This window comes from Zootoca vivipara, chromosome 7, assembly GCF_963506605.1.
Source record: "Zootoca vivipara chromosome 7, rZooViv1.1, whole genome shotgun sequence".
Classification (NCBI taxonomy): domain Eukaryota; kingdom Metazoa; phylum Chordata; class Lepidosauria; order Squamata; family Lacertidae; genus Zootoca; species Zootoca vivipara.
In genome coordinates, this window is record NC_083282.1 from 29,471,624 (window position 1) to 29,615,802 (window position 144,179).

Sequence of the window (144,179 nt, forward strand, 5' to 3'; positions counted from 1 at the left end):
CCAGACAGCTTGCTGACTTCCCAGGCCTGGGAATGGCTCACCTACAGAGCCTCCATCTTGTCAGCTTAATAGCCTTCATCCACTTCACCACTGCATCCAGACACCAGTCCCGGCCATTTCCAGTTCAGATGTCACCGAGAAACACCACTTGTTTCAGTGGAGTTGCAGAGAAGTTGATTCCAGTAGTATATCAGTTGGTATATCAGAAAAGGTGCCTGCACTGCATACACTTAAAAAACCCTAGAAAGAAAAGCACTGGTTAGTACAATGGGCTTCTGGAGTTTGCTATCAACTGCAGCATTATTAGGGCTGCGGCATTGGCTTCTTGTTTCAGGAGGATGCTAGGGCCAGGATCAGAGCTAAAATCTGAACACAGGGATTCGTATTTTCAACTTGCAGCAGAGCTGCACCCAGGCCTCTAGGCAGCAGGGCTCTCATTCCGCTGGAAATCCATGACAGCTACATGGAATTCTAATATATTCTGACAGTTTCCTCATTCCACCTCCACAATGTAAGACTCCCGATTTCATTTACTATTCTGTCTATTCAAGACGAATGTTTCTTTTCATGATCATCTGCCTGCATTTGCTACATTGTTTGTTTGTTCATAAGTTTTGAAAGAACTAAAGTTTAAGCCAATGTTCAAATTCTGCTATTATATTTCATTTCTCACATTCTGTTGCAAATTAAGTGGCATGCCTGACTCCTGATTTGAGGGGTGGGACAGGGCTGGGTTTAATGTGCTCCCTGGAGACCCTCCCTACTATTGCAATACAAAATACCTTCAGTTTACTGGGCTGCAGCGTCAATCAAACACATCAAGGAACCATCATTTTAATTTCCCCAAATACGTCCAATGTTGTGTCATCCAAGAACACTGTTGGAAATTTAAATAGAAGCTTCCATCTGGGGAGTAGAAATGCTTGCACTGATGGAAGGATCAGAAAAGTGCAAAGCTGAATTCCTTCTGAACCTCAGGTTACAGTCGCACAAAACCATTGTACCACTCAGAAGCAAATCTGAGTATTTTCCTTGTTGTAATAGATTTTTGTTGCTAAATATCAGCTCCTTGCAAGTATAAGAAATGAGGTGCAATTCTTTTATGGTGGGGGTGCAGGTTCCCCTTTTGAAGTGAAAGGGGGGGGAAATGGTTTCCCAGCCACAATTAAACGTTGGGTTGGATCCCGAACCTCCTGATGTTTCAGTTGAAACGAGCAAATATATATTCCTACCTGTGTGCAAATGGAAAACTAAACTTCTGAATACAAAGCACCTTTAAACAAGTTTATCATTACCATTGTAATACGTATAACATCAGTAGGAAATAGGGGCGAGACCCTACGGAGGGAATAAAAGCGCTTACAAAGAACTTTTTTTAAAATAAAGGTCAACAATGTGTTAAAATATGGTTGCTAAGGGATACAGCAGATCCAGAGTAACTGGGAATTAGGAAAAATAATTGTTAAAGCTATTACAGAAAAATAATGGTAAAGAGGAAATAGAGCAGAAAGGATGGTCACAGTGACCTGAAATTAAATGGGAAGAAGTATAAGGTTTTATTTTAAATGAATGCTAGGCCTGTTTTAAGATAAAGGTTATTCAGTGGCATTAGGATATGATAATTTCTCATTTGTCAGTAGAAGTTACGCTGAAAACAGCTTTAATATTGTTTTGGTGCAAAGTAGTTGCTCTTTGCTTTGAACTCAGGTGTCTATCCATACATGCCTCTAAAGAAAAATTACTGAGCCAACAAAGAGCACTTGCAAATCATGAGACTTTCTCCCTGCTCCCCCCCCTTCTCTGCTGACTTTCTGCCCCTTGTAGAGTTTGTTTCTGTGACATTTTGAAAATGAAACACATCTACTTCTTAAGCTCTGTTCATCGGAAGCAATGAAGCAGCTTAGCAGAATTATGGGATCTGTAAAACTCGTCGGAGTAACTTAGAAAGAAGCAGCATAACCACATGGCAGCCAGAGATCAGGGCCACAAAAGGGGCAAAAACCAAATCTCAATACATTTTGAGCTCTTATTCAGAGTATAAGAAATTCAGAAAAACAATGATTGCCAAAATAATAATAATAATAATAATAATAATAATAATAATAATAATAATAATAATAATAAATCACATTCTCTCTAATCACTATAGCACTGGTCCCATAAACATGCAATAGACCCAAGAGTCCACATATTGGTGGAACAGTTATATTTAATCAGATGTAACATGTAACATGTGCAGATCTGTAAATCAAGAGGACATTAATAAGTAAGGTCAGGTGAGTTTCTTAATAATATATAGGTGAGAGCACTTCCTTTATCCTTCCCTGGGCATGTCAGCCACTGGTTTCCTAGCCAATGATTCTGTCTATTTCTTCCCCACCTTGTAGGGTTGCCATAAGTCAGGGATTTCTGGATGTATGGCAGCCCATGTCGCCAGTGCCATTTTTGCCATTTCTCCATATATATTTCTGCTGATTTTCCATAAAAATGGATTTTCAATGTTTGAAATATGGTAACCCCACCACCTCACTCGGTTAGCCTTGGGGAATGAGGTGAGGGCCAAACATGTACACTGTGGCCCCACAGTGTATATGACACACACACACACACACACACACAACTTTCTTTTCCCCCCAGCCAGAACTTGCTGGCACCTCTCAGGTGGGCACCATTGCCATGATAAGAGAACAAGGGAGGTGTTCGTGGTGAATTCTGACACCTCTTTTTCTAGAAAAATAGCACTGTATATATACCAGGAAAGACTTTTGATGAAATGCAGAAGAAGAGCTAAGAACAGACAGGGGATTTACACAAAGAATAGATCACGTGGTTACACTGTTTGCAGATTGCAGTGGTGGTGGTGGGAAGCTAGGGAGAATCAGGTGATTAATTTAGGTACAATGAAACAAAAAGAAATGCTAGTCAAAATCTAGGTGATAAGAGAAAAAGGTCCCTCTATTAAACTAGATCTCTCCCTGACATGATGGCTTTGAACATACAGTGGAACCTCAGTTTTCGAACGTAATCCGCTCCGGAAACCGTTTGACCGTTTCCAAAAACAGAAGACTGAAAGCGGAAACCTCAATTCAAAATGGAAGCCACGTCGGACATTCGGGTTCTGGAAAACGTTCAAAAACTGGAGCAATTACTTCCAGGTTTTTGGCATTTGGGAGCCAAAACGTTTAAAAATGAAGTTGTTTGAGAACCGAGGTTTGACTATATAGCAAACCTGTAATACAAGAGGAAAACCCTAGAGCTCCCACCACTACCCCACATGGTGACCAATGGGGAGGGAGCTGTGCAGAGCCCTATTATGCAAAGAAGCATGTTCTAGGGGCTGGTAGGAATGCAGGTGTAACGGCGCTTCCACAGTTGCCGAATCTTCCACTCTGCAGCTCTGGTATACCTTTGCCATCTAAAAGTAACTCCTGCCATGGTTTCATATTGTAAGCACAGAAGGGGGGCAAATCTCTTGAAATTTTACTTCGTATTCTGCAGAGGCAGCAGCAGGGTGAGTTATATTCATTCAAAGAGCCCATGCCATTTTCTGAAGATGGCTGTCAACTGCATGTGTTTTATGGTCCACTTTATTATCTATGACTGGAACTATTACCATATATGAATTCTGGATGCATAGCATAACCCTACTCCCTTGCAATATATTTTTTTAACTTCAAAGATGTGCAGATGAGTGTGAAACCTAAATATTCAGCCTGACAAGCATCCAAAAGAAGAAGAAAGTGGAGGGAGACTTGAGTAAATTGCACTCTTAAGCTATTTCTTAAACTTTGGTGACATTTTAGTCTGAAACTTTATGAAATATTGTATCCATTTTTAAAACATTTGTGTGTGTGGGGGGGGGGGCTTAACCCAGCTATGACCCTTCGGTACAAACCACATACATGTGTCATATGTGATTTTTGCAGCTTGGAGCCATTCACAGAAGTTCCTGAATATCTATGACTTCCATGATGTGGAATAGACCACATAAATTGATAGCTCACATTTTCCCTCCCTATGATTCTCCAAGTAGAAAATCACAGCAAGTCTCTCGAGTCTGCTGCTCCCAAATGAGGCTGTGAAATTTGGATGCCATCTCAGGTTCAATAAGTTTATTGTGCTAGCCAAAGCTATGACAAAACCATACAAACACATTGGTACAGTGGTACCTCGGGTTACAAATGCCTCAGGTTACAAACACTTTGGATTACAGACTCCGCTAACCCAGTAGTAGTACCTTGGGTTAATAACTTTGCCCCAGGATGAGAACAGAAATCATGCTGTGGTGGCATGGCGGTAGCAGAAGGCCCCATTAGCTAAAGTGGTACCTCCGGTTAAGAACGGACCTCTGGAACGAATTAGGTTCGTAACCAGAGGTACCACTGTACATTGGTACCTCGGTTCTCAAATGTAATCCATTCTGGAAGGGTGGTCAACTTTCAAAACATTTGCAAACCAAGGCGCAAGGGCTGTCTGCAAGTTCAATTGGAAAAATTGGAAAACATGCAGTGGAAGCCGTTCGACTTCCAAGGCGCATTCAAAAACAGAAGCAATTACTTCCAGGTTTTCGGCGTTCGAAAACTGAAGCGTTCAGCTTCTGAGACATTCGAAAACTGAGGTACCACTGTATATACAGTGTGTGTGTGTGTGTGTGTGTGTGTGATCTTACAAAACCTCTGCTTAAACCAGCAGAATCATGTATTGCAAGAAAGACAAGGAGCCTCCACAACTACTTACAACACATTTCAATTTAGACCTCCTAATCTCCCTTACAATTTACTGCTATTGGACTGCTATTTTGTCCAATTCCTTCCTCCTAATCTTTCTCGCCGCCAGCACAAAAAGGGCCAATTTATGAATCACTCCAGGGTCAGAGTGGCTAAATAGCCTCAGAACCCTCTCCGCCAAGGAGATACTGCATTTTTGAACAAACTAGGGATTTAGAAAGTGTCTCCTAGGTTCTGTGGATAACAGGAAATGTAACAAAAAAAGGAACAATCTCTTCTACTTGCAGTTGTCCACAATCTGCATATGGAATCTTATTATGATGCCCATCCCATCCCAGCTGAGGGGGATGCCATCTCAGTACAAAGCAGTAACCCTGTGATTCCAGAGAGCACACAGGGATGTGCATTCCCATCCACAAGAGAAAACAGATGAACATGTACATCCCCATCCACACTGTACATTTGCAGATAAGATTGGTGTCCCTGGTATGACGTTTGCAGTCTGTGTCCATGAGGAGGTCCAGGGATCAGCAGCAGAGTACAGCCATACCTTGGTTTAAGTACGCTTCGGTTTGAGTACTTTCAGTTTAAGTACTCCGCAGACCCGTCTGGAACAGATTAATCCATTACTTTCAATGGGAAAGTTCGCTTCAGGTTAAGTACGCTTCAGGTTAAGTACAGACCTCCGGAACCAATTGTGTACTTAAACTGAGGTACCACTGTATATGTTTTGCATGTACTGAGTACAAGTTCAATCTCTCCATCTCATGTTACAGTGTTCAGAAATACCACGCCCAGAGGTCTTAGAGAAGGAGTGTCTCCACCCCCATCATTCTACCCGGACACTGAGGTCAAGCTTCGAGGGCCTTCTGGCAGTTCCCTCACTGCAAGATGTGAGGTTACAGGGAACCAGGCAGAGGGCTTTCTTGGTGGTGGTGGTGCCTGGCCTGTGGAACACCCTCCCATCAGACGTCAAGGAAATAAACAACTACCTGACTTTTAGAAAACATCCAAAGGCAGCCCTGTTTAGAGAAGTTTTTAATGTTTGATGTTTTATTCTGATTTTAATCTGTTGGGAGCTGCCCAGAGTGGCTGGGGAAACCCAGTCGGATGGGTGGGGTATATTATTATTATTATTATTATTATTATTATTATTATTATTATTATTAAGAACGACAACTATCCCCATTTTAGTACACCCTTTTTGGTTGACAACTTGTGTAATGACATCCAAAGGCGTGAACGTTTCAAAGGATTGATGCACTTTAGTTCACATATTGTTTCACCAAATTTCTTCCATATCCTTGTTTAAATAATAGTACGTGGCTATCTTTTGTGGTAGTGGTAGGTTTGGGATTCGATGAAATATTTCAGAGAATGCTCTTTAGCATTAGTATTATTTATTTATTAAATTTATATCCTACCCTTCCTCCCAAAGGAGTCCAGGGTGGCACCAAAAGTATTTTCAATGGTTTATTTTCATAAACTGAATGTCCCTATTCAGTTTAATTTTTCAAATAAAACTGCATGCCTTCGTTTACTCTTATTTCATTGTTAAATACACAATGTTTCAACTACGCTTACCTAGAAGGATAATGGAGTCCAGCATGGCTTTGATTTCAAAACATTTGTTATGCATTTGGAGTGCTACAATTTTTCAAGAGCATACAATATCTTTTGCACATGAATGATAAAATCATAATTACTAAAATAACATTCACCTGCCTGCCTCAAAGGAACTCGCTCTAACAACTGCACTCAGTTGGGTTTTTTATATATATATAAAAAACCTTAGTGCTAATGTTAATGCAATCTGATAATGGATTCTGTCGTTGATGAAGGTAAAAGGGATCTGTGAATTGCTAGTTTGCACCTACATGACAAATGTAATATAGGAAATTGTAACTGTGTATGTGCATGTTTTATTCCACCGGGATTTATGTCTTACAAGTACAGTTTCTGCAATTTACATAAAATGTTGCCTAATAAGAAAGAGAGAGTGCTGAAGTAGGAAGGGGGAGTAGAAATAAAATGATGAATTGCAAACAGTTGATCCCAAACTCCCAAATAAAGGCATGAAGAGGTTATCTTAGCATTAGAAGTTGATGCTTTTTCATGTTCACATTGCTGTGTTGCTGGTAGTCAATCCCTGCTGCAAGCTGAGAGTTAACCGTCACTGTGTTTTAACAGCTGCTCCAGAATTAGCTTATGTGGTGTGCCTGGGTGGAGATGTAGCATAGATATCTTCCCCAGGACTTTTTTTTCTGCCTCTGCTATCAGAAGTCAACAAAATAGGGGTGTAACTACAGAGAGGAGGATGGGGAAAGCAGGATAAATCTCACCCCTGCATTCCCACAGCCCTCCTATAAACAGCCTCAAAGGGAAGATAGAGCAGGAGGGAGGAGGGTTGATGGCTGTGTAAAAAGGAAGACCGTCAGCAGGTTGTACAATCTCCAAGGTTTAGGAAGCAAAGCTGTGTTGGGGATTCCATGTGTCTGCAAAGGGTGGTGGGGAGCTGAGAGGGTTACTCACCTTTCTCCCTCATGATGGGTAGGGCTTCTTGTATCTGAGGCAAGATGAAGCAGGAATTCCAGGCGTCATCTGAAGAAAGAAGGAAATGTGATGCACTTCTGACGGCCGAAGTAAAAACAAAAAAGTCCAGTGATGCCGTGATTTAACCACTCATTCATTTCATCTGCAGCAGTTGACGGTCCCCAGGCATAGCTAGCTTCGTATATACAGGTCATGATGGAGTCCTCTTTCTTTTCCTGGCGAAGCACCAGGTGTTTTGAGACATACACCATCATTATCCATTGGCTCTATTCCAAAACTGATGTGGTACTTAGTTTAACATGTGTGAACTGCAAAAGCTCCACCGTTTTCCTGGAATGGCATCCCAGGAGCGATCAAGAGGGTTAATGAGCAGTCAAGAAGGAGCTATGTGGCACACTCAGACAGCAGGATGGCCAAAATAACCTCCATCAAGAGGGTTATTGTAAAATGCCTGAAAGTACCAAAGAGTAAAATAGCAGCTTAATGTGGCCACAGCTGGGCCCAAGTGACCCTTTCTCCTTCTTTGTCTTGGAGAGGTTTCTCAGCAGCTGTTTCAAGTGGCAGCATTTCCCCCCTGTTGTGAACCTTTTCAGGTATCTTCCTGCCTGCTGGGCTTGACAGTTTTTGGCTGGCTGAGGAAGACAGTGATGTGGTTATGACAGTGCTCTGAGAGATCTCTTTGAGAAACCAGCCTCGAAACCAAGGGCATTTGCACAGCTGAGTAATTTCCCTTGGGAGCAGTCACTTCACTTCATATGAAATATGTTCAGCGGCCTAACAAAACCCAGTGGGGCCAATTTTTTTCTCTATGAAAAGACAGTGCTTAAAAAGGATATAAAAGTCGAGGTGTTTTTTTTAAAAAAAAACACAAACATTTGTGATGTCCTGAGAAGGTCCATGTTTCTATCCTTGTCTAAAGGGGTTCTTCAAATTTCTTTTTCCCTTGGAGACCCAGAGTGCTATCACACGACAGTTTATTGTGGACTCAGCGTTGATTCTGTACCCAAGTTTTGTGCAATGTCCACATGAAGTTGTCCTCCTCAAAATGCAATCCGATAGCTCCCCCTTTAATCTGGATTTACCATCCCTGCAATTTTTTAAAATGCTACTTGTCAGATTAAATGGGAAAAGAATTTGTGTTCACATTTTGATGAGGACGTGCAGTGTGAACGCAGCTCAAAACTTTTGTGTGTGTGTGTGAATTTGCAAGCTGAATGCCTGATCTGCACCTTGTGCAGAGTAGAAATGAATAACCCCTCCACCACCATGAGTTCCAAAAAGTGTTACAAGTGCAAGCTGTCTTAAACTAGTCACAAAATAAATGTTGCAAAAACACAAAGGAACACATTGTTCTTAAACAAACCAGGAAAGCAGCCCAATCTTATTTAAGTCCTTAACATACTGTAGTCCAAAAACTTTCCCCTCTCTGGTCCCAGAGAGAGATCCTATGCAAGCAATGTGCTTTCTGCTGGCTCTGCTGACTTCTGAGATGCTGAGTTCTCAGGTTTCCCAAGGACGAGTCATTACCTACCATACTGACTGAAACAGAAACTTCTACCCTCTCCTGCCACATCTGCTGGAGCTAAACCTCTTGGCCAATTCAAACCTCTCTTTGCAAAATGCAAACCTTTACATAAGTTTCCAAACTTCGGTGCATGTAAATATTGCATTTTATGCACATTAAACATATATATTTAACGTAACACTGAGTCTACAATGAGCTGCCACATGGAAGTGATCTTGGAACCACATGAAGACAGAACAAGGGCACTCTAATGGGAAGGGGATCAGTGGGTCATGTTGTCCTGCCTGGACACAATTTTTTAATGGGAATTGGGGGATTGTTATTCCCAGTTTCTAGAGAGTTATGGGGCAGGGGCAGGGCACAGCGATTCAGGCTACAAGCAGGAAGACAGGCAGAGATGGATGCCCCTTGTATACCATACATTTAAAGCACTCTTATACCACTTAAACTGTCAAAGAATCCTTGGAAATATACATTGTTAAGGGTGCTGAGGGTTATTAGGAGATCCCCATTCCCCTCACAGAGCTATAATTCCCAGACATCTCTCTGGGAAGAGGGAGTTATTATTAAACCACTCTGAGAATGGGGGGTATTTCCCAGAATTCCACAACCCACAATTCTCTGCAGCAGCCTTACTAAACTACAGTTCTCAAGATTCCCAGGATTCTTTGGTGGAAGCCATGACCGTTAAAGTGGTATAAGTGTGCTCTAAATACATGACATGGATGTAGCTTGGGTGATTCACATGAGATAGTAGACTCAAGCTCTGGGGTCAAGCGGGGGACAGGTGGGTTGCTGCCCCTTTTGCTCTTAGGGGATGAAGGTCAACAACAGAGCTCATCTCCTGTGCTTTCAAGGCCCTACAGTCCTGCTCCGCATCCATTACTCTAATATTCTACATTGATTATCGCCACAGAAAACGGTGTTCACCATTCAAGCAGACATGCACACTTGTTAAGTGTATGAACCTCTCAGCATTTCCCCACTGTAATGACATTTTAGTTATGACATTACGGTCTTCACTTTTAATGCGCAGAACTGTAATTAATTTAAAATTGTGCTTACTGCAGTAACCATAATTAATTCCGATAAGTAGAAGCTGTATTTACTGTCTGGATTACTTAGTGTTACCCTTATTAGCCACAGAGCTCTCTACAGTGTATGGGAAGCGACAGTGTGCGGTTAGTGTACGCGATGGAGGGGATGCCGCTTTGGAATAGAATTGTATTATGAAGCAAACTTGCCATCTACTGGGAGGACAGCTGCTTATCAGGCTTCTGAATCAGAGACAAGGCCCCTTTCTTTCATGGGCAGGATGAATTATAGGTGGCAATGCTGAAAAAGTCGTGTCAGCTTCCCAGGGCAGCTGTAAATCTCAAGCCTAGCTGGCACTGGGTCAAGAGCAGCAGTGAAATCTTTGTAAAACGGAAGCTGGTATAAATTACAGTAAGTGGCCACATGTTAAAATAATCACCTAATCAATATTAAGTCCTTTGGTATCTTTTAAGTGGCATTAATCACCGTGAACTCTTTAGGTAGTAATATAGACACCACAATAGTCTCCCTCCCGTAATTCAGAATTAATTGTTTCATCTTCTAGACCACTGTGCTAAAGTCTCGCATGTGGTTCACACAGGCAATAAAACACTAAAGTTAAGGGAAGCAATGGATAGAATGGATTCAGTTTACATTTAAAGGTAACTTGCACTTTCTGAAACAAGGTGCCAACTGTAAAAAAAAAACATTTTGCAAAATTTGTGCTTTTCTCTGTATTTCGCAATGCAGTTCTCTAGCCGAGTCATATGTACAAAAACGCATATGCTGGTATAAAATGCACATAAAGATGTATGTATTCATGAAAAGACAATATGCATTCATGCAATTGCATTGCAGTAGTGGAAATTGCTTAGGAAAAATGTTGATATTAGTCAAAACTGCATCAAAAATGTGGCACTGGATCTCCTCTGGAACGCCTCCAGCATAGGAGTCTTGGAACGGCAAATCTCTTTCCCCTCCTTCTCTTGCGTAATTCCGGAACCGGAGGAAAAGGCCTTCGCTCCATGTTTTCCTTCTCCCCCCCTTTCCCCCTCTCTTTCTTCCTCCCTCCTGTGTTGCAGGGGCTCTCCCGTGTTGGGAGAGCCCCGGCTCCCTCTCTCCACTTCCTGACTAGACTCCTGAGCGTCCTCGCTGTTCTTGCTGCTTGGGGAGGGGCTGCTTCTGATGAGGGGAAGCGGATCCCTATATTCTCTTCCCCTTACAGTGTAGAACAATAAAAATACTGAGGTGTGACCAGCACTGAATTTTGGAATCAAGTGTTAAATACAAAGATATTTTTTTTAAAATGAGACATTTACTCCCTCTCCTTAACCATTGTAAAATAAGTTACTGTGAAAATTCAGTGACTCCAACATGCCAAGTAAAGATTTAGTCTTTAAACTCCCCCCCCCAAATCTGTTCTACACATTTCTTTTCTTTTTTCTTTTTAAGATTGGAAAAATAGGAAACAGAGAGCTGAAATTGGCAGATTTGTCCATCTCTACTCTTAGGTAGGTGCCATTGAAATCATCTTGGCTTATGGACAAAAACATCTCCCCTAGGATCCCTTTAATGGGATACCCCAATTTCCTGGAAGGTTAAGACAAAGCTATACAACCGCCCTTTCCAATTAATTACTGTGGATCCTACCCAATGCCTTAACCATCAAAGTTGTGACAGTTGCTATGAGGGAGGCAAAAACTTCCAGACCAGCCAACTTGCCTGGAGATAAAAATCTTGGCTCTGGTCTCCCACTGCTGCCTCCTAGAATTGTTAGGTCAATATCACAGGTGGGTAAATTTGAATTCCCAAGGCTGGAGGGAGAGGAGAACATCTCCCAGCCAACCGTTGGGAAAGCCCAAACAGGCCTGGCACTGGCAGCAAGCCACATGTCACCACAATGGCTGCCCACCAACCAGGTGAGTGGAATTTCTTAACAGTCTTCATTCCGAAATTCCATCCAGGGTTCAGATGGGCCTGCACAAACTCAGGCTATGTCAGTTGGCTCCTTCTTTCAACCTCTCCAAAAACGCTTTATTTTTCAAAGTTTGCTGTATTTTCCATGTGACCTAGAAAGTTTGGACCTATCTTTTCACATATGTACAAACACGTCCACTTATTCTCTTATAATCCACCTTTCTCATCATTTGCAATCAGATACCAGCAAAGTACTGTACAGCTGGATTTGGTGTTATCATTACACTTTTTCAAATGTATTTTTCCAGCATACACAGAATAAAACAGATTAACACACATGCGCTAGGATCTCACAACTGACCTCTTTAGGTAGGCTGGACTTTTTGCACAGAATCCATACACACTATTTTGACATGCCTTCGCTAAAACAGCAGGAACTCTCCTTTCTGGGATGGACTATGTTGTCCACTCCACAAAGGGAAGAGTAAAGTGGCAGGATGCTTCATCAACATTTTTTGGTCATGGTTTCACTAGTAATCACAACCATTCCCCTTTGTGTCTTCTTAGCATAGCTACTATATTTTATTTGTGAATCTGCCCACAGCAGTTTTCCCCTACAGTACTTAATTGAGAGTCTAGTCTGGTCTACAATATATTATGCTTCCCTTTAAATCTCTCCGTTGGTGATTCTTAAAACACTGTATTGATTTAAAGATCTTTTTACTTACAGGAATAACTTCTGATTTTTTCCTGACCTCTTCACACCCCTTGGTAGTGACCTGAGTTAATTGCACCGTTATCAGTAGATAATGCAGCAGCATTAAAATGAATTAGCATGTAATTACTAGTATTCCCAAGGGATATACAGTACTTATAATGGAGCAGAGCATTCTATTTCGTGAAAACTATGAAGCAGTATGTTTACAAATGTATATTCAGATCACCAGCTGCTGCTGCGTATCACATGACTAGAGAACTATCATCTCCTCTACAGGAGGTTTGGAACTGCTAAATCAACATCTGGTTTTAAGTGTAAGAGGATTAAAAAAGTTAAATTTATTTTTAATTATCTTTACTTTTGGCAAAGCTTTCTTGATAATTCTGAGTGGATAGAGCAGAAAGTTTTTTCATAAATATTTTTACAAATGGCTTCATGAATTACAGCCCAATCCATCACCTGCTAAACATGACATACTTGAATCAAGGCTGATTTAGCATTATTGCCTTCTGTGCAAATTATGATGGCCATGGTTTCATTTAGCTAAGGAGGACTGCAATTCAGACCAGATTCTCTGCATCCTGAAGGTTCCTGGCTCAAACCCTGGCATCTAATGTCGGCAAAGGCTCCATACCTATGTAAATACGTGAAGAGTCACTGCCAATCAGCATTGACCCACATCATGGGTTTGAGCCCCACATTGGGCTAAAGATTCCTGCATCACAGAGGTTTGGACTAGATCAGGCATCCCCAAACTTCGGCCCTCCAGATGTTTTGGACTATAGTTCCCATCTTCCCCGACCACTGGTCCTGTTAGCTAGGGATCATGGGACTTGTAGGCAAAAACATTTGGAGGGCCGCAGTTTGGGGATGCCTGAACTAGATGATCCTTGTGGTCCTTTCCAACTCTACTATTCTAATCTAATCCACAGAGTGATGCTATTCATAGGGCCCTTATTCCATCCTTAGGCACCAACCCCCTTGAGACCATTCACTTTTACAAAATTGTAGCAGCACCATGTCAGATGAAGCTTTAGACCCCGCAACCATTAATGGAAGTACTCACATGAGGATTTAGTCTCAACTCTTCCCGTCCCATTTATTTATGTCTCTGTGGGCTAATGGTCAATGCTGGAGTATGGAATCTGTGGCCCTCCAGATGTTTTTGGACTCCAGCTTACATAATCCCTGACTATTGACCATGGCATCTGGGACTGATGGGAGCTGGACGTTCAATACCATCTGGAGGTGCCACATCCATGCCTCAAAGTTTGAATTTGACTGGCATAAGTATCAGCTGAGAGTGAACTTCCAGTATGGATACCCCCTTAGCAAAGGGTTTTAAATGGCTATGTTCAGGAACCAAGTGGCCAAGGGAAAATGGCCAGGTTTTGTCCCTCAATACTTGTAGAAATGTACACAAATGCTTCCTTAATTATAGCATCTTGTACAAGGGATGTGAGGCTGGAAAGAGACAAATGGTCCATGTGGTCTGGGAAACGAAACATTTACGTTCCCTGTGATGGGGTGAGCTCCCGTTGCTTGGTCCCAGCTCCTGCCAACCTAGCAGTTCGAAAGCACATCAAAATGCAAGTAGATAAATAGGAACCACTATAGCGGGAAGGTAAACGGCGTTTCCATGTGCTGCTCTGGTTTGCCAGAAACGGCTTTGTCATGCTGCCCACATGACCTGGAAGCTATACGCCGGCTCCCTCGGCCAATAATGCGAGATGAGCGCGCAACCCCAGAGTCGGTCACGATTGGACCTGATGGTCAGGGGTCCCTTTACCTTTTAGACAGATAACCAAGGGAAGCCAAGATAAAAAGATTTTGGTTTTCTTAAGCACTGGGCAGCAGAAGATGAAGCTTTAGCTCACAGTTAATTGGCAAGTGTAACACGAACACTCTTGGTTGGGTTTTTTGTTTTTGCTAACATACATTCCCTGTGCACATGACTTGCTACCGTAACATATTTTCCTTGATAACATGATCTTGCTTAGCCTACTGAAGGGCTCAGAGGAAAGATGCTGATTGCCCTGAAATCCAGAGGAAATCCTGGGAACTTAGTACTTTACAAGATCGAAATGTTTTAGCATCTAAAAGTATAATGAGCTTAGCTTTGTGCCAAGTACTTCATGCATATGTTTCCTACAAAAACAGAATCACTGGAGATAAATTATAAACATATAGTAGTGTGTTCTATTATCCGCAATGTAAACAAAATGCAGGATGTTAAAACTGTAAGTGATAATGCACCCATTTTCAATTTGATTTTGTTCTTTGTCAGTTACAGTGTATGCTACATGCACACACACACACACACACACACACACACACACACGTATGTATTTTTGTGATGTCAAAGCATTTTTAGATATCTGTGCTAGAATGCCCAAATGGAAGTCTTTATTTCTCCAGTGTATATCCTTATACCAACATGGCCAAGGAACGAGAATAACAAAAATAGCAGAAAGCATTCAACCATTTCATGAAACAAAATCTGCAGGAAATGCTTACATGGTTGAAAGAGAAACTAAACTTAATCAGAGTTTCATTTCTGACAAGGGAAAACCAGATTTTTGTTTACAAGAAAAAGAGCTGAAACAACAATTGCCTTTGTCCACTATAACCATGCCACTTATTTTACATAAGTGATGAGAGAACTGGCCTATACCCTCATCTGCTGAAACTTTTCTGTAATTATTCTTTTGCACCAGCAAGAGATGTGACCCCATTGTTTTCTATTTCAGATGCTTTCATCACCATTTTAAATGCTTTTGGGGTTGTTGTTGTTGTTGTTGTTTAAAAAAGGAGGGGGGTGTATTTCCTAGCTTTCTAATCTTACCGTTGATTTTGTTTCTACTGGCATGGATTAAGAAAAAAGAGAATGGGCTGAAATTTAACAATCCTCTCGTGGCACTCAACAAATACGTATTATGAACACCAGATTCTTCTTGGCAACAAAGCCCGAATATAGGCAGCAATTGAGAAAGCCTCATATGTATGTGTCTTTAAAATGTGTTATTTGTGACTTGGAGGTGTTTTTCCCAATAGCCTGTTTTAGACAGGAAAGGCCCCATTACATACTGAGACAATTGCCTCAGGTGGCAGATGGTGGGGGTGAGTAGCAGTGGCAGCACCCTCAGCCATACCTTCTGAGTCCTGCCCCAACTTTCCCCACTCCTCAAGACCACAGGCCTGTCATATTCCCCCTCAACCAGCCTGCTTCTGTCAGGTACTATGGATAAAGTTATCCCATTTCCAGTGCTGAAATAAGATTTGAACTGTCAGTCAGCTTCCATATGAGACATGGGAGGGAGCACCCTTATGTCATTTGCCTCAAGCAGCAAATTATTTTGGGCCATCCCCGCTTTTAAAGTATTCTAGTCAAATCATACTTATGGGAACTTTTTTATTATATTAGTAGAGCAGAACAGAAATTTCAGATCAAATGCTTGAAATAGCCCAAGTCATCTAGGAAGCTTTCCCTGAAGATCTAGTAAATATTTTTATGGTGTACCCTAAGACCGAAAAGAAAAGTGTTTTGAACTCTTAATCTGTTTTCATATGTTCATTGGTACATGATATCACAACCAGATTAAGCCAGATGTCAAAACCAACCAAGACAGAATTCATAGCTCAGATTTGAACCCAAAGACTTGTCAATGGCTTGGAAAAGGTATGATACTATAACTAAATAAATAATATAGTAGAGTTTGCATATCTCTTGAGAGAGAGAGAGAGAGAGAGCTCTCTTCTTTATCTTCCCTCCCTTTTAAAAAAATGTATTTTTAAATGCGGGAAGATCCCATTCTACCTTGGAATTCCCCAAATTTAGGAAGCTAAAGGTGGGGTTAAACCATTCTTAGGCAAAATTGGGGTATTTCATGCCAAGAGTAGTAGATTAGCAGTGTTGTTAAAGGTAAAGGTAAAGGGACCCCTGATCATTAGGTCCAGTCGTGACCGACTCTGGGGTTGCGCGCTCATCTCGCATTATTGGCCGAGGGAACCGGCTTATAGCTTCCAGCTCATGTGGCCAGCATGACAAAGCCGCTTCTGGCAAACCAGAGCAGCACATGGAAACACCGTTTACCTTCCCGCTGTAGCGGTTCCTATTTATCTACTTGCATTTTGACGTGCTTTCGAACTGCTAGGTTGGCAGGAGCTGGGACCAAGCAACGGGAGCTCACTTCGTCACAGGGATTCGAACCGCCAACCTTCTGATCAGCAAGCCCTAGGCTCAGTGGTTTAACCACAGCGCCACCTGGGTCCCTTAGCGTCACCTAGCAGTGTTGTTACAGGGGTGTAAATAGAGCACTTCCTCTCCCTGTGGGAGCAGCACAAGCCCCAGATGGAAGCCTGGGGATGATGCTTGGATATCCAGTCACTATCTTTGAAATACTGAAAGGAAATGGAGTAACATGGTAACAGATTGGATAATAAGCCACCCATGTGAGAAAGTAAGGAAAATCAAGATGCCTCCTGTCCTGGTCACATGCCAAAACTAAAACCATCCCATGCTTGGGTCTGGAGGCCTCTGAGCAACCTCAGTATGGTCCATCTCTCGCTTGGACTACTGCAATGAGTTCTACGTGGGGCTACCTTTGAAGGCGACCCGGAAACTGCAATTAATCCAGAATGCGGCGGCTAGACTGGTGACTGGGAGCGGCCGCCGAGACCACGTAACACCGGTCTTGAAAGACCTACATTGGCTCCCAGTATGTTTCCCTAAACGGCCTCAGTCCCGTATACCTGAAGGAGTGTCTCCACCCCCATCGTTCTGCCCAGACACTGAGGTCCAGTGCCGAGGGCCCTCTGTCGATTCCCTCGCTATGAGAAGCCAAGCTACATGGAACCAGGCAGAGGGCCTTCTTGGTAGTGGCACCCACCCTGTGGAACGCCCTCCCACCAGATGTCAAAGAGATAAACAACTACCAGACTTTTAGGAGACATCTGAAGGCAGCCCTGTTTAGGGAAGCTTTAAATATTTAATAAATTATTGTATTTTAATGTCTGTTGGAAGCCGCCCAGAGTGGCTGGGGAAACCCAGTCAGATGGGTGTGGTATAAATAAAATATTATTATTATTATTATTATTATTATTATTATTATTATTATTATTATTATTATTATAGCATGGGATATTCCCTCAAGAAAACAACCCACCAGAAAACATCACTAGCTTCTTGACTCCCAGCCCTTAAAGGCAGCCCTACTAGGCCCAAACTAGGAATGCTGGTCAGCCATCATAACATCAGATGGAGTTGGAAGCTTCTACAGTTCAAATGCCATGTGTGTGTGTTTTATGTCCAGGGGGACCTTATGGGAAGGACCTCTTTGCCAAGGCTGTGCTTATGGAATTGGATTGACCGAGTGCTACAGAGACCTGATTGGCCAGAGCAAAGTTTAATTGGCATAAATGTTTGCAGAGCTTATCAGAGTTCAAACAGGAGGGTAAAATAAGTGTGGCACAGAAACAGTGTGTGGCTTGCGATTTTGGGGGGAATTGCTTACCATTCACCTTGAGAGGGCTATGCCAATGTAGCTATAGTGGACCAACTTCCATTGCCTAAGGGTGTGTGTGTGTGTGTGTGTGTGTGTGTGTGTGTGTGTGTGAGAGAGAGAGAGAGAGAGAGAGAGAGAGAGAATTTTTGCCCTCTGTAATAGTACATTGGAGGTTAGTCATGAAGCTTATTGTGAAATCAAGACACTTTCCTTTATTAAGTCCCCCAGGCCACCTTTCTTCCTCCCGTGCAAAGAATTCCCATTTACTATTCTTGAACTTCCTTCTATGTACATGTATCATATTTCTGAGCACATTTGACTTCCCCCCTTGAACTAACATGGCATTGAACTCCCTAGTTCACCTCTCAAAGTATATATAGAAAGAAAACATTGTGTGCTGAGTCCTGGGTATTGCAGGCAATAGCATTTGCAGGGTGACCTAGATTTGCTTGAACCAGAAAGAAAATCAAGTGCGCACACACAACACAGTCAGCAAAAATATGGAGCACTGGGCTATTTTAAAGTCCAAGTTCACCATTTTGCCACGATACCTGTTTATTTCCTCAAAATATAAGTCATTAGAGAAACCATGAACCTGCTGCAACCCTCTGCTAAGGATACATTTTTAAAATAGGAAAAAGTCCCCCCCCCAAAAAAAAATATTGTGTGTGTGTATGTGTGTTGATGACAGAGTGGCACTGAGCTGGGGAGTTGGGGGAACCAAGCTAGTAGTTACTAAACAAATTCACGCTTCATATACCTGGGACAACTATAAAACTCAAAAGAGCTTGTATGTAAAAATATTTGTATTCAAAAAAATACAATAGAAAAGTCCTGTCTGATGTGCAGCAGGAGTTAAAAAAGATTAAATGCTGCCACACTACAGGCCCAATTCCACCATTGTGTGGAACAAACTTCCTGAGAAAATGGCAACTGCAGGATGCCATGGAGGCTCCAATTTGGATTTGGGCCCCTTCAGAGGATCCACGGGGCTTAGGATCCAGTGGATCCCCAAACCTCTGACATCCTGACCACAAATGGCCCATTAAAAAACCTTTCCATGGCCTACTGCCTATATGGCCAGAGGTAGTGTCTCTTCCTCAAAGGAGACCCAGCCGCTTCTCTCCACCAGTAGTATTTAGCAGCTAAGGCAGTGCATAATATCTAACCTCCCCTCTTCCCCAAGCTGTCAACAGTCTTAGAAATGAAAGCTTAATGAGGTAATTGCAACTCCCTTCTTCCACCCCATAAATTTACTTGAAGTTGTTGCTTTTTAACTTGCCTCCCCTTTTTGGATTGCCAAATCGGGTCCTCTCTTAAAGAGGGAGGTCTCATGTGTTGCAGTGAGAATTAGCAACCAAACTCTGTGTTGTGGGTGGGTAAGATTGGATAGGCACAACATCCAACTGGTAGGTCCCTTGATGCAGGGTTTAATCGGGCCAATGGGACACAGGCTAAACGTATCAAGGGACCCATGCACGTGACCCAGAGCTTCCTCTTTTGGTGCGTGCATCGGAACACCCGCCCACCTCTCCCTATTTTTAGGGCTTGTGCACTTGACCTTGCTATGCTGTCGTGTGTCATCTGTCGTTGGGACGGGCATGGCAGGAATTTTCCCTACCTGGCTGATTGGCTGGTGCCATTTGGGTTTCGCCTGCTGTGTAGCAAATCGTCACAACTTGTAAGTTGCATATAGGCTCTGGTTCAGGTGATAGGGATGGGGGAATGCTCTTGCCATCCCTATGTGAAGGGTATTCCGTTAAAGGAATCCAGGGACTCAATGGTTTGGTCAACCCTGTGAGGGGGTTGTGCCCGTGCCTGAGTCCAGGGGGACATCTGGGTGGTAGACATAGCCTGTCCCCAGCTTTCTGCCTATCCGGGTGTTCACCCTAGGCTGACCTATGCTGGAACCCTGAGTCAGCGCTACCTGCAACAGTGCAGGGAGCTAGTCGAACCAGAGCCTATGCAACCACTCACTTTCTGTCATCAATAAAGTTGTGGCCTAAATTCTGCCAAAAACCAAACCAAAATTTGAGTCTTGTCTGAATTCATTTAATGGGGAGGATTAAATGTCTCAACACGCAAAAGAAAGATCATTTCAAGGAGCAGAGGATTTTTTTAAAAACTGGGTACTCTTTTTTTTAAAAAAAAAAAGATCAGAAACATACACAAAAATGTTTTAAATGGTATGTGTTTGCGTATCTTCCTAAAATCATAAATTTTATGGCATGCTAGTTGAATTTTCAGAGGTTGTTTTTTCATTGCTTCTGATGAAGAGTTATGGTCAATCTGCATTTGGCACAAGAACAGAAAATAGAGCCGCTTTTGTAAATAAATCATACTATTTCCTTCAACATCTTGTTGCCTCTCTCCTTCTTCCAGTTTATATTGGAATAAATGCTGCCCTGTTATTTTTCCTGTTGAAAACATCCTCCTCAGAATGAAGCTGGTTTTATAGCCCCTTTGGCTACTTTTAAGAATAAAAGAAGATCTCAAAAGATCCAATCACAATTTCCCTGCTTTCTGTGCTTTGGCCCTAATCCGTCAGGGAATGGTCACCGATAACTAAGACATGGGAATCACCAGCTCTCAGGTCCATGGCTTGCCTTCCACGTTGTAAGAATGGACAGGCTGCAAGTGAGTGGGGAGTGGGCTGTAGTTTGGTGTTAGAGCATCTTCTTTACATGTAGAAGGTCCCAAATTCAATCTCCAGTTTCTCCACTGAAAGAACCTTACTTGAAATCCTGGAGAACCATAGCCACTCAGTGTGGATAATACTGAGTTAGATAGACCAATGGTCTGACTCAGGACTCATCCACACTCCACTTCTCACACCGCTTTCCCTAGGGATAACCCACTGAGTTTACCACGGAATTGGAACACGTCAATCGGTTTTTCTGTGAATCGACGTTGGCTCCACTCTTGCACCAAAGAGTGTGTTTTCCCAAAGAAACTGGTGGGACAATTAGTTGAATTAGGGATGCCACATTTGTTCTGGCAAAACAGAGGACGAGTCGGGTCGGTTGGGGGATGATATTTTTTTCATCTGGTGCTGAAGTGACTTCAAAGCAATCCATTACAATCTATTGCAGCCTAACAGGATGGCCGCAACACATGCACACACACACATGCACTCAGATGCACATGAATTTGTGGATCTGTCTGTGCTCGGCTACCCAAAGCTTAAATACATGACCTTTCACACACCCTTTCAAACATGCATTTGGAGAGGATCCCAAACTTGGCAGGGGGGGGGGACCTGAAATACAGGACAAAACTGTATCAATACAGGACATCCTGTATTACACAGGACGGGTGGCAACCCTCGTGAACCCATGCCTAGAAAACATGGGAGAAGTGGAAAACCTCTCAGACCCATGCCTAAAAGGCAAGCAAAGTGTGAGTGAGCCCTCTGTATAAGGTCATTTCTTTTGCTTCTATGAGCAGCCAAGCTTCTGGATAAAGAATCATGGATACTTAGAGGACAAGTTCCCAGTCCACTCCAGCGCCTAGGGATCATGGATGTATCTGCTGGAACAGCGTCAAAGTACTTAGTATCATGGCCCAGTTTACTTAATACTGCAATTTTCAAACAAGCTTCCAGATTTTTAAAAACCTACATTTCCCCATCTATAAAATAGGTGTGTGTGTTTGTTTGTTTAATGGAGATTATATTTTTCAACCCCACTGATATTGTTCCCAAACCCAGGGAACAGGCTCCGAGATACAACCATGTGTACTTGATTTCCTAGGCTCAGCCTTGTTCTTTAGTTTTATTACTAAAGAAACTTTAGTTTGCTTGCATTATGCAGTTTCCATAATTACCAGACCTCTGCAGCTTGGAAATGCTTTAAGGCAAGTGTTAAAACACAGCTTTTCTTATAATGCTTGATACTGCTATGGTGCATGCATACATAAGTAGTGCGCCGTTTTATCCGCCAACCTTAAGGAAAACAAAGTGTGAGAGGTATTTTGAGACACATGCAGATGGGAATTAGTAAACAAGTACTTAGGGGCTATAATAACATTCTGCAGATACCAGTTCGGCTGCCTTGATTGATTCTCTTCAGTCCAATTCCATCTCCCCACAGCAAAATGATCAGAACAGTCTTGCAGTCCCTGAGATGGCTTCTCAAGTGGAAAAGAGCAGTATGGTGTGCTTAGATGTGCTGTGTATCTAGCGTTCGGATTTGTCATTAAACCCACCTGGGATGAAGCGGGTACAAAACAGTGGAAGCTTTGTTAACTACACAGAGCTCATGGTCATGCCAATACCTTAAGGAGCTTTGGTTTCAGGTATTAAAAGGCTAACTTGCTAAACTGAATCAATAGGATTGCCTCCCAGATGGGAAGCAAAAAATTCTTAGTAAACAGAATTCCTTTACTGGTGAGGAAGGGTTGAATACTTCTCACTAGTAAACTACATTAATGACTCTCCTCCATGCTGTACAGGTATATCTGGGATAAAAATGATCTGGGATAAAAATGGCATTCTAAAATTATCTAGGTTACAGGACAGATTTTTACTGTGCAAATATACAAAAGGACCAACGAAGTGTGTCACAATGGAAATTTAGGTTTGCAAAATTAAAGCGCAGTTACGCTACTTCACATGTTTCATAGTGGAGCAATTTGATGTGTGCTTGTTTTTTTTAAAGAAAGGCAGTGCTTTTTTTTCTAAAAAAATGTTTAGGGGTACTCTCATTTCCCTACTCATATTGAAATACTGCCCCACAATGAGGCCAAACTTGGATTCACAACGTGTTTAGGGGTATTCGTACCCCTGCGTCCCCCTAGGAAAAAAAAGGACTGAAGAGAGGGATACCACCATGTCACACTAAATTTTAAATGATAGGAGAGGTATTTGCAATCAGATCTTTTCTGGGAGCAAAAAACACGGAAATGAGCCCTAAACTTCTTCTAGTTTTCCAAAGGTAGCTTTTACATCATGAGAACATACAGAAATGATCAGGTAGGGAAACGTCAGGACAACGGAATAAAGTGTTGTCTGAATGCAGTTGCCATAATTCTTTGATGCGAATAATGTGTTTTAAATATGCTTTAAAGGTATTGTGTATACACAGCCATGGAGGGCAACAGAAGGGGCAGGGAGTGAGATGAAGCTTTCTTGACCAAATTTTCTCCATGATAATCCACATGGAGAAAGGAATGCCTGAAAGGGGCTTATACTTTTCTCTAATTTGCATCAGGCAAACATTTTACATTTTACTGCATGACATTTTTATTTAAGAGTGAACTAAATTTGCTGTTTTTCTTGGAGGGGGAGTGAGGAATGTACCAATGTGACTTATAATACAACTATACATTTTGAGAGGGCCATAACCAGTATTAGGTGAACATTTTGCATAGTGTGTGTGTGTGTGTGTGTGTGTGTGTGTGTGTGTGTGTGTAACATATATCAGATCATGTTTTCCTTGCCAGTATCATTAAGATACAGCTACACAACTGGAAATTGGGCAAAAAAATGTTTTAGGCTCACTACAATAGGCAGTAAAGACCTAATGAAAGCAGCATAACAGTCTGTTTCATCACTTAATGCGATGTGTTTGGATTTTTAAAATGTCATAATTTCTATTTTTAGATCATTTTTTAAAAGAAAAAAATCACATTGCACTGCTGTGTGCTATAAAAAGGAAGGAAAAAATGGAATATATTTTATGACAGTCTCTTCAACGTGGTAATCCAGTACTGATCAAATATATCATACTGTATTTCAAAAATCATCAATTTCCAAGTGAGTAATAACAATTTCATGCAGTTCAAAAATCCAAGGTTAATAAAACTTCGGTAATAAACCGCTAAGCCTGCAATCCTATGGTCCTTGGGAGGATGTCCCATGGCCATAGGATGGTCCAAAACACCCTCTCCAAGGGAAGATAAGAAAGAGAAAGAAGGGAGAAGGAAAAATGTTAGGGAGGGAGGGGGGGTCCACCCTTTAAAACAAAAATTCAACTATATAAAACCCCTCACCAAAATGTTCCTGTTTTCTTATCATGCCCCCCAAATATGGGTAAATATACACCAGTTGTGGGGATAGCATATGTATTTTCTTTCCCACAGCAATAGGGGGAGAAATGTCACAAACAAATAAACAGCCCTGGAAGGAGGGTGGAAGAGTGGAAAACTCAATGTCTCCCTCCTTCCCTCCCTTCTGCTCTGCTTCCCTAACTTATTGAGTGGAGCTTCAGACATGTTGGTTTCTCTGACATCAGAATTCCCATGGTTCATTGGAAGGGTTTATCTGCACCTATTTTTTGAAGACTGGCATCCCCAAACCTTAATCAGAAATTGGGAGATATAAGCATAATAAGGACCATGGCTCTAGGTTACAATATCTTTTGATTCAGCGTTAACTTATTGCTGATTAAAATGATCTTCCTATTCTTGATTGTGATTTGCTCACTTCTTGGTGGTAAGAGGTACTACCTGCCAAGTTCCTCTCTGAAAAATAAGGGACCAGACCGAAATTAAAATACCGGAATTAGCGCCGGCCATTTTGGAACTGGGCGGAGCATGCTCAGAAGTGACTTTTGATGCTGCTGTGCCCAGTTCCAAAATGGATGCCGCACCAGAAGTCACACTGCAGCCATTTTGGAACTGGGCAGAGCAGCATCAAAAGTCGCTTCTGAGCATGCTCCGCCTAGTTCCAAAATGGCCGTCACGCCAGAATAAACCGGGGGAAAAAAAACATCTGTTTTTTCAACTGGGGACAGCTGGGAAAACGGGAGACTTGGCAGCTATGGCTGGCAGAGTGGAGTGCGGGTAAAGCAAGGGGATCTGTTGTACAAGTAAAATGCTGTTGTGCATGTCTAGACAAGCTGTGTTGTTTTATATGAGGTTCACAGCCAAATTGAGCCTAATCTCACCATTAGACACTCCAACTCAGTGTGAAGTGGGGGGGAGGAGGAGGAGGAGGACCCCAAAATCAGGTACTTCCAAAATATTCCTAATCAGCCCCATGGATGAGCAAGAAGATGCTGCTGAGAAGGCAAGCCCCGCCCCCTACTCAGCCTATTGGCCAAAACAAGGCAGGAGCACACCCACCCACCTGCCCCTCGGGAGAAAGCTATGCAAAACTCCCTTCTTCCTTGGGCTGGAGGAACGGAGCAACCAAATAATGCTTGGGAGCGACTGTGTTAACTTGCTTTCATCGCTTATTTGTTTAATTCTGTTGCCTCCTAGAATGAAATACTTGTTTGGGCTTAATCATTTACCATCATATGTCACTTTTGATGTAAACATAATAAGGAACTCTTCATTTAGAAAATCCATTGTACATGAACTGTCAACTTAAATTATAAACAACAAATGATAAACTCTAATAGGAAATATGTAAATGCACAAAAATATAGGTTGAGGAGGGGGGTGTCAAAAGCATCCTTTGTTGTAAACTCAGCATAATCTACTTCTTCACTTTTAAAGAATGTGTCTTGGGGTGGGAGGGCTGAGAGGAAGGAAACAGAAAGACAGAGAGACTGAAGATGTATTTAGCAAATGCAAGGTGCAGAGCATCCAGTTGCGCCCCGAGGCCCCCAAACCCTTCCCCAGTAAATAAATTCAAACGGACACATAATTTTAGTTTAAGTTTTTGGGCAAAATTTTGGCCACAACTTTATTGATTACAAACCAAACTGAGCGGTATTGGCCTAGGCATTGGACAGAGACAATAACTGAAATGGTAAACACCAAATGAGGGAGCAACATCGGTGAAGATCAATTGACGCTCCCCCCGGGGTTCCTGTGGTCCTGGCATGGCCCCAGCCCCTCAAGCGGACTTTGGACAAGATCCAGGACCCCCAGATTCCTTTCCTGGAATACCCTAATTCTGGAGGGGCAGGTGATGGCCACACCTCCCCTCCCACACATTTCTATAAACCAATGCCTAACCGCCTAACCTTATGAAGTTGTGACGATTGCTAAGGGGGTAGGCGAGAACCAAGTGGCCAAAGCCAATCTGCCAAATGGAAAAATTCCTACCCAGCCCCTGCTCCAAAGTAGGTGGCCCAAATCCAAAGCAAGGCCAAAGCAGCAGCACCAAATTAGGGGGGGGCGGCGGGTGTTCGGCAGCGCAAAGCAAGTGCCCCACCCATGTCACACTGCTGCATTTATAGGACCCCGGGATCACGCCACCTGCCCCAATTGGCCCAAACAGCCAGGCACAATCCCAGGGCCCAACTGACAAGGCTTGGGCCACGCCTAGCAACAACTCACCCCGTGGGGTTGGCTTAAGGGGCCCAAACGCAACCAGGACCCTCAATTTAGGAGGATCCCATTTGGCATTTTCAAGACACCATTGTGACTCAGAACAAGAACATCTTTTATGTTCTATTGAATCCCACAACTGTTAAGGCCACCTTAATGCTGTTTTGTTAACTGGGGGAAAGAAGAAGGACAAAGTTACATCCCATGCCTTCCTGAAATCAAAGCTTTGTTATGAAAATTTGAAACTGGCTAATTATTTTCCCTTGCCTCCTTTCAACCAATGCAAGGGTTTCATTTGACGAAGGATTGTGGCTCGCATTTAGTGTTGCATGATGCATATGCAGTTATGCAATGTGCAGTGGCATTCTAGGCATGTCTACTTGTCAGTAAATCCTATTCTGTTCAGTGCATAAGTATGCATAAAATTACAGTCCTGTATACCCTTACTGCTGGTATTGAGCCAGGATCCCTCATTTATCAAGGCAATTGGTATCCAGCACATTTTTGCTGCCTTATGAAGACCTCCAAGCCACCACCATAGGAATCCTTCTCGTTGACATTTCTGCCAGGTATCAACAAAGAAAATAAAGAGAGGCATCTGTAACAACTAAAAGAGCTGATGCTGAAAGCCAGGGGTGCATTCATTACTTTGGACCTTTCTAGACTGGCATCTCCCTCCCACTCTGATGTATTCCGAAACATACCATTGACACAATAATAATGCATTAGTTGTGGGTTTATACTGGACCATCAACACATGATTTCACTTCATTAGCTGTTCTGTGATGGCTCCTCAGGGTTATTCCACCATTACTGTCTGGAGGGGCACTCTTGCGCTATAGCTTCACAAGAGTGGGTCAAAAACAAAAAAATGTGGCACGAAAACTTCCAGAATTTGAGAAGGAATCTACAGGGCACACACTGATTGAAAATGAAGCAACATATCTGAGCCTTTTGAGCCTTTTCACCCTTTGTCAGTCTTGCTCAGTTATGGGTCTGTTCCATCTCATTTTGTGTAGATTTATTGAAAGAACACGCCAAAAAGCTTGCTTTTAATCTGTACATTTTGTTGTACACCTCCCAGGTACTTTTTGAGGAAAACATGCACTTTTCATCACATCCATTCATAATTACACATTTTCCCGCACATCTTCTATGTCAAATGCTTATTTTTGTGTGTCCTTTTTCTGCACTGAAACTGCATTGCAAAATCTGGAGACATGCATGGTCTACCTGGAAGTTGCATTCCTATAAGCAAGGAAGCAGTTCTTCTATCTCCTCTACTTGTCATGGTCTCAATGACATCATCAGGAAATGGAAGAGTAATGAATTCTCAAGTGCAATAAGACCTAGACTTAAAATAAGCTACTTTGGACAGAACTCTAATTGAGTCTAAATTAGGTGAGTTGCCAGTTCTGGACTGAACCTGGGAAGCTCACCCATCACTAGGGTAGTTGCGTCCCTGATGATTCATTCAAAAAATCTGGATTAAAGCAGACTAACACTGCCCTGTGAAGATTTGAAGGCATTTTACTGTATTGATTCTCAAGCTTTGCTCAGAATGGCAGGTTAATCAGGCATTCCTTTGGAAGAGCCTTTTGACATAAATGGATGTGAAGTGATCTCTCTGGGAATGGTACTTTGGCTGTGAGAAAAATGCTATCACTCATTTCCATAAAAGGGATTAGTTAAAAAAAAAACCTCAGGAATTTCAGGCGGTGGAGGTGAGGAAATTTCAGAACCTCTTTCCAGACCACAACTCTCAAATTTTGAACTAGGGACATAACAGTGGCAGTTTAGAAACATGAAAACTCATCTACCTCCTCCCTAAACCTAAGAAAACAGCTACATGTTCCTTTCGTATTCATTACTATGCTCCAGGGGAAGACGCTCTACCATTGCATCTCTGCAGAAGCACAACCCACCTGTCTATCCTTGGTCACCACCAAATGACTAATTTGTGGTCTATTGAGGGCCAAAATTAGAGTCAACTCCAGCTTCAGGGTTCCAGGTGAAAGTTGGTGACCTCCTGCTCGCTCACTCACTCGCACGCGCGCACACACACACTCCAATCACAGACCACAGCTCTGAGAAACTACTTGCCTTTAAAATGTATCACAATGTCTTTGATTGCCTGAGGTAGCAACATCCCAAGGGATTATGGGAAGCAGCTTTCCAGACTCGGACACTTCTACTTGAGACATAGGAGGGCACCCAATGGCATGTTGCAAGGAGGCTGTAATCTGGAGTTAGGCAGGACAAATTAGATTTCATTGCCGGTGGATTCTGCTTGTTTACATGCTCGAACCTAGCTACCTTCCCAAGGGTGCCAGGTGCCAATATGGTTGAGGTTGTGGTCCTGCCACAAATTCATATCCCAGCCTTGTCTGAAACCATTCAAAGAGTTGCAACCCACAAAGACCCTAGACTGTGGCATTTTCTGAAATATGTACTTTTCTACATGTTTTTTATCATATAAAGCTCTTAGCTCTAAGCAGTACTATCAGGTTATCAAATACTATGGAAGAATTTTTGCACACTGTGGTTTGCTCCTTGTAAGCTTTTGTGCTTTACACAGCTGCCAGCTCTGGGAAAGGCAAGGCAAGGCAACCTTTTTCCCTTATGTGTCACCTATGATAAATTCCTCTCCAGCATCACACATGGTATTTGACACACGATAAAACTTCTCCTGCACATCAAAGTTAAATTGTAAATAATTGCTCTCTCTGCCATCCCCGTAACAGCCTGCAGTCCCCAGCCAAATGCATGAGATGTCGTACAATCGCCGCATTCTGCTGTTGTCGCAAAGTACTGCGCTCTTGGGGCTCGCATTGTCAGCAAGAAACTTTAGATGAATTGCATTATTGAATTCAATCGGGGGCTACATTTTCTCTACCCAGAAACTGACACATGTTGAAAAGGCGCAATTTACATGCATAGGAACGCCAGTAAAGTGGGGTTTTTGTGTTCTTTTTTCTTTTCTTTCTTTTTTACAACCGCTGCCAATGTAAATTTGAACATTTGGAGCGGGAGAAGGAAAGGTCCACAAAGAAAACAGGTCAAAACAGACAAAGTTTTGTACAATGACTACTTGTAAGAATTTATGTTACAGCCTTGCCTTTTTATTATTTCCCTTTCAGCCCCTAGTGTTACAAAACATCCCACCACCAAGAATTAATGCAAAATGCATTATTCACCTGCTGCTTCTACTTCTCCTTGGATATTTGCTCTTGGAAAAGAGCCCACAATTACACCAAATGAAGAACATATGAGCACAGGAAACACATTCCCAGCCTGTAGGTAATCCAGCTACTTGATGAGTTTTAATGATGGTAGATTTGCCAAATGATGAGTAAAATATGCAAACATAAAATCACGAAGTTCCAATTTTAATGTTTCTCTCCCCCATAAATGCTGGGAAACAGAACTTCCCCTCACTCTTAATTAAAAATAAGTTAGTGTTGGCACTGATTGGGTATATAAAAGCACACACACACCCAACAGATTGAAAGGCAAATAGGCCCACAGGAAAATATAAGTTTCTCAATAGAAGAGCAGGCAAGGGTGCCCTTCAGATTGGCTAGGAGAATCCAGCCTACAGTTACTTGGAAAAGGGATACATATATGATGATCATTTGAATTCTAAAAGGTTAGATGCGTTTGTCTTGTGTCAGAAATAAAGTTCTGGATTTCATAAAAGCTAATGAATTTGTTGTAGCATGAACTTGCTTTATCAGGTTTGTGGTGATGAGGCCTTCTTTGATCCCATCAGCATCAACGTCTACCAGCTGGGCCAGATCAGACTATTTCCTGAGCTTACCTCCATCTATTTATGACCTGTTCTTCATTTGTATAGGAAATTAAAGAAAAGGTGTCCTTAGAGACACTTCTGAAATGGTCCTCATCCAAAATTCACATTAGATTTCCAAATGGAGCACTGCCCCTGGTTCCAATATTTGTGTGTGTGTGTGTGTGTGTGTGTGTGTCTGTGTGTGTGTGAGAGAGAGAGAGAATAAGAGATGTGCACAGAGAATGGTGCATGCAGTTTGTTGCTACTTTCAGTTTCTTCACACACATTGCCAAGATCCATGAATGAGCATGAACACAGGAAACACATTCCCAGTCTCTAGGTCACCAGTGCTTGACCATCAATAATTTGTGGCTTTCAACTTCCATAATCTCTTAGTATTAGCTATGCTGGCTGGGACTGAAGGGAATTAGAGTCCAAAAACATCCAGAGGGCCAAAGGTCCCCCATACTAGCTGTAGGTAATCAAGCCACTTGACTAGTTTTAATAGTGAGATTGTGGTAGGGTTGGTAAAAACTCATCTGAAACTTCCTACTTTTGTTGCAATCTTTGCTGGGGTCATGGAATGACAACATGGTCTGTGTTCCTTTGGGTGGCTGCCAGGAGTGAGCAAGAGTGGATAGGGTGTTATAATATTAGCCAATACAATTTGGAAGGCAAGGCAGTAAACAACATAGATTGCCTGAGTTTCATAACATGTACTTAGTGCAGGGACAGTAGAAGCTCCCCAGAGTTTAGGAAGCTCCTGTAATCAGCATCTGTATAGGAAGGCCAGAGTGGGGACCACCCTGAGGGCTAGACATAAAACATCATCATCATGAGATGGTTGAGCCCTGAGCCATGGTGACCAAGAAGCAATTGTGGCTGGATAGCTGGACCAGTTGGGCAACATTGATGAGATTAAAGATGTTCTCTCACCCTGTCACATATGCATTGGTCCCAGTTTAATGAATGCAATTGACTGGCAACGTCAAATTTAAATCCAACATTTGGTGTCTAAATCTTTCTTTCAACTGCAAGTCCATGCATATAATATTGAGGTAGATGAACCAATGGTCTCATTCAATATAAGGAAGCTTCTTACATTTCCACGAGGGCTGCCTGTTGGCACTGCAACATATTATTGTTGGGGTCAAAATCATCTGTCTTTTGGATCCATGTTACAGGTGCATCCCTCCCTAATTTTCAGATTTGTGGTGACTTGGTGCTTGTGTTTCTTTGGGCAGGTGTGATCATGTTTCCCAGAATTTTTGCTTCTAGTTCTTCATAGGCCATTTGTAGGGTAAACGAGTACCATTAAGGTTTCTTCATATCTTCAGATCCCCCTGGGTGCAACCTAGTGCCTGTTTATCTTTGCTAACAACTCTGGCATATTTTGCTGGTTCCTGGGAATCTGTTACAAAAACACTGAGCAGTCTATGACACTATGGGTAGGTTTTAGCCTGCTTGCATATCACACTTCACTTTTTTGAACACTCCTACCTTTGACTTTGGTACTGACGGGAAGAAATACATTTTATAGGTCTCCAGATCCCATGTCTCTAAATTGTGCTTTCTGGGAGGAAGAAACCCTGGCAATTTCTACACAGAACTGAGAGACTGAATGCAAGGTTATAATTCAGTTTTTGGTTTTCAGCTGATGACATAAACCACAAGAGCCAGTTAGTTTATGGACAGAAGAAGCAATGGCAGACAGAGTGAATTACTGCCTGCGTGCTTGAACAAAGTGGGCTTGTCTACAATCTATAGTCAATGCCTCCTTCAGGTTCCCCACCCCCACCCCCAATGTCAACAGCAAAAAAGTATTTGTAAAGTAAAAGAACTAACCCCCCCTCTCTCACCCCCCCCCCAAAATAACCCAATGAAATATTGGCTAATAAAACATTGTAGGTGAAAAATCAAAGCATAGATGTTTGAGATTCTGACCCAAGTAATGCATTACTAGTGAAGAATAAGAGGTACTACCAAAGTCTGCTCCCACACCACTTTGGTAACATCTATAAGAAAGAGGAATTAAAGAACCTTTTAATGAGGGTGAAAGAGGAGCATTTAAGCCATCTATCAGCAATGCTAGATCTCGTCCCTGTAATTCCAGTGCTCTACCACCTGTGTGTATCTCATGGAGACAGTTGCGGGCCCATTTGCAGTGCCGCCCACCCCTTGTCAGTGTCTATAATTGATTAATATCTCAGGCAGACAACGATCTGGATTAATAATGGCCACAACTTTATTGATTACAGAATGTAGGTGGAATTTTGGCTCAGGCATTGGTGCATATCAACTCCAGCCTCCTGCTGGAGGACTGGAACCACTACAGGGTCCTGTCAGGATTGTGGCCTCCCCAAGATGTCGATCTACTGAGTTGGCCATTACAAGGCCACCGCTGGAAGCCCTATGGCTCATCTGCCACATGCTTGGCTTCAGGACAGGGACAACCACCAAGACCCCCTTTAACTTGGTACCCTGAAAATGCCGCTGAATCAAATTGAGTGATGCACCACTTCACCCCATGCTTTGAAGACTAGGATTCCACCCAATGCCTTAACAAACTAACCAACAAGCCAACCAGGAAATCATATCCCGTATGTAGGTAAAACTACCCCAAACCTCCATACATATTGGGACTGTAATTTGTTTTTGGGGCTTTTTTAGTTTATTGTTTTTAATTGGATTATGATTGTGAATATGTTAATTGGCTGTTTTTATTGGAAAATTAATAGAAATGATTTTAAAAAAGAAAGAAAGAAAACGGCCTCATTTCATTTTCATTGGAGCCACTCTGTCTGTCTGTCTAAATTTAAGATAGTCAAGGGAAAACTTATGAGGGGAATAAAGGATAGTTGCTTGGCAACAGAAAATACAACTTTGGATTCACCTAATGTGAAAATGCCAGATACCTAACTCCAGTTAACAACAGCCTTAGTGACTAGTAGTGATGTTATTCTGCCTCTGCATACCTATTGCTCCAATGTTGCATTCAGAAATCAAATTCCAAAACCTCTGGGTCTCATAATACTTGTCCTATATTTGTACAATGCCAAGTACAATTGTTTTCGGTTATGAAGGGAAATTCTTTTTTAAAAAAAAGTGAGCAAAGATTGAATGCAAGAGAAGATTGTGGAATCACTCCCTAAATGAAATCACAAGAACATTACAATTGCTGGGTTAATCTGAAAACAAATCAAAATATTTTGAGCAACTTGTCTTCACGAGGAAGAAGAAATTAGAGAAAGTTCCACCATTTTCTATTTAAAACATTCAGCTTTTTGGCACTGAAGTCATCCATTTTTCCCCTTGTAGAGAACAAAGCTTTGCTGTAAGAGGACTGACAGCATGAACTGTCACAACACTTTTGAAACTGACTATTAATACGTGCTATTTTGGGGAAAAATTGATCAGGGGGAAAAACATTCAGAGCTAACTTATTCTTCAGAAAATCATTGCTACTTGTGTTAGGTGATATCATTTGCAAAAACTCTGAGAGATCCTAGGGCTAAGTATATCTTAGATCTGGAAGGCGTGCAAATGTGTTCCTTCCCTAATCTGCTGCATAAAAAGATGTTTGTCAAGATACAGTTGTCTCTTAAATTGCTGAAAATCAATCAAGAGGCAACAGCTCAACCTGCTTTTCCATCAAATGCCATTCACAGAACGTTTTGAAGACATAAACATGGATAATGGGAGGAATAATAATGCGTCTCAAATAGGGATTATAAAGCTGTAATTCCTTCCGGGGTTCATGCAATGCCATAAATTGTAGGCATAAACTCAAGCCGTTTCATACTAAGAATCATGAGATGAAATGATGAAATTATACCTTTTGTAATCCCTGGGGAAAACATACATTTTGAGAAAGAGCAACTGTAACATTTTAGCCTCCAGCCGCATCTCTGGAAAAGTGAAGCAGTCATTGAAAGACTGGAAACAACTGTGCAGGTGTTTAGAAATAAATCAATGTGACGAAGTTAAGAAATGTTGGGCCCAATCCAACATCAACCAGGTCATGTACTCTGTCTAAACTATGAATTATGGCTGCTGCCTTTATGTTTTGGAAACGTGTGGGAGCAGACCTTCAAAAGTGTGTTAGTAGAAGCTAGTCATCATCTCATCAAGTATGTGGTGGACCTTTATAACGAGATGTAAAATATATATGCTTTGTAATAAATGTCAGGGAGCTAAATAAGCTAGTGTGCACAATCACAAAGAAGAAAAACAAACGTACCACCATAAAACTCCTGGTTTCCCGAATCACCACCCTGTGAGGGCTTCCAATGAAATACAATTATTGGATAGGAAGTGAAGTAGACAATCCTTCCCATGCATCTGGGTTTAGAAAAGAAAAACAAAGCACCCCTGAAATGAAAAATGTGCTAGCCGCCACCTATACAACTCCTCGAATTGGATACTTGTACAATATTCCTCAGATTGTTGAGAATGATTTATCTTAAAAAAATTAACCAAGGGTTGGGAGACCCATGGTCTTCCAAAAGTGGCTGGACTACAGCATCCAAATTCCCTAGCAATTGGTCATGCATGCTAGGACTGATGGAAGTTGGAGTCCATCAATATCTGGAGGGCCACCCAGGCCTTAACCTCCTTGAAATGTACTATGTATTGGCTGTGCTCAGAAGAGTTCTGCCTCATAAGATCCTTATTTCACTTTGCACCATCAAACCGCATTCTGCAAAATGCGGAAAGGAAAGCCACTGGGTGATTCAAAGCAGAGATACGGTGTATGGAGTGCCTGCTTCCCTTCTGCTTCTCCTTTCAAACCTTTCCAATTTCCGAATTCATATACAGTGATACCTTGGTTCTTGAAAGTCCATTCGACTTCCAAAGCTTTCAAAAACCAAGGCGGGGCTTCTGATAGGCTGCACTCAAGAGGAAGCTGCGTCAGACGTTTGGCTTCCGAAAAACATTCAAAAACTGGAACACTTACTTCCGGGTTTTCAGCATTCAGGAGCCAATTTGTTCATCAACTAAGATGTCCAAGAACCGTGTATGTGTGTGTGTGTGTATCATGTAGGGATGTCAGAGGAATCCATAGATAATGGATTTACTTCCACCCGCTCGTGTGACTTGATATGACACATATTGTTGTTACGGATGCGTTTGTACAAGTATGTTGATAGCTGAGTTCTGTGTGTCCATCATGCACTATATTAAGTATTGTTTCTTTCCTCATCAGCAGAGAAGGAAAGACTTGTGGGATATAAACCAATTTCAGTGGAACACAAATATACTGGGGGAAAGTGTGGATGAATGTAGGAATGGTTTGAGGCACAGTTATACATCCCTATTAGTGTTTGTTTAAAGTGTGTCCAGGTAATATTGTTATATGCGCCCTAATCTCTGCGTGGTGAGAGACTTATCGTGGGTTTGGTTACAAGCAATGAAGGTCACCAGAGACTGTAGTGCATGGGGTGTTTGGGGAGGGATAGTGCTCCTTCTGCTCCTTCTGGGGTAATTTGTCCACCTTTGGTCCCCACCCTGCACTCAGCTCTCACCTGTGGCTCCTTGAAGTTGTCAGCATATGGCAAAGAGGCTGGTTTGACCACTTCAGCAGTTCTCCATCACACAGATATAAAACTTCAGGCTTGGATGGGCCCACTGATGATATCCTGCCTCTGTCCCAAAATCTAATAACAAATAGTTCCTTATTTTCACAGGGAGCAAGAGAGTTTAATATACAATGGGTTTCCCCCCTCCAACTGACAAGTACTTTTGAATACAGTTGCCTCCTATGATGTTATTCAACTTACCTTACCGATAACAATTTCATCTAAAATATGAACAACCCACGTTGTCTTCCACTCTGGAATTCCTGTAATTAGATTTAAATTATCTTTGACTTAAATTGCATGTTTAAGACCTGATACGGTGTTATAATATCACTAACACTATGATGGTCCATGGGGAGGTGGAAGGCGACTGCTGTTAAAAGACAGAAAATACATTTCCTCTTAAAGGTTTAAGACAGCGAGCATAATCATTTGCCTGAGAAGTTGATCATAGACTACAATGCAAGGGCATTTAATGTACCCTTTTTCAGACATGTCTGTTGTAAAGTTGATACTGAATTGATGTCTTCATTACATTTCATGGAAGACACCATTCATTGTATCATCATTAGCTAATACATTACAGATCTGTCACTCACTGACAGCATTGCAATAGTAATAGCGGCAAAATCAGCAATGCCCCATAGGTAATTATGCATGCTAATTAGTCTCTGCACATTTCCAGCAAATAAACTTCCATTTAATTTTGAGGTAACAGGGTGAGGGGATCCCAGTTTCTCTGTACTATATTGTAATTGGACAATATCAAAACCTACTGTGTTGTCCTACTCAAAAAACCCAATTAAATCAATGGAACTAAGTAGGGGTGTTTCCTCTGGGATGTGGTCATTGTTATGCTTGGTCATTGTTATGCTTGGTGATCTTAAAACTGGATTAAGGCAATTGAGTTATTGGACTAAAATAGTGTCAGGCATCTTTGAGGACTCTCAAACTAAAACCAAGTCTCTTCAGTTACAGGTAGGTAGCCATGTAGGTCTGACGTAGTCGAAACAAAAAATAAAAAAAATTCCTTCCAGTAGCACCTTAGAGACCAACTAAGTTTGTCATAGGTATGAGCTTTCGTGTGCATGCACACTTCTTCAGATACAAGTCTCTTCAGACCGAACATAAATCATCATTGTGCCATTTTCAAATTCATTTGGCTCTCAAAGATCACTTTTAGTATACAGTACATACATGTTAAGACTCTGCAGAGCCCATGTACATTTGAGACTGTTCTCAAATTGTGCAGTGTTATCAACTTACTACAGCCTTGAAAATGAGTATATTAAAGTTACTAGCCCATATAAATTTGTACTAACCTTCCTGTGCCTGCACATGTATTTCTTATGAATCAGGCATCCACAAACTTCGGCCCTCCAGATGTTTTGGACTACAATTCCCACCTTCCCCGACCACTGGCCCTGTTAGCTAGGGATCATGGGAGTTGTAGGCCAAAACATCTGGAGGGCCGCAGTTTGAGGATGCCTGGTTTAAGGGATGGGGTGTCTACAGATTCCTTCAAACATGCCCAGGCTTCATTGGGGACTATATCCAGGGCCGTCTTAAGCACCCCTGGCGCTTAAGCCGGCCCTGACTATATCCCACATGGACAGATGTAGAACACATTAAGAGATGGCAGCACTGCATGGGCAGGAGCAGTCAGAATCCACCTTTTCTATCTGATTGTTGCATTCACTCCCTGCAGTAGTAAAGACCAACACAATGACCCCACAGCTCATGGTTGTTGCATTCACACACATGCAAAAAAATGAGGAAATACCTACTATGCATCTGTGAACAGTGGAAGACAGGAGTGCCTGGCGTGCTAAGGTCCATGGGGTCACGAAGAGTCGGACACGACTAAACAACAACATCTGTGAACATGTGTCCTCTTGAAGGAGACCTTGGAGGTGAGTGAATAGGTGCATTCTCTTTTGGAGTTTTATGCTGTTTTTGAAAAATCCATTGTGATCCTTTCTGTGGGCAGCATAAGACATTTTTATTTTGACAGGCCTCTAGTCCATAAGCTAATGTGTAAATATGCTGTGATTGGTTTCTGTTGTTTATTACCTTGATGTTTTACCTAACAGGTTTTACATTCTTAACTCTGTGTTTTATTTTTATTGCTCTTTTATATTTGACTGCATTTGTGTTACTGCTCTTAATCACCATTGGTTGGAAAGTTGGATACACATTTAGCAAACTAATAATAGTGAACCAAGTGTGCCGCTGTTCTACAATGGCATCTGCGTGGGAACTGCTATTGCACTGCATTACCTGAGGTGGGGGGGAAAAATCCCTTGCAGTTTTATTAGGCTGAAGCTTTTGTACTATTTTATTTCAATCAGCAAAACGACAAATTAAGTGCATTGTCAAAAATTAATATAGTACTCACGTATTAACTAATGTCATCACTCTCAAGGTAACCTTAATTTAGACATTCATAAGAAAGAAATGGGGAGGGGAGAACCCTTGGATATTCTCTTTCGCTGAATAAGTGCTTTTTTTTTGGTGCTATCAAACTGGGAATTTCACTTTCTTCGTCGGATGCTCTAGTTCTGTCCTTCCATACCCTTCAGGTGCCAGATTATCGCTCACATCAGAAAAGGAATTTGATTAATCACTAGATCATATGTTTTATTCAAAAACGGTGTCCTCTATAGTTCAGTCAGAGTAAATTAATGAGCAGAAACCTCCTAAAATGTGCAGAACATTGTAGTAGCCTGTGCTGTGAGATTGCTGGATTGATTTGGAACCCAACTTTCACTTTATTTAAGAATAAAATTGAAAGCACTTTCTGGGTCTGTCTGTCACATGAGCCGGAAGAAGTGGCAGGGACTTCACAGGAAACACATGACTAGTAGTTCTCACACATATGGTTACAGCTTGGGTTCTGGGTTTATTTGTGGCCTGGTAGGGGGAAAAATGAATGCAGCTTCTTGATACCTTATGACAAAGTCGAGTGAAAGCAAATTGGACAAGAGTCCTTTCGGCAAACTAATGGGGTATTAAAATCCATTTCAATGTTCTAAAACTGAATTTGGATGCAATACTTGCACTCATCCAGGATTTGTGTGGTTTTTGCTCTTCGTTGAGACTGTATAATCAGCAGAGGATTCAGCTCTGATGGTTAGGGAGAAAGGGTTTTGAGTTTTTTTAACTTAAAAGAATCATATATTAATATTCCAGAGTGTCCAGAGTAACCATGCTCATGAGAAAATTGAAATGAGGTTAGAGTGTTGGACTAGGACCTTGTAGACTAGGGTTCGAATGCCCACTTAGCCGTGACATTCATTGGGTGACCTTAGGTTAGTCACTGCCTTTCAAACTAACCTACTTCACAGGTTTGCTGTGGGGACTAAATGAGAAAGGGAGGAGAAGCCATGTATGCCACTTTGAGGTCCTTGGAGAAAAGGGGTGAGATAGAAATGCAATCAATCAATCAATCAATGGATAGATGGATGCAAGGCCAATGGGTTTAAAAAATGAGTGTTAATGCTAAATATCTCATAGCTCAGTCAATAAACATATATCAAAAGATGTGGGGCAGTTTCCAAATGAATGGGAAAATAATCAGATGTTGTTGTTGTTTAGTTGTTCAGTCGTGTCCAACTCTTCGTGACCCCATGGACCAGAGCACTTCTATCTTCCACTGCCTCCTGCAGTTTGATCAAACCCATGTTGGTAGCTTCGAGAACACTGTCTAACCATCTAGTCCTCTGTCGTCCCCTTCCCCTTGTACCCTCAATCTTTCCCAACATCAGGGTCTTTTCCAGGGAGACTTCTCATCTCATGAGGTGGCCAAAGTATTGGAGCCTCAGCTTCAGGATCTGTCCTTCCAGTGAGCACTCAGGGCTGATTTCCTTCAGAATGGATAGAATTGATCTTCTTGCAGTCCATCATACATCATAATGCTATTCTGAGTTTCTCTTAAAAACAACAAGACACCCACATGCATTACACAAACGTTTGCCTTAAAGCAAGTCAAACTGTTGGCCCAGCAAGGTCAGCAACTCTCCAAGGTCTTAGATACAGGTTGTTTTCAGAAACTGCAAGCTGATTCTTTCAAACGGAAATGCTGGGGCTGAACCCAGGGCCTTCAACAATGTCCCCTGCCACTGAACTGTGGACCTCACCTTGAAAATGTTTATTGTTTGGGCATATTGTCTTTCACTTGCATATACACCTTTGGCACAACACAATAATATATATTTGACTTAAAGCAGATGTGGGGAACCTTTGGCCCTCTAGGCATTGCTGAACTACAACCCCCATCATCCTGACCTGCTAGGACTGATGGGAATTGTAGTTCAGAAACACCTGGATGGCATTGACGTTCCCTTCTGCAGACTTAAAGAATAATCCAGTTCAGAGCAATGGGAAAAACATCAGAACGTACTGTCTTGGGGCTGGATAAGTCTTGGCCTGAGCCAGCTCTTCTGCATCTGCCTTTCTTCTGTGTCAGTCCAGAAATGGTTCCAAGCAAGCTTAGGGGAAGTGAATCACTCCAGTTGCAAAGTGGAGAGATGCCATATCAAACTAGTCTGTCAAAATCTCTGCCAAACGTTCTTCAAGAGGCAATAAAAAGCAAGAAGATGAGAATCGCTTTGGATGCATGTGGCTTGCTGCAGTGTACCACAGTCCTGTAGAATTATATTCTTGGTTGCTGAGTAGGAAGCAGGGATGCCCTGGTGTCAGATACTGGGATCCTTAAGATAGCAAATTCAATTTTTTATTTATGTGTATTCATGAGACGCCTCATAAAATTAATTATCTAGGGTTCACACAAGAAACATAAAATAAAAACATAACAATCAAAGCAGGCTGCAATAAAAACCCACAATAACCATAAAAGTACAAAACCAGCAGAAAAGCCAAATGCAGAAACCAGCAGAGTAAAGTATCATGCAGAGCAGAGAAATTAAAACAATCATTGTGTATTTCTGAGACTTGGATGGGTGAGCTGTGTGGGCCTGACCTTACTCAGCTATGCCCATCTGAGCACTTGGTACAGCACCAGGCTAGACTAAGAGGTTAAAGGGTTTTGTGTCCTATTATCCATGGAAGCACCAGCTCCTTTACCAGAAAATCTCTTGATCTTGGGACCGGCTTAGAAAGTCTGTATCTGGTGTTGGCCTAGTGGGACAGATTGGAGATGCTTCTGGTCTATCAACTACCCTGTTGGCCAGTGACATCCCTGACCGAGCTGGTTTCTGGTGTGATGTTGAAGAACCCCAGGACCATAGTTCTGAGTGACTTCAACATCCATGCCGGGGCTACTATTGGGCCAGGATGGGACTTCATGGACTCCCCAAGAGCCATGGGGCTTCCTCCAATGGCCGTTGGGCCAACACTATGAGTGGGGTACATACCCTGTATGCATTCTTTACCCCCAAGTGATATGAGGGATGGGCCAAAGATAGGTACCGGTAGTGGAATCGGAGCCAACTCTATCATGAGTGAAAGCGCCTGTCTGAATCCAATAGGTGGGGAGTTCCAAAGTATAAATGCTGTGACACTAATAGTTTAATTCAGGCATCCCCAAACTTCGGCCCTCCAGATGTTTTGGACTATAATTCCCATCTTCCCCAACCGCTGGTCCTGTTAGCTAAGGGTCATGGGAGTTGTAGGCCAAAACATCTGGAGGGCCGTAGTTTGGGGATGCCTGGTCTAATTTCTTACATGTGAGGAAGGGGTATTGAAGCAGTCGAGTGGGCACATATGGGATAAGACGATCCCACAAGCACTGGCCCCAAGCTGTTAAGGGCTTTATATTCCAATATTATCACTTTGTGGTGAAGCTAGCACACTTGCCTCCTGCCCCCTCTTGTTTTCTTTAATGATTGAAGAAGACTACTTGGAAGTGCACAAGTGTGCTAGACTGCCTGCTGACTTTTCTCGATGTTTTTAAGTCCCTGCGGCTTTTCATGTTGGTTTGGAAAGTGACATTGAAACGCCTTTAAATGTGAAGTGAATCCTTTTTGTGCATTGCATGGGGTTGGACTAGATGACCCCCGAGGGTACCTTCCACCTCTACAATTATAGGATTCTCCCCTATCCCTAACCTGGAATTCATCGGCTATGTTTCGGTGCCTCTTTAGGAGCAATACGAATAACAGGTTGTTGTTCTGCTTTAACTAATCGCAAAATATATTTTGTACATAGTATCTATTATTTTTTTGCTGCTCTGTCTCACACCAAAGCCTTCAGGTGGCTGGGGTAGCTGGACACTTGTACATAAGCACACTGTGAGGATAATATCTGCATTGTGAAACCTGATCAGGAACTGTAGGTGGATGAAGCTTTTTTTGCGAAATTTGCCCCAGTTCTTCAGGGCAGATGCAAGGTGCAGAAGCAAGCACTTCAAAGATAGCTCACTAATGTCAGCCAACAGTCTTGATCTTCGCTTTAACACTGCCCTTACAAGCCATGGGGGAAATCAGACTTCTTTCCTGTCAACACATATTACTAAGACAAAGGCAAAGCACAATAACAGAAACGAACATAGCGCTGGCCAATTAGTAACTCAAGGGTAAAAACTGTAATCTGACATGCCTCTACTCGATCAGCACTGCCAAATCTTTTCTGTGTTGAATGCTATAAACTATGCAACTCTAAGCTTCATTATTATTAAAAGAGGGGAAATTATGAGTAGCCAGAGGCATAATCTGTCTGTAGTGCAGACCAGGAAAATAAATAAATATCTGCAGTGGTTTGAAACATGCCCTAATTAGTACCCCAATGACCAACATGCTTGAAATCAGTTAATGCAGATTTCCTATGGAATCTGCAAAAGGGACCTTTAAACCAAGGACGTTATATTTTTATTTTTGTTCTGTTTCCATGAAAACTTTAAAAAAAATAGAGAGAGAAACCTTAACAAAAATGAAATATTTAGTACATTCTGTTCATAAATGAAATTGCCAAGAAACCTGTTTTGCTTTGATTTCCTATGGTTTAGGTGTTGAATGAGGTATTATTCAAATCCTTAAATAGCACTGAAATCCTCATGGCTAAGGCATACAGCGGCTTTTATTCCCTGGTACTTCAGATCTGGAGCATGTATCAGAGGCTTTCATTAATGTTTTCTTTTGCTGCAAAAGGGCAGTGCTAATGTATTATGGTGCCAAAAGTAATAAGATCTTTTGTGCTGGGATATTCATTTCTTAAAGCTTTGCCAGTCATAAATTACTTTTAAGCTGTGTGAGACCAAGCACATAAGTTACTCATCTTTTTACCCTACATGACATAAGTAATATTTGTCTCCAAAGAGGCCACAATTCAGCAACAGAAGCCAGCTGGACAGGCTTATTTCAGTACTGGCAGAATCTATACATCCCCCTCGCATTAGAGGTTAACCCTTAGTGACTATTCAGTTCGGACATCACAGCGCAAAGAATGGGAGAAGGTCCTCAAAAGCAACCAATAGACATGATTTTGAAAAACTACTGCTACTGCTACTACACACAGAGACACAAACACACACTGAATGCTTCTGAGTGAGTTCCCCAGTGGAGAGCCAGTGTGGTGCAGTGGTTAAGAGCGGTAGACTCGGAATCTGGGGAACCAGCTTCGCATCTCTGCTCCTCCACATGCAGCTGCTGGGTGACCTTGGGCTAGTCACACTTCTCTGAAGTCTCTCAGCCCCACCCACCTCACAGGGCTTCTTTTGTGGGGGAGGAAGGGAAAGGAGATGGTTAGCCGCTTTGAGACTCCTTAGGGTAGTGATAAAGCGGGATATCAAATTCAAACACTTCTTCTTCTTCTTCTTCTTCTTCTTCTTCTTCTTCTTCTTCTTCTTCTTCTTCTTCTTCTTCTTCTTCTTCTTTCGCACCATACCGGTTGACATTCTGCGTAGTTCTACCAATGAAACCAATGGACGTAACCCTAAACCAAGACTAACCAACAAGGGCCCTTGAGATGACTCTAACTCCCATCCACCCCAGCATGCATGCCAATGGTCAAAGATGAACATTGAAGTTCAAGTTGAAGTCCAAGAACATCTGGAGGCCACCACATTGGCTACACATGTCCCTAACTATGGTTTAGCATGCACTGGGAATACAGGGACTCCCTCTCCTCTCCTCTCCTCTCCTCTCCATGTGTATCTATGAGGCAGACCTAATGTCAGCATCCAGCACAGAAGTGGAGATACTGGGGCCCACACTTTACAAACACCCATGGAGAAACATTTTTAGGGGACAGCTATGTGAAGAAAAGTGTAGGCCAGTTGGCTGCATGCACAACCCACACCATCTTTATTATGCCTAATGTTTCTGGGCTCTTGGTGTGCTATAGTTGGGCACAGAGGCATACTGAGGAAATGACAATAGTGGTGGCACCTCTGCCACATCTCATCCATGGGCTGTTTCCACCATCCCTGCTACTGCCCCAAAACGGTTCTCATATGATGGGCAAAATAGATACTGGCCACATTTACACCATACATTTAACACACTGTAATACCAGTTCAAACACTCACTCAGTAGGTGAAATCAGGTCAGGTGATTCTCTTGGTTCCTTATAAAAGCTTCCAGATTCGGCTTGGTAGGAGCAACTGGGAATTTTTCCCTGATTACCTACATATAACCTTAAACTTTCTCCTGCTTCTATTTTACCCTGCCCATAACTGCACAGGAGCTCAGTCTGATATATCTGCTTACCTTTGACAGTTTCAATGACATGACTGAAAACCCTAGAAGTGGTATCTCTTTTTGCTAGTTTACTGGCATTCTCTCATTTGCTTCGGTGAGTTTCTTTTGCATTATTACCCTAGCTCTAGCCAGGAGAATGCCATTCATCAGATGCTATCTCTTGCATATATCAGATTTTGGGACTTGCTCATAATATGGAAATATGCAGTAAGATACAGTGTTGACACTCCTCCCATTAGGTATGCTTTGCTTTTTAAATTTTCTTATCTCAGTTGCTTCCTTTTGCATGCTAAATAGCAGAAGATGTTGTGCTAAATAGCACATGTTCTCCATGTTTCTGGATGCAATTGCTTACACACACACACAAACAAACACCCCAGCAAAAACATTATGAAAGTAGCTTAACGTTTGGTTACTGATATAGAAAGTTATTAAGAAGCACTTCTACATATCAGCTTGGATTAAACCAATAGGCAGAATCAAGACAAGAAGTCCTGATATTCAGAGCTTTGGGGATGGGGAGAAATTCAATTCAGTTTGCATTTAATGGCGAAATATGCACTTTCCCAGTTCAGTGGTAAAGCACATGTGTTGCTCATAGAAGGTTTCAGTCCTTTCCAGGTACAGCTGGGATAGACTCCTGACTGAAATGCTAAAGAACCACAGATTGTTAGTATGGAGACAAGTGAACCAAAAAGGACAACTGTCTGATTCAACCTTAGCTGATCTTTATGCAGTTTCTTCCTTTGCCCAAAGTGGTGGCACACAGACCAAATCTCTGCCTGATATTCCTTGTGTAACTAGCTCAAAACACTACAAGAAGCACCAGAAAGTTGCCTGTATTTTATTTCTTTACACTACTGACAGATCAGAATGGAACCAATTATTTATTCACAGCATTTATATACCGGTAACTCTCAGGTGCCTTGAGTTACACTTACAAACAGTAGCTGGAATGGGAAGGCCATTTTTTTGGCCCTTTAGAGATGAAAATGAGGCTACCTTTATTATTACTGGAATATCAGGTAACACAATATAATATATTAGTACTGCTTCTAGCCTTATTCAAAGGAAAAGGAGTGACATAATAACTCAGACAAAACCAAATGATTTTTTTCACTGATGGCACATTATGTATGTCAGGGGCTGACTATTTTGTAGGTACGTTCAACAGTAGTCTAAGGATTGCACGAAACAATGACTATTAAGCAGTTTTGCAAATAAGACCAAATTATCCCATACAGTGGCATCCTAAGCAGACAGTGAGGAACTCCAAAATAATTTCTCAGATAACTGGGGTTATGGGTGCTACAAATGTTTTGCAGGCTCTAAATGAAGGTCATAAAGAAGAGACTGGGGAGGAAAGTATGGACAATTTATAAAATTGTATATACGATTTTCTGTCACTGAAAAAAATACTATAATTTTGGGAATTCAAGAAAATTGTAGATTTACTCCAGCTTCCTGATCGGCATGGCTTCTAAGCAGGTTTAGACCTTGTACTTTAGCCCCAGCTTTATCCTTGAAGAGAAGTTGTATCCTAATCCCAAGCCAAATTCTTGAAAAGTCTACTGTGATTTGTTCCATGATCCTGCTATCTTTACCATGCCATTGGGGTTTATTTAAATAGCCCACTAGGCTGAGCTCCAGGTGGCGCTGTGGGTTAAACCACAGAGTCTAGGGCTTGCTGACCAGAAGGTCGGCGGTTCAAATCCCTGCAACGGGGTGAGCTCCCGTTGCTCGGTCCCAGCTCCTGCCCACCTAGCAGTTTGAAAGCACATCAAAGTGCAAGTAGATAAATAGGGACCACTCCGGTGAGAAGGTAAAGGGCGTTTCCATGTGCTGCTCTGGTTTGCCAGAAGCAGCTTTGTCATGCTGGCCAAATGACCCGGAAGCTGTCGACAGACAAATGCCAGCTCCCTCGGCCTATAGAGCGAGATGTGCGCCGCAACCCCAGAGTCGGACACGACTGGACCTGATGGTCAGGGGCCCCTTTACCTAGGCTGAGCTCAGATTTGCATCTTCTAATCTCTCTTCACTGTTTTAGGTTCACCCAGCTCTGGTTTTCTTAGCCTATGTTTGTCTTATTTCTATTTTGCTGCTAAGTCTCCTGCTGCTCAGATTCCCTCGGCTGTTGCTTTTCTGGCTAATTTGTGTCTGTCTGCTATTTGTGATTTCTCTTATGAAAAAAAATATCCTACTGTTTAACTTCCTCTAGCAGTTGTTCCTTGAGTTATTTTTTACCTCACTCTTTGAATTTGCTGTTAAAAATCTCCTGCTGTTTGATTTCCTCAAACTGTTGCTTCTATAGTCCATTTTGGTTTCCCTTGTGGCCAACAACAAAAACCAACATTTCCGGATCAGATTCAAATTGACTATTTCATCAGCATTCAGCTTACTGAAATTAAGTGGGCAGAACTGGATACCATGGACCTCAATCGAGAACCTTATATCAGTGAGGGCTCATTCACAGTTTCATTTGTCCTGCCTCTTTCCTCGCCCCCAGAAAACCCACTCTTTACTGCTGAATTGGAGCAAACATTTGATTGTCTGCTCCAATGTTCCTTTCTGATAAAATGTTTTTTTACAAATTCCTAAGTATTTGAATTATGGTGCTGGAGGAGACTCTTGAGAGTCCCATGGACTGCAAGAAGATCAAACCTATCCATTCTTAAGGAAATCAGCCCTGAGTGCTCCCTGGAAGGACAGATCGTGAAGCTGAGGCTCCAATACTTTGGCCACCTCATGAGAAGAGAAGAATCATTGGAAAAGACCCTGATGTTGGGAAAGATTGAGGGCACTAGGAGAAGGGGACGACAGAGGACAAGATGGTTGGACAGTGTTCTCGAAGCTACGAACATGAGTTTGACCAAACTGCGGGAGGCAGTGCAAGACAGGAGTGCCTGGCGTGCTATGGTCCATGGGGTCACGAAGAGTCGGACACGACTAAACGACTAAACAACAACAACAACAAGTATTAAAAGCTGCATGCTGAAATAAATTGGGGGTGGGAGAGGGGTAGAAAGGTTAAGAAAATGAAATGGGGATAAATATAATCATAAGGTAAAGGTAAGGGGACCCCTGACAGTTAAGTCCAGTCGCGAACAACTCTGGGGTTGTGGCGCTAGGAGATTTTTAAATAATAATTTAGAAAGATTGCTTTCATTTAAAAATAAGGCTTTGAACTGAAGACTGACCCCCCCCTCTCTCTCTCTCTGTGGGTGGGTGGGTGGGTGGGTGGGTGTATTCTTTGCAGAAAAAGATAAATGGGAATTGGGGTGGGTGAGAATGTTCCCAAGAATGAAATTCAACTCCAGCTTAGTGGAATAAAGATAGTGATGATATTGGCTCCTGAGATCAGGACGAAGTAAAGAAATCGGATGTCTTAGTGGAATACAATTTACTAACGTAAAAGCAGTTTGCAATTCTGGGCTGCTTTCTAAGCTGCTAAAATAAGAAGGTAAGTAATGTATGCCTCAGGCACTCACAAAGACTATTTGCATAATCAATGTGGCATTGGATCCAACATGTGAAAGGAAGGCCTCTCCTCACTTGCGAGTGACAGCAGAAAAGAATCTGCACTTCCAATAATGAATTCTTTAGCTGTCAAGGTTTTTTGACAACACCACAAACAAAATGTGGATATATTTTCTTGATAAAGGAGCGGCCACGTCGGTGAATGCACTTGAAGCTTGAAAGCATATCCTTAAGTATTAGAAAGGTCTTTTAGTGGTGAAATTGTATGGCTTTCAGTTTTAATGATGCCACCAGAAAAGGAAGTAGCAAGGAATTGAAACTGCTGAAAAGAACCCAGCACACATACAAAACAAAACAAAACCCAGCCACCCTTCTATTTCTTCCAGCCCCAAAATGTCAAGGACATTTATGGGACCCTCAATAAGTACCGGTGACATGAATGGGTGTTCCATACCTAGACCAACCACGTAGATTCCGTATGCTGTTCTGCTTCCACTGGTCTTGAGTGAAGGCTGTGTGAAAAGGTCATCAAAAATAAGCACAGCAGGATGTTGATGATTTTTGTTGTTGCTGCTGGTTTCAAGCTTGCCTTCTTCTATTTTTTATTATTATTTTTTTGAAGGAGGGGGTGCCCTTAATGCAGTTTTCCTGTTCTCTGACAACAACAAAAACAAAAACAGTCCTCTGCTAAAAGCAGATTTAAATGCCACCATGAAAATGGAGCCAAAGGTTAAAAGGAAGATTTTTCAGTCGCACAAGGAGAGGAGGTTCCAAAGCACCCATTAATTTCCTTAGAGGAATGGGCATCTCGGAAGGCCTTTTAAAATAGCCCCGTAAGAGTTTCGTTTCCTTTTGCACTCTTCAAAATGAAGACTTCCACTACTGAGTAGTTAGCAGTTCGAAGGGGTAAAGTGGGCATAACATGCAGGGAGATGAAAATAAGGCAGAACCACTGACAGGGTGTTTAATAGGACTGCTTTGCAAATGCATCCTATGATAGTTTACAGTAAAGCATACAGGGCAGATTAGGCTCCTTTAAAGATACACAGGTTGTAAGCAACTTTCATTTCTCGAGTTCCAAAGTTGATTTTAGCTTGATTATCTGAGAGTTACCCTTTTCCTAGACACAAAAGGTGGGGATATAATAAGTCTGCAAACCCATTTTTCTAATACATTCTAGCCCCATCCGGGCATTTGCCCGACTGCACAGGGGCAAAAAGTGCGGAGAAAACAGGGAAGGGTGTGTAAGTAGCACCACAGTGTCTTCAGTGTCTTCCCATCCACACTGGCTCCATTTCGGACTTTCCCGTATTAAAAGATCTGAAGTGTGATTCAAGGCACATTCAGGAGAAGACACTTGAGCTGCATTCAGAGAGTATTTTATTCCATCTTCATGGCTTTTCCTCACCTGTTCATATTTGCATTCTATGTGATCTTTCATACAGGGTAGAAGCCACCTCTGGAAATCTAGCGGAATCTAGCAGAAGTTTAGCATTTATTTCCATGTTGTTTCCAGGGGGAAAAAATCCATTTGCAACCCTGTTAACTCTGAAAGTTATGAGAGTGATGATATTTGAGGCAATACAGTTCTTTCCCACCATTTAAAATTTTGCATGATGTGGTAGTATATCAGTCAAAAAGCCATAGTTCTATAACCCAACAAGATAAAAGGAACATTAGAAATTGAGACAGTGTTAGCATTATAAACAGTAGAATTAATGCAATAACCCCTACATGTAAACAATCCCAGGTTTGTGCACCTTGTAGGAGCAAGCTCCCTTCATCATGTGTCCTTACAACTGAGTTTCTCTTTTCTGTTTTTTACCTTATCTCCCCTTTTCTATTGTCTGTTTGAACATGTAGACCCGCAAACGTTGTTGCATCAGCTTTTCTCTTTAAAAACCTTGGTGGGTGAACCATTCAACAACATTCTGATAATGGTGATGAGTAAAAAGAAGAGTACTGCAAAGTCAGTTATCTTCCTATGAAAGGAGGTAACAGGGTTTCAGGGTTCCAACTTTTGAATGACTTGGCAGTGGGTTGGACATTAGTTTAATGTCATAGATAGAATTTGAGGCAATGATCTGTGGTCTATTTATGGTGGCCAGATGCAAAAGCATATAGAACTCTTGAACCTTTAGTGCAGGCATCCCCAAACTGCGGCCCTCCAGATGTTTTGGCCTACAACTCCCATGATCCCTAGCTAGCAGGACCAATGGTCAGGGAAGATGGGAATTGTAGTCCAAAGCATCTGGAGGGCTGAAGTTTGGGGGTGCCTGCTTTAGTGTCACAGAGGATTTCAGCAGCTGTAGCTTGTCCTGCTGAACTTCACTGTCCTGCACAACTATCAAAGCTGAAAAAACATTGTCCTCTTGGACATCTCGGCAGCCTTGGTGGATTTGCACTCCAAGATGCAGCCCGACACTATTAAGAAGACATGTTTGATTGGTTCAATTTAGTTCTTGACCAATATATCTATGATCGCATTTCAGCTCCTTTGTTTTCTGGGTCCAACCTTTTTTCTTTTTAAAAGAAAAAGCTAAAATATTTTTCTCAAAGTATATGTTGTACAAATTGAAGCACAGTACGGTCTCAAAAAGGAATGGCAGTTTTGACTCCTGGAATCTCACCATCATCAGCCATGCAGCTTAAGCTTAAATAACCAGTTTTATCCAATGTGTCACCTCAAATAGTTTGGGGTCACAATCTTTTCTCTCTCCCTCTCACCCTCCCTCTGTCCCCCCCCTCTCTCTCTCTCTCTGTGTGTGTGTGTGTGTGTGTGTGTGTGTGTGTGTGTCTGGATGTGTCTTCAACATCTCGGCAGCAGAAACCTAACTGAGATGGTTTTTTAAAAAACAAAACAAATACAAAATACACCAACAACAGACTTTAAAGAGTCCTATAGGTGTTAAATTTAGCAACAGGGTGCACAGCTGGGGTGCATTAGAATCTGAACAAGTGTCACTGACAGCTGGGCTTTATGAACAGAGAAGCCATAAACAGTTATGCTTGTGGTCTGGTTTGAAAGTGTGATCCTGGGAAAGCAAAGTAGAGCTTCTTCCCAAACAAACAATGGATCTGAGCCTAATGAAGTATCCGATCTTACTGTGTCACCATCTGATTTACCAAGTTTTCTCTTATGAGGCTTAATGAAGCCATGCCATTCTATTGCAAATAAACTTAGGGCAGCTTTAAAGCACTGTTCTGTTTGCTTCTCTGATCCTTTTCAAACGGATGGTAATTTTGAAAGGGAAAGAGGGTTGCCATATTTCAAAAGCTAAAAACTCAGACAGCCCAAAAGGTATTGAGCTTTTTTTTTTTTTAGAAAGCCCCAAAATTGATGAGATGATTTTTTTTCTTTTTAAGGAAAACTCATTAATTGTTGAGTTTTTTGGGACAAACACCAAAACATGATTTTTCTATTGACTTGCCTAAGATTCTGGACAGAGTGCCTCCTTTCAGAAATTCCGCACAGACACCCTGACATATGGCACCCCTAAATAATATATCCAAAGGTGGCTTGTATAGAACACTGTCCCCTGTGCAATCTTAAGGCATTATGGCTCCAGATCTAAACAGTAAGTACTATGGCTCAAATCTCATTGAAAGCCATTCTATCTGATCTAGAGGTTATGGACCCTAATGGTAAATATGCATATTATCCTGACAAGCACAAAAACTGGGGTGGGGGAGACAAGGAATGAAGAATTTGTGTTGGGGGGATATTGGCAGGTGGAAGGGGGTATGTTTAACCATTGATTATTTCATGATGACCAAGTATTCACTACAAATGGCTATTTGCTCATTCCCCCACAGGAGCCAAGTTACTTCAGTGGGTCAACACTTGATTATGACTCCACTGGATACAACCCAGAGTCATCTTGAAAAGAAATCAAAAGAGGTTCCTTTGATAGCAGAGTGGTGGGCGAAAATGTTAGATTATATGGAAATGGCTAAACTGACCTACATAATTTGGGGCCAGGACGATACAAGATTTCAGAAAGAGTGGAGAGTAAATTTGTAGAACACTAGCAGGATTGAGATAAACCCTACATCCTTGGTATTAAGTAAAATTAAGAAAATGTGGGAGTGGAATGAAATAATTTACCTGCTGGGAGGAGGAGGGAAGGTAGAGCTTGGCAAAGCCATTTGTTGTATAGTTGTTGATTATGTATTATATGAGGTTAAAGGATTGGAAAAAAAGAAAATAATAAAAATTTATTGGAAAAAAGATGACTTCACACTAAGGGCTCCTGTTTGCTTGCACAAAGCATACACAGTGATTAGACTATGACCAGTTTTTTCCTGAGCCATCATTCTAATATGTTTGTGGGATGAGCTTGAATCCCTTCCGGAAAATGTGAATGGTCTGGAGGCAGCCCAGGGCAAAACACATTGGGAATAGCATATACCATACTTTCTATTCCTGAGAATCATTTTTGGACTGTCTTTTTTGTTGTTGTTTGATAGAGTGGTGCCTCAGGGGAAATAAAATATTAGGGCCTCATCTGTGCTATACATTTAAAACAGTACAGTGGTACCTCTGGTTGTGGACGGGATCCGTTCTGGAGCTCCCGTCGGATCCTGAGGTTTCCACAACCGGAGGTGCCTGTTCTGCACACACACACAGCGTAATAGAGTGCTTCTACACATGCGCACATGACGAAACCCAGAAATATACTTCCAGGCTTGCCGTGTGCGTATCCCGAAGGATACGTAACAAGAGGGGCACGCAAGTAGAGGTACCACTGTATAATACAACTTTAAAAAATCAGGTCTCCTCCACACAAATAAAAGGCTCCTGGGAACTGTGGTTTGTTAAGGGTGCTAGAGTTGTTAGAGACCCTTCATTCCTCTCACAGAGCTACAATTCTGAGAGTTCACTGGGAAAAGGGCGTTATTGTTTAACCACTCTGGGAATTGTAGCTCAGTGAAGGAAATAGGGATCTCCTGGGAATAGGGATCTCCTAACAAAGGAGTGGCGCTGTGGGTTAAACCACAGAGCCTAGGGCTTGCCGATCAGAAGGTCAGCGGTTCAAATCCCCATGACGGGGTGAGCTCCCATTGATCAGTCCCAGCTCCTGCCAACCTAGCAGTTCTAAAGCACCTTGAAGTGAAAGTAGATAAATAAGTACCGCTACAGCGGGAAGGTAAACGGCATTTCCGTGCACTGCTCTGGTTCACCAGAAGCGGCTTCGTCATGCTGGCCACATGTCCTGGAAGCTGTATGCCGGCTCCCTCGGCCAATAACACGAGATGAGCACCACAACCCCAGAGTCGGTCACGACTGGACCTAATGGTCAGGGGTCCCTTTACCTTTAACAAATCTCAGCACCCCTAACAAACCACAGTTCCCCGTATTCTTTGAGGTGGGGAGCCATGACTGCTTAAAGTGGTATTATGCTACTTTAAATGTAGAGTGCAGATGGGGCCTGAGACGCAATTCATCCAAAGTTCATCTTTTAAGTTTTATTGGCCTCAATTTGAAAGTAAAACACATGATTGTTTTATAGTTTGTGATTTATTCATTTCTCTGTTGTGCTACCCTGGAGGGACTTTCTCTGGAAAATTGTAGTATATAATGTGTGGTTTTTTAAAAAAAAATAATAATGAATAAAGCAATAAATTAATATTTTCCCATTGAAATGAGTGAGGTGTGAAGAGTGCTTCGTTTTGGTTAGATTTTACCCACCTATTTGTGTGGGAATTCTATCTGTCTGTTTCTGCCATCCCTTTTCAAAGCTCACTAGTGAATCTACACAATCTCAACATATAGAAAGCCAACCTTTAAAGTCTTGGAATTTATCACCATGGAGACTTTTTCTTTTTCTTTAAAGGAGAAATAATTCCAAGGCAAATCTGATACATGCTAGGACTTTAGTTTGAGTAATTTTAGTCATAGCTGCCAAGTTTTCCCTTTTCTCGCGAGGAAGCCTATTCAGCATAATGGAAAATCCCTGAAAAAAGGGATAACTTGGCAGCTATGATTTTAGTAGGCTACCCAAAAGCTCAAGATAATTTACTTTTGGTCTTAAACATGTTGCAGCCTCTCTTGGGGGAGATTCTGCTGGCTGTATATGTCAAGGCAGCTTTTACTCAGGCTCTGTACAAATCTTTTGTATCATTTTTCCACACTAATAAACTGACTGCAAAAGTAGCGTTTTGTGAAATGCAAAATGTTTAGTTTGGATAAGAATCCAAGCCGTGTTCTGCCTGCCTGCCAAACAGGACCCAAAGTCTCACATTTAACATTCTTGATATGTTTTCTAGCTCTCGCCTGGAAATATAATGCAAACAGGTTTTTTAAAGGTGCAGTTAGATGCAACTGTGGAACTTTGGTATGAAAAGACATGCAGATGTTCAAGTACCTAACGACAATGGATATGGCTCTCTAGTTTTCCTTTTTTAAAAAAAAAATTAAAAAGATTTCTGGTTTTGTGTAGTGATGGCTTGGGACGCAGGTGGCGCTGTGGGTTAAACCACAGAGCCTAGGGCTTGCTGATCAGAAGGTCGGCGGTTCAAATCCCTGCGACAGGGTGAGCTCCTGTTGCTCAGTCCCAGCTCCTGCCAACCTGTCAAAGCATGTCAAAGTGCAAGTAGATAAATAGGTACCACTCCACGCGGGAAGGCAAACGGCGTTTCCGTGCGCTGCTCTGGTTCACCAAAAGTGGCTTTGTCATGCTGGCCACATGACCTGGAAGCTGTACGCTGGCTCCATTGGCCAATAACACAAGATGAGCGCTGCAACCCCAGAGTCGGTCACGACTGGACCTAATGGTCAGGGGTCCCTTTACCTTAATGATGGCTAAAACATGGGATTCTTCCTATTCCTACTTAATTAAGTAAAAAAAAATAAAAGCCATCTCCTCTTTTTCCTCTTTCTTTCTTTCTTTCTTTCTTTCTTTCTTTTTTGAAAAATTATTAACCTACCTGTGTTTAATTTGCAATTTGGGTTGTTTATTTGTAAATCAATGTGCTCAATTCTCTACAGATGCCGAACCATCTGTAGTTATCCCTACTAGGTACAACAGAACCTCTCTATTATTCGCCTCATCAATGGCCTGGTTCACACATAAAATATATTTTGAGAGAAAACATGTTTTAAGATGTATTTGTATGCAACATTTTCTGCAGATTCCCCTCTTCCCAATCCTCTCAGATTAATACATAAATAGAATGGAATGTACCTATGCAAAAGCATAATATATGCTTATGTCTTGTATGCAGGATACTGTATAGTGATTTCACCCATCCACACCTTCAATTTCCAATTCCAGAAATTAGGGTGCCTCCAGACTGAGAATATTTTGTGAGAGGGATTCAAGAGCTTACCAGAACTTTAAAAGGTAAAGGGACCCCTGACCATTAGGTCCAGTCGTGACCGACTCTGGGGTTGCGCGCTCATCTCGCATTATTGGCCGAGGGAGCCGGCATATAGTTTCCAGGTCATGTGGCCAGCATGACAAAGCCACTTCTGGCAAACCAGAGCAGCGCATGGAAACGCCGTTTACCTTCCCGCTGTAGCGGTTCCTATTTATCTACTTGCATTTTGACGTGCTTTCGAGCTGCTAGGTTGGCAGGAGCTGGGACCAGACAACGGGAGCTCACCCCGCCACAGGGATTCGAACCGCTGACCTTCTGATCAGCAAGCCCTAGGCTCAGTGGTTTAACCACAGCGCCACCTGGGTCCCAGAACTTTAGGTTTGTGCAATTAAAATGGATTAAACTACGCTATTGCCTTGGTGCGACTAATCCACTTTTTAAAACTTTGTTTATTTGTTTGCTGCTTGGAAAGTGATGGGGAAATGAGTTGAAAAACCTGGGATGAACAAATGATTAATGGGAAGATTTGTAAACACCCCAGAAGCAAATCAGGACAAATGCCTAATAAAGATAAGAAGGAGTCTATCAACTGCATATGTTTTGTACATGCAAATCAGGATGAATGCTGCATAAATGGTTTTTTTTTTCTGGGGGAGCCCATGCAATTCCTCAGAATTCAGCAGAGAATGAACCAGTTCACTTGAAATAGGATGATAATTCAAAATCATAGCTGTCAAGTTCTCCCTTTTTTAAGGGAAATTCCCTTACGCTGAATAGGCTTCCTCGGGAGAAAAGGGAAAACTTGACAGCTATGTTCAAAATGTCTCCAAGTGTCATGAAAGTAGTCATTCATAGTCATGTTGATTCATCTACATGCAATAGTATAAGCTGGGGGAGGGCGAAAAGTCCTCTATTGCAATCATTCTTCTTTCAATGCCATACTTAATGCTTAACAATTAAGCCCAATTTCCCCCATAGGTATATGCAAATTCAGAACAAAAGACCCCATGCCTTTTTCAGTCAAATGCCATACTATAGAATGGGTTACAAATGGCCATTCACCTTCCTGTATTCAGTAGTCCATATTGCAGATACATTTAGAGGGAAGCCCACATAAAAGAATTCATTATCAACAGAAGAATAGAGGATTAATTGAAAATTGTCAACTGATGAAATGCTCTCAATGGAAGAAAATGGACTTGATCCCAAAGTACCAATTGTGCCTATGGACTCTAATTTTCTTTTCAGTGGTGCCCAAACAGTAGACCTGATTAAAAAGCAACTGCCAAGGCTATTACCTGACTCTCAGTTTCTATCAAAATGCCCCAGCTCAGATGAAAAATGAAAGCCTCCATTGATATTTCCTGGGGGGGATATCATAGGTCCAATTAAAAAAATCTCTTCTGAGATCCATCATGGCGAGCATATTCTAGGATCGGACAATGGGATGCTGGATGAGACTAAGACGAAAGGCCAATTAGAATGGCAGAAAGAAGGTGGGAAACCTGCAATTTCGAAAAGGCTAACAAAATCAAAGGCAAGACCTGTGGAAAGGCAGCAAAATAGCCATGCGCTTCGAAAGGCATGCAAAGAGGTATTTGCTCCTGCTAAAGGGCAAATGGATCCGGGTTTTCATCTGCCTTTTAAAGGAAGAAGTTTAAAAATAAAGCAAGCAAACAAAAAAAAACACTTCAAAGGCTCATGCCTGTCCGCTATGCTTCACTGTATTAAAATTAAGAGTTCTCCTGATTGCAAGGGAGAAATAATGGCTTTATGGAAAGAGCACATGCTTTGCGCATACAATGGTTTGAGGTTAAGTGACTAGCTTTTCCCAGGCTAACTCATCTACAGAAAGAATCTAAAGAATCCTTTCTTGGTTTAGAAACCAACCAACCCGGAAAAGTCATTGCTGCAGGGGAGGGAGGGGGGGTAATTGTATGCATGTATCCAACTCTATTCTTATATAAATTGAGTTAACTGATTTTAATATTTAATATTCCAATGCAATTTGTTTAACTGCTCTTACTATTGCATTACAATATTATTATACTTTTGTTGTAACAAACACTGGGGCCTGGTGGGGATGGGACAGGGGAAGTAATGCTATAAAATATAAATCAGAAATCACAGAGTTTAAAGCATTCATTCAAGAATTCTTCTTAACTCTAGAATGAGTCTGAAGTTTACCTTTCTTAATGTTTTCCCTGCCTATTTTATTTCTGTTGACCCTCTTTTTCCCCTTCTGAAGGTAGCTTCTTACTTCATACAAGACTTCACTAACCTGGTGCCCTCCAGGTGTTGTTGGACTACATTTCCCATCATCCCTAGCATGCCATCACAGGAAGTCAAATTTGGAGGTTAACTGCCAACGACTCGTTCTCCACTTTTTCGACAGTGGAAATAGATCTTTGTGCATCGGCCCCATGGGATCCCATGGACCCATGAAGGGCACCTGAGGACCACATGCAAATCTCTTGACTCAGGAGCACAAACATTCAAATTTCAGAAAGCGCAATTACCCTGTTTCTCATATTTTAAGACATACCCATAAAATAAGCCATAGCAGGATTTTTAAGCATTCAAGGAATATAAGCCATACCCGAAAATAAGACATAGTGATAGGCGCAGCAGCAATGCTGGCCGCGGCAGGAGGAGGAGGAAAAAAATAAGACATCCCTTGAAAATAAGCCATAGTGTGTTTTTTTGAGGAAAAAATAAATATAAGACATGTCTTATAATATGAGAAACACGGTACTTCTGCCATGGGCACTGTTCTATTCAGAGCTACGGTAATTTATAATGTGAAAATGGGACATTCTTATGTTTATTGCTGATTTATGTGATACTGTTCATATGTATATTGCCTAATGCAAATCTTCCTCAATCTCTTCTTGCCTAGCTTTCTATCAGCACTGTATTTTTTAAATAAAAGGGGGGAAACCCGGAGGTGTATTGACTCAAAAGATGCACTTCCACCAGCTCCAACAAAACATTTCTCATGGAAAATATTTTCCCTTCTCAGCAGCCATATCTTAATTTCTGCTTTTTGAAGCTTGACTCCTGTATAGTAACGCCACAGGACGCCACAAGCAAATATCTACCTATTAATCTTTTTGTAGGCTTCCACATGTAAGGGCTGTTTTTGCATGAGGGAAAGAATTGTCGTGCTGCTGTACTCAAAAGGATTCTCACTTCCTCCTTCCTTGATCCAACCATGCAATCAACATGGAGGGGGGGGAAAGGTTGGGCTTTTAGATTTTGCTTTATTTTTGAAGCTCAGATTTTGTTAGGTAGTGGTAACTGAATAAACTTAAATCCTTGGCATCAGCAACTTTTTCTGCTGCAATTATTACAGTTTCACTGGATATAGGCGGAAAATAGGCCAGGCCAGTGATTTTGCTCCTTGCTACGCAATTAACAAATTGCAAGGTCCCCTTGTGCCTCTGTTTAATAGACCACATTAGAATCAGATCAGTCACCCTGATTCACTTTCCCTGCTGTGTACTCATGCATTCCACTACCAAGTCCCCCATGATACTTTTGTGAAGAACTTGGTAAATGTGGGTTGAACGAGGTAACTGTGCGAATTTGTAGCTGATTGATTGAACGAACCCACAGAGTACTCATTAATGGTTCCTCGTCATCCTGCGGGGAAAGTGACAAGTGGGGTGCTGTAGGGTTCTGCCCTGGGACTGTTGTTGTTCAATGTCTTTATAAACAACTTGGGATGAAGGAATTGAGAGGACACTCATCAAATTTGCAAACGACACCAAACTGGGAGGGATAGCTAATGCCGCAGAATAATCGAGCTGCCTAGTACAATGTGAATTGTGCAGAGGAATCCTAAGCATATTTACTCAAAAGTCAGACCTGCTGAGGTCACTGGGAACTTACTCTCAGGTAATTCTGAGCCTCAAGTTCTGCAGCCTCAAGTTAGAATTGCAGTTCTCCTAAGCACTGCAACCATTTTTCATTCCAACTGGGCTCACATGAGGCGTATTAAACTGAAAGCAACCTGTATATTAGCCTTGCTGTATTTCTCCTCGGATATGCTTATGTCTCGTAATGCCTTAGCAGTGAGTCTCATAAATATCTGGCATTTTTAATTTTGTTTTATTAAAATATTTAAAAAGCTTTGATGAAATACCAGTTATTCAGATGATACTTGGAAAACAACTATAAAAAAGACAGAGTGGGAACGGAATATATTTTAAACCTCATTAAATAAGACTCAACAAATACTTTCCATTCTTCTTTTAATGGTGTAATGGGGACTTTTCTCTCTCAGGCTCCTAGCCACACTGGTGTTTGTTTGTTTGTTTGTTTGTGTATAATCTATGTTCCAGTTGTGGTGGGTGAGTTAATAGATAAGGCCCCCTTCCATCCAGCTGTCTTCCAGGTAAAAGTAAGATTCCCCCTTTCTTGTTGTTATTAAAAAAAAAAAAACAAGATATGGAGCTGCATGCTATGTATTAAGGCAGGGTTGCCAACCTCTCATGTTTTCCAAACATAACATCCCATCTTATACAATATAATAAACCTTTGACAATCACAGCCTAGGTCTAGGACTTCCATAAAGCTCAATTAATGGTTTTCTAACTTTCTTTGTGATTTTGCATTTTATTTTAATAGTTATTGCTATAAAATCCAAGTCCTAAATAAACTCCTTAGTCCCTTTTCGCAATAATTCATATAGCTCTCCTTCTTGCAACCCTGCAAGCAATGTCAATTGATTACAATTATCTTTCAAAAATATCATGAATTTCTTCCAATCTTTCAGGAAAGTCTGGTCTTGCTGGTTTTGAATTTTCCCAGTTAATTTTGCCAACTCAGCATAGTCCATCCATTTCATCTGCCACTCTCACAGACACATTTCCAAACTGAAGAAACCGTTGCGGGTAGGGATGGAGGATATATTTGATTGAGTTCAGATTTAAAGTGAATACCCACTTCTGAAACAAGACGCAAATCAAAATACAACTGTCCTTCAAGATTCGTACTGCTCTGAATTTTGCAGTACAGTTCTGCAGGCAAGAAATGAGTGCATAAATACATAAACTAGGATAAAGTCTGCTTATAATGTGCAGAATAGCATCCGAAAATGCCTTATAGTAGAGGGAATTGTTTGCAAAAGTGTGTATATTAGCCAAAGTGCATACAGAAATGAGTTAATTAGGAGAACTTTACACCCAAATCTGGATGAATTTTCATGAGGATTTTTTACAAAAAGATTTTTTTAAAGCAATGTGGAGAACTGAATCTAAGATGGGGGGGAAATGAGAAACTGAGGAAACTGAAATGTACATATTCATTCACCTCTAGTTGAGGCACACATACACACAGCACAACCTTCTTTGTAGCCTCCGCAGGCACATGTGCACCCATGTGACCGACAACTTATGGATACATATAGTTTAGCCCTCAGAAAGAATGCATGGCATAGCCCTAAATATACAAATATTTATTCAAATAATTAAATATACAAACTACATTCAGCAGGAGTTAAAAGCTATATTTCTTCTATGTTTCTCTACACAGTGGATTATTTCGAATGCAGAGTTGACTAAATTAACATTAATAAGCAATGGTGTGTTTAATTATATAGTACAACAACTGAGTCTTGCTTAACAAACTAAAACGCCTATTCTCTAATCCATTAACACAGTCATGGTATGTGTGTGTGTGTGTGTGTGTGTGTGTGTGTGTGTGTGTGTTTGGAGAGAGGCATCATTCATTTCATTTCAGTGATATGATCTAATTGGGGACATTGGCATTATACAAAATCAGGCCAGTGACTCGTTTCGTACATTGTTGTCAATGCTAACTGCCTGCGGCGCCAGGGTCTTTCCCATCCCTAACTAGAGATGCTGGGGATGGAACTTAGAACATTTACAAAGTAGATGCTCTACCACCAAGCGACAGCCCTCCTACAACATGAGTAGAGAAGAAAAAGCACCGGAAGTCAAAACTGCAGCATCAGTTGACTGAACCTGGACCTGAATTTGTGGCTTTTGGCATGCAAAGCATGTGTGCCCACAGCCCATGCCAACCTGCTTCTTCTTCTACCCAGGGCCGGATTTAGGTTTGATGAGGCCCTAAGCTACTGAAGGTAATGGGGCCCTTTATATGTCCAACTGTCCTTTGCCAACATCAAATTATCACTGGGTTTGTGTGTGTGTGTGTGTGTGTTGAATATATGCTATAGGGTAATTTATGGACCTGTTGTCTTTGTCCATGGAGTTTTCTTGGCAAAATACTGGAGTGGTTTGCCAGTTCCTTCTCCAGGTGGATCACATTTAGTCTAAACTCTCAGCTATGACCTGTCCATCTTGGGTGGCCCTGCACGGCATAGCTCATAGCTTCTCTGAGTTATTCAAGCCCCTTTGCCATGACAAGGCAGTGATCCATGAAGAGGACAAGATGGCTGGACAGTGTTTTCGAAGCTACCAACTTGAGTTTGACCAAACTGCAGGAGGCAGTGGAAGACAGGAGTGTCTGGCGTGCTCTGGTCAAGGGGTCACGAAGAGTCGGACACAACTAAACGACTAAACAACAACAATTTATGGACCTAGTAGGTATCTAAAGCCATTTGCCACTGTTTCTGTATGTAGGTTTTATTTTATTTGTTTCTTATCTTATATTTTGGAAATGTACATCCAGTTGTTTTTTCCTTTAGTTTTTTGGGGGGCCTGCAAGAGAGTGGGGCCCTAAGCTGTAGCTTGTTTAGCTTATACATAAATCCGGCACTTCCTCTACCGTTTATTTAGCAAAGTTGTTCAGCCTCTTTTGAGGAAAAATCCTAATTTTTTGGGGGGGGGATGTGAAATTCCAGATGTATGGGAACCCTAATCTAATCGAATGGCAACCCTTTATAATGTCAGTGGCCCATCTCACACACCACATCTGATTATAAGACCTTGGGAAAGACTTCTGCCCAAGATCCTGGGCCAATAGTCTGGCCTATGAACAGTACAGCACAAGTATGATGAGCACAGCCTTACATAGGGATTAAATAGCATAGCTAAGAGCTGGAATACTTGTAGAACCAGGCAAGACAACACTCCAGACACATAAATGATTGAAGAATCAGCCCAAACTGAGAGTCAGCATACTGTTTTATTCCATTCATTTGAGTTCTGTGTCTCATGAAAAAATAAAAAAAATCTCAGTTTATTTGTTTTAATTGTTATGGAAATTGCTAATGTGGCTGCTGGTTTTGCCAGTATTCATTTGCTTTCTTAATGGCTCAAGATCTGCTGATGCTTACCCCCATTTTGGTGTACCTCTACATTTTTTAAAAGTTTTTTTAAAAAAATCAGCCTCACAGATGGTGTTTTATGAGCTCTGTTATTTTGGTTTATGAGTGGGTGTTTAACTTTCCTGTGAGCTTGCCAAGGGTGTGATAAGGGCTTTGTCCTCCAGTGTAAACTGTTTGGTTGCCACTTTGCTTTAATGTTAATTACATGTTTCATTGTCACTATTTAAATAGATGGAACGAGTGTGTCTGCTGTGCACTGTTCGATTTCTCAGTAGTTATTAAGAAATAAATGCATTTTTAAAAGACTCAGTTCAGCATGTGTTCTGAAATCTTTGAGAAAGAGAAATGTTGTTGTTGTTTTTTTGAAGAAGAAGTATGTAACAGACTATGTCTGAGCTTAAACTCCTGGAAAGAATTCTAAAGAAAGGAAAAGGGAAGTGTTTTAAATCCATTGGTTGTACATTTATAAAGCACCATAAGGTAAAGGGTAAAGGGGCCCCTGACCATCAGGTCCCGTCGTGTCCGACTCTGGGGTTGCGGTGCTCATCTCGCTCTAAAGGCCGAGGGAGCCAGCGTTTGTCCGCAGACAGCTTCCGGGTCATGTGGCCAGCATGACAAAGCTGCTTCTGGCGAACCAGAGCAGCGCACGGAAACGTTGTTTACCTTCCCGCCGGAGCGGTCCCTATTTATCTTCTTGCACTTTGATGTGCTTTCGAACTGCTAGGTGGGCAGGAGCTGGGACCGAGCAACGGGAGCTCACCCCATTGCAGGGATTCGAACCGCCGACCTTCTGATCAGCAAGCCCTAGACTCTGTGATTTAACCCACAGTGCCACCTGGGTCCCCCATAAAGCACCATGCTACCATCAAAATAAGATTATTGGGTACAGGGGGACATGATAGCCTGTGGCATGGATGGAAATGTTTTATTTTTTTTCTTTCTTTGTTTAAACAATTTATATACCGCTTAAACACAATAGTCTTGAACTGGTTTACAAGGTTCAAATGCAAAAAAAGTAAATATCAGTTAAAACTATAATATCAAACTTCAATTAAAATGCACGCTGGAATAAAAGAAGCCTTCAGAAGGAATCGGAGGTTCAGTAGTGAAGGGGTCTGTCTCACCTGAACTGGATGGGAGTGCTATAAGATTGAGCCCACAATACTAAAAGCTCTTTGTGGATACGAGTCATGCATCTGAGCTGTGGGAGTCCACTGACCCCCCCCCCCAAAGACCTCCTTGATCGGGCAGCTATATGGTGAATTAGGTGGTCCTTGAGGTATCCTGGAACCAAATTGTGAAGAGCCTCATAAATGGATACAAGAACTTTGAAACTGGATCAGTAAACACTTTAAAACAATTTTATTGGAGGGTTTTTTAACATATTGAGCACTAAAACACAAACACATTTATAAAAAGAGAACAAAAAGCAATATATCAAAAAATAGAAAGAAAACTGGATCCGTAAACTTTTGAGCAGCTGAGGTATGGAGACCAGGCCATAGATCTCAGAGTGGTTCACAATATTAAATTACAATATTAAAAAAAACCCACAAAATACATAATAAAAATAAAAGCAGAACAAACCAATAATCCCCCCCTTTGTATCCTATTGACTTTCATATGTTAAGTAAAGGAAGTTCCCTACTCCAAGCAAGAACAAGGAGCTTGCGGATGTAACTGAGCAAGGAGCTTGCGGATGCTGTGACCTTGTCACTGCAAATGTGGACCACCTCTCTATATTTGGCCCTACAAGAGTCACTAAGGAATAAAGAAGATGTGATGTTAGGGGATTCATGACTGCAACTTGCAAAATGATTAAAGAACATGGGGTAATGTCAGACTGGGGCTCATGTCTTGGTATTGCATTCTGAATTCCGGATTTAAATAGTCACCACCTTGCTCCCAAGGCTATTCACTCAATGAGCGGAGGCCCATACCAAAATATGGAACCTGCTCCTGCAACAGGTAGTAATGGCCACCAACAGATAGCTTTAACAGAAGATCAGACAAAGTCACTGATACTATCAATGGCTAGTAGCTATGGCTATCTTTTGCCTTCACTGCCAGAGGCAATATGCCTCTGAATATCCATTGTTGTGACTCACAAGTGCTTTGGGCACTTCCCATCTGCTTGGCCACTGTGAGAACAGAGGGACCTTTGGCCTGATCCAGCCAAACTCTTCTTCTTCCATTCTCCCTATATGGTGAAAAGCCTCTTCCAATTTCACTGTGTGAACACAGCTATAGTTCCTTTCATCAGGCCAAGGACAATGAAGGGAAGATGACAGATTGCTTAGAAAACATTCTTTGTTGAATAAGTCAGCTTCCTAGGTTTGAGAAATAAAAAAAGGCATGCCTTACGTTTTGAGAAAGGGAGGAAGCAGCTGAAGAAGTTTTATAGAACTCCCCCCCCCCAAAGTGGTATGTGTGACATACTAGAGTGCTAGCCTGTGACAAATAAGGAGGAGAGTTGTCCTACAAGGCGATTCCAAAATGCGCCTTTTCATGAAGAGTCCACAAGCTGGATCTAAATCAGAAGCAAAATTTAAAAATTCCTTCCAGTAGCACTTTAGAAACCAACTAAGTTTGTTATTGGTATGAGCTTTCGTGTGCATCCACATATTTCCTTAGAGATGTGATGCCCAGAGTAGAGTTCTCACCTGATAATATATTTTTTTTAATAGGGATTACTTGAGAATGGGTTCAGCAAGTGAATCAGAAATACCTGGGGTATTCAATGTGCCTGCCAGAAGAAGATCCTGAAAATGCAGAATTCCAAGTCATGGGGAGGTTTAGAGACATCTTCAGCAGAGTCCATATAGACTTGCCATTCAGACCTTCCAATTGACTATGCAAAGGTTAGTAGTGGAACTGATAGGGTGGTCCAGCAGTTGTCACCTGCATGCATTCAGCTAAATGACTAAGTAGTGCTATGGCCTTAGAATATGGTCCCCACGAAACCATCCTCTATCAATGTTGCCTCTTAGGCTGATCATGCCTGAATAGGACACTGGAAATTTCAGTATTCTGTGTTAATTTCAGGGGCTGTTGCCACCTGCCTTTTCAAGTAGCTCCCTGCTCGGATCAGGACACCAACAAATATGTTCATTTATATTTCTTAAAGGGGGAAACCACTAATTTGTTTATTTTTAATCCCTTTAAGTCCTGTCATAAGGACCTGTAAACTCCTGTTCCTTGCCTGTCGTCCTAAAAAAATTCCCCATAAACCTATAAACAGAAGAAATGACCCAGACAGTGCAGATATATTCAAACAGATCTAATTTGTGCAACATGTTCTGCTAATGAATCACACACATCACAAACCTATGACTGTTGCTAAGTTGCTGCTTTTCAGCTGTTTACTTTCTAGCAGCCAAACCAATTGACTGTTTCTGCCTTGCAGTTTCACCCATGGTGTAAAATTCTTCCCCATAACCGAAGCAAGAGCACCATGATAATTTCAAATTGTACATAATCAGAGTTCTTAAGGGGATGTTTTACATAACAGTGAGCTTCCCATGAATAATTATTTCATACTAATTAATACACATGCCCTCTTACTCCATCTTCAAAACCTCGACTTCCATCATTACCTAACCATGACTGGAATACAGAGAAATGGCTTGGCATTGCACCGGATCTTGCAAACCTGATCCCATCTCAAGGATTACGACATGGAAATGAGCTATCCATAAATATTAAAAATTATCTTCTTTGCACAGATGTTCACTCCACTTATCTGCAGAATTTCTGAATCAAATATTCAATATGAATATGTTAGTATCCACCAAAGATTGCTTTTGGCAGGCTATGTGTTGATATCAGCAGGAAATAAATAGGAAAACATTAAAAGGTATAAAACTTTAAAACAATAGCTTAAAGGTGTTTTACAAAGTACAGATGGCATATACTGCTCAAGTGGATGGCTGCTGCAGAATGATAAATAGTGTGTACTGGTGGAACACACGCACACACACACATACACACAAATACGGCTTGGAAATAATTGATCCTGAGCAATACGTTCTGTATATATATATATATATATATATATATATATATATATATATATGGCAGAATGAAACAAATGAAACTTGGTATTACAAATAACTAGCTTGAAACAAGCTGTGTGGACTTCTTGGCACTTGTGAGCAGCAATTGCATGGGAAACTTTGGCTAGAATGTACTGAAATTCTGGAGACCAAGTTGTTTAGCATGTACCAATCTGACCTAACTGCAAGCAATAGACAGAAGCACCACAAGTTGTTTCTAGGCTGCAATCCAGTGTCCAGTTACCTGGGAGCAATTCACACTAAACACAATAAGACTTTCTTCCGAATCATCATGCACAGAGTTGCACTGTAAAGTGCTGTGCGCATAGTGTCTACATTTAAACTGGCATCTCAGATGCTGCAGGGCTGGGGGCATTGTTCCTACCCCGGGAGGCTGGCAAGGCATCAGGATACGTGTGTGCATGAAGGTGCTTTATTCCTCTTCCCATATATGCTTCCCTTACATGCGAGTTGGGAACATGGTAAAGATTTACACTATTCTTCCCTCAGTAGTGCCAGGAAAAAGCAATATAAGGCATAGCTTGCATTCATTCAGTCCTCAGGGTGGCCTAAGACAAGGAAGAAAATAAAAATCTCCTGACTTCCCTCATCTCATCAAGTAATTCCATTCAATATTATTATTATGGAAAACATAAGAGTTATTGTGGATGACAGAAAATATAAGTGTTTCCATGCTTTATTTATGATCCCATTTCACTGGTGCAAGAAAGTTGTCATTTCTGCTCAACATACATCAAAACGGTAGAAGCTGAATAATGTTCCCTTGTTTCCTAAAAAAAGGGGGGGGGGAGGACATGTTGAGTAATGAAACAGAGGACATTGTGAAGTCACAGAGTGGGACAGGGGGAAGGAATGAACAGCTATCCTTGTTATCTGGTACAGTATAGCTGTCCATCTTTGAAGACAGATTGAGAGTACCTGAGTGTTTTGAAATTGTAATTTCTGAAAGCTGATTTTCTTTTCTTTTTTAGGCTTTCTTGGGTGGGGTGGGTGGAACAGATGCACTAAGTGACGTGCTCTGTCATCACAGGATATTTTATTCCTGCAGCATCTTCACATATGAGGTACATGTACAGTCATACCTCGGTTTAAGTACGCTTCGGTTTGAGTACTTTCAGTTTAAGTACTCTGCGGACCCATCTGGAACGGATTAATCCACTTTCCATTACTTTCAATGGGAAAGTTCGCTTCAGGTTAAGTTCGCTTCAGGTTAAGTACAGACTTCCGGAACCAATTGTCTACTTAATCCCAGATGGGCGGGATATAAATATAAAAAAAAATTATTAAAATTATTATGAACAGAAGCCTCTCTTTCTGGGAATATAACTTTTGGAAAACTGGAGGACAGATTTCACCATAGCATTAATTTAGGCATCCCACAAGAGTACAGCATTCATTCCTGTTGGGTTAGGGGCATCTCTCTTTGCCTTGTTTTCACACCATACATAATCTTCCTGAACAGTATCTTCCTGATCATCGGACAGGGGTTGAAGGATGCTTTATTTCTGAGTGAGTTTAGCTGTTGTGATCTTACCACTGTAATCATGGTGGTTCTTCAACAAAACAGAACCCTTTGTAGTTAGAACCCCATAAATATAAAGGCCCCCAATCATAGATGCCAACTCCTAGGGGCTGAGGCAGTTTCGGCTCACCAAATGTATATTTTGAGGGGACTGGGCCCCCTTAATTTTCAGAGGGCATTTGGCTCCCCCCTTCCTCCCAATCCTCTGGAGAAGCCAGGGTCTCTGCCTCCAATAGGAGACATAGCTGCCAAGTTCTCCCTTTTTTAAAGGGAAATTACCTTATGCTGAATAGGCTTTGTCGCGGTCACTCGGACCTGCACATCACCCTCGGACATTTGACGGTCTATTGGTGATGTGCCTACGACAAACAAATACGTTCAGTCACTCACACACCTCAGACCAGGATATCGTAAAAATAAAACAAGATAGTTTATTTGAATGTTCTTATGCGTATTGGTTACTGTACAAAGCTTAAACGGTTTCAAATAACAGATGGTTCCTATACCGGCCTAATACCTCTAAATCTGAATTACCGGCCTATTACCTCTAAATATAACTACTAATATTTATCACTAAGCTCATCACACTGTATCCTGTCTGTCTATCTCCCTGTTTAACAGCCACCTCAATAATAACCCACTCTTATCTTCACACCAACTCTAACCTGACTGACTTCAACCAACAACTCCCTTCAACAACCTCACTGACTTCAGGGGTGGGGTTTTTATACTCCCCCAGAGCCCTCCCCCTTGGGTTCTTAGGGTTCTAACAGGGTTAACCCTCTACAGACTGGCTAATTTTTAAGCTGATCGCTACAGGCTTCCTCATGAGAAAAGGGAAAACTTGGCAGCTATGAATACAGAAGTTATCCAGGAACACAGCAAACCAGCACTGGACATTGTGGCACACTTTGGGAGAGAGCAGTTTGAAATGCATCTTGGCACAGCTGAGAACTGTGTCAGAACACTTGGGAAGTGCGAAAGCTGGTGGCTAACTAGTCTGGGAGGCTGCGTATCAGGGTCAGTTCATATTGGAATTGCAATTGCTTACAAGCTGTGAAGTGATAATCGGCTAATGCAGTGAGTGGTCCTAAGAACTGTGGATGTTTGGCCATGTAATAAAGCATTTGTTCATAATGCCATGAAATTGGACATTTTTACTGTACAATACACAATTCTTCTGCATTGAGAAGCCCAACTTTTTTGTATGCCCCTGCTGTGACCTGCCTGTCACTTCTTCTTGCTGTCCAGGTATCCCCTCAAGGGGAAATGGCAGAGGACAGAAGCAGCTGACAATACTATTCTGATCTCTCTTTTCCATTTTCTTCCTCCTTCCTTAAAGAGACACCCTGGAATGTTCATTAAGACTCCTCTCTGAAGTGGTATCTAGCAAATGGTTACGGGATATTCCCAAAGGATCTGTTTCCTGGGTATGAAACCTTTTTCAGTATGAAAGAATGCTGCCAGACAAAAACAAGTGTTTACAACATCAGGTGACTTCCGTAAAAAAATTCAGTTCCATACATATGAAAGGCCTTCTTCCAGTTGCACTATATAGCAATGGCCCTTTGACAGAGAGAATCACGTCTTCAGACAGTGCCAAAGGCACAGGATTAGCACCTATGTGTTTGTTGGCAACCAGTTCATTTGTCAGCCTCTGGATAGCGAATCACACCAGCAGAGTTTGGAACAAACATTTTGGCTGCTGCATTATGCCTTTCTCTTGACCTCACCTCAGGGTGTGCTAGGACTTGTAACTCTGATGTTAGATTTCCTTGCAAGTTGGCCTGCAAACAAATTAAGAGTGTAGACCATCTCTTTCCTCTGGAGTTGTCTCCTGTGGCTGGCTGGCTGGCTGGAAACACTCAGTAATTTTTATACCCAGCATAAAATGCAACATAAATAAAAAGCAAGCCTCTGCATTCAGTTATGCTTTAGCCGAAGCTTAAATATTTGCAGATATCAATATTGGATGCACTTTCCTGGGGGCGACACATTGGCTACTTCTTTTATAAGAACAATAGCAATTACTAACAGGGATATCAAAATTGCCGTTGGGCGCAGTGCAACAAGTTGCAGAAAACCTCCCTATTGTGGCGCTGATTCCCCATTGCTGCTAGCTAGCTGACCCACTGACCCTCTCAATCAATAATACGGAAGCAACTTCCCTCCACTGCACATGCTCAGTGTTCAGACTGATCAAAGCCATTCCCCAGCTGCCCAGATCCACTGTTTAGCAAAACAGAGAGATAGGCAGTTCTCTTAAAGGGACAGACACACGGGTTACGTGAGGTGATCGGAGAGCTTAAGGCTGCGATCAGTAAGCATCAGCCATGCCACAATTTGAAGGCAATGGAAGTTTGCGTTTCGCGTCGCCATGGGAAGTTGAGCTATTCATCCAGTCAGAAATGTTAGCCTGCTGTGAAGGTCCATTACAAAGTAAAAACTACCAGTTATGAAACATAGAACAACAGCGCAGAAATGAAGATCTCATACCACGCTTGTCAATTGTCCTGCTGCATAGGCTGGACAAAATACTCAGTTAAATGGAACTTTATAAATGATCAAAAGATGGGGGGGGGAATAAAAGTTGATACAGCACTGTGCCGAAAGCAGCGTTAGAAGCAGGGCTCGGCAAGGCAACGTTGGCAGAGAACTCTCGCCAGATAACAGTTTCCCGGCTCAGCAGGAAGACATTTCTGGCTGTGAATCAGAAGGTGAAGACATACGTAACATTTTTAAAGCAGTGAGGCTTATGTGACAGTGCCCTCAGTGCATCCCCTTAATATACCTATTCCTCTCCAGGGTTCTACAGGCTTGAAGCAGAGGCAAGCTGTGCAGAGAGCTGATTGACTGCTCCCTCCTGTGTCCCCCCCCCCAAGTTGCCAGAACGGGGGTTTTTTTGCACCTTAAATGTGTTTATTTTATTTCTCTGCAACAAACAAGAGGATGGAACATGAACAATTGGCAGCACCCCTGAAGGTGAGGGGAAATAATGGCTACTGAGCCTGCATCTATTTTGCTGGTATGCACATCCATCATTTCTGTTGCAAAACAAAGTGGACACAGAAGCTGAATTCATCGTGAAATAAGGTTCTATTTTTTTATTTAAAAAAGATACATGAAGAAAACATTTGTTTCAGTTTTTATCCTTGTAATGTAAAGCAAAAATGTGGCATACTTGTATAAAGAGTCTATTGTGCTTCCCCTGTACTCGCCATTCAGGGCTGGCCCAAGACAGAAATGGTGAAAAATCAGCAATTTCTCACCCAAGACTCAATTCCAGGCCAACCCTAAGCACCTCATTGTTAGCAAAGTTACTTAAATAGCAGAGAGCAAGTCCTGTTGGGGGGGGGGGAGGAGAGAAACCCTTATAATACTTTACTGAGCAAAACTAAACAGTGTCTAATTTGAGGAGAAAGGAAAAGAGAGGTTTTGTCTTTCTTAGGGCAGGCTTTGTACAGAGCAGGAAGACATGCAATCAAACATACAAAAGAAAGCTCCCTCAGAAATACACAGCCAATCAGTTGACTTGCTGCTGCCATGAATACCATGCCAGTTTGAGAATACCATACCTTGCCACACCTCTACATATATTGGCTAGTTGATTTAACAGAATTAACCCTTAAGTCACACACAGAATGATATCTGCTGTTGCATTTTCAACACTGATAATCTGTCCTCTTAAAAAATCTTGTTTCTTGGCTCAGGCTCTGCATATAGGGTACCTCACAATACATTTAACACACATTAGAAGTTCATTGCATCCACCAAAGGATCCTGGGAACTGTACTTTATCCCTCACAGAGCTATAATTCCTAGCACCCTATACAAGCTACAGTTCCCAAGAGTCTTTGAAGGAACCCATTTACTTTATATGTGTTTAAAATGTATGGTGTAGATGTGAACATGGATCATTTAAAATGCCTACTGATCCCTGTATGAACTAACAGTCATATGAAATACAGTTCCACTGAAATTAATTTCTAGTGAAACTGCATGAATGAAACATAATAAAGAAGAAACTATGATGCTTTCCCAAAGATAATCATGATTACTGAAAATTACTGGTTTCAACCCTAGTTAATTTCCCCCTTTAGTATGCAATGGTCATTCTATATATCTGACAGCAAGTTTTTACTTATTTTTGTAATTTTATGTAAATACAGTAATTAATTATAAACAACCAAACCTGCCAGAAAATCATGTTCAATTAAGGAAATTCAAATATAAAATTGACTTTAAAAAAACCCCAAACTGCAAAGCCTAGTAAATGCCAAAGCAAGGATTGAACCTTTGCTATCTAATTGCTGTAGAGTGCCACAGTATTTTTATCCTCCTGATCCTCATTTTAGTGAGGCATTAAAGGTTTAATCCCAAACTATGGCTTTCATTACTTGCGAGGGTTTTTCTCAGGCTATTAGCATCACTTTTGTGTAGTGCTTCTTATGTAAATTATGGAAAAGTGGAACATGGAGTCACTATATAATTATCCCTTCATACGTACACTGAAAACAAAACTGTGCATATGGTAGACACAGTTAACAGTACTTTATAATAATCTCTGCACTCTTTTGCTCACTTAATAAAGGGTACACTGCGTCTCTTACGCAAGCTGAATTCTACTTTCGACAGTCTTTAAAATAATATTCACAACACCTGGTAGAAAAAACTCATGTTTCCTTTTAACCAAATACAGACCCTCCAAGTGCCCCTATTTTCAGGGGACTGTCCCAGATTTAGAGAAGCCATCCCGGTTTCTGATTTGATCCTGGAATGTCCCGCTTTTCCTTAAGACGTCCCTATTTTCATTGGAAAAACATTGGAGGGTATGTGAATAATCAATGGGGAGTTTTCCACCCAAGGGCAACTTATTCTCATGAGCAAGTGGGGGGGGTGCATGCCAATGGTACATGTCAGTCTTCAGGGAATCTGCTTCCTCCCCTTGTGGCAGTGGATAAAGAGAACAAAGGGAAATGAGTCTTCTTACCAGTTAGAACCTTTAAGAATCACAGCGAGAGAACAAAGAACCCATCTCCTTGGAATGGTGGTGCTCCCAGTTAAGGATCCCTCCGCCTTATGTCCCTATTAATCTACGTCACTTCTAAGTCTTGTAATCTGAGCTTGTACCCTCTGTGCTTTATGTGCTTTCTATTCTGCCACTGTCTGAGCTCTTCTTGACCTTGGGTAGAGTGGAGGAATGCTTACCAGAGACAGTGAACTGGTTAACCCTCTCTCTTCCAGTGTTTCTTCTCCTACCTGTTCCCCATCCAGTATTTCCCAGCTTCTGCCTTCTGCACTATGTCCCTCTGCAAACCACTGTTCCAAATCTATACTGTCCTCCTGCTCCTAGGAAGATTCAGGGTCCAGATCAGGAGCAGGGAGCTCCCACCATTCCTCCTCAGTGCAGCCCTCCTCAGCACAGTCTCTGACAGTAAAGGTAAAGGTAAAGGGACCCCTGACCATTAGGTCCAGTCGTGACCGCCTCTGGGGTTGCGGTGCTCATCTCACTTTATTGGTCAAGGGAGCCGGCGTACAGCTTCCAGGTCATGTGGCCAGCATGACAAAGCCGCTTCTGGCAAACCAGAGCAACAAATGGAAACACCGTTTACCTTCCCACTCTACCTATTTATCTACTTGCACTTTTGACATGCTTTCGAACTGCTAGGTTGGCAGGAGCTGGGACCGAGCAACGGGAGCTCACCCTGTCATGGGGATTCGAACCGCTGGCCTTCTGATCGGCAAGCCCTAGGCTCTGTGGTTTAACCCACAGTGCCACCCGCGTCCCAGTCCTTGACAGTACATGTTGGTTGTGGGTCAAGGTGAAGAATGAGAGGAGAAAGCCAGTGTGGGCCTGGAAACCAAGGAGTAAGTGGGCCACCCCACCAACTGTTCTTAAATAAATCTGAGTTTAACTGATGTGGCAGGAGTCTGCTTCTAAGAAATGCAGCAATGCCGGGCAACAACATATTGTGCATGGCCAGAGGCTAAGGATGGGCAGAGCAGCAGAGGTTACTCTTGCCTTTCCACAGCAGGCTACATTCAAGCCCTGCGAAATCCATTGAATTCTACATACAGGCGACTCCCAACTTAAGCGGGTGTTACGTTCCGGTACCCCACACACATACGTTAAAATCGTACAAGTTAAAACCCATTAAATGCCCTCTCTGCTGCTCTCGCTCCAAAATACTACTCTGCAAAAAATTTAAAAACTATGGTACAGAAAAGATCCACAACTGGAATTGAAGCTCTGGGGCTGGGATTGTTGTTGTTGTTTAGTCGTTTAGTCGTGTCCGACTCTTCGTGACCCCATGGACCATACCACGCCAGGCACTCCTGTCTTGCACTGCCTCCCGCAGTCTGGTCAAACTCATGTTCGTAGCTTCAAGAACACTGTCCAATCCCACTGGGGCTGGGATTAGGCTAGAGGATATGTGGAAAAGCAGTGTCTGCTGCGCTACTGTGCACATCAGCTGTTAGGCGGGGAGGCTAAGCATCCAAAACCTGAAGCAGCGTCTCCACCTCCATCGTTCTGCCCAGACACTGAGGTCCAGCACCGAGGGCCTTCTGGCGGTTCCCTCATTGCGAGAAGCCAAGTTGCAGGGAACTAGACAGAGGGCCTTCTTGTGGAACGCCCTCCCATCAGATGTCAAAGAGAAAAACAACTACCAGACTTTTAGAAGACATCTGAAGGCAGCCCTGTTTAGGGAGGCTTTTAATGTTTAATAGATTACTGTGTTTTATTTTTCTGTTGGAAGCCGCCCAGAGTGGCTGGGGAAACCCAGCCAGATGGGCGGGGTATAAATAATAAAATTATTATTATTATTATTATTATTATTATTATTATTATTATTATTATTATTATTATTATTAAAACAAAGCCCCTATGCATCTACAGTCTCTTCTCTACTTTCACTAGGTCCTCTCTGGGCTCCAGGGAGGGTATCCTTGCAAGACACAAGGACTTCCCTGCTCTGTCCCTCCATTTCCGGGTATGAATTTAAATTTTTTTTAAAAAAATCCCCACTGCACATATACACAGTCACATGTGAGTTGATCACATGCAAGTGTGTGTGTGCGGGGCTGCCTATATATCTCTATTCAGTGAGGGAAGAGACATTATCACAGGTGAAGGGCATGTTCTACGCAGGTAAAAGAATCCAGTTTGTGGTGTTGAGCAGGACCACAGAGGGGTGTGGCTTGGGAGGCTTTGTAGCATGCAAAGGGGCCTGGAATTTTGCACTTGATACCTAGATCTGAGATTCTCCACCCCTACTCAATGGCCCTTTCCAGACGTTCACTCATGGGATTAGCATCTGGAAGATGGGGAACTGTCCACACCTCGTAGGGCTGCCAGGTCAGGGACCTAGATGTGATGTCATGGGAGGTAGTGATATCATTAAGCAAGACACTTCAGTCATTTTATTATTATTATTATTAAAGATTTTCTTGATTTACAAACATATGTGCAATGTCTCCCGTAACATTTTTACAAATCAGTTTCATTTGTTGAGTCATTAACTAGTCACTGGGAGCATGTCACTCAAATAAAAATGCTCAAAGTCTAACAAAGGAGCGAATATGTCAGTGGTTGGAAATTAAGATTATGTGCAGTTTGCAGATTTAACACACACACACACACACACACACACACACACACAGAAATTAAGATTAAACAGACCTCTCAAGTGTCAAAAGAGTTGTGCCTTCAGTCAGGAATGTTACATTTCTGAATGATAACAGCTATAGTTTCTATGAAACCTGAATTCATGCCCAAATCATTCATTCTGCTCAAGCACTCCGGAACTATTTATACACACAAGGTGGAGTTCAGCAATTCTAGAAAATGTATTACTATTGTAAATTTGCCACAGATCAAAGTTAAGCCCATTTTGACCCCACATTCAGTGTTGAAAGCAGTGACAGCCAACAGTATATTTTCAATACTATCACTGAGTGCAAGGTGCACAGACTGTTAGGTGTCCTTAATCCTATTGTAGAGGATTCCTTATGGCTTAATGAAATACTTATTTTGTTTTGTTTTTATATGGTTTTATATCAGAGCTTCCAAAGAGTGTCATTTCAAATACATTCTTGTTCCTTTCATTTTCAATGGGAGGACGAATGAACACACTGAATACCCCCTGGTGTGAAGCTGACAACTGAAGATGAGCAAAAAGTAATACTTTGTTTTTATCTAGCCTAGAGACAAGTTTGTGGGGAAACCAGTTATTGACCTATCCAGGACCCAGGTAAACATATTTAAGAATTCTGCAGTTGTGGGGAGATCAGCCAGATGACAGCATGAGCCCTTCAGAAAATGTTCAGTTGTTTGAACTTGAAGATTAAACATATCACCCAAAACTATTCTCTCTCCCCCCCATGTGTATTTCACTCTCACTAGACACAGCCCTCTTCTGTAGTTACTTTCTTGAAATTTCTGCATTTCTTCTTGAAACTTCTGCATTTCTTGAAATGCAGGCTGTACAGAAGTTGGAAGTGAAGAAATTGGGCTCTTTTTTAACAGTGATCACATGGAGATTGCTCTCTTAATGGTTGTTTGATGGAATTTGCAGAGACAAACATAGGTTGGCCATTAACTGATCACTCAATGGGGCGGTTACTTTTACAATACATGGGTTTGCAAATACATTTACTGTAGTCACACGTCACATTGAGAGGAAAGTGCATGGGTTTGGACCAGGTTTTCTTGAGTGTGTTACAACTCCATCTACCCATTTAAGAGAGTGTGAGGATTTAGGAGACAGTGTGAAGATTTGGGCTGTGGTTTCCTTGGGGCCATTTCTGTTTCCGCACTAAACACATCCATTTGATTCACTTTATCCACATTCAGCAATGGTAGGTTAAAATTCTAAGTAGAGCACATACACACCCACATTTTTACATGTGACATTTTAAATCAATAAATACCTTGAAAGATCTTTGTAGTCTGTGTATGTTGGCATCCTTCTGTCTTGTGAGACCATGGAGGAGTGCATCTTGCTACAGAGGTAGAGACCAATACAGGAGAGACATTTTCTGTTGCAGCTGGGGCAAATGAAGGCTGTGCTACTGTAGATGCTCCATGGTGTTTCTCCTCTCTGCGCTCCTCCCAGCAGTCATTCCTCCTCTGGTCACAGCTATGGAGGCATGACCTGAATATCTGTCTCCAGGCATTGTGGTTGTCTGCAAGGGATTCCCGCACAGAGGGGATGATGTTGCCAGCCTTCATGTCATGTTTGCTGATATCTTTCTAATGCAGGGTTGGTCTGCCAACAGGCCTGATGCCTGAAGCCCTCTGCACATAGAGCATGTCCTTGGGGATCCTACTATCTTCCATTCTGTGGTCATGACCAAGCCAGCATAGACATTTTATGGTAAAAAAAAAAACACTGTTTGACAGTGGAACAGACTACCTCGGAAGGTGATAGACTCTTCTTCAGAGGTTTCTGAACAGGGGTTGGATGGCCATCTGCAAGGGATTATTTAGCTGTAAGTCCTGCATTGCAGAGGGGATGCGGGTGGCGCTAGGGCTTGATGATCAGAAGGTCGGCGGTTCGAATCCCCGCAACAGGGTGAGCTCCTGTTGTTCGGTCCCTGCTCCTGCCAACCTAGCAGTTCGAAAGCATATCAAAGTACAAGTAGATAAATAGGTACCGCTACAGCGGGAAGGTAAACGGCATTTCCGTGCGCTGCTCTGGTTCGCCAGAAGCAGCTTAGTCATGCTGGCCACATGACCCAGAAGCTGTACACTGGCTCCCTCGGCCAATAAAGCGAGATGAGCGCCACAACCCCAGAGTCGTCTGCGACTGGACCTAATGGTCAGGGGTCCCTTTACCTTTACCTGCATTGCAGAGGGTTGGACTGCATGTCCTTCCAACTCTACAATTCTGTGATTCGAACTGAACTCATGAAAAGGGGAATTGAAATAACTCTCTCCTAAAAGTCTGAAAAATGACAACCAAACTAATGCAAATTTGACATGACAGGGGGCAACTGAATGAATAAAAAATGGATCGAAGCACTGATTTTTAATTGTTTCTTAGGAAAGAGTTTGGGAAGGATGCTAAACCCCAGCTGCTCTTCTAAATGCTCTGTTTTCCAAAAACCAACCCATAGAAGAATCATGTGAAAAAGAAACACCTTTATTTACTTCAGCATCCTTCCTCCAACCCCACAAATCACTCTGGGAAAATAATTCACTGTAATTAAAAGCTAGATCTGCCTGTCAAAACCAGGTGGTTGCCCCACCTGTCCCCACTTCAGCCTAGTGTTTTTCCCTAGCCCCCAATCCTTCTTGCTTGCCTAGCTGGAGAATAGAGAGGTGGGTGGGTGGGTGTTGAAACAGGCCTACTGTACAAAAACAAAATTCACAATCATTGTTCTGCTCATTTTTTCTCTGTCGCTGCCACCACCAGTGTGTGGCCCTTGGAATAAAAAATTGTTCCACCTCTGCTCCAATCCAAGACACTTCTCTGATATATAACAAAGGTACTTCAGGTCTTATAGTTATGCTCACCTTCAATGATTTATTCTTTATACAGGAAGGCATCTTTGAACACAATTTCAGTTAAGGCTATGAAGGTCTTTTCCCCATGCTAACTGGGTTCCTATGCCTTTTACCTCCTCAAAACAGGCTGGTATTCAACTGGTGCAATTCCTCCCAGCACAAACTTGCAGTGATACAGAAGTCTTCACCTGCTGAATTTCTCTCTGTCTTGAGCTGGGGGTGGGGAAGTGAACCACTATCAGCCCAATGCAAACTATCAGACAATGCCTTCTGAAATGTAGTTAAACTCCCTTGCTTCTTGTGACACACTATAATCTCACACCCTCTAACATTTGGAGAGGAAAATAGGTACATTAAGTCTGAGTATAGCTAATAGTAGGTTAGGAAGTAAGAGCTGTGAAAAAGCTGTTTCCAAAGGGATCTGGCGAGTGTGACTGGTCATGCCCCATTATTTTGGAAACCTCAGCTTCAGACTATAAATTTCCTTGTAGCTTTTCACATTTCTCTCCTGCAAATCATACATCCTTCAGCATGTTCTTCAGCAAACTCCCATATATCAAGGTGTTCCGAATCTTATACACACTTGCTCTTATATACCTGCTCATTTCAAAGGTCAGCAGATGCTAACAAAGTAGTTAAATGGCACATGTAAGAGACAACATACTTGAAGGAGCATGCTGGAAAAGCATGCTTGTAAGAAGATGTACTTTAGATTTATGCACAGATAGGATCATGAACCCAGTATGTGGCACACTGTTGTCATGATATAGCAAGAGAGAAGTGCAGGATGAATTGGTTCCAACTGAAAAGGCAGACTCCGTAGGAGACTGACTTACCACTTAAGGAAGAATTTCCCTTAGAAACAAAATTCATAAGCCCACTGGTGCCAACAGTGGCATAGCGTGGGTTGCCAGAGCCTAGCCCCATGCAGGGACCCAGGTGGCGCTGTGGTTAAACCACTGAGCCTAGGGCTTGCTGATCAGAAGGTCGGCGGTTTGAATCCCTGTGACGGGGTGAGCTCCCGTTGCTTGGTCCCAGCTCCTGCCAACCTAGCAGTTCGAAAGCACGTCAAAATGCAAGTAGATAAATAGGAACCGCTACAGCAGGAAGGTAAACAGCGTTTCCATGTGCTGCTCTGGTTTGCCAGAAACGGCTTTGTCATGCTGGCCATGACCTGGAAGCTGTACGCCGGCTCCCTCGGCCAATAATGCGAGATGAGTGCCGCAACCCCAGAGTCGGTCATGACTGGACCTAATGGTCAGGGGTCCCTTTACCTTTACCTGTAGCCCCATGCAGAGGGGTGGTTTGGCAGGAGGAAAATGGATGCACTATTCATGTGCAGTCAACTGCCTAACGACATCTGTGTCACCCAGGAAATCGCAGCCACAGACATAAGCCGTTCCGTTGTCTGGAGAGGTCACTTCCTGGTTTGCATGGAGAAGCCATTTTCAAAAGGGGCCAGTGATGGAAGTGTGCAGCTGTATTGAGGCAGCACTGGATGTTGAAATTTTGCATGTGAATAATTTTGCGCTCAGGGCAAGCACCCTTGTGGGGTCACCCCGCACTATGCCATTGGAAGCCAGTTGCTTTTTAAACAGCTTCTCCAGATTCCTTTGTTTTAATTAAAACCCAGGGAAAGATGTTATGAAGCATCCCATTCTAGGGGGCTTTTTTCAAATCGGACAGAATGAGCAGGTGGGGAGACTGCAGAACCCTGGATAAATGTCTAATGGAGGGGAGGGACGACACACTTAACCACCTTGCAAGAGTATCCACACCGCACATCTGCGGCCACCAAGCACTGAAAATAAATTCTAAAGCACCCTGTGATTGATATGGCAAAACATAAGCCTCTTTCAGAGGTGGAGGGGGAAAGGTGAGGAAATTCAAAAACAGATTTCAGCCCCGCAGATCAGGCATAAAATGGAGTAAAAGTATGATAAAGGACAATTAGTCCTTTGACACACATTTACTCCCATTTTATGCCATGAAGCAAAGGTTAGCTCTTACAATGTTATGCCTGTAATTGAAATATATCCTTTTGTTAATCTCTTTAAAATTAGTGTTTTTTGTAACAACAACAACAACTCTGTTGTAGTCATAATGTATCATCCCTGTTTCTCATTGCATGCTGAAACCTGACAGTAAATAATTAAAATGTTTCCATAACCCCATGCAAATACAGTTGTTCTCTGGTTGGACAAATTTGCAGAGCAAGTTGACAGGCTCATCTATAATTATAACTGCCATCGAAGATCATGATCCTTACCAAGTCAGATTAATTTACATATTAAGCATCCGTCTGTAGAACTTGTCATAGAACACTGTTGTTAGTGCCAAGAACTGCATGCAAGCTTAAATAAATACATATTTACCTTGGCCCTCCAGTGATATTTTTAACGTTGAATCTGAATCCATGGACAATGAAGAATTTATTGTCTTTAAGCTCCTCCTTCAATTTGTCACACTCCACCACATTGCATATTTAGTGAGACAGGAACTGGGTAATGGGACATTAATTTTGCAAAGACTAGAAATTAAGCACACAGGCCAATCTTTCCCATTGTCAGCTCTGGCTGAGAAAAGCATACAAAGCATTTGTGAAACTCCATCTGCCATAACTGGCAATGAGAGCCCATGGGGTGTTCTGGATCACAGTCTCTGTGTTAAATAACAGAATATGGTTGGAGGAGAAACTCAGTTCTGCTCACATTTTAACACAGATCTATGTAATTCACAGTATCCAAAACAATGTGTGAACTCGAGGGCAAGCTGTCCTTTGAAATTTGCACCATTTACACTCTTATATAGTTCTCTTACCAAAAAAAGTGTACAAAAATGTGTACATTAAGGGGAAGTATCCATATGAAAATAACACACTCACACATGCGGTAGATTAAGGCAGGCTTCTTCAACCTCAACCCTCCAGATGTTTTTGGCCTACAACTCCCATGATCCCTAGCTGGCAGGACCAGTGGGCAGGGATGATGGGAATTGTAGTCTCAAAACATCTGGAGGGCCGAGGTTGAGAAAGCCTGGATTAAGGGGAATTCCCTGCAAAACTGTACACAAAGCAAAACTGCATTTAGATAGGATAAGATAATCTTTATTGTCATTGTCCCCTTGCAGGAACAACAAAATTACTCGGTTGCCACATCCACTCAGATAAAGCTCAGATATTTAAATGTGTACATCAGGAAAATTTAAACTAAAATGCTAGTGAATTTAAAGGAGGACTTTAAAAAATCACAAACACAAGAATGTGGTAAATTAAAACTGGAAAGTGAGAGAAAAACTGAAAATTTACAGATTCATTGGCATATTTTTGGATTTTTGCTTTGGTCTTTGTTTGTTTGTTTGCAAACCATCCACTCAGATAAGAAGTTTAATCCTAATTTGTTTTGTATATAGGGTGGTTTCTGAGCAACTCGTTCTCAGAGTAGATCCACTGAACTCACTGAATTTAGGTTAGTATCAACTTGATTTCAAGAGTGTGATTTAGTTCCATACAAGATTAACAGATGACGATGAGTTCAATGTTGCTTAAAGTGACTTACAAAAACTAAAAATTCAAGATATGATACAGATGAAAAGGGGATCAAAAAACCCTTCTCCATCACCCAACCACCAAACAAATAGCCCCCAAAATATTCAGTTGCTGCAGAAGATTTGCAATGAGATGCCTGACATGAGAGAAATACAGCAGCAGCAGCAACAACAACAATTTTATTATTTGCACCCTGCCCATCTGACTGGGTTGCCTCATCCACTGTCAGGTGGCTTCCAACAGATATAAGAACACAATAAAACATCAAACATTAAAAACTTCCCTATACAGGGCTGCCATCAGATGTCTTCTAAAAGTTAACCATAAAACTTTTGTTTATCTCCTCGACATCTTAAGCTAGCATCAAAATATACATAAATGTCAGCACCAGGCAGGCATCACTAAGGAGGGATTTCCATAGTTATGGGGCCACTATTGAAAAGGCTTGTTCTTTTGTAGCCACTGTGAAGATGGCTTTTTCTTCTTCTTTTTAGAGTGGAACTTAAAACTCATACCTACAGAAAACAGTATCTAGACTTCTAGAGTTATAGAAATAGATCATTTGTCAGCGGGGCCTTTGTATAATGGATACAACACATTTATATAATGATCTAGAGTCATCTTCAAGGAAAACTGGAAAGAGTATGAAGGGCTGTGCCTCGTTGTATAGGTAATTTCCCACCCCCCTGTACCAATAGGTCTGAGATTATTAAGCAGCTCAGGTAGTAGTAGTAAGCATTATTATAGCTGTGATGTGAATTTTAAAGGAAAGGGGAGCTAAACAAGCCTGCTTTAGTGGAGTTAAATTGGGAGGACAAGCTGAAAAATTTAAATCTATACTACCAATAAACCAGATGGCTCAGAGGGGAATTTAATTGCTATACATAAAATCTAATATGCTACAAACACAGTCAAGCTAGCCTGGTATTTTTTACCTAATAGGAACACTGAAGTAAGAGAGAATGTTGGAAATTTAAATGCAAAAAAGATTCTGAGGCACCGGGAAGCAAATTTTCCCTTACTGGAAAAAATTAATAATAAAAATATACAAGGCAAGTGTAGAGACAAAAAGCATGGCAGCCTACCAGAAAGAATCTAATGGCATCCTGCAGAAAGGTGGGATAAAGAAGCACTTTTCCATTTGCTGAATGATTTTTGGTTGAATTCAAGTTTTCTACACCGCTATGCTCCTTTATACTGTATGTGCTGATATGAGCTGGTTCTGCTAGGTTTATTCCTGAAGGCCTTATTTATGAAAAGCAATTATTCTTGTGCTTAGCTTTAAGCACATTCTTAAATGCTCTCCTGAACAGGGATTGTAGGTAGAATTTTAAAAGCATCTAAGTCATTTATGAGTGCAAGTCCCATTAACTTTCAATGCATTATCAACTCTTAAATGTGTTAAATGCTTTTGGAAAATCTCCATTCTTTACTTACAAGGAGGTCTTAGGGAAGAGTTTTCAAAATCATCCTCAAAATTACCTAATCCAAAGTAGACCCATTGGCTTAGGTGGCCTTTTGCTCAGTATCCATAAAAGCCATATATTGTGATCCACAGTCAACTCAGCGGAACAGAGAATGTGATTTCAATATTACGCAGAAGCAAAGATTTCAGAAGTTGGTTCATTTGCACTTCTTAATTCCTCATTTCTAATGGAACATGCCTGGAAACCCATGAATTAAGTGGTTTTAACCACAACTCTAGATTTTTTACATGGTTTATGGACTGCATTCTTAAACAAGTAAGGTCTATCCTTATAAGGGCAAGAATAGATTGTTTGACAGTGGAGCTTATAAATCCTATAACTCATACAGGACACATGATTGCCAATGGAGGCGAGACACCAAAAGGAATACATCCTTCAGAAGTCCCTTTGGGAGTACTGAGGGTGAGGGCATTGCTCCCTGCAGTTTTGATTCCAGCTCAGAAGAAGTTGGATAGAGGGGAAGAATGATAGCATATGGTTTCCTGCACAGGGTGAGAGCCTGTATGGTGAACTGTGTGATAGGAGAAGCTTGTCAGCTGGCTTCAGAGTGAGAATCTGTAATTAGTGGAAGACACTCCCATCCTGGGTGTTCTCTAGACAGCGTGGGTTCTATGTGCTTTTAATATAACCAACCAATATAGCCTGACTATCTCCATCCAGATGAGGTCACATCTGAACCATCAGTCCAACCTGGTAGAGGATTCCCTACTCAAGAGAGGCTACCTGTGCCTCCAATAACACTGATCTAGGAGTACTTCCAAGCTGTGCATTTGCCTTCAGGGAGAGTGTGATGTCAAGCAGAACAGGTTGCACCTCAACCATGTGTTTAGGGGAGCCACCTACTAAAAGTGTCCCTGTCCTGTCTAGGTCAAGCTTCAGTTACTTGTCATCCAGTCCATTACCAAGATCAGCCACCAATTAAGTGCACCCACTGCCGCATCCGCTTGCAATGTAGCTGAAGTATTTATGTTCTGACTAGGCCCTCAACATTTTCCTACAGGGGAATGAGGGGTGATATGCTACAGCTAAGAGCCATCCTTCACAGGGAGTATATAAAGGCTATTCATAAATTCTATTCATTTCAAAATCTCTTCAAGCATAGTATTTGACTCATCTGCATACATGTTTGCAAAGTCACTAATTATTTTTTATTGTTTGTTTATATCCCACCTATTTTCCTGACAGGGGCTCAAGGCGGCTTACAGATAAAAATAAAACCCACCAAAAACATAGAAAAAAGATTCATTAAAAACAATTAAACACACAGAAACCAGGCCTTTCATTAAAAACAGTCAATCCCCCAAAGCCTTTTGGAACAAGAAAGACTTCGTCTTCCGGCAGAAGGACAATGAGGACAACAGGCCTGGTATTAAAATTAGAAAGAGTTCTGCAGCAAAGGCTTTGTCTATAATAAGACTTGTGAGGCAATTACTTTTTTCTTTTCCAAGAGAATTACTAAGTGCTTAACTATGAATGCAGTAGATGAGAAATAATACAATTTGGGTTTGATGGTGTGTCTCATGAAACATCATTTTAGAGATCAGTAACATTGACTTAGATTTCAAAAACCGCATCTATGTGGACTGAAAGACTTCTAAATTGATAGTAAACAAAAGCAATCATACATTATAAAGATCCTTAATGGCTCCAAATTATTCCCTTCTATCCAAAGCTTGAATGATAAAGATTAGCCTTTTCTTGGTGTATTTGAATAAATAATAACAATATAACAACCAATCATTATTTTAACAAGGATATCCATGATTCACCAGCTTATTCCATAGTGACATTGCTTCCATCATTTTATCATTTTAGCCATTATCTTTGTGAATCTGTCAAATCTACAAAACCTGACCAGGTTTAATAAACACTAAAAACAGACAAATACAGATCACTGGGGCAGTGTGCTCATGACAGTGCGGTAAGCATCAATAGGGATGTTTCTGTGGCATGTGATGTCCTCTGAGAAGTACTGGGGCGCAGAATACTAAAGCATTGAACTCTGTTTTCTCGCACTCCTGATGTGGAGCAGATTTGTTTATTTGCAAAACTTTCCATACCCCTTGTTAGGTCCAAATCAAAAGTTCTTGTTTGCTTGCTTGTTTCTGGATTATCCAGTGGCACTTCTGCATGCAAGGATTTTTATTGAATCATTTTCCTATGAGAGTTGGGTGGCTCTCATAGGCAGTTCTCTCTCCTTCTCTCCACTCTTGGAGGGGAAATCTCCAGGAGGAAGATGTTCCCTTATTCCCAGAAGCCATTGCCATACAATCGGAGTGCCATTTACTCAGGGCTCTGGATCACATCCATCCTGTCTTTATGCTGGAACGAAAATGTAGCCTTCTGTTACTCTTCATTCTCTCTCGCGCTAAACATTTTTGGCTTCCATTCATCTGGAGTCTAGTTCTACCATTACATTCAACTTGTGCTGCTTTTAAGCATATTTGCCTAAATAGTTTGTGCAAATAAAACTCTGCTTATAGAGGGATCTGAAAATCAGTTACATTATTAACATTTCAAACAGCTGGACTCTGAAATCCTATACCACTTCCCTCTGAAATATAAAAGCACAAAATTGGTGGCATTGAGAAATGGAAGAAAGGCTGCTGATAACTGGAACTGTTATTCAGTGAAGCGTTGGGATGATCACACAACCAGGAGCTGCTGCTCCAAAAAGTTTTGGCAGAGCAAAGTATGGATCCATAAATTAGCTCCCAAATAGTATATATCACAAAACTGGTAAGCAAGTTTTATAAAGAAAATCCACAACAGTCCAAGAGACAAATTGTCTTGGACTGAAATCCTAAACACAAATTACTCAGGAGTATGCCTATGGAATGCCATGGGAATTACTTCCAAGTAAACACATCTATGCTTGCAGAGTCACTTTCAGTACCCTGAAGTATTATAAGTAACAGGGCTCGTATTGGACCAAGGTCAAAGACTGCACTGTATATAGCAGGCATCCCCAAACTTCGGCCCTCCAGATGTTTTGGACTACAATTCCCATAATCCCTGACCACTGGCCCTGTTAGCTAGGGATCATGGGAGTTGTAGGCCAAAACATCTGGAGGGCCAGAGTTTGGGGGTGCCTGGTATATAGTGTTATTTTGCCCTTGGGTTAGCCAATTGAGATCAGGTGGATATCTAGATATTTAAGGGTTTTTTTTAATCTCACTCTTCAGTGTGGCTAATAAATTTCAATCAAAACCAACTATGGATACAATTTTTGATCATTATTTATTGCCTTTATATCTCACCTTTCCTCCAGGGAGCTCAAGATGGTATGATGTCAACTGAGCCTCCTGAGAAGACTGAAATGTCAATGCACTACAACTAAAATACGCCATCTTGGATCTCCATTCTCCTCACTTTGGAGAAGGGCCTCTGAAGAGTGTCTTAATATTTGGGATGGTTTTCATATTTATCTGTACTTTTTCACACACAAAAAGTCTCAAAGCAACTTACAATTTATAAAATACATAGCACAACAAGCATGGAAATCGAGGGTAGTAAGTTTAACTCAAAGCTAACCCATGGTGTGTATCCATAGAAACCTATAAAAAGGATAATTTTCTACCCCACCACCACATGATGAATACCATAAAATAGGGCAGAAATCCTACCTCAGCATGGTTTAACAACCAAATGCCCAAGCAAAGCAAACTCTTATAACTTGGAGCCTAAAAGCTGGTAATAATGGTACCAGGTGCACTTCCTGGAAAAAGCATTCCACAAACACTAAGATGGGAACACCATGTCCAACTACGACATGAGTCAGGCTGACTACACACTGGGACACCCCCTGGTTGTCATAGTGGCTGAGAAGTTCAGAGCTACTCCTGACAATACCCATCTGAAGACTCCAGGGCAATCCTCCTGTCAATCCTCAGCACCAGCTCCAAGATCATCTCTGTAAGCTCAGGTAGGGCGGCCATTGGGCGACAGGGTTGGCAGTGTATCAACAGCATCCGTATTCTGTTACAGGGAACCAGGCAGGGCCTTCTCGGTAGTGATACCCGCCCTGTGGAACACCCTCCCATCAGATGTCAAGGAAATAAACAACTATCTGACTTTTAGAAGACATCTGAAGGCAGCCCTGTTTAGGGAAGTTTTTAATGTTTAATGTTTAATTGTATTTTTTATATTTTGTTGGAAGCCACCCAGAGTGGCTAGGGAAACCCAGCCAGATGGATGGCGTATAAATAATAAATTATTATTATATATTATATCATATATACCCTCGTGTTCCTTCAGCCAGCCAACGTTGGAGTTATGAGCATGCACATGAGGATAGCCCTTTTATGTCATTATTATTATTATTTAATGCCAAGTTTTCTGGAATTCTATTCTTGTGGGAGTATAGGAGATTAGAAAAGGAGCTACGTATCTGCCTAAGCTATGGTGAACCATATTGTGATGAAATTTTGTTTGCAGTTAATGATCGCTGTCACAGGCAAGACTTCGACTCAGTACCATCATCTCCATCTGCCATCTCTCTCCTCTGAACTGAGCTCACAAACTAACAGCTTGCACTGGTCAAATACCTCCTATTCCACACACCTTCTGCACAGAAAGCAGAGTGGTGCTTGTACACATGTCACTCAAATGAAAATCTTGAGGTACCATTCCAGATTTTCAGAAAATTTGGGTTTCATTTTTATTCTGCAGTAGAAGAGAGAGTGGTTGTTTTGATGATGATGATGATGATGATTCCACATGTTATTCTGGAATACTAGCTGAATAATCACAAGGTTGTGTGACAGCATGCCAAGAAAAGCCCTCAAACAACAGCCACTATTTCATTAGAAACAGTAAGTGCAGAAAGGGCCTAAATGTATGTACTACTGTGAGCAGTTTTTGTGTGTTTTAAAAGGTAACTATTTTGCTAAGGCTGCTTCTCCTTTCTTGGAGATTGCAAGCCACCATGCTTGCTCTACCAGAAACCACCTCCTTTCAGATTTCTCACAATATTTTTCTCAGATCTGCCAACACCCAAGCAATCCCCAGTTATTACGTCTTTATTTACACCCTCGTTGCTACTGCAATAGGAACTATTTCTCGTGATGCAATAAGAAAGTTGTTGGTATTCTCTATACAGACCCTGCATCCCAAGAGGACAACATAATCATAACCTTACCACTGGTTGTGCAGATCTCTTCAGTTTAATGAAAATCTATGTGCAATGCCCACCCTCTAAATAATGGTATTAAATGTAATTTCTAAAATCTTTGAAGCATCCTTGATGTAAAAGAAAGCCAAGCAGATATGTGGAGTCGACAACACAGAAAACCATGTTGACAACCATGTCCATTCAAATGCATTTCTGCATATGTAAATCCTTTGAGAATCAACTGGACTTTCTTCAAAGTAAATGTGTTTAGGATCAGGGCACCAGCCTAATATATCTGCAACCATTCCTTGCAGGGAAAAGTTGTTCTTCTGTTGCAAAGCCAAGAACAATGGAACAAATTCAGTGTAATGTACTAAAGCTGGTGCATGATAAAGGGATTTCTTTTCGTCATAGTTTGTTATTATGATTGAGGCAGTGATATCTGTGTGCAATAATGGCATTGAAACAAGGCCAACTTTCTGGAGATTTCCTCGCTTAACTTGACAGTACTGCCTGATCCAGCCTTCCCACTCCTTTTGTAATGTACATAGAGAATATGTCAATTGAAATTTTTAGTCAAAGATCACATTTTTTCACATTATTATTTTTTTAAAAAAATAAAGCATTCTGCGTATCATGTTTGCCTTTTTGCTGGAAGTGTTCTCTTCTGCTGCTTGACACAGAACTATGACATTACAGACTGGGAGAGAAGGAGGTTTCAACCACACTAATGTGAACAGACTTGGCACTCTCTGAAAAGTCATTTTCATGTTTGCCTTTTTTTTAAAAAAAAAAATCATCTCATTCCTTTGACTTCTCATTATTCCTGTAATATACAATTGAGTCTGCTGTTTGCAATTTTCTGCTGCAGTGGTTTCCAAGGTTCAAAATAATCTTTTTCTATCTTACTGAGAAGCAGATGATAAGAGGATGTATATATCTAAATAGTGTGCTTATTTGAAAGCTTAAATGAGATTCCATTTAAGATACCTTCAATAGCCCAAATGTCTTGGTTTTGTTACTAAGGTGAAAAGCTTTTTTGTTTTGTTTCCCTTACCTTGCTCTTTCATTTTACATCCTCTGGTATAAACCAGCTGAAGGTGTTTATGGAAGAGTCAAGAGCTGAATAAAAACTGACTTCTGCTAGGCAATGCACAGGCAAAATAAAATAAAATAATACCTGTGCATTGTTGCCCAATGCATTCCTCCCCCCAAACTTTCCTGCTTGGGATTACATTAGGTTAGCTTATGATGTGCACAGAGGTTGGAATTTCATTAGCAACTAACTCAAGTTCAACATGTCCAAAAAGGAACTAATTCCAGCTCACGTCCTTCCCTTTACAAAATGAACAAGTCTGTTTGCATTCAGTTCACAGTTCAATTCAAATTTATCCAAATGATCCTTAGAGCGAGGCAGGGAATGCTAGCATTCAGGATGTTACAAGCTGCTGTGCTGAAGTATAAAACATACCTAGGAAGACTCTGGGTGGAATTGAATGTCACACTAAGATGATGGTTCCATCAGTGCAATCAATCAATGCAATCACTTCTGCTTGCCAGAAGGAATGGCATCCTCTCTCTTCCCCTATGCAATGTTCTAGATGTTCTCTTGACCTTCCTAAGCAGATTTGAGGAGGGTGCATGGGGGGAAGTCAAGGGCTTGTAGGACTCCTTGAGCTTCCACTAGAGCGATATAATTATCTCCGTTGGCAACCAGCAAACAGAAGTCTTCAATCAGCCATGCTCCTCCATTGGATGTCATTCTTGAGTGAATATTTCAGATAATTTCATTTCTGTTATGGACAGCAACATAGAAAGTAGATCAGTTGGACAAACTGAAAATCGAAAGTCCTTTTTTATTTTTCCTCTTTTATCTTCTTCTATTTATTATTTTGGTTTTCCTTTGGTGTCCCCCCCCCCCCCCCCCGCTTTTGTTTTTATTTGGATTAGTGTTTTTATCATATAGTATTATGAAATGGCTTTAATAAAATCTTTTTTTAAAAAAAATGCTTACAAAAAAGTATTTATTTACAAAGGGTGGGGTGATATGGTGGTGTTTTTGCTGACTCCACCCCCTCCACTGAACTGATGCACTGCTGTTTTTGCTGCATGTGATTTTTAGACATTGCTTTTTTCTGTTACCCATTCTGGGTCTTTTAAGTGAAGTGTGGGTAATAAATGAAAAACACACACACACACACACACACACACACACACACACACACACACACAGAGTACCTTGTCTAACAGTAGCCACTTGTCTTCTGAGATAATAAGATGGAGCAAATGTATTTATTTTGTGGCTTTAAAAACTCATTTTCTTCCTTTGGGGGGAAGGTGAGTCTGAAGTATGCCTCCAGTCATCAAGTCATGACTAGCAATTGGACAGGGTAAAGTCTGTGCCACGCCCAATGTCTTTTGCCAAGGAGAAGGAGATTATAGCCCAATTTTAAGAGTTCCTGGCAGACCCCGTGGGCTCTTGTTTGTATGCATCACAATCCAGACTAGTACATTTGTGTGCAGAGAGGTCCTGCCAACTTTATAGAACTTTGCAAATGTTTATATTGAGTAATTAAAAAATAAAATAAAAGTGGTGGCAAAGTGTAGCAGCATTTTCATCTGCATAACACATACCCGAAGTTCGTACCCAGAGCACTGAATGACATAAAGATTGGATTCAAACATCTGCAGAATTCTTGCCCTTGCTTTTGGTTTATTTTCCAAGCTAAGCTTTCAAATATTGAAAGTTCACCTTGAGACCCTTGATCCAAAATGATAAATGAACTCCTGAATTAGAAGAAGATGCTGCTATTATTTTAACCAGTGTACTAACTCAGGGTTAATCTGGGCGTTGTTCAGCTTATTGAAAGTGTTTTGAGGGAAACATATGGTTTCTATTGTGAAATCAAGTTTTTTTTACTATGAACATAGATAATTACCCTTTGGACTTTAAACATTTATACGTGTCACGTTATGTTGGAGCATTTTTCATGGTCAGTAGGTTGAAAGGTTATAAAGTTGAAAATATGTAAGTGGCAAAGTGCTTGGTGTAAAAGATAATTCCTAATGCCCATACAACAAATCTCTGCTGCTCTCTCTTGGAAAGAGGTGGTAATAACAAGAAGAATGTGTTCATTTTAGCACTGGGATGGATTCTGTATTTCAACAACTCAAGCTGTGGTTTAAAAAATAGATGCAGACAGACAGAAACTGCTAACCTGTGTCATGCAGTGTGTGTCAGCTAATTATATTTTTTTTCCAGTTTGAGCTTTATGGTATTGGCATTGTAGACACAGTATATAGCTATTTGTTACTTGCTGCCAATAATGAATTATCTTGATTTCAGTGTCAAATGTTTCTTAGAAGTTGCTCTCATAATATGTCACTTGGCAACATCCTCTAACACAAAGGCAGACTTTATGTCTATGGAGATAATGCTTTTAGTACTTTGCTTAGAGAAAGCAGGCTGAGGGGTGAAGGTTGTATGTGTCAGCTGCTACAAAGTGCAAAGTGACTCATCTTTCACTCTATTGCAAAACAGCAAACTGAATATTGAATAGCAGAGGGGTTTGGGTTTTCCGCAATTGCAATCTACGTTGCAAATTCTTAATAATGTTGATGGTCACATCATGTGTCTATCAGCTAATTGCAATTACAAAAAAAGAGGTTAACTCACTGCAATACTGCAATTATCCCTCAGTTTATACAGAATGCCATTTCTACAGCTTTTTTTTTTTTTGGTACACACAAATAAAAAAGAGTTCCTTCATGAATCTCAGAGAGTTGTAAGTTTCAAACACTATTTGAGTTGAACTAAAATGGCTATTCCAGTTCATAGGTGATGGCTATTTTGGTTATATTTCAGAGGAGTAGGGAATTACAGGTGTAGTATAGTGATTTGACTAGGACCTGGGAGACCAGGGTTCAAAATCTTAGTCAGCCATGAAGCTTACTAGATGACCTTGGGCCAATAACTATATCTCATTCTAATCTACATCTCAGGCTTGTTGTGAGACTAAACCTGGGAGGGGAAGAACCATATATATGTCACATTGAGTGGAGGAAAGATGGGGTGTAAATGAAATAATCAATAAACATACAATTGCGAATAGCCTCCGTGGTCCCTTCAAGTACCATAGAAGGCTGACTTAATCAACAATCCACATCAAATGGTTATCATTTCAAAAACCAGCAAAGTACCCAAGACTTTAGAGGCATCCTTGAGTATTTTTACAGGATTTCACTTGCAGTACCTGAGGAGACCTTTCTAGTTTAAATAAATAAATAAAGTTTCTACGGGAGCTGAATAAATAGTAGCCCCCACCCCCACTGCCACAAACCCTCCTGGTAAATACAGCATTTCCAAACCTATATTCCAATGAAAAATGATTTCTTTTATTTCTGCACTGCTCGTGCTGTTTTCTGCCACAGGCAGCCCAAGAATGCTTGCATAGCCCACGATCTTACAGCATGAACTAATGCTGTGAAAACAAAGAATTGCTGCTGAGAACTACCTCTGGGGGCATCTGAACACTGCCATGAAAGGGCAGGATGGGAGCACTTCCCACTGTTCCTTCAGTCAGACCACAGTGAAGTGATCATTTGAACATATCCCCACCTACCGTTTCTGCGGGCAGACCCTCTGAAGAATATCTACCTGGCCCTGCTGCAATTGAATATGGTGCCTTTCCGGAGCTTCGTATTTACTAAGTAATGTTTGCTTAAACAATCCATTAATATGAGGGATTCCTCCAATTTAGGACTGTTGGGCTGCCTCGCTAGAAATCTCATCTTGGGAAATAGATGCCCAAACTAGCCTATGGGGAGGGAGAGGGAAAAATAAAATAAAACCTTTCTTTTTTTTAAAACATACTTTTTATTAAGGATAGGAAGGAGGTGGAAAAGGTGTTTATGTATGTACCGTTTTTTTTTTTGTATTTTGTAAAAATAAAATAAAACCTTTCCTCTGGTAGCTACTCTGCATTCAAAATAAAGCATTATGATGTGAACAAGAAATGCCAGCACCTGTTTAAACAAAGCATTTAATACACACCTTTTATTTATTTTTAAAAAGCCACTTTTAATATCCATTATGAGTCACTCTTCTGGCTTTTTTGCATATACACTATTACACATCCAATCATTTTAATTTCAGGCCAGTTCTGCCACCTGCCATATCACAATAACTTGAACTTTTGTCAATTTTTGCTCACTCAGAAAACAACCTGATGTTCTTTTGCTCAGCAGAACACACTTCCTGACCTTAGAAGATGATTCTGTTTCTTCTTATTTCCTTCTACCAGAGTTTGCTTTTCACCCCAGCGTCTAAGTGTCCAAAAGTGCCAGGAAGTCTGAGAATATGTTATCTGTCTCACAGTCTCCGGCTCTCTTTTTCCGCCACCATCAAGTACACATGCTGAAATGCTATCAAGACAGTTACAGGTGGTAGTTAAGAGAGCATCCCTACTACAATGATTTGGAATTGGATGATCACTGCATTCCCAAAGCTAGGTACAGTGGTACCTTGATTCTCAACCGCCTTAGTACTCCAACAACTTGGAACCCAAACACTGAAAACCCGGAAGTAAGTGTTCTGGTTTGTGAATGTTTTTTGGAAGCCGAATGTGCTCCATTTTGATTGTCACACTTCCCTTTTGAGTGCCACACATCTATTTTGAGTGTTAGCCGAGGTCTGTCTGTTTTTGCTATTTATTTTGCGTTTTTGATTTTGCAGCTTTTTTGTTTTGTTTTTGGGACTGTGTCAAGCCCAGTACAGCTACTGATTGATTGTGTGACTGCAGTACATTGGTTATTGCTTTCATTTTATGGATCAATGGTCTCGTTAGATAGTAAAATTCATGTTAAATTGCTGTTTTAGGTTTTAGGGGTTGTTTTTGAAAGTCTGGAACAGATTAATCCAATTTGGATCACTCGCTATGGGAAAGCGCACCTTGGTTTTGGAACGCTTTGGTTTTGGAACAGACTTCCAGAATAGATTAAGTTTGAGAACCAAGGTAGCTCTGTACTTGGTTTTGTGGAATAAATACCCCAACATATATATATATATATATATATATATATATATATATATATATATATATATATATATAAATGTAGGCATTGTGCATGCAGAGGTCACAGCCTTTCTCTGTAACTGCTGAACCGTAATGTAACAAATTTGGCCACAATGTTCCATGCCCATCAGGGAGGGATCTGGCATAAAAGATTTTTCCAAAAAAACCACACCTTTTACACCTAAAATAATGATTAAACACAAAAAAGTCGCACCCAAATGAGACGTCACCACCAGAAGCTCTGAAGACTCCAGCAGCATCCAATAGAAAGGCAAATTGCATGCTGCCGCCTCCAAAGCTGCGCCACCAGATGACATCACAAAATTCCACAGCAACCAACTGAAAACAGTCCATTTGCAGCAACAAGGCCCAGCTTTTTCAATAGGCCACAGCATTGCCAAGCAGGGAAAAACAAACAGAATATGGGGTTTTCACAATGGGGGGGCACAGGGATGAGGCACAACAAAGGGAGGGTGGAAACACATAGCCATGGGGGGGGAGACCCTGAGTCAGCCAAAGCAGTGGGGGGTGGGTTGGGACAGGGAAGATTGAGCAGGCCGCAGCATTGCCCAGCAGGGAATAATGAGTAGGCCGCAACATTGCCCAGTAGGCCACAGGCAAAAACAAACAGAATATGGGCCTTTCACAGGGTGGGGGAATCACAGGGATGAGGCACCACAATGGGGGAGGGGGCTCACAGGGATGAGGCACAACAAAGGGAGGGGGGAAACACATAGCCAGGGGGGGAGATAGGACCCTGAGTCAGCCAAAGCAGTGGGGGGTGGGGACATTTTCAGGAACACACGTGGGTGGGGGAGTCTTATTTTTGAAACTTACAGTAGGGGAGTCAGGGTTGGGACAGGGTAGGTGAGGGGACTCTAAAGGGAGACTCTGAAGGTCCATTTAACAGGAAAAGGTCCATTTAACACAAAAACCCACAGCAACACGTGGCCGGGCCAGCGAGTATAATATAAATGTGTTGAAATAGAGCAGGGATAAGGACTGCTCTTATCATGGACTGCCCTTATCAACAGAGCTTCCTAGCAATGTTAACAAAGCATTTGTTCGTTTCAGTTCAACCCATTTTATTGCTTCCAAATGTGTGTAGATAGGCTATTCATCATTCATTCTCCACCTACACAGGACACAAAGGAAAAGAAAAGAAATTAATTCAAGGCAAAGATACCTTTAAAAGCTGCAATAACTCTTCGTGTGATTTTTGTTTTTGCAACATGTGAATGGCCTTTCACACAAATCTTAAGGCAATTTACAATTGTACAACAAAAACAATTAAAAATAGGTGTCAAAACCATTAAAATAAACACTCAAGGCAGAGACTTAAATAATAAAATTAAAGATTCACCCAGCTGGAAAGGCATATTGAAACAAAAATGTCTGCAATCATTTCCCAAACATAAAAAATAGTCGGCACAACAAGACAACAACAAGACATAATACGAATCGATATGGGTAAGTTGACCCCAAAAGCCCTCCCTGCCACATACATTGAAACAAAACACTGCAGTCAGCTGAAGGCAACCAAACATGGCCTGGTCCCCCCAACCTCTCTCAATGCCAATGAAAACTAATCAATGAATAGTACAGTACTATGATATGGCGACAAGATTGTACTGGCCTATTTTCTTTGAATGTAATAAATGAATAGAAAGAGAACCTGCCCATCTGACGCCGAAACAAAAACCTTGCACATATACTATTTAAAATAATGCAAGTTTACTATCTCCCTTCTCTTCCTCCGCACTCTATCCCCACCTCCTCCAAACCTATACTGGAGGGGTGTCCAACAGGTAGATCGGGATCGACTGGTCGATCTGATTGATTGCTGTTGATCACGGGTTCCTTTGCATTTGCCTAAGAGCCTCTGGCCCCACCCCCTCTCCCCACCCTCCATTTTTGCATGATTGCTGGAACGGAAGATAGTTTTCACTGTGAGGCGGATTGTTTCCATAGCAGTTTTTGGGTGAGCAACTAATCCCCTTCCCCCTTTACTGCAGTCTGAGATTTTCCTCCCTAAAAATGGTCAAGAACTAATGCCTGACACACACCCTCTCAAAAAAATGGAACTGCCCTCCATAAAAAAAGCTGAACAGCTTTGCCCTGAGGCCCCCCTCCCAAAAGGGGTAGACCACTGCCAGTTTTTTTTTCCCCTGTGAATAGATTGCAGTCTCTTGGGAGTTGGACGGCATGCACACGAAAGCTCATACCAAAATAAAAACTTAGTTGGTCTTTAAGGTGCTACTGAATGAATTTTTTATTTTACCCTGTTATATCTGTTATATAAAGTATACAACATCAAAGTCTCACATTGAATGTAACTGATCTGTAGAAAAGACTTTACGATCTGAAAATAAAGACAATGTACAGTGGTACCTCGGTTTATGAACACAATTGGTTCCAGAAGTCTGTTCATAAACTGAAGCATTCATAAACTGAAGCGAACTTTCCCATTGAAAGTAATGGAAAGTGAATTAATCCGTTCCAGATGGGTCCGCGGCGTTTGTAAACCGAAAATTCACAAACTGAGGTTCCACTGTATGTACTTTCTTAACCCTATAAAATCTTTAATAAAAACAAATTGGAAGAAATAGTGGGCACCCACTGTATCACATAAAGGATGCTGTATTGTTATTATTATTTATTATTGTTGCCTGGAAACCAAGCCATATGAGGAACAGTTGAAGGAGTTGGGTGTGTTTACCCTGAAAAAGAGGAGAGGTGATATAGCCATCTTCAAATAGCTAAAGGGCTGTCGCCGAAGAATTGATGCTTTTGAATTATGGTGCTGGAGGAGACTCTTGAGAGTCCCATGGACTGCAAGAAGATCAAACCTATCCATTCTTAAGGAAATCAGTCCTGAGTGCTCACTGGAAGGACAGATCCTGAAGCTGAGGCGCCAATATTTGGCCACCTCATGAGAAGAGAAGACTCCCTGGAAAAGACCCTGATGCTGGGAAAGATGGAGGGCACTAGCAGAAGGGGACGACAGAGGATGAGATGGTTGGACAGTGTTCTCGAAGCTATGAACATGAGTTTGACCAAACTGCGGGAGGCAGTGCAAGACAGGAGTGCCTGGCGTGCTATGGTCCATGGGGTCACGAAGAGTCGGACACGACTAAACGACTAAACAACAACAACTTGGAGGATAGAACAAGCTTGCTTTCTCTTCCTCCTGAGAGTAGGTCCCACATCCATGGATTCAAGTTACAAGTAGGGAGATTCCGACTAAACATTAGGAAGAACTTTCTGATGGTAAAAGCTGTTCAACAATTGAACAGACCCCCTTGGGAGCTTGTAGGCTCTCCTGCATGGAAGGTTTTTAAGCAGAGTTTGAATGATCATCTGTCATGGATGCTTTAGTTGAAATAATTGCATTGCAAGGTGTTTGACTAGATGATCCCCATTGTCCCTTACAACTGTACAATTCTATAATTCTACGACACGGACCAGAAGATTTATCTATCCCTCTTGATTACAAATGATAATGCAGACCCAGCCTCATTTCTTTAGAATTGTGTGCAAATACATTTGTGTATAAGTACATTTACATTATGCAGTATTTTCAAATTGGCTTTCTGGTGTCTGACAGAAAGTTGAGTTTATTATGGTGTTCTCAAGTTGACAATTGGATTGCATGGTTAATAACTTCTACTTGTGACTCACTTGTGTTAATACAGATGAATTCAGCGTCCAACACTTGCTAATTAGCCCAATGCCTAGGTTCTCCTCAGATAGCTCTCAAGATATATTCTTGCACACTGTGAAGAAAGATATTTTTAGAAAATATCAGCCACATAATTCCCCTTAAGTTTTTTTTTTGTATAACAGATGGTATAGTTATTTGATTTATGCATTCACCTTCATGTGGCCCTGCTGACTGTCAGCTTTTTTAGCTTGCAAACTCTTTCCCTCTGCGCTCAGAGATCAACCCTTTCTTCTGCGTGAAATATTAGTTTTCGCTGGAAAGTATAACTGCATGCATTTTTCGTGCTATCAAAATTGTGCACGGTCCGGTGATTGATTGTATTGTTCTGATCATATTCTCAGCCTGATATTCGGGGCTAATTACAGCCGCATGATCAGAACAGAGCAAGAATCTTAACCAGGTGTGGGGTATATTAAAATCACAGTAGCCAACTTAAAGGCTTTAAAGGATATATGTATCAAAATTGACGCCTTTAGCTACTTCCTTCTCCTAGGATTGCTGAAATGTAATACAAAAAAGACAGTGGCTCTTGCTCACGAAATCACTCACATCCATCATGTGAAAAAGCAACTCAAAACGGTTCTTCCCTAGGGTGGACTGTGCTACAATATTTTTGTGTGACTGTACAGTATATTCACTGTGAGCGCTTTTCAAAACTTTGGGAGGACTAGAACAGTAATATAGACTTCACACCCTGACACTGTTAATTAATCCCATCATCTCAGGAAGTTATTTTGCTATATATATAAAGTTCTTTTAGTGTATTTCTTCCCAAAATGTGCATTTCAAAAACGTTTTCTGTGAAAATAGGGTGTGTGTGATGCATTTTGACATGTTGGCTGAGCCAAGATGTGCATCAGAACATTTGGAATGGGTGAAATCCAGTGGATAGCTAAGTTTCAATGTCAGAAGTGGATTAAGGGGAGCACAATTGGTTCGTTGCATTGGGTGCAGAGTCTTGGGGTGCTGCCTGGGATGCCACAAATATTATTTAGAAGTGACAGGGCACTGAATTTGGGTGTTGCACAGGGCAGAGCTGAAATTTGAGACCCCAAGATCTGTCACTGCCAGTGTGGCACGTTAGTCTGGGAATTGTGGATCAGTGGGATTCACAAAGTTCACATTTCTCAACCAGCCAGAAGGCAAGCTAGATTGCAAGTAGTTGAAGGCCAAGTGCTGCTACAACAACTAGCAGACCTAAACTGAAGGTTTATATATCCTGATCTCACATAATCTGCTGCAAGTGCTTAAGCCTGCTTTCTATGAAAATTTTACTCTTGAGGAGTGCAATTATTCCCAATGAACCCTTTATCTATCTGATAGAGTCTGATCTATCAGACACCTGCTCCTTCTCTGATGTGTTGTCAGAGACTGGAGCTTTTGGTGTCAATACCCTGTAAGTCTGGGAGGCGATTTAGCTCAAACAGTGAGGCATGGACCCATTCTGAGAACTCTTCCAGGGCTTCATCAGGAGATAGGCCTGGCGAGGTCTCTCCCTGGATATCAGGGTCTTCCAGATCAGTGTTACAGTTTGGGAGCTCTGTCTGTTCCCCCGGCTTTTGGAAGTCTCTGTCCTTGTGAGAGGATAAGTCGTCCGGAGTCTGTATGATATCCAGTGTAGAGAATTCTGATGTAGATGGACAAATGATCTGAATCAGTATAAGGCAGCTTCCTCTGTATTTAACCAATGAGTTATGTGCTTTCCATAAAATAATATTATTCTCGGATTCAGACTTAATCTTGCAGCTCAAAAATAGGAACGAGGGGTGTCTTTAGTTCCATTTTGTTCTCCCGCTGATTAGCTCTGCCCTAGATGATGCTCTTCATGAATTCCTTTCCTTTTTCTTTTTCTTTTTGGGTAGGGAATTAGTTTTCTGATATTTTCGTTTCCTTTAGTTCATTTGTGTCTCTTCTCCCTCTTTATTACAGTTATAATGATAAGTACTTTTTATACAGCAAACTCAAATAGAAATATCTCTATACAGGTGTACAAAATATTACCAATGTACCGAGACATGTTAATAAAACACGGCAGAAAGCAATGTTGTTGCAGTACATTTGATTGCCTCAGAAAAACAACAACAACATCTTAGGTGGTTTTCCTGTTGCTGCCTCTCTCCCTCCCTCTGTAGTATGGGATTTTAGTAATTTCCCGTTTGAGAAGTCTGAGGAGGAATTTTGTGGGAAGCCCCTGAATGACCTTGGGACACACTTTTTTCTTTCCCTATTTTATACTGTCAGCAGTTGTTTGCGCTGGAGTGGCTTTTTAAAATCAGTTTAATTGGCTTTTTATCTGGACAATCAAGAGAATTTTAAGATCTGGTGGAGCAATATCTGTGGTAGGGACGCGAGTGGCGTTGTGGTCTAAACCACTGAGCCTAGGGCTTGCCGATCAGAAGGTTGGTGGTTCAAATCCCCGTGGCGGGGTGAGCTCCCGTTGTTCGGTCCCAGCTCCTTCCTACCTAGCAGTTCGAAAGCACATCAAAGTGCAAGTAGATAAATAGGTACTGCTCCAGCAGGAAGGCAAACGGCGTTTCCGTGCACTACTCTGGTTCACCAGAAGCGGCTTAGTCATGCTGACCACATGACCCGGAAGCTTTCTGCGGACAAATGCCAGCTCCCTCAGCCTATAGAGTGAGATGAGCGCCACAACCCCAGAGTCGCCTGCAACTGGAGCTAACGGTCAGGGGTACCTTTACCTTTAATATCTGTGGTATTATTGGGTTAAGGGCATTCTTGGGTTGTTTACCGCTGGCTTGGCTTTGGGGCCTGGAGGTGTCCTTTAGGCTTCCATGCACATCTGAATGAACACCAAACTGGTGCAGATATGGTGTCCTTGTCGAATTACTTACCCAAGGCTTTCAGTGCTGCAAGGCCACAGGATGAACTTGTTGATGTGCCCAGGAGTGTGGAGGGAGCTGGTTCTTCCTGCCTTGGGGAAATTACTTGCCTGGACTATGTTTCATTTTGGTTAATCTGGTTGATTTGGTTTTTTTTTCAAAACCTTCAAGATGCTATAATTTGAATGGGATATAATATTTCCCATCACAGTGGTCTCCTGAGTTGTCTTTATGGGTGTCATGGCAAAAGTGTCCTTTGCCAAGCAATTTGGGGGCAGTGCATTGATCAGGGGCATAATTTTTTTTCCCAGCTTCCTTTTTCTCCCTCTGTGCTGTTTCCACATAGCCAAAGCGGCTTGGTTACACAGCATCACAATGGCATTGTGCATGGTATGATCTCTGACTAGAAGGCATTATGCAGTGAAGCAGAAGAACCACATAAAAATGGCATAAAATGAACTGCAGAGAAGGGAAGCTCAACTACTACAAACACCACTCACTTAAAAAAAAAAGTACATTTAATTTCAGAAACACACATTCAGAAATGTTGGAGCCCTGCTATTCTTATACTGCTCAAAGCAGGAACATGGCTAAGCCCCAGGATTAGATGTCTCACATTACAAAGATACATAGATTTATTTTTTTCCATTTTCAGGTTAAAGTAAAAGTGTATGGCTTTGTTTTATTAAGGACAATAAAAATGGTCAGGATTAGAAGAGTGTGAGATAGGAGCTACTCATAAAGCCAGGAGCATGGGTTGATGAATCCCTACATTGATGGAAGCTCAATTTCCAGGTTCCTGCTTTGAAATTATCTCACCATACATTCAGAAGCTGCTAAATTACTGGTGGATATGTAGAACTGAAATAACATTTTTATGCGAACCAATATTATTTGTCCATCTAGCCTCATACTGTCGTTACTGGCTGAAAGCTACTTCCTAGAATCTCAGTTGGCGGGTCTTTTCCATTGCCTTGTCTTTTTAATTGGACATGCCAGAGATTGAACCTGAATTTACTTTCTACATACAAATCATATGTCGTCTGTCACTAAGCTATGGTGACATGGTTTTTCTTTGATATACATTAGGTTGGAAATTCATTTTATTAATTCTGCATTTTGGACAGAGAAGCATAACCTCTCTCCCCAGCTCTCCAGTACTCAAGTCCATCTGTCATCTCCTTTTCCTATGATGTGGCTGCACAATTTTAAAAAAAAATAAGCAGCAACAGCCAATCAGAGAGATACTTATTTATAGGAGGAAAATTTGAAGAGCGTTGTTTCACTGCACAGCTAACCAGGTAATTTTGGTTTAAAGGCAAGGAGCTGTGTTGAGGGCACATGCCAAATAAAACCAGCATGAAATTCATGCAACACAGCTGTTCTGATAGGACAAATGAGTAGAAATTTGCCATTTAATACTGAAAGGGTGCAGTTTAAATTGAATATGCTTTAATTTAATTTAATGGTCAGCCCATAAAATTACGTTATTGATCTAAAGAGGGGTTTCTGCATTCTCTTGCTTTATGTCCTCCCACTTTTATTTAGTTGTTTGGCTTACACAGGAGTCTGAATTATGCGTTAAACGTCTGATGGTTGGCCACGGATTTGAATGCATCTAATTTAATCCTTGTTTATGTCTGTTTTGTCATTTATCCAGCAAGCTATGGTTTTCGAGTGCAGCTCAAAAACACATTTTAAAAGCGTTATTTTCAGCTGCTTTTGTGTTTTGCCATACGTAAACATACACAGAGATAGGGGGCGATTTGCAGTTGCTAATACCGAGACTATTTTTGGATCCTGTATTGACAGGTTGTTGAAGTGGCATTGTATTCCAGCCCGAATGCTGCTCTGAAATCAGCGTAGCTTGAACAACGGTAAAATTCAAGCCTACAGGAGGCCAGCACAACAGGATATCCATAAGTAACAACGCCTACTTATCAAGAAGATGGGGGTTTAATATGCTTGTTCCCGGCTGCGTTAAACAATGAACAACTTTCAGAAAGCCAGAGTGGAGCCAATAAACACAAAAGATAACACTAGGAAGATATTCACTTTAGTACGGTGGGGTCTCCTCCCCCCCCCATTCAAATCAAGAACAATTTACAGCAATAATGACTGATCGTTTTCTATGGCTATCCTGACTTGTATCCTGTTGTAAGGCACTGCTCACTCACCTTCGTTTTCTGCCTTTGATTTCAGTGTGCATTTTTATGCTGTCCATTTTTTATCTCAGTGATGAAAGTGGCGCTGCCTTGAAGGGAACTGATGAAAAGTGCCTTTTGGAGTAGTTCAAAGGCACCTTTAACATCTTGGAACAAAGGGTAATTATTGTACAGATCAAGGGATTAGAAGGAGGTGTTTGTACAGATTTAAAATAAAACATAAACAGCTGTTGAGGGATGGATGGAGGAAGAGCTGCTGCTACCAACCCTTTCATGAACTTAAGCACATAGTCACACTCCCAGTTGTTAAGGTTTTAGACGACATTTGTCAATTTATATATTAAAAAAAGCCAAATTTGAGTGTGGGAGAAGAGTGTGACTGGGAATGGTAAGCATTATTTTGGACAAGTGGATGGGAAATATGCTATACTACTTGGCTGAATACATGTGCAAACATAAAAACAGGAGATAAGCAATATCACAGTCGTGTTATCTATAATTATTACTAATATTATATATTTATTCTGTCTTTTTCCTTGACAGATAAAACAAAGCATTGATAGAATATAGATTTTTATGTGTCAGGCGCGAGCCAGCAGTAAATCACACTGTGCAAGTTGGAGTTAACACTGGAGTGAAGTACGTAATGGGAACAGCAGCTCGTCTTTGGTAGGTCTTGCCCCTATGAAGCAGTTGTTGATGCTTTTGAATTATGGTGCTGGAGGAGACTCTTGAGAGTCCCATGGACTGCAAGAAGATCAAACCTATCCATTCTGAAGGAAATCAGCCCCGAGTGCTCACTGGAAGGACAGATCCTGAAGCTGAGGCTCCAATACTTTGGCCACCTCATGAGAAGAGAAGATTCCCTGGAAAAGACCCTGATGTTGGGAAAGATTGAGGGCACTAGGAGAAGGGGACGACAGAGGATGAGATGGTTGGACAGTGTTCTCGAAGCTACGAACATGAGTTTGACCAAACTGTGGGAGGCAGTGGAAGACAGGAGTGCCTGGCGTGCTATGGTCCATGGGGTCACGAAGAGTTGGACACGACTAAATGACTAAACAACAACAACAATATGTATATAAAACCTGCCACTCTTTAAACATTGGCAAAATCTTTCTTCTTTTTTGATTTTCTGTATATTTGGCAATATTTAAATCTTTTTTCATCGATGCTCTTAATACTGGAAAATGTAATATCAAAATATGCTGTTTAAAAGGGCCACGTCAGGGATGTGCTTATGTAATATGACATGTAGTCTGTCAGTTTGTCACAGCATGACAAATATGTGCTCTAAATATCTTTAACATAATTAATTTCTGGAATGCACTATAAATTAGATTTGTTATGAAATTACATTACTTCATGCCAATGCAAAATTAATGTCTCTTGATGTACAGTGACATGACTTCTCGGATAGCTACGGTGGAATTGTTCTCATCAAGCCTGATATTAGATGGAATAGTCCCCTCTCACGCAGAAGAAATGGTTTCTGACATGGATTCATTGGCTGGTTAAAACCTTTTTTTCTTCTAGTCAAAATGATTTTCTGGTTTCATATTCTGACATAAATTTCTTACAACCCACTCTGGTATCCCCACCCTCCCCAATTAAGAGGTAGGTAGTCTTAACCCATGCCTAAAAGAAGGATAAGGCTTTCAATGGCTACTAGCCTCTGTTGCTGAAGCAGTAGGCCTCCGACTTCGAGCTGCTGGGATCACAGGTAGTGAGAGTGCTGTTGCGCTCAGGTTCTGCTTGCAAGCTTCCCATGGGCATCTGGTTTGCCACAGTGAGAACGGTGTGCTAGGCGAGACGGGTCTTTGGCCTGACCCATTAGATTCTAATATTCTTATGCAGAAGGGGCAGAATAGAATGTTTCAGACATTGCTCCACAGGAAGTGTTAAGGTTCCATTGGCTGCCTCTATGTTCCATTGCTTACCTCCAGACCAATTAAAATACAAGACAGCAATAGCCACACAACTTTAATATTTGCAGGAACCTTACTTTGAGATCCCTTCCCTCTTGGTTTGTCAGGTCTTCTAATGCTTAGATGATGAGACAGAGTAAACCGTTGGCTGGCTGGCTGGCTGGTTGGTCGTTGTTGTTCCCAAGTTTTCCCCTGAGATTTAATTCTATATTGTACCCTATACCCATTGTCCAGTGGGTCATTGATGCTTTAACCACCTTGTCTTTTGTTTTCCATTCTAATAATAGTTTATATATTCTAGATAATAAATTTTCCGTATTCAGAAATTCTTTCATATTGTGAGCTATGGTCCAAAAGACCATTTTTATTATCTATTTTAAATATATATATATTTGATGATACTCTAAGCAATCAGTGACATGGCTCCTTACTTCTTCCATTGGTTTCATTCTAGGTTCACTCCCTGAAAAGTCCAACAAAAGTCCAAGAAAAGTCGCCCACCGTCTGTCCATGTTTATTCTCTTAACTGTAATTGAGTAAGTTGGTGATAACAACAGGGGTGTTTTTCTTTCCAACAATTTTTTTATGTTTCTCCCAGACTCTCTATAAAATTTTCCTAAAAACATGGTTCATAAAACTCTTATGTATTTTCGCCTTCTCATACCAAAGACATGCATGCCATACAAATTTCATATTGTGGCCTTCCAGATCTAGAATGTGTGCATCCTCCAATACCATCCATTCCCTTAACCAACATGGACAAGCCACCTCATAATACAGTTGTAGGTCTGGCAGGGCAAAGCCCCCAAGGCAGTGTAAATCTTGGCCACTTAGCACTATTGAATACCAATCTTTTTATCATTTGCATCCTGAAGTACCCGGAGGCTCCCCTGTTGTTTTGTCCTGGTGATGCAAGGATTCAGCACTGAGAGCTTTAAGTGTGCAGGAAAAATAAGTGCTGGAGGAGTGAATAGAAGTAACAATTTCTGTGTTGCCTTGAGTCTGTTATGATAAGGCAGGAGTGGCTAAACTGTTCCCCCCCCCCCATGTGTTCCCACCGTCCCTGATCTTGGCTGGGCTGATGGGAACTCGCATTCAATAGCAAGTGGATGGTCACAGGTTAGTCACTTGTGACCTAAGGTCACACATACAGTAAGATTGGTGGCTGTCACCTAGAGGTAGAAGGCTGCACCTCAATCTAACTCAAAGTTCCTGATCCCAAAAGTCCCTGATCCCAAAAGTATTATTACTAGCACTTAGTCCTTCTGTGGTGCATTGTGAAAGAACAGGGGAAAGAGGCACCTAACCTCTCAGTTCTGCTTTAAAAAACAACAACATTTATTTATATACAACTGAGAATTTATACTTTATATCACATTAATGATGCCAAGTGAAATACACACAGTCCCTATCCAGTACTTCATTCCTAAAAGCAGAAAAGCCAGTGGTGTTTTATGAATTGCATTAAGGTAAAGCAACTTAAACATCTGGAATTAGTCCATAGCTGCCTTGCAAGGAATTTTGATTTGACACCTGGGCTTGAATATTTTCACTTCTTCAAGTCATTAAAGATAATGCTGGATTTCAGGCCCACAATTTGAGCTCGCCGAACTGTAATGCTTCAGTGTCTTCCAGCGCTCACACAGCCTTAGTGCGATGTGGCTCTCCATCAATTCCAAAGCCCTTTCATATCTTCGCAGAAGCCTGTTTCCTTGTCACAGGTTTTCTCACTTCAGGTGCTTGCAGCATAATGACCCCGGATTTCTCCCTTGCCATCTTTAAAATCAATAACCTTAAAACAATATTGCTGGTCCCTTCTGAGCACAGGTCTGAACCTGCAATCCATCCAGAGGTGAATATCTAGAAGAAAAGGTGAAAGAATGTTTCAAAACACAATGAACTCTCTCATTGGGATGAAAGGCATTGCTTTGGTATAATTTACAGGTCTAGAAATGGGAGACAAACACAGAGCACTAGTTTTCCTCTTATTAGAAGCATCTTAAATCTACAGAGTGGTACATAATATCAAATGCCAGGGTCATGGCACCTTGTTTTTGTTCCAGTGCTACAGCCCACCTCTGTGCTACACCAGGAGCATCCATTCATACAGCTACACCTGAGTACACTTACCCTCTTAGGCGTGTGCCATTGTGGGCCTGCGCTCCTCCAACCCATTGCGATTCCAGTGGCAGAGGCCCTGCCTTCTGGGCCACTTCCCTGGTGGCAAAGAACATACTTGCCACCCAGCCTGCTCAAACAATTGGCCAACCACTAGCAGGCTTAGGCACAAGCCACTCTTGGGGCGGGGGCAGACCTGGCTGGGCCTGCTGGTTTCGCTCAGGTCATCTCCCAGAGGATTTAATGAGGGCTGTGACTGGCCTTGGCAGCCACTTCATCTCTGGATCACTCACCTTCCCACCTCTTGCTATGAACAATGCCGGTCCCATATTAGGGAGCAGGTTGGAATTCCCCCAGTTGGCTAATTGGCCCCTTCCATTTGGTTTTAGCCATCCTCACAGCAATGGTCACAGCTTTGGAGATTTAGGCATAGTCTTGGATGGGGGGGAGGTTGTAGCCTCTGCCTGCCACTCCAAAAAATGGAATATCCCATTAAATTATTGAGGGGAGATGCTTCTGTCCAGATGCCCTGGTGGGGGCTAGGGGCACAGCACTCCCCAGGTGCAATCCAGAGAGGGAGCTACTCTTTGATGTAGGTCAAGAACTCCCTTTCTTCTAGTTGACCTCATGTTAAGTACTTCTGGAAGAGGGCCAAAGGGGTGTAGTCTAACCAAAGCCTATGCCAAACCCCTTAAATCTGTTGTCAATAAAGTTGTGGTTTGATTTTACCCCCCCCCCCCAACAGAACTTGTTGTGGCCCATGATTTAAGACTGTCCATCAGACAGGGGACACCTGGGTACGCAAGAAGCGGTTCTATACCTAAGTTAGTATTGTCTAACTTACTTGTATTGTCTGCCTAACTTAGTATTGTCTCCACTGACTGGAAGTGGCTCTTTGGGGTTTCAGGCAGGGGTCTCTCCCAGTCTACCTGGAGATGTGAAATAGATGCTCCACCAGTGAGAACAGAGGCCCTTCTACAACACAAGCATTGAGGAGGAATTCCTTTAAGCCAGAGTTGTGTCAGTTGCAAAGATGAATTGAAGGAATAGAACCAGCAACATGCAGAGAGGAAATCAAAGCCGCCAGCTCTTTCCCCCAACTCTGCAAAGCTGTCTTCTCAAAAGCTACCCAGATAGTCTATCAAGGGAAGAGCTGAAAAGAAGTAGGGCACATCTGGCCAGGTGCACTACAGGAGATTCCTTTCAGCTGTTGGTAGCACAAACCTCTGCTTCTGAGCATCACTTCTGAGCATCACTTCCCACCTCTTTATAACTACCATAGTTTTCCCTTGGAGGGAGGAATAACTCACTTTCTGAATCCACAAACATAGTTGGTACCAAAGGGAATGAGAGCATCTGGAAAGAGAGCGCCATATAATAAACATGCTCAGGTGATCCAGCTGTGTATCTATATCTTTAGGCAGCCAGTGCTTTTTCATTTCTTTCACCTGTCTTGGTTCTGGAGGAGATACCTGGTAAAAGAACATTCGATCATGTGTGCTTTTATTGAAATTGCTCTGACAAAGATGTCGAAAAATGAAGGATGGAGCTAGCGGTAACTATGAATCAAGCTGTTGTGTACCATCACGGCTATCTTGATTTTTGACACAATCCTTCTGGCTGCGCTGTCCCATTTGACAACTTCAGGCTTTGCAGTCTTATGTTCTGGCAAAACCATCTATCCCTGAGCCAAATCCTTGTGGCCACAATAAAATTTGAAATCTGAAATCCAATGCACCTATTTTGACTTGTGGTCTATTTAATTGAGAGTATTAACTCCATCTAGGTTAGGACTCCAAATCATGTGCAAATGTTTTATTTTGCACTAGATGTATTATCACTCTAGAGAAAGATCCACAGTGCAATCCTATGCAAACCTATTTAGAGCCAATTGATTTCAATGTAACTTACTTCCAGGTAATTGTGTATACTGTTACAGCCATACCTTTGGTTCACCCGTGTAGCGCTCAGAGGAGTAATGAAGTAGGATAAACAAAAGCTAATTGTGGCATCTCCTTTTCTCTCTCTCTTGGCACACCACTGAGCTTCCTAAGTAAAGCCTGTTTCTTTATCTTTCCCCATACCATATCTCCTTGCAATCTGTCTCTTTTCTCCTAGATTCTCTGTTTCACTTGCTCTGTAGCCTGTTCATGGTCTGTAAATCCTTCAAATATCCATCCATCCATGGACCTCTCCCCAATGTTACAACTTCCTGCCTTTAATGCCGTTTCTTTGAGTGTCTGGGTAATGCTCCACAGCAGCTGTGATCCATTCATGTCACCAGTGTCTTCCTTTGTGCTAGCAGGAAGAAGAAGGCAGTAGCATCCCTTCCATCCTCCCAGCAATCCACTTCTCTCTAATCTCCCATACTGTGTACACACCTTTCCTCCCACTTCTTCAGGAGTGGGGAGTTTTCAGAAAAGGGTCTCCATCAACATATAATATCACTGTACACGAGTATCTCCAGTGCCATAGGCTTACTTCTTATCAACAGCAAATCAGATGGGCAGACTGGGTCTATCTAGGTTGTACATAGATAGTATTGAATGATCCTCTAATTAAAAAAAGAAAAACTTCTCACATGGGAAACTAGAAACTAATAAGAAAGATTCTATCCTTGCCTTCTCCTTGATATGTTAATTTTTTGAATGTAGGGATTTCTTTTCTTCTTCTAAATTAAGCAGGAATATTCACTTGTCTAAAGTGCAGGACTGCCACCTAAAGTGGTATATTTCAGACACAGATTAATATATAACCTCAGCTTCTGTCTCTGAATAGTATTTAGCTACCGGTAGAACTTCAGCAAGTAACTATTGCTAAGCCTCCACGAAACAGGTTCAACAATGTCCTCCTTCACAGGTTTGTTGTAAGAACAAAGAACATCAAGCACACTTCAATTATTATTATTTTTAAGTTGAATTCATTACATATATAGTCCATGGAAATTTGGACATGCTGCTGGAGAACTTTGATTTGCATGGTGCCACAAGTCTCTGCAGCATTAGAAACTGGAATGTGGATTTGCAGCAACTAATCAACTGCCAAATGATGAATTTGCATGTCACTTCTAAGAAGGTAGAAGCAGCTGCATGATTAGCAGATTGTGGTCACAGATCATACTGTTGCATGTCAAGACCCTGAGGCCTCCCCCTTATGTACACCTGGACACAGTATTTTAGGTTAATGGACAAATAAAGGCCACAACTTTATTGGTTACAGAATGTGAGTGGTATTGGCTTAGGCATTGGAATTGAACCGACTATAACTGACTCCTGCTCACCATGCAGGTGGTCCACTAAGGGTCAACCTCCAGTGGGGGGAGCCCTGTTGATGTACACCAACTAAGAGCTACCCCAAGGTCCCTGTTGGGGTCATGGCATGGCTCTAACCCCCTACCCAGGCTTCGGATAAGATCCACACCCCTGGATAACTTTAATGGAATATCCTTAAAGTGGAGGGGCAGGTGATGGCCACAACCTCCCCTCCCCAGAACCAAGTTTTACCAATGCTTAGTGGGAGCAGGAAACAAGAAAGGAGATTGCCCCAGGCGCATGGCTACTTATATATGCTAAGCCATGCCCCTGGCCAACCTGATTGTTTGGCCAGGGGCCATGACGTGGCCAGGGACTCCCACATGACACAGGGGCTTAGGCACACCCCTACTGTGAGCAGGAGACCACATGGTATACCCGCAACACAGCCCCACAAGGAAGTGGAGTGGCTTTACTTAAGGGTCCCTTCTGCAAGCATGGTGCGGGAAATGCGAATCCTTTTCTGAAGAGGATGGTCTAAATTATCTATGTATTATCAACCATTATGTTGTGACAAGAGCTTGCATCCTTACCGTGCCTATGGAGGGACCGCTGTAGGCAAGTGTATGAGCCAGGCCTGTTTCTCCACATGGAGGAGAAATATAAGAGGGTTGATGTTTCTGTAGATGGGCCAAGAAAAAGAGCAACACAAAATGCATACGGATTAATGGGTTATATTGACACCATTTGAAGTCACACTCAAAAGGCACTCATTTGGAACTGCCAGAACATAACTTATACAATAATCCATTTATTTCTTCATAGCGCCCCCTGTATATTTTTGTGAAGATGCAGTTGCTAGGGCAACCACATCAGCTTGCTATTATCTTCTTTCCATTTCACTTTCCTTCGACCAAGGAGAAGCTCAGCTCTCATATTGTTGTAGGAAAGTGAAGATGCGTCATGGGGCGAATGCCTGACCTGCAGTGGTGTTAAAGGAGTTATAGATGTGAAGGAAACACCATATGTCTGTCTTGCACTAATTATAACGATGTTTCCATTGCGCTGTACTCATCATTTTAGTGCTTTTCAGAATAACTGGCTCAGTTTTAGATTTTAGAAGCCATTAGAGGACAGCAGCAATTTACAGCAATCTAATGTAACCAAAGATCATTCTCAGAATTAGCTTCTTATTGCACACAGTTGGGCCACAAGTTAGATGGGAGATAGACACATTTACAATCGGCAGAGCCTACAGGAATCACACAGCCCTTTCTGCATGTAAAAATAAAAAGCTCAACCACATGGTCCTAATTAGAAATCTGCAGATATGAAATTGTAAGCTCTAAAATGTAAGAATAAAAACACACTGCTGAATGCAACCATAGAAATTCAGGCAGTGAATCATGTTACAAGAATATCAAATTATGCCTCTTTTCCAGAGTACTGCAATAGATTATACTTACTTACGTTCCCTTTTAAATGAAGGGTTAGTACTGGATGAATCTTCAAGTGGTTTAATTTCATTTTAGAAAATCCTCTTGGCCCCATATTTTTGTACAGCAGAATAGGGCTTGTGTGATTTTATTTTTAAACAATATTTCATTCCTTTTTAACATAACAATATCAAGCAGTTTTTTCTCTCTCTCTTCCTAATCTATTCATACAACTGTAATGCAAGTAAAGAAAAAAAATCAGTTGACCATGCTGGATGTAGCTTCTAGGAGTTGAAGCCCAACATTTGAAAGACCAAATGTCAGCTACCATGATCTAGACCTTTTTATTACCCATTTCTCAAACGTGTTCTGCTTCCCAGCATGCAACAAATGCAATGGTGGTGAAGTGAGCTTTCTTGGTCACAGATTAAGACCTATAATAAATTATTACCTGTGCTTGGTTGTACTCCCCATTAGTTTTCTGTGCTTTAGTTATCAACACAGTTGCTTAATTGTCTATAGTTCTCCATAGTACAAGAGAGCCAGCTTGAATCTGCAGTTGGGTTGAGGACATTTGTGAGTGATTGTAATGATAAACTGAGTAATCTCCCTCTCTCAGGCTTCTTCTCAGTGGGCAAATCTTCCACTGTCATAACACTGCCTGACCCCTTTGGCAAGTCTATCAACTCCTTTTTTAAAAAAAAAACTTAATAAAACCTGGATTATGTTGGTGAATAGAGCTGAATAAATTAACTTATTTCAAACATTGCTGCAAAAAAGCCATTCTTTCAATAAAACATTTCTGAATTGATATGAACACCATATATCTATATCATGGCAGAAGGACACACTTTAGCAGTATAATAAAATGTTTAATATGTGTGACTTTGCACATTAAAAATAATTCTAGTATCCACAAGCACATGTTTCCTTTTGATAAGCCATTATATCAAACACCATGGGGTTTTTTGCTCTTTTTAAATAAAGCATTTGTTTACACACAGATAAAGTATTGTTTGGTATAATAAGCCTTTGAATCAAGCAGTCCTGAAATCTGATAAACTGTGTATCAATGATAAAATACTGTAGCATTGGAGGAAAATGGCACCTTGTTATCTTCCATTTAGTTTCACTGTTCCTTGTAGATGTATTAATGCATGCTAGGAAAGAATGTAGCCACACTTGTTGTTTTGTTTCAGTTTGCTGAGTTCATTATATTGAAAATGTAAATAAAGTTGACTGGTCTAAAGGGCATTTTAGGCTGCTCTGCAAAGTACAACTAGAGCGAGAGAGTAAAACTACAAAGAACAAACTAGAAATGTATCTCCACTGAATACAGTGGGACTAACATGCATATGATTGGACTAGGACTGACCCTAATATTAGACAGAGTGAGGGAACAGCCCCAGGCAGCAGTTGCTGGTGGCAGCAATCTTATTTTCTCATTTTCCCAGACTTAAACCCAGTTCTACACATTCTCAGAACAGGTTTGTGATTATTATTTTTCTGGAGTCCTCATGAGAATTCAACAGCATTATAGTGCCAATTCCTCCTAATATACACTTTTTTAAAATGTATTTTTTCCCATTCCACCCCCACTGATATATGCACTTTAATGCACGCTTTGCATTTTTTGCGCACATTGCTTGATTGAAGTACTAAATTGCAAAATTCGAAATAGTGCGAATTTTGAAGGATGGCTGTGTTTTGAGCCTCATATTGTTCTGCAGATTAAAGGCAGATTTAGTGGGTTTGCCTTTAAATGCAAAACGAGTTGAATTTCTCCCCCATCCCTACCTGCCTGCCTGCCTGCTCCTCCTGACAAGATCAGCCAATAGAGAGGAACGTCAGAATGGATCTGGCCTCCCAGTAACTCATCACTGTCACAGGTGTACTGTCAGAGTCTATCCCAGCTACTATCCCTTCCACTGGAAGATAAAACAGTGTTTATCTCAAGACCTGTTCTGCACCCCATAACTGCTGCCTGTTGGAAGCTGTCATCTTGGCAGTAGTAAAGATTCAGCTACCAGTCCAGTCAGCTTCTGCGCATGAAAGGGTGGTAATGAGGCTACTATCCTTCACCTCAGATGGCAACTGTCTTGAACTGGTGGTTTCTCATTGGTGCTACTGAGCCTAAATATTATGTTGCTGTAACATTTGTAGATGGAATAAAATGTCCCTTATTTAAAAGGTCTTAAAAATTGGTTTCTGTTTATAACTACAGTGCCATAACCATTGCTTACTGGCTGTACTGTCAAAACATCTTGCATCACCTCAAGAACAGTACTTCCCAATGCAAATCATTCCCATGTTCAATCGAAGGCCATCATGTGATATGCAAGTGTACGTAAAAGCAGGGTGCAATTGGGACCAGGTTACCCAAAGGACCACCTCACACCATATACCTCTGCCTTGCAACTGTGGTCCTCACGTGGGGCAATGCTGAGAGTGCCACTTGCCCCAGAGGTGTGCTTAATTTGTAAGACAAATGAGACTTTTTGCCTTACGCTGCCAGCCAACTGGACTTAGACAGGCACCCTCCCTCCAGTCCTTTTGTGTACAAAGACCTTCCTTGAGGTATACGCCTCAAGGCACTTATGAAATAGTAACTGTATATCTATGGTTTTATTGTCTTCAGAATTTGTAGAAATCGTTTCATTGTTCTGAGAGTTCATAGAATTGGTTTTATTTGGGTTCAGAATTTGTGTTTGTATTTTATTTTATTTTGTACCTTGTACTCCTCCTTGATGGTCTCAGGCACTGAATCAGTTGAATGTATTTGGGTTGTTGTTGTTTTTTAAAAAAGTAACTTATTTCTTATTCACTTTTGATTTCCATATTAGCTTGGCCTTTTTAACTATTCAAGGAAGAGAATTTGAGCAGACATTTAGGATAGGGAAAAGGAAAACAACCCCCCCCTTCCTGAACTGGAATTAGGATCCAAACTGGACTCGGGTTTTCCCCCAATGTCATCTGACTCCCATTGTGCCCTGATCTCTCCTCCAACCTACCCCCAATGGGAATCAAAGCCCCCCCCCTCACCCCTCCTTCCTCCTTCCCTACTGATCTGTGAACTGCCAAGACTCCCCTACCTACCCTCCCAACCGCCCACAGTCTCTCCCACTTATTTACATATGGTCTCCTCTTTCCTTTGACTTGTTGCCAAAAATTACGTCAGACTCAAGTATTCCTGGCCCATGTGCTTTTCCACAAGACTACCTTGCATGGAACAAGGGACGCGGGTGGCGCTATGGGTTAAACCACAGAGCCTAGGGCTTGCTGATCAGAAGGTCGGTGGTTCGAATCCCCGCGATGGGGTGAGCTCCCGTTGCTCGGTCCCAGCTCCTGCCAACCTAGAAGTTTGAAAGCACGTCAAAGGGCAAGTAGATAAATGTGGTGGGAAGGTAAACAGCATTTTCGTGCGCTGCTCTGGTTCACCAGAAGCGGCTTAGTCATGCTGACCACATGACCCAGAAGCTGTACGCCGGCTCCCTTGGCCAGTAAAGTGAGATGAGTGCCGCAACCCCAGAGTCGTCCGCGACTGGACCTAATGGTCAGGGGTCCCTTTACCTTGCATGGAGGTAATCCTTGGGAAATCTGTATTTCCCAGGCCTCCTTATGCCTAGAACACTACAGCCAGGCAATGGGATAGGAAGGACTGAGGAATGGAGCCTGGTGGGTGGGAAGAAGAAAGGCATTTACTTCATCTCCAGCTCATATTAAAATCCAAGCTGGAGTTGAATTATGGGACTGTAATGTTGGAGCATTACGAGCCCCACAACATGCATAATTCTGAGCCACGAAATGCAGGTTTTGGCAAGATCACTTGTATAGATAACATTCTCTTTGTTGAGAAGGTTAAAAAACAAGTCTAATGAATAAGTCCTGGGGAAACTGATCTCCTTTCAGACAATTTATCCTAGGCAGCAAAGGAAGCTCAATTTGCCCAGGTAAATTATTCATTATGAATAATTCTCACACTTTCCGTGCTGCTGTACATGTGAAAAGGGTTATTATTATTATTATTTATGGCAAATGGTTCTCTCACCACCTCTACAGAGACTCATTAGCACTGATCCCACATGGAAGTTAATGGTTTTAATCCAGCTCTTTTATTTATTTATAGGTGTTTCTGCATTTGTTTGTCTGGCACTCTCTAAATGGATTGTGCTTCTTTCTATGGGCAAAGTAATGATTTCTTTTCAGGTGGAAGGTTCCTATATCCACTTTCCCAGGAAACAAAAACTAGCTAATGATGTTCAGCCACTCAATGAATCGGATGGTTTGTGTGGCAAGGGACAAAACCCAAAGTGATGGTTATCTTGCTAAATATTGCGTTTAGCAAAATTTCTATGCTTTCACATGTTCCGAGAGCCTTTGCACATGCACACCAGAGTAAATAAGATACTGGACAGTAGTGCATATCTCTTTCCTGGATCATGGATGTCTAAATCTGATGGCTTCTCAGATTATTGGCAACGTGGAGATCTTTCTTCACTACTTATAGACAGATAAAATGTTCACAAAATCGTGTTGCTGCAGAAGCATACCCTCCTTGTTGTACCTTTCTGGAAGGGCTTTCTAGTACAAACATTGTCTAGCACAGGACTGGAAACCAGCACCCAAAGAATGAAATGAAAGAAAGAAAGAAAGAAAGAAAGAAAGAAAGAAAGAAAGAAAGAAAGAAAGAAAGAGAAAGATTTTACAAAATGGCATGGGGATGTGAAGTACATCATTCATATCTATAAAAGAATACTGAAAATTTGCCCATGGAGCACACAGCAATCACACAATAACACTAAATAGACAAAATGAATGACATGCCCAACAGTAGACCATCCCTGCAAAAAGAAACATAACCTTGAGGGGAACCGTGGACTCCAATATAAATTGGAAACAAAATGTACTGTACAACAAACAGATTCTGTTGCTATATCCAAACTTATCCACTGGATCTTCACACAAAACACAGCCTCTCTAGTCCTTAAACTCTCTGAACAAGGGGGCATATTGTATTTGTGTGCTGTGCAACAACTGACCCACTGCAACACTTCGAAATATTTTGCTAGCGGATAGCAGCAAGTGGTTTACCAGTAACGGGAATAAATATGTCAGCACTGATGCATCACATTGGCTTTAATCCTACTGACTCATGCCTTGATATTTTGCTTTTCTCATTAGGGATGGAGAGAACCCACACAGTCAGGTTCAAAACCCACACACTCAGGATTACCTAGCCATTTCCCCCCACATTCAGAAACAGCTCAGCTTATTCCAAACTCAAATAAGATCCTGGTGCACCCGGTGATGTTATTTGGTTCATGGCATGGTGTTATCCCTCTTCCTCAAGGGCCCTCCATGCCACCCCACTCATCTGCCTGATTGGAGGGAAAGGGCATAGATCTCTATGGAAGACAGGGGGTGGGGGAAATGTCACATACATCCCAGCAAGGATCCTGTTACCACACACACTCTCCCACCCCACCCTCAGATAGATCCTCTTCTTCCCAAGAGAGAGAAACCTTTTCACTGGCTTGTGTTGACTTGGTACCCTAAGAGTCAGGGGTGGGGTGTACATATTCTACCCCCATGGAGTTTTGTTGATACAGTGGAGCTCCATTGATTTGCGCTGAGAAAGTCATCATTTGTGTGAAAGACAAGCACAGCTTTTAACCCATCAGTGTGAACTTAGACCTGTCTGCCAAATGAAAGATCTCTTCCGGCTCCCCTCTTCCTTCTTGAGCTCTGGGCTTTTTTTCCTAGTCAGCTTGGTTTTGTTCTGTTCTCTCTCTGTGTGCTTGTATAACAGGCCACAGAAAGACTCGAAAGCTTAAGGGGTTTCTGACCCACCTTTGGGATGCCATGTTAATAGTGCAATCCAACTTGAAAACATTAAAATCACCCCAATTCACCTCGTAATTAGAGATTCACACAGACCCAATGCACTCCCCTAGCATAAACAGCATGTTTGCATTTGTGATAATCTTTTTAAAAATTATTTATACATTATTCTAGTAGATGTCCGTTGTAAGCCTTGCTTCTGTCCCAGAAGCAGCAGCACCATCAGTTTGTTGCCTGCAGGAAACTATACTAGACAGGGATAAGTAACTGGTACTTTAACTTCACATTTCTGTAAGTACTTTATGTGACCATGATGAAAGAGAATAAAATCTCTACTCTGCCAATAAATCTCACATCAGGCTCTTTGATAGAAATTCTTGATTAGGCTCTTTGATAGATAGAAACAGGGCTCAGCAAGGGCCAGGAAAAGGAAAAGTTTAATTTCTTTCTGTGATATGCCTAACATGCTGCTTTATCGTACACTTCTGCTATTTCATGGGATATTCTGTTCTCAATCAGCAATGGTCTAAAAGCCTTTCCTCCTATTATGAGAGTTGGACTCATCTAGTCAGGGATTAAAAACACTCTGGGTGACCTTTAAAAACAAATTTTTCAGAGCCACAGCTTGTGAATACCAAAAATCTAACACTTTTTAACACATTGTTTGTGGTACGGTTGGGGGGAAGAGACCTGTAAATTCCAGTAATCAATCAGTTTGAAAAAATAATCATACTGTGCCTGCAGACATTTCACAATTTGACAGTGGCTAATTATTCACTCAGCTCTAATTTTTAGCATACTCGTTCAACTGAAAAAAATGGAGAAATCCCATATTCTGCTTTTCAAGTTTGTAGGGGTAAAAGAGGAAAGGATCTGAATCTTTCTGTAAAGAGTTTGTTTAGGTTCAGATCTCTTGCTTACAAGAAAAGAAAAAAACCACAACATATTCCAAAGAAAATTGAACTCTGAGCTTTGATCTGCAAGAAAACACATAATATCGGTCCCTTGTTTCCCATATGTATGAGATATTCCTTACTGCTGCATCCTGTGATCTTGTTGGTTGGTCTGGTGATATTCATATTGTACATTTGTAAAATTGTTTGGGAATGCAATTTTTTTGAACAATTTTACAGTTCCCATGTATCTCCTTCCTGCCTCCCCTGCTAGTGCAAGGGGACATGTTACATGTTTAGGTTAAAATCATGAAAGATGGAGAAACTGGGTCATGCACGAGTCTTATGACTAACATATGAAGCCTTGAACAACTTGAGACCCGGTGAGCGGAAGGAACTGTCTGATCATCTGTAGAAATTTTACTTCTGGCACACTGCTTAGAGATTTACAATATTGAGCAATTTCAGAATGTTTTTGAACAAATAAATGAACGACTGCCTTTCACTTACAAGGAGTGTGCTGGGCCTAGCAAGGGAGTGTTTCTCACTGGGAAATCAAGCAGCAATTCTGGCCCACTTCCTCGAAATTTTGCTTGCCTGCTCCTTTGGGGAAGAGCAATTTTCTCCAGTTCTGTAGGAGTGAAAGACATCCATTACCAAGGGACTGTCTGCTTGTCTAGGAAGGTGGCCCTCAGAAACCAATCTCATTGATTTTATGACATGCCCTATGATCTAGGAACATAATCACATTGTACAGCTTTTTCTGAAGGTCTTGATAGGAAGGCTGATGGCCCTAAAATTATGAGGAGCAGTTTATATCCTGCCTCCCTCCAACCCCTGAACAGAACAATTGCAGTAGATCTGTGGCACTGTAGTTCTACAGCACAGAACAGCTCTAAAGTGGTCTGACCTTTCTCCATCTGTTTCAAGAGACTTCAAATCCAAAAAATTCTGCCTCTAGAATTAGAGCTCCAAGCTGCATTTAAATACTATGAACTATAAAGCAGACACCACTTTAATGTTTCATTTATAATAATCATAGAGGAAGGCGAGGCATTTTTTTTGGAGAACAGGGTTAAAGGCCACCTGGTCCATTGTAGATCATTCTCATGTATGGATTCCATTTCCTGCTCTCCTTGCCATAACAGCATCTAATTGTTTTCTTGGACTTGGGGTTTTATTTTAGTGACCTGATATACTTAACCCAACATACATTAATTCCACTCACACTTGCTTTTGCGTGTGTGGCTGAAAAGCTAAACCACTTCTTAATGTGAACATTGCACTAATTTTCCTCATACATTTCTCTGTGTTCTTCTTGATGTGTCATTTGTGTAGAAGCGAATAACAAACAGTACACTTATTGGTGCCTTAATTATATCAGCTTTCCCTACTACAGTAATTCCATTCTCTCATGCGTGATCTCTTCATGACCTGAAGTTTCGGGAGAGTTGTGCCTATATTTTGTTTAAGCCTGAGAGATCTTATAGTTAGTTAAAGTAGATAAGTTAACTTCTACCTGAGAGAATGCATTTCCTGACCCACTTTGTCTCATAAACCTTTTGTTTTGTTTTGTTTTGTTTTGTTTATTCTTGTTGTATTATTTTCTGCCTGAGACTCTAATTATTAAGTTTTCCCTCTCACAAGTTCCCCACTAGATAATCTGTGGTAGATTGTAGAAATTTGTGTAATTGGCGTACCGTGAGGTGGGTGAATTGTATTTATTTGGGGGCAGTTAGTGGGAGTGGATCCACTGCATTATTAATTGGTGGTATTAATCGGGCGGATTCACTACAACATGTTACATAACACATAAGTTATTTGACATCTTAAGAAGATACTTTTTTATTGTAGTTAGTAAAACTGGTTGAAGGCCTGGCAGTTGTTTTTTTTTATAATCTATTTTTATTAATTTTCCAATTAAAACACAACTATATCACATCCATTATTCCAAATTATACAAATCCATATCTATTAAGCCGAATATTATGCCAAATCTTATAAAATTTTGGAGTTCCCATGCTTCAAAAATTGGGGTTTTCTCGCAACTGTTTATTGCCGTCTTTGTTCTAAAGTCCAAATAATCACTCAAAAACCATGATAGTCACAATCTTCCCCTGCAGTCACTAAAATATTTTCTTCTTTCATCCAATTTTTCCACCGCCGCTGAAATAAGCATCAAACGAGATTTCCCATATATTCATTCTCCTGTGTGAGTTTTAATCAGTCCGGCCTCCCCATAAATCCCCATAAATCCTCTTTGTCTGAAGTGCTTTCCTCTTGCGCCGATCTTTCAACACAAAACAGCGCCATCTTGGCCTGGCAGTTGTTTTAACAGCAGTGGTTTGCAGTCCCAATAGGCTGGTCAAACTAGCAGAGCCAGGGCAAAAGAGAGCTAAGACAGTGCACTGTAAATCTCTCATCCTTTTTACAGTCTCAAACAAAAAAGTCTAGGAACACAAGCACAAGCTTCTGTATGTAATTGTCACCCAGTATTACCATGTGCAAAGGTTTTTTCCCCTACGAGTATGTGTGTATTTTTCCTATGTGTGTGTTGAGAGATGCAAAATTCATCAGGCTGAATTTAGCATAGTGGGATAGAGATGAAGACTTTCGGGACTTTTAGAGCTCACTTCACTTTCCAAAATGAATCCGGCTACAGAAATAATAAGAAAAAATGATACCATAACACCCTCCTTCTTCAGAGAACAACAATCTCATGAGTGCTCTCTGAGCCATATTTCTTTCAGAGAGGTCTGGGGGGGGGCTCACTCTTGGTATAGGTGGATTGAGACTCTTCTCATCATTGAACCCTCCCTGGGGTTACTGTGTAAAATTCCTTCTCCCCCTCCCTCAATACCTGCTCCTGTAGGAGGGCTACTTCCTTGGCTCACTCAGAAGGAGTTATTATTGTTATTTATTAAATTTCTATACTGCCCTTCACCCAGTGCTTTTTTCAGGGGGTAATCAAGGGTACATAGTACTGGCACCTCTTTTGTTGTTGTTAAAAAGTGTGGCACTTACTGTAACAACTTCATGGTGAGTGCCGGCACCTATTTTTCTAGAAAACAAAGCACTGCTTTCATCAAAAAAAATCACAGGGTAGTTTACAATATAAGAACACAAAAATGCATACCATAACAACGAACAAAAACAATACCTCACAAACACTTTAAAGGGCCATAAATTGTTTAATTCACCAAAGGCCTGGGAAAAGAGGAATGTTTTTGCCTGGTCACCACCACAGCCAGTCTCTGACAGATTAGATACCCTTTTCTGGAACAAAACAAAGAGTCACTAGTCCTCTTCATGTATTATTTTCATGAAATGGCAACATGGATACAGATGGGCCTCAGATCCTAAATCACATGGGGAACCTACAAGAATAGAAGTTACAGCTTCCACTACAGAAGTTATTCCTCAACATATGAAGGGCCAGAAGGAGCCATGAACCTCGGGCATTGTAAAAAAAGAACCCAACAACTTCACAGCCCCGTATTGAGATTGTCCCTTCATATGAGGAACACATGATGAAGGTTACGGTTGAAATAAACAGCAGTGACACAATTGCAGCATAGAGTCTGCATTATTGCATAGGATCAGCCAGCACTGGTCTTCAGGTGGCTTCTCTCAGAAAGACAAGACATTGATTTTCTTGAAAATTTGTCAAGTTAGACAAACTGGAGCAAATTCATTGTGAAGACCTGCAGATGCTTTCTGTCAAGTTCACTGTTTTGTGTGTTGTCTGCATGGCTGGAGCTCTCAGAACAATCTGTGAACAATGGACTTCTGTAGGGTTGTTTCATACATCTAAGGCCAGTGAGCACATAAGAAAATGCTGTGAGTGATATGTATGGTTTCTTACTTTTCACTAGAACTTATGGATTCTCCAGTTCCTCTGAAAGTGTTTTGATAGAGCTTGGACCAAAAATGACATTAGTTCAATTCCTAGCACCCACCCCCCTCTCACACACATGCCAAGCAAAAAGAAAATATACAAAGCTGCTGTCAAAGTTTAGCTTTAGTTTTAAAATGATCCAGTATGTTCAAAGTTTCACAAACACATTTTTACAGATCCTGTACGACAAAAATAAACATGTTAAGATAACTTTATAGAGTTATGAGAGAACATTCATTTAGAGCGATATCCAATGTTAGTCCTGGTCAATGTAGACCTATTGAGATGAATAACACAAGACTAATTAAGGGCCATTAATTCCAGTAGGTCTACTCTGAGTGCAACTTAGTTGGAGACATTCCATAGAGTTGAATGGGATCCTTGTTTCTCTTTTTCCCTAGAAGGATACAGGTATGCATACACCATAGCAGCCACTAATTGAAAACACCACAGTTTTGTGTGCTTCCCTTACACCTAGTGAGCCATCTCTTAACTAGGTTCCCTCCTTTCAGGTTCCTTCTGATCTCCCCCCCCCCCCCAATTTACTAATCCTTAGTAATTAAGTGATTGGTTAAATAGCCCCAATAATATTGGTTAAAGAGCCTCGTTCATACCAACTCCCATTTCTCTGATTCTCATCCAACTCTTTTATTTCCAGAGTTTCTGGAGAGATAGTACTCTTGTAATCTGGCACTCTCTTAGCAAGAAAGAAGAATAAGAAGGGGACCAAGAAAAGAGTGAGATAAAACTAAATGGAACAGGGAGCAAAAAAAAAAAGATTGGATAAAGGGATGGAAGTTATAGAGAAACACCAACTGGAAAGGCAGTACAGAAGCAAGGCCCAGAATCCAAAAATACATTAAGGATGAAATAAAAATTGGACCTTCAGATTGAAAGAAAGAAATGAAACCCTCAGAGCAAGAAGCCATAGTTCTAGAGTGGTTTTAATATTTTGTCCTGTATTTACAGAGTCCATGTGTGTATTTGGTCATGGAGAAGGCTGGGGTGGGGGGGAGTATTTGTCTTCCTGTTTCTCTCCATTTAACAAATATTTTGTTTGGCATAGTTCTGCTGGCTTATCTCTCTGACCTAATATCTGCTGTACTGATAGATTAAATTAGTACGCCTGCAGCATATTTTATTTTTAACTTTATTTACTTTCCTTTACTTTTACTTAACTTTTCCTCATTAGCTTATTTTAAAACCCTCATGATTAATCTAAAATGTAAGGTGGTTGTAACAAGGTAGCATATTTTTGGCTGAAACAAATACTTTAAAACACCATGCCATCAGCTAGATATTTTCCTCTCTTTTTTTAAGTAATAATTACATTTCCAAGTTTTCTTACCCTCTTCATAAAAGAATGACAGTATTCATTTTGGGAGAGAATTATGCTGCAGATCACACAAGTGACTAACCATGATGACAATTCCATTTGCATGGTAATTAAACTCTGCATTGGAAGCTGTTACTGAGATTCATTTAACGAGCGAATGTGAAAAGTTAATTAGAACGTACACAAAGGTTTTGGTAGCTGGAAGTAGACGCATATATCGTAACCAATTGGCCATTGCCCAATCTTGGAGCAAAATCCCATTTGGAAACATTGTGTTTCGCTGTGACTTTGAAAGTGAGATATCATATAGAATGTATTGCACTAAAATGTATCATAAGCTTGTTCTTTAGGAGGCTCTTGCCCACAATAACTTTTAGCAAGCTGATGAACTCTTTCCACATTGGCTGTGAGGGGATAGTTGTCGCTGCTTGAAATAAAATAAAAGTAAAAACTGGATAACATTTGGAAACCAAAAGCATTAAATGATCTTTGTGCGCCAGGCAACTTCACAAGAGTCATAACATTTTGATTTTATAAGATTCCAGCAAAAAATGTGGACAGATCGTTACAGCTCCAAAAGAGTCTACAAAGGGAATTAGTTCAATAAGCAAGTTGAATAAGGGTAGCTTTGTAGTGTGCTGGAAAAATGTAAGGCCTTGAAAACAATTTAGCATAAAATGGAATTGGGACACGATTGCATCATATGAGATACACCACACCCATCACTGGATCAAAATGCCAGGAGAACTTCTGACATGTCTCCATTGCTCCCCGATTACCTTGTAAGGGACATTGCGTGACCAGGCTGCGACAGCCCCAGCCCCCAGGGATCACAAGAAAGGAATAAAGACTCTGGCAACGTGTTATGGAATTAAAATTAGGCCACAACTTTCTTAAACTTCTGAATGTAGGAAGACCTTGGCTTAGGCCTTGGGCGTGTACCCCTCCCAGCCCCACAGCCGGTCTGTCTGTAGGACCAATTCAACACTTCAGTGGAAAGAACTTCCTCTGTCTTTAAGTGGCGCCTTTAACACCTTCCTTCACCATTTCTCTCACACACATTCAGAACACGGCCAGATTTATTTTGAACTTCTCAAAGATGCCTCCTGTTCATGTAGCAATTATCACAGGCCTCCAGGTGTTTGTCTCTATTGTCATCGAATAAAAAAGGGGGGGAACCTACTGCAGTTCATATTTCTCTTTTCTTTTCATTTTACAAGTTGCAAACTAATAAATCTGGCATTCAGAGTCCAGATCTCTCTTCTAGAGATGGGTTTCCCCTCCTTAGGGCTACACAGTGCTAATAGCCAGTGTTGTTATTAGCGGCAACTAATTAACCTCTCTCACACATTTATTTGCAAAAGATGCAGAGCAGTGCTAAAATCCTTAAAGATGACAGGTGTGAAGTTTTAATAGTAATTACTATATGAAGATAATCAAGCAACATGGGCAGAAATGAGCACACTGTGGTGTTATGTGCCGTGGATACAACACAAGAAGCTAGAAGGCTCATTGACAGAAATGACTGCAACAGCAGCACTAGGCTGGCATTCAACATTTTGCAGGTAAAGTATCAGCAATCCCCTGCAGACTCCTGTCCTGTAGAGATAGGCAAAACCCTCTTAATTTGGAATGTGTAGTCTAGCATTTCTGAGTATTTTCTGGGAATCAGGGGCAGACTTTGGTCTTTCAAATTTCAGCTGCACCCTGTAAGAGTACAAAAGTCAGTGTGCACACCTCACCTTCCATTCTCAGTTCACTATGTCATAGTTGTGATGCTCTGTGGCTTGGTGCCCAGTGTGGTGGAACCAGTCATGCTGCCCTAAATCTGCCTCTGCTGCAAATTCTCTGAAGCCCAGAAAGATCAGGCAAGGAGGGATTGCCAACACCCACTATTCCCAGTCTTTCTTCCCCCCCCCCCCGCCCATTTGTGAAGTGGAGAAGAGGAAATACAGTGTCAGGCATGACCCACTATGATCCGGGAGATGCAATGGAGGACCCTGAACTTGCTCAGATATATCCACCACTGTCAGGAATGTGGAGATCTCATTTAAATCAGGGCTGTGCACAGACACCCTCATCCCCACCCTGTGGATTAGATCAAGTGCCACCACATCAGCCACCCACACCACCCTGGATCCACCCTGAAGCAATTCAGGGGACAGAGCCAAAAGTTTTCAAAGGGTTTCTGAAGTCCACATTAATATAGAGAAGAGTGAGTGTCCCATCCTGGCATCTACGGTGGGCATGTGCAATGGTGTGTGTTTGATATAGGAGAGGCTGAGTCATTGTGAATAAGAACTGAGCAGGAAAAGCAAGTGGTCTCCTGGGAACTTCTGATGAGCTATTTATGAGAGTTTTTGCAGGCACCATAGGGGGTCCCTGATAGGCCCATGGGTGCCATGAACTCTCTCTCTCTCTCTCTCTCTCTCTCTGAATATAAATGCATCATAATGAAATTTTCTAAATATTGCAACATCAGTTTGAGGGCTGCTCGTTTTGAATCAACAAGGAGCCCACTAACTTATTAAGTTGTTGCCCTGCAAGTCCCATCAGCACTGATCAGTGGCCGCGCTGGCCAACAAAATCTGTAAGGCACCAACTCGTAAGGGCCGAGGGGTCATCGCCCCCAATAAAATGTTGGAGGGTGCTAGCCGCCCCCCAGATTGATTGACACTGCCATTCAAATGGTGTCTGTGTCTGTCATGTGATTGATTATACAGGACAGGGCTTACTTCGGCCTCCTCAGTATTTTCTTCAAGTTGGCATATGGTTACCAGACGTTCCCATTTCCTGGGGACAGTCCCCAGATTTACAAATCTGTTCCCGGACAAAATCCATCCCCGGATTTCATTTAATGTCCCCAGATTTATATTTTAAGTGTTGTAGAATTATTAACAGGGAATGGATGTTGTATGACTGGTTCAATGGCACAAGGCACATCATATGGGGACTTCCAGCGAGGCAAAATGGCAGGCGCCATGGCAGCGAGCAGCTCCTGAAGCTCCTGAAGCCAGCCAGAGCCAACTGTGCTACCAGGCTGGCTCCAGGCTGCTGAGACTGCCACTGCCACCGCCGCTGCCGAAGGGAAACCGGGAACACCCGGCGCATCAACTGGGGGAACCACTGATCCCCCCCCCGCGACCCAAATTGAGCTGGCTGACTGCCCAGAGGCGCTCCAGGGCCAGGAAAACCCGAAGCCGACACAGGGAGAATGAGGAGAGGAGGAGAAAGAAGAGAGAGAAAGAGGAAGGAGAAAAACGAGGGAAGCCCCAACAATGCCGCATCGCTGCCACTCTGAGGAGGAGAGGTGGGAGAGCATTGGGAGGGCAAGGACATGTGGCCAAGCCCAGGCTCGACCCGAGCCTACTCCATGGTGGCTAGCGCTCCAAGAGAGCAGGCCGGGGCCAGAGGAAAGGCCGTGCAACAGAGGAGACCACAGAAGAGAAGATATTACTTCTTTTTAAATAACTTTTTAATGACTTTTTTCTCTTTTTTTAAAAAAGTGTCCCCAGATTCTTTGAAAAAATCTGGTAACCTTAAGTTGGCACCCCTGAAGGCAGGAGATTAGTGAAGGACCAGAAGAGGCCTCTTTCTGTCCTGTATTTGAAAGTTTCTAAAACTGGATTCAGATCAGAAAATACTGTGTGGCTTGGATTTTTCTTACTTCCACTTTTGCGACAGCTTTTCTGTGAAGATCGGATTGTCTCCAAGATATTAAACCTTTTCAACATGTGCCAGTGGTGTCTGCAAAGCCTTGGCAGAAGTATGCTAATATCTGGAGAGGGAGTTATTCTGCAGTGATTTAAAATACAATACAGCAAAACAAATGCTTAGGGTGATAATGTTAAGTGTTATGCAAAATTGACAACATTTCACATTTGCATTTGAAAGTGAGCTTTCGTCTCTTTCTGATTGATATATAAAACATGTCTGCCAATGAAATTAGAGACCTGGTATCTATAAATAAGCTAATGCATCCAATACCGGTAGATGGCTAGCAAGAGAACGCTCAAAACTGACAATTAGATTTATTCAACTTAAGCTGCCACTGAGTTGAGTTCGGACTGAGGCAGCTCTGGCATTAATCCATCCAAAGAGCTCCAACTTCATTCCAGGACATGGATCAGATCCATGCACATCAATTACCATTGCAGGCATGCAGAGGCATGGGTGGCATTGATAAACTGGACTACTATACAAAGGTAACATCTATATTTCTTCCTTTGCCCACTATTGCCCCCAGCCCTGCCCTCATACGGTTGACTGTGGGTGGGAATATGGATGGTTTCCTCCTCCTCCTCCTCCTCCTCCTCCTCCTCCTCCTCCTCTTCCTCCTCCTCCTCCTTCTCCGCCTCCTCCTCCTCCTCCTCCCCCTCTGAACAGCAAATCCTCCTGAACAGCAAATCCTCCTGCAGCTGAAACACTGAACCTGCTCATGTATGCATCCTAAGTAGGGCCAGTCCACCCATAAGGCAAAGCGAAGTGACTGCCTCAGGCAGCGGTATCCACAGGGGCAGCAGGTCCCAATGTATATCTTTATTCTCCCTTTGTTCCTAAACATAGATCTTCACTCACACGTCTTCCCTGGGGGAGGGGAGGGCACCATTTTGGGACTTGCCTCAGATGCCAAAATGTCTTGGGCTGGCCCTTAAAATACAACTTGCCCAACACAATGCAGGCTCCATGTTTTGGCAGGGATGGGGGCTTGGGAAAGGTAGTCCCCTCACATGGATGCACATCTCCTCCTTGCCACTGTCACCACTGCCTGTTTCCTTCCCCTCTTCCTCTGGATTCAGTCTACCCAACCCCTCCAGAATTAGTGTGCACAACAGGAGGAGGAAGTTGCTCATTATGCTAGTCATTCTTTGCATGTTTGGACAGTGGAGCGCACAGGGGGAGGAACAGAGCCTGGAGACTTCACAATAGGAGGAGTCAGCTGTGGGGCCGCTGCATAGATGTGGCCCTCAGCAGGTGCCTAATAATGCTGGCTCCTGATGCCAGCCTGGACAGAACTGGCTGCTACAACTCCAAATAGGCATGAGGCCTTGTTTACAGATGCAGCTTGTTTTTGTTGTGATCATTCCATGCAGGTACACAAGAGTGAATTAAGTGTTAAAGAGCAGTTTAAGAAGGGCTTGCATTGGAGAGAGGAAGTTGGTTCCAGCTCCACGCAGCTCCCGCCGTTACCGCCAGTGGGGGGGGGGTTCAACTCTGGGAAATGGGGGGGGCACAGGAGGGATCTTCGCACCAGGGCGCCCGGTATGCTTAAGACGGCCCTGTTCTCTTTGACATCTGATGGGAGGGCGTTCCACAGGGCAGGCGCCACTACCGAGAAGGCCCGCTGCCTGGTTCCCTGCAACTTGGCTTCTCGCAACGAAAGAACTGCCAGAAGGCCCTCGGCACTGGACCTCAGTGTCTGGGCAGAACAATGGGAGTGGAGACGCTCCTTCATGCCCTCCCTACAAGCAAACACAAACAACACAGCAGCGTTTAGGACTAAACCTTTGCTCAAATTAAGGCCTGATTGAGGGTAAATCTTTCCATCCAAGGAGGCTTGTTATCAAGACAGCTTTTATAACTGAACCCTCTGTGTTTGAATGGAGAATATATTTTGGTTCTTTTTTAATCAAGCTGTCTGTCGTCTAGTTGCTTGTGCATTTTACTAAATATTGTCCATTCATCCCTCTGTCCCTTTGGGCACAACATTTTGCAAGACAAGTACTGTCTTTAAAGTGAAATCAGTGGCTGAAGGCAACATCTGAGCCAAGGTCTTGGTTCTTTTTCTACTCCCCCTAATTTCCTGTGCATTAAATTAGCGCAGTGACTAATGCCTGTTTTAAAGTTAAGTAGCTGGGAACACACACTTCAGAAAGAATTGTCACCATGACCTTGATGGGTCAGGGCTGGATTTGAGGGTCACAGCCTTAACATGTCAGACAGTGATGTTTCTAACAGTCACAGAATTAAAACGTTCAGGCTTTGTAACAAATGTCCAGAGCCCCAATCTGATTTGTTTGATATTATTGACCTTGGCTTGGTTTAAATTGGCCAGAGGAATCTGTGGGAGAGGTTTAACCTTGCAAATAAACACAGTGCAATTTTTTAAAAAAGGTATGTGGTCATACCACTGTGATTTACAGATGAGTTTTGTGAATTCTGGAAGCCTCTGCATTCAATTAAAGCTACATTTGGCCCTGTGCACCTTAGGAATATTATGTTCTCCTAAGTTGGTATAAGGAAATGTTTACATTCCACATACACAAAATTCACTGCATAGTAAATTATCCACAGAAGGGGCTTCATGGGTGGGTCATTTTTTATACCAGCTTCCTACCAGGGAGCAAATGTGCTGGCAGAGCCAACCCAATGCCCCTGCTGGTGTGTTTCCACCACACACAATGATCTTTCCACTGGCTTGCTCCTTTCCTTCTCAGTAAGCAACAGCAACCCACCTGCTGGAAATTTAGTGTAGCAGTTCCAACACACTCAGGAAGCCAATTTTGATCGTCCATATATACATCAAGTGTTCTTTCCATCTTTATTTTCCAGATTACCAGAGTGCATTCCACTTGTTACCCAAATAATTCGGCACCTGTAAGAAAGAGATTCCACTGCTCAGCAAGGCGAATGCTGCCCATTCATTCCAGTACTTCTGGACTTCCTTTCCTAGTTCCCTGCTGTGCAATTCCCCTTTTGATCCCGGAACCAGGAACCATTCAAACAGAGCAATCATTTCAATAGAGTGGGGTAGAAGAGATTTTATTGGGGAACAGCAAGAAAGAGGACCAGCTTTGGGATTTGGACAACTCTTGTACAAGAAGTCATCAAAGGATTCTCTCAATCAGAAATAAGTAGAAAAGGTGGGGCATTCATACTGGGGAGGACCCTACAGTCTCCTATTCAGGTGTTTTTCTTAATACAGTGGTACCTCTGGTTACGAACTTAATTCGTTCCGGAGGTCCGTTCTTAACCTGAAACTGTTCTTAATCTGAGGTACCACTTTAGCTAATGGGGCCTCCTGCTGCCGCTGTGCCGCCACCGCCACGCAATTTCCGTTCTCATCCTTAGGTAAAATTCTTAACCCAAGGTATTACTTCCGGGTTAGCGGAGTCTGTAACCCGAAGTGTTTGTAACCCATGGTGTTTGAAACCCGAGGCACCACTGTAATAAAAAAGCAACTTCAGCTCTCTGTGCTGTAACTAAAGGGTAGCAACCCTATACTCATTTACATGAGAGTAAAACCTACTGAACTTAGCAAACTTATTCCTGAAAAGACAGACATGTTGGATTTATTTGTAAGACTACATATCTAAATACACTGAAGTGTTATTTATTTTTGCACTGGGCTCTAAGGGGGTTGGATTAGATGGAGATGGTATTCCACTTAGCCCTTTTAGCCTGGGGATTTCAGCCAGAACTCACTGGAAACTCAGTTCCGGCACCTCTCAGGTGGGTGCCATTGCCCTTCTAAGAGAACAAGAGAGGTGTTCATGGTGAGTTCCGGCACCTCTTTTTCTAGAAAAATAGCACTGGATACCAGTAATCACTCTGCTGGCATGAAACTTCCTGTTCTGCCTGCTGAACAGTCAGGAGGGGGGAAGCACCAGCAGCCCACAGAAAGCTTCCAAATAGCTCATTCCTGTGGATTGGCTGAGCTGGTCAAGGAGGTGCAGGATGTCAGGACAGCCTCATTGCAGGCCCTCCAAGTGTCCCTATTTTCCAGGGATGTTCCTGATTTATAGAAGCCACCCCAGTTTCTGATTTGATCCTGGAATGTCCTGCTTTTCATTAGGACGTCCCTATTGTCATCAGAGAAATGATTGGTGGATCAGCTCCAGGCTGCCAGAATGATTTGACTTCCTCCTCATTCTGCCCCAGCTGGTGTGAACAGCAGGGCTTTGGGTGCAATACTTAGCCCTGCTGCTCCCTGGCTGAGGTTTTGATTACAGTTCTGCTATATAATGTTCTGAATAAACATGCATACAATTGCTCTATACCTGCTTTCACACTGTAGCTTTCGGATACTTTTTTACTAAATATATCCCAAGTCCTCCTGCGAAACAACCCCAGGAGATACAAAACATGGGGGGGGGGTGGCAGTCCCCTCGGTTCCTCCTAAACTGCATTTCTATCCTTTGCTCCATATTTTTATTTCATAGAAAACCTTTGCCAAGGGTGGAGTTCCCCAGATCGAGTTGATTAACGCAGGCTGGCTGTAAAGGGTAATGTATTATACAAATAGCCAGCGAGTACAGACCGTACATTCCAAGGAGAGCCATTTAATTGTTTGGTGTCTACCAGGAAGTCAACAGTGCCTTAATTTCCTACGTGTTTCAATAGGTCATTTTCCAGAGATGCTTGGAGCCAGAACGGAACCGTTTTAGCATGATCGTAAAAAATGAAACCTTCCCATGTTTATAAGGCAAGAGAGGGGCAATTTGTTTTGGAAAGCACTTTGATGACTAAACTTTGGCTGAAGAGTGCATGTGTTATCAAGCTGTTATTCAGTTATCCAAAAGATTTTAAAAAGTGGGGGGAATGATGACTACAGGGCATACTGGGCTATGTTTGGCTCTTAGTTACTTTGGAGCTTTGCCCATGATGCAGCTGAGATCAGAGCCTAGCCAATTTTCAGAGCTTACACTTAATATTTGTTTAGTAAACTGTAGTTTCAAAGTTATTCTGTAAAGCACTCATGCGATATTTTAGGCCTCAGTTGCTAGGAGTGTGGCGTTCTGCTTTCTTTCTTGAGTAAAGATGATACATATTTTTTATATTGCTGTTTCCAGGTGCAAAACTATTTCTACAGAGAGCTGTGGATGTGAAATGAAAATTAACAAAGGGAACTGGAAGTCTCTTAAAATAATTGCTGCAGCAACAAAAGCATGGCTATTAAGTGGGTGGGGACTTCGTCAAATAAGAGAAAGAGAATTTTCAGATAACATTTTTTTCGGAGAAAACAGTGTGATCCTACCATGGGATATTCTTACCTATTGCAGGACAAGGAGAAGCCTGCACAGCTTTGTCTGAGGTTCATCCTCTCTTCCCAGGAATATCCTTACCAATTGGTGTAAATTAATTGACACTAAACTTTAGAGGGCAAACACGCATATACATGCATCATGGAATGATATACAGTGGAAGGGACTCCTTGTTTTCATGGCACACTACACAGGTGTTCATCCACATTTCTGATTGCCCTATGATTTTTAGCCACGACTCCAAGAGGTTTTAGTATTGTCCCACCACTTACCCCAGGAATCCTGCTCTTTACTGCTGAATTGGAACAAACGTCAATCAGGATTTCTGTGGATTGATGTTTGTTGCATTCAGCAGTAAACAGTGGGTTTTCCCATGGTGGGACAAAATTAAAAGCATGACTAGAAATCACGGGATGAAAGGAAGTGTGGATAAGCCCTCAGTGTTGGCTTGGGATCAAGTCTAGCACTGGGGATTGATAAATCCCTCTATGTCAGAATAGAAACCTTTTGCCTTGAGGGCCATGTTCCTTGACCTGGGAGGTAATTTGTCAGAAGCTGCATCAGAGCCAGCAATGGGTGGAGCCAAATCTAAAAGTCTTTCTCTTTCTGCCACCATTTCCCACCCCCTCTCAATCACTTCCTTTTTCTCCCTTGCTCTCTTTCTCTTTCCATCACTCTCTTTGCTATTTCTCCTTTCTCTTTCTCCTCCACACTCAGCCAGCCACCAGGAAAGGGAAGATCAGGCATGGCAGAGGTCTGAACTGATCACTTGCAGAGGGCTCCTGCCTTCCCACCCTTCTTTGCCCACTTTACCAGCCGAGCTATTCCCCACGCATATGAAATTAGGCCGAGGATTGCATATGTGCAGGGATTAGACCCATAAACAGGATCCTATTGTTGGGAAAGTCCATTCCACCGTAAGGAGGAGTGGAGGTTGTGGGCCCACGAGGCCGACACATGGGGGGAGGGAATGGTTGCCATTCCCCCAGCCCATTGGCTGGCTCCCGGCAGCGGCACTCCCTTGGCGCGTCCAATCAGGACGTTCCAAGGGGGCGCGGCTTGCTGATTTAAGCAAGACCGCGGCCGGGAATCTGCCTCTCTCCTCATTTTAACTCCAACTGCTTCGTTTAGCCACCCACCCTCCCTTTAGGCAGGTCTCTCATTTGACATTGCTATGGACATCAGTTGGTCGCTGTTGAGGGGCCTGGTAAGAATTTTCCCACTGGGCAAATTGGCTCTGGCCTGGTGGTTTTCGCCTGTTGTTGTTTAGTCGTTTAGTCGTGTCCGACTCTTCGTGACCCCATGGACCACTTGCATGTGTAGAGTCGTCTCTTGTGTTGTTGGAAAAGAGTGTTTGTGATGACCAGCTTGTTCTCTTGACAGAACTCTACTAGCCTTTGCCCTGCTTCATTTTGAACTCCCAGCCCAAACCTGCCAGTTGTTCCTTTTATCTCTTGATACCCTACTTTAGCATTCCAATCCCCTGTAATGAGAAGAACATCCTTCTTTGGTGTCATTTCTAGAAGGTGTTGTAAGTCTTCATAGAATTGGTCAGTTTCAGTTTCTTCAGCACCGGTAGTTGGTGCATAAACTTGGATTACTGTGATGTTAAAAGGTCTGCCTTGGATTCGTATCAAGATCATTCTGTCATTTTTGAGATTGCATCCCATTACAGCTTTTGCCACTCTTTTGTTGACTATGAGGGCCACTCCATTTCTTCTACAGGATTCTTGCCCACAGTAGTAGATATGATAGTCATCCGAACTATCCCCCCTTCATGGACCAATCCCCCCTTCATGGATCAATGCCTTGTCGTGGCGAAGGGGCTTGAATAACTCAGAGAAGCTATGAGCTATGCCATGCAGGGCCACCCAAGATGGACAGGTCATAGAGGAGAGTTTTGACTAAACGTGATCCACCTGGAGAAGGAACTGGCAAGCCACTCCAGTATCCCTGCCAAGAAAACTCCATGGACAAAGACAACAGGTTTTCGCCTACCTCATAGCAACTCGTCACAACTTTGGTTTTGGTGGTAGGCATTGGATTATCTCTGAAAGGTTACAGGTGGGGGGGGGGAGGTTGCTGCCATCACCTCCCCCAAAATGCTGAAGGGTACTCCCTTAAGGAGTCCGGGGCGTGGCCAAGTCCGAAACTGTGGTAGGTGAGGGCCTAAAGGCACGACCCCTAGCGGTGGCCCCAGGATGAGTTCCTAGTTGATGTGCATCGCAGGGCTCATCCAACGGTGGTTAACCCTTCACAGACTGCCAGCAGAGCGGGCTGGAGTCGGATATAGACAGTTAGATCCAATGCCTATGCCAATACCTCTCTACATCTGAAATCAATAAAGTTGTGGCCTATTATGCCCATTAACCTTATGCCATGTGTCCTGTGTCATTATTCATTCTGGGGAGGCATCGGGGTTCGCCACACAATCAAGAGAATTTCCACCCAGTACCAGTCATCACATGGATCCAGCTTAAAGTTTAGATAGTTTACTGTTGCAAAAGATAAGGCTCAGTAAAACAGTTCTGGACTACATGCAGCTTGAAGGGTGGTTGTTGTTGTTGTTTTGCAGATACAGTACAGATATATACAGATACATACAAGTTCAAAGTATCTCCATTGCTCTAAATAAGGTCTGCAATTAAACAGATAACACTGGGCAAGTAAAACCAACAGACTGATGACTCACAAATGAACAGACTAGCGCACGACTTAGCTGACATGCTTTAATAACATATGTAGTAGGGGCAATGGGTCATTATCAAAGCAACTGGCTCGGCTGACCTTGTAACTGCATGATTTATGCTCCTGAAGGAAATTAACCCTTCTTATGTTCAGTTACTCCATCACTCATGAAGAGTTCTCTTGGTGCATCATAAATCATAGGATAGGTTAATCAGAAAGAAGAGATAGGCCAATCAGAGAGTGCAGCTGTCATTTGCTCAAATGTCCATAATCTGATGAAGAAGGGATGTATGGAGGGGAAATCCCCACAGCACATTGTGATAAGGGGTAAAAGGATATATATATATATATATGAGAGTTCAGAATTCAACAAGAAGCAACTCTGTAGTTATAAGGCTGGAATAATTATAATACATCCATTTGTATTGTCAAGGAGCAATCAAATCCAAATAAAAATGCCTCATTCATGCAATAAGGAGTCAAGCTAGCAAGAACACATTTACCAAAAGGCACCCTGCTATGCTCTCTGAATCTGGTCATGGGCAAGTTATGTAAGAACTGAACATATAGAATATGTTTCAGAAATGCAAAGCACGTATTCATATTTAATAGAACATTGGTACTAAGGTCTACTTCTTCTCTGCATGATCAGTAGATTCATACTTTGATTATTCTGATGAACGGCTTCATGAAAATACAGTATTCTGTATTCCAGGATCAGCCTTCTTATATGAAAGTGAATGTATTTGAAACTGATCTCGTGCTTGGATCCAAATAAACCCTATTGGCAAGGCCATAGTCAAGGTCTTTCTTTCTTTTTTACATATAAAGCAGCAAGCAACTCAGGACCAGGTTCGACATAAATATCAGCACATGAAGATTTCCCCATAGTTATATTTCCATACAGTACCAGAAAAGGCTCACCCTGTTTAATTTGTGTCAGATACATATCTGCTAAAGAAACAAGGCCTCATCGGATGTGGGATATAGGGTCTGCTGCCTTGTAGCAGAGTCTGTCATTTGCTTTCATAGCAAGTCTCTTATGTTTTCCTCCCATGAATGGTACTGCCCCTGAAACATCTCGTTTAAAGAAGCAGAGCACACATAACATGGGCGCACCAATTTCTCTGCCCACAATTAGCATGGACAGTTTTGATAGGCCAAAAGCATATAATGATGCATGCTTCATAATGGACGTGATATGTGTATTCTTCATAAACGTATGGCGGTTGGTTTTTTTTTTACCCATGTTAAAACAATATTATATGAAGTTGAATCCTACTTGTAAGTCAGTGGCTTTTATGCTTCTAAGCACAAGAAAAAAAGATGTGATCAGCAAACAAAAAACCTCACTCAGAAATGGCTGCAATTTCAGGCAATTCACGGTACATCCACAGAGCTTCATAGCTTTCAGGCAAAATCAAAGACCAGTTATTAATCTTCCAATTATCCCAACTTATCACTGTTATCCACACCTGCTGGCTATGGCTGGAGGTCTCTATGATATTGTTTTCATGAGTTGGGACCAAAGGGAAATTTAATTAGAGATCCCTCTTCCCAATGGGTGCTGGCAAATGCAAGGATTAAGAAATTAATCCCAATGCTTAATTACATTACGATATTTTTGCAATTGTCAAAGTATTGACCCTCAAGGTAACCTTATTGAGTTGCCTCTCCTCTTTGTCACTGCGTAAAATATCCCCAGAATCAAGAGCAGACTCATTCTGGGAATTTGAAAGCAGGATCTCACAGGTGCATGTGAGTCTGGGAGATGCAATTAATAGACCTCATCCTGGATACTAACCAGAAAGGCAAGCAACTGGAACCAAATCAAATTATCTTCAGGTAAAGCAGACCTTGATAAAGTGATCTGAGAATGGTGACTAAGTGGAACCAGATAAATAAATCGGTGGAGGTTTTATTGGGAGCAAAACCCTTCTATTATCTCACCCCCTCCCTTTCTCAACATGTGAAAATTCTTGTACAATGGTGCTTTATTACCTAATTTATCTGCCAGCACCGAGGATTCCCTCCACTTCATTTATATCCAAACAAGAACCATCTGTAGAAAAACAAATCCCAACTTGTTTGTGTGATTGCTTCTCTGTTGGTGTTTAGATTTCTCACAAGCAGATGCATGTTTTTCATTTGGGAGGGCATACATCTGTTGTACAGAATTGTCTCCAGAAATCCTAAATTTTCCAGAAGGAGCTTATTAAATTACATGCAGAGGAAAGAAAAGGCTTTGTCCCAGCACTACTTATGTTTGCTAGCAGCACAGACATAGCAAGAAGTGGGGAGGGGGAGGGAGAAGGAGGAGGAGGGGGAGGAGGGAGGGAGGGGGAATCAGAGACTGGTTGGAAGAATATGTTTACTCAGCAGATCCACACATTTGTGAAAGCATAGAGAGTCATGGAGCTGGTGAAGAGAAGGAGGAAGCAGCGAAGATGTTAAATACTTTTGTGTCTTCTGAGGAAAAATGTATATGAAAACTTGTCAAATTTAACAGGGATGAAAGCAATTATGTTGGAAAGAAATGCTTGTCTGGATTTCAATAAAGTATGAATTCCTCCGTATAGATTCCGTAACCCATCACAAAGAATTCCACAGAGAGGATTTATGATATTGTATCTTTATTATATCATATTGGGTAGATTAAATATTTTATAGATATCTTATTTCCTAGTAAATGTTGTAGTATACCATATCCCACAATGCAGCATATAGAGTCAGGATATTACTGGAACTTGGTATAGGCTTGTAAAATGATATGATCCATTTCTTCCCATTCCTGTCACTAAGTTTAAGAGCTTTAATGGCTGTGGTTATTAGGTGCGAATGGGTCTTTGTGCGTTAAGCACACACTATCTTCAAATTATTGCTGTCACTACTAAAAATTGAATGTATTTTTAATGTTAATAATGTGCCACTAGATAACAATATCATTGGGCTTGAAAGACTCCATATTCAGAGCATACACACTGAGTGGTGTACAACTACATTTTACTCAGAGTAGAACTATTCAAACGAATTGACCTAATTTAGTCATATTCATTAAGTTAAAAGGGTCTACTCTGAGTAAAGTTGGATACCACCCCATGTGAATTTCTTTACCCGGTTGCAGTGTAGAAGGCCATTAGGAATTCTAAGAATTTAAGAACACATTGGCTTACAAAATGGGTTGAGATTGAAAGGAATATCTAAGGATTCTGGATACTGAAAAACTGAGGGGCAATAGCACATGGTGGGGGCAGGGAAAATTGGAGATGAGAGGAGATATTAAAATCAGTACCAGGGTGAACATTATTATTTTAAGAATGCAAGGGATGTAATCAGAATTGGGACCTGGAACATTCCTTAAACAAGGATTGCATTTCACACTGGTCTAACTTTTCTCACGAAGTACAATTCTAACCTGTGCCACTGGCTAGAGGAAAATGTTTTGTGGCATGTTACCAAACTTTACCAAAGTTTAAAATAAAAGTTGAGAGGTTACTCTTAGGGGGTTCGGTGTGGAACGAGCTCTTAAGATAACTTTTTAAAGGCAATACTGATTTTCAAAAGCCATAAGGACCATTTAGTTTCTGATACGGCAAAAGGGAGGATGAGTCTTGGGCATTTTGGGGAGAAATGCATTGAGCAGTGTGTGGATGTCAACAGCCTGTAAAAAAGCAGTGAATAAAATGGACAGGCTCTCCAGTGAAGCCGTGACTTGTCTCAGGTGGAAATGTCCAGGAGGACTCTGAACTGTGCAGAGTTCTTTTAAAAATGTTTTAAATTCTCTTTTATCATTTTAAACACATTATGTTGGGGGGTTGGTTATTTACTTGGGTTTGGGAATTTTTTAAATTTTGTTACTTCTGTGATTTTTGTTTCTTGGTTAGTATTGTCTTATTGTGTTTTTTGTGTGGTGGGTGCTGCCCAGGACTCTCTCCTGCTGTGAGTGCCCACAGGCCCTGTCCCTGCCTCCTTCCACCTGGTCTAGGGCGGGGCCTGGAGGGCCTCATAAGGACTGCCGCCGCTGCTCTGCTGCTGGTGCTGCCCAGGGGAACTTAAAACAGCACAGAGTTCTTTTTAAAATGCTTTTAAAAGAATTTTATGTTTTTATTTTCTTGGGGTGGTAGGTGGGAGGGTATTTTCTTTGGGGTGGTAGGTGGGAGGGATTTTTAGTTGGGTGTGGGAATCTGTTAAATTTTGGTGTATTGTAATTTTTATTGTTTTTGGTTTTATTGTTTTATTGTGTTTTTTGTGTTTTCCTTTTGTTCCGTTCTTGCTGTTTTTTACAGAGGTTTTATTTTGTTTTTAAGGGGAGGGGTCAGGGCTGCCCGGGAGGGGGTCCCAGCAAGCAAAATGGCTGGGGCAGATTCCACAGGGGGGGATGCACTGGGACAACCGATCTCAGTGGTCACGGGTAGGAGGAGGAGTTACGCTAAGACCAGACCATGTCATTACCGAGGAGGCAGACTTAGTCGTTGTCTGAGGACTATCCCTGCCTCCGGGTCTGGTCCTGACCGGACGGATATTGGAATCGGCAAGGGATACCCACATGACCTGAAGGTGCTGCTGTGCAATGCCAGGTCGATGATGAATAAGACCACTGCCATTCACGACCTGATTGTGGATGGAGGATTTGACCTGGCATGTGTGACAGAGACCTGGTTGGATGAAGCCGATGGGCCCGTTCTTGGCGCTGCTTGCCCACCAGGTTTCTCTTATGCACAGCAACCCAGGCCATCTGGGCGGGGAGGGGGGGTTGCAGTGATTTTTAGGAAGTCATTAGTTTGCACCAGGCGTCCTATTGGGAAGACTGAGTTTTCTGAGTGCATGTTCTGGAAGTTGGGCAATAGGGGCAGTACAGGATTCCTTTTGGTGTACCGACCTCCCCGCTGCACCAAGGATTCCCTGCCCGAGCTGCTTCAGGTCGTGTCGGATGTGCTCCTGGAGACACCTAGCTTGGTTGTCTTAGGGGATTTTAACATCCATGCCGACACGACCTTACAAGGAGCCGCTCAGGACTTTGTGGAAAGCATGGCCACCATGGGGCTGTCCCTGAATAAGTCTGGCCCAACTCATAGCCGCGGACATGCCTTGGACTTGGTGTTTACCTCTATGGATGGTGGTGATCTGACATTAAGTAAAAGCGAAACAAAAGAAGTGCCATGGTCAGATCACTTTCTGGTGCAACTGGACTTCTCCGCAACCCTTCCCCTCTGCAGGGAGGTGGGACCGATTCGGATGGTCCGCCCCCGCTACTTAATGGATCCAATTGGCTTCCAGAGAGTGGTAGGGGATGTTTTATCCCATGTCGATGGCCTTTCAGCTGATTCCCTGGTGGCCCGCTGGAATGCGGAGTTAACCAGCGCTATTGACTGTCTGGCTCCGAAGCGCCCTCTCAGATTGCATGGAGCCCGGACAGCCCCGTGGTTTTCCCCGGCGCTGAGGGTGATGAAACAGTCATTGAGACGGCTAGAGCGCCGGTGGCGGAAAACTCATTTTGAATCAGACCGGACACGGGCTAGAGCTCAACTTCGAGCCTACCAAGTGGCAATGGCGACGGCGAAGAGGACCTTATTCACCGTCTCCATCGCATCTGCAGAAAACAGCAGCAGGAGACTCTTCCAGGTGGTTCGCAATTTAGCGGAACCACCTGCTCCATCCGGGCCCAGTATGGGCCACATGATCTCCTGCAATGATTTTGCAAAGTTTTTTGCAGATAAAGTCGCTCAGATTCGGGAAGAGGTAGACTCCACCGTGGGAGCAGGGCCGGGGCGGGGGAGTGCTAGAGTCCTGTCTAGTCAAGTTTTGTGGGATCAATTTCAATCTGTTACCTCCGAGGATGTGGACAGGCTGCTTGGACGAGTGAAACCAACCACCTGTCTCCTTGATCCTTGCCCATCCTGGCTTATAAAAGCTAGCCGGGAAGGGCTGGGCGATGGGCTTCGCGGGTTGGTAAATGCTTCTCTCCATGAGGGAGCCTTCCCAGACCCGCTGAAAGAGGCGGTTATTAAACCGCTTCTAAAAAAACCATCTTTAGATCCGGCCAATATGGCCAACTATCGCCCAGTCTCAAATCTTCCATTCTTGGGCAAGGTGATTGAGCGAGTGGTTGCTGAACAACTCCAGGCACGCCTGGAAGAAGCGGACCATTTGGATCCCTTCCAGTCAGGATTCAGGCCTCATCATGGGACTGAAACTGCCTTGGTCGCACTGGTCGATGATCTCCGGCGGGCTAGGGACAAAGGTAAGAGCTGTTTCCTTGTTCTGCTGGATCTCTCAGCGGCTTTTGACACCATCGACCATAACATCCTTCTGGACCGTCTAGAGGGCTTGGGAGCTGGGGGCACTGTCATGCAGTGGTTCCGCGCCTTCCTCCTGGGCCGTGTTCAGAAAGTGGTGGTGGGGGATGAGTGTTCAGACCCCTGGGCTCTCACTTGTGGGGTGCCTCAGGGTTCTGTCCTCTCCCCCATGCTTTTTAACATCTATATGCAGCCGCTGGGAGAGATCATCAGGAGGTTTGGGCTGGGTGTCCATCAGTATGCTGATGATACCCAGCTCTACCTCTCTTTTAAATCAGAACCAGTGAAGGCGGTGAAGGTCCTGTGTGAGTGCTTGGAGGCGGTTGGAGGATGGATGGCGGCTAACAGATTGAGATTGAATCCTGACAAGACAGAAGTACTGTTTGTGGGGGACAGGAGGCGGACGGGTGTGGAGGACTCCCTGGTCCTGAATGGGGTAACTGTGCCCCTGAAAGACCAGGTGCGCAGCCTGGGAGTCATTTTAGACTCACAGCTGTCCATGGAGGCACAGGTCAACTCGGTGTCCAAGGCAGCTGTTTATCAGCTCCATCTGGTACGCAGGCTGAGTCCCTACCTGCCCACTGACTGTCTCTCCAGAGTGGTGCATGCTCTAGTTATCTCCCGCTTGGACTACTGCAATGCGCTCTACGTGGGGCTACCTTTGAAGGTGACCCGGAAACTACAACTAATCCAGAATGCGGCAGCTAGACTGGTGACTGGGAGCGGCCGCCGAGACCACATAACACCGGTCCTGAAAGACCTACATTGGCTCCCAGTACGTTTCCGAGCACAATTCAAAGTGTTGGTGTTGACCTTTAAAGCCCTAAACGGCCTCGGTCCGGTATACCTGAAGGAGCGTCTCCACCCCCATCGTTCTGCCCGGACACTGAGGTCCAGCTCCGGGGGCCTTCTGGCGGTTCCCTCACTACGAGAAGCCAAGTTACAGGGAACCAGGCAGAGGGCCTTCTCGGTAGTGGCTCCCACCCTGTGGAATGCCCTCCCACTAGAGGTCAAAGAGAACAACAACTACCAGACCTTTAGAAGGCATCTCAAGGCAGCCCTGTTTAGGGAAGCTTTTAATGTTTGATGGATCTCTGTATTTTAATGTTTGATGGATTTCTGTGTTTTAGAATTTCTGTTTTGTTGGAAGCCGCCCAGAGTGGCTGGGGGAACCCGGCCAGATGGGCGGGGTATAAATAATAAATTATTATTATTATTATTATTATAGCTTCATTTTGCAGGTTGCCATGTTTTTCTTCACAAAATCTCTGTTCAAACCCCTGGAACTTTTCTTCACTCTCCCAGGACGGGTTCCACTGTTAGCTGTCTCCAAATCATCCAGTTGTTTCAGTTATTTCCCAACAGCAATGACAATGTAACCCCAAAGGCACAGGAAGGCAAAAGCAACTGACATTTTTATAACTTCTCTGTGTCTTTTTCAGTGTAAATAAAACTTGTTAGAACTATCACATTTCATCTGAGGAAAAGAGGGCAGAGCCTTTGCGATGGGGTCAGTATGCAGTTCTATCAATTAAAACTTGAGTATGGGCATAAAATCCCTTTTGCTAAGCATTCTTGGAGGGGAAATATTTTGAATTGTTTGGAATATACAGTAAATAATCCATTGGGTGAAATCAAGTGTTGCTGTTCTACTTGTGTCGAGGAGCTTTTGAACCAACATGGGCTTCTACTAATGTAAAAGGAGGCAATTTTCTTTGATTCCCCCTTTCCCTCACAGTTCACCATGCCACTTTTCTTGCTGTTCTGGAGAATAACCCAGACCCTCTGGAATGAATTTCATGGGCTGCAGGGGCTTGCAAAGGGAGCAGGGAAAAGTATTCTCCACAGCTCTTACACTAGTGGACATCTCTGCTAGATCAAAAGCCATTTCCGGTGTGGAGCAGCACTTTGCAATTACACATATTTGTAATTGTGTCAAGTTATATGGTGCCAGGAGTTTGGTGTTTGCGCCTCAGTCTTTCAGGCCTGTGACTAGGGCCTCAGCTTCCATGAGCTGTGTGCCATAAGGTCCAAGCCCAAACCCCAATTGATCCTCTGATGCCTCAGCAAAATGGGAGGCCAGATGGTGTGAAGGATACAGCCATGAGTCTGAAGAGACGGTGTGGTGACTATCGTGTTGGACTTCAGGTTCAAAACTTCTTCAGA